The sequence below is a fragment of the Thunnus thynnus genome, chromosome 12 (assembly GCF_963924715.1).
Source record: "Thunnus thynnus chromosome 12, fThuThy2.1, whole genome shotgun sequence".
NCBI classification, from domain to species: Eukaryota; Metazoa; Chordata; class Actinopteri; order Scombriformes; family Scombridae; genus Thunnus; species Thunnus thynnus.
In genome coordinates, this window is record NC_089528.1 from 20737107 (window position 1) to 20881285 (window position 144179).

Consider the following 144179-nt stretch of genomic DNA (forward strand, 5'->3'; position numbering starts at 1 on the left):
CTTGCTCTTAAGATTTTATATACAGTATTTGATACTAAAAAAGTCCAAACTCATTTTTTTAACCAGGAAAAATTCAGCAAAATAGTTTGGTTTTGGATATAAATATTTTGACTGAACCAGTAAATATTGAGCTGTGATATTATTGAACATACTAGATGTTTGTATGGTAAGTCCTCCATGTATTTTAAGTTTGTCATTTATCTTTCTTCTTAGGCTCAACTAGAACATGAATGCTGAGGTTACTTAAACTTCAAAGAAGTCTCAGTATGATGTATACTGAAATAGTGTTGGTGCTTGAATGTTTAATTAGCCATGTACCCGAGGGTTCCCCCAGCGCTAACATTCCAGTGACTGGTTGTCTCATCTGAAGTAGCCACTGGCCTTTAATTTGAACTTTTTCATAGGAGTAGGATTTCAGTTTTTCAGTTGTTTCAGGCAAACATTTTCAGTTTAATAAATTAAATTGCTCACAACTTCAAACTAAGGCTGTAACAAACGATTATTTTCTTGATTAATCAATTAATTGCTTTCAGTCTATAAAATGTCAAAAAGTAGGAAAAAACACCCATTATAGTGTCATTTGAAGAAGCCCAAGATATCTGCAGCAATCACACAATAAAGAGTGAGAAGAACAAGGTGTGAATGCTGCAAATTTCCTCTTTTTGTCACTATACTCCCACTGCATCTCAACAGGGAAACACTGTCCGAGGGAATTTGATACTAAAAAGATTATAAATGTGGCAGATATCCACTTGATATGACTAACTCAGACTGCTGAGGCCTCATATAAGCTTCAGATAAACTTTTAAATGCATTTTTGCACAAAATGACTCTGTGGACGCACTGTGGATTTTGGCCCCCATCACTTACATTGAAAAAACATTTGAAGGGGATCTTTTAATAGCCAGTATGAACAGGGGGAATGATTACAGCCAGGAAAACCCCTCTTTCAGTGTTCATATGGGCACCTGACTGTTGTTTTAAGACAAACTTGAAAAATTGTGAACCTCCCCTTTAAGTAAAGGATCTGGATAATTCTCCTACCACTGACATATGGAGGGGTATACTCCACGCACTTGCTATAATCAATTAGATAAGTCAAAAATATAATTAAAAGCCTAATTCAATGCCATCATATCTGCAGTGGGTGTGCAACAAAGACTGATGGATGCAGTGTCAACGGGGACAATAGGTTACCAGTGAAGCTGCAGTACCGATGTACGTCACAAGGGGGCAGGCGCGACTTCAAACTCTCATTGGCCATCACTGTTTACGCCAACCAATGCGAGCCATCTGCATCCGCCCCGTTGCTTCCGGGTGTCTTCAATGAAGAGATCCTTTTACATTTGATGCTTTTTGTGTTTTGTAAGGAAACCTACAAGCAACTAGCCCCATAAAACGTTGAGAATGAACAGAATATTCGGACGCGGGAAGCCCAAAGCGCCTCCTCCGAACCTGTCGGACTGCATAGGCAATGTGAGTTGTTGTTTATGTCTTTAGATGTGACCTAACGGTACCGTCAAGTCAGCTAGCATGGTCACAAAGGAGGAGACAAGCCAGTAAACCGTGCCTAGCGAGTAAACAAGCCATATTTAACCAGCACCTTTTACTGCTGTACAACACAAAACGACTCTCCTTGTACTTTAATCCTGGTTGGACAACGAAAGACTGATATATTTGATAATTAGAGATAGGCTTCTCACACACATATATACACACACAAGCAGTTTAGGGCACCTCAGCAGTGTGTTTAATCTGCCAGGATGCTGGAAATCTTTCTGACACCTCTCACTGATGTCCTCCTCACTCAGGTGGATGCGAGGGCAGAGTCCATAGACAAGAAGATTGGCAGACTAGACGCTGAACTTCTGAAGTACAAGGATCAGATGAAAAAGATGAGAGATGGGCCCTCCAAGGTAGGACTCAGCATGTCAACGATAAGTCTCATACATGGTTACAAGATCATTTTGCAAACATTGCAAATATGACTTGTATTTATTCCTTTTTTAAATGCAGAACATGGTGAAACAGAAGGCGATGAGAGTCCTGAAGCAGAAGAGGATGTGAGTCCATCACTTGTGGTTTGATTTTTAACACAGATATGACAACTAGAGCGTGGCTGATATCAGCGCTTCAAAAATCTTAAAAAGCACTAACACACTTTCCTACATATTCACCAAGAAAACTAACAAGAGCACACAGATTTAAACCAGCGTAAAACATGGACATGCAAAATAAACTGTAATCATAAGCATATAAAACAAGGTGTTATGCATAAAGTTGAAGCATGACACAGTATAAAAACACTAAAATATCTTGGCTGCAAATATTAGCCAATATATATATTGTTATTTGACACTGAAATATTGACCATTATTGGCCCCAAATCTACAGTATCAGTTGAGCTCTAATTTGAATTGAGCTTTGAAAACCATTGTGTGCATAATACAGATGTTTCAAAACCAACTGTATTATTTTTCACACAGGTATGAAGGTCAAAGGGAGCAGCTGGCTCAGCAGTCTTTTAACATGGAGCAGGCAAACTACACAATCCAGACACTAAAGGACACCAAAACAACAGTAAGGACATGATGTGATTGTCCACTCTGAGCAAAGATGAAGATTAGAAGAGGTTGAGACAAAGTCAGTCAGTTAAACATGTGTCAGCCCAGATGGACACCTGACTTAATCACTGCAGATGAAGCCCTCTGACTTTTAACTTGTAACTAAACATACTTTCTATAATTTACTTTCTTTTCAGGTGGAGGCCATGAAGATTGGTGCAAAGGAAATGAAAAGGGCTTACAAGGACGTCAAACTTGACCAGATTGATGTATGTTTGTTATATATACACAACTATACTGTTTCTGTTATCACTCAGCAATTATTCATTGATTGTTAAGGCTACAACGGGGATCAGTACTAAACAGGGTCATGTATTCTCTCTGTGTCTATTTTCTCCGTCCTTGCAAAATGACTAACTAGGATTTGTCAGGTTCTTCAGTGTCGCTTCAGTCAAATGTAATTTAAAGCCTCTTTCAGACATGCACCACTTTACGTTAATCTCATGGCAATTTAACACGTTGGTCTCACGTCTGAATAAACACCCTGCTCACTTTTATGTAAAAGTCACAACGGCAGTCTGACTAGTAACATTTCCATATCATGTTCAACACAGCACAAGTCTGAAGTGAATGTTGTCAGATTAACGTAAAGGCTGCAGCAGCCCAAGTCAAACAAGCAGAAATACACGTCTTGTTTCGCCTTCTAACATCACCGTTATAAAGTTAATATCTTAATCGTCATCTCTTATGTACAAAATTGGTTTAATGAACAAGGAAACACTGTGAAAGAGCCATTCTTAGGTTGATCTTAGCAACCTACAGTAAAAGTTCTGATGAGAAAATCGTCCTCCACTGTTGGCTAAATGAATATTTGTACAGAGTGGTTAAAAACTTCTAACATGGATAGATAGAAACAGGTGAATTTGCATCTTACATGACAGTTTAATGTCAGTAGTGAGTAAATACCAGGCACTGAGAGTGATCACATATATTTGAACCTTCAGGATTTACAGGACCAACTGGAGGACATGATGGAAGACGCCAACGAGGTACAAGAGGCCCTGAGCCGCAGCTACGGCACACCAGAGATAGACGAGGAAGATCTTGAAGCAGGTAAACCTGACATATTTCTTTTTGCATTTAGTTTCTGGGCAGACACCTTCATCTGTAGAGCAACCTAAAATAAAGAGGACTCAGCACTTGGAAAAACGACAAAGAGCACCATAATGACTCACAGAACATCATGTATATCATGGTTTTATGTTGATGGAGTTTATCATCAAGCATTAAACCTCAAATAGTGAATGAACTGGCAAATAGTGTATCAGATCAATGACAAATCCATCCACATAACATCTGTTTATCTGTAACTTGTGATGCGGTGGTGGCTTTTTATTGGTGTGGTGATAAAGTTTCTTTACCAGTAATTGTTGACCGACTGAACCAAATACCTGGTAATTACAACACAGACTCTCATGATGAATTATATGATGGATACACAAGTTGAGTCTCCCAAATTTGGGCAAAAGTAGGCTGCAATCCTGCCTTTTGAAATGGAGTAAACGTTTGTCATTTAGTACACATTTGGAGGATCCTGCCCCTAAATTTGGGACACAACTTGTGTGACCATAGTTACTTGAAGTTAAGATGGATAAACCAGCAAAGACAACTTTTCTCTACCATTAAAAACATAAATTAAAGTATAAGAAAGATAAATAATAGTCTTTAATAATCAGACAAATAGCACAATCAAAATATCGCAATGCAGAACAATTATTTGTTAGAGAGCCTGTTAGTCTCTCTGTTGTAATAACTTAAATGTTGACAGTACCGCAGTAAGTTACAGATAAACAGACGTTGTATGGATGACAGTACTGACAGTATGACTGTGGTTTCAGAGCTGGACGCTCTGGGTGATGAGCTGCTGCTGGATGATGACAGCTCCTATCTGGATGAAGCCTCAGCTGCCCCGTCGATTCCTGAGGGAATCCCCAGTGACAGCAAGACAAACAAGGTAACAGTCTACAGAGCACAGTGGAGATCTCTTTAGATTTAGCCTCTCAGTTGTGATGATTTAATGCTTTTCTTTGTCATACATGATTGTAAACTGAATATATTTGAGTTTTGGACTTTTGTTTAGACATTTAAAGACATAACTGGAAAATTAAAACAGGCGTTTTCACTATTATCTGATGATTAATAGAGAAACAATTAAGAAAATAAATAAAATATTATATGAAAGTCAACATAAAGACACTGGAAAACTCACCCAAGGTTCATGCATACATGCTGTGGTGAGAAGCTCCAACATCTGAGAATTAACGCCCGCTATCCCTTTCACAACGTCCATGGATGTTTCTTATTGAGTTTGACTTCTTCTCAACTTCAGAATATGGGAGTGTGTGTTATCTTGGCTTATTCAACTTTATATGTTAGTCTTAGCTGCGTTTCCATGTAAGAATACTCTGATAAACCAGTAACAAGCTGTTGACTGATGGATCACCAATCTCAAACAAGTTTCAGGATTTGAACTATTTTCATACCCGTATTATTGCCATTACCGCTGACAGCGATGAAAAGTGTGTTTTCATTATTAGTAACATTAGTAAATATAGTTATTTTTTTTCTTGACAACCTTCTTTCGCTTTCAGGACGGTGTTTTGGTGGATGAGTTCGGCCTGCCGCAGATTCCTGCCACATAAACAAGGAATGGATGAACTGACTGCGCTTCAACTAAAAACACTTTTATATGTAGAGTAACATTTATACATGCAAAACCATTTGACCTGAGAACACTACAATTTTGAAGTTGTCCTGGTGTTGGGTTGTGTATTGTTACTACTACCGTGCTAGCATGTGGCCTTGTAACATACTGAACCTTTTCTAAAACATCATTCCCCTTCTTTTCACCCCATCGTCCTCCTGTCTTACTCTTGTCAGTCTCGTTCATCACCAGTATTACCGAATGTTAATTTATTTTAATTTATTACTAGTTTTATGTGTTAGTGTGCAGTCATTACTATCTTTGTTTGAATTCTCAAACTCAGCCTGATCAATATGTCTGCAGGTTATTTGACAAATGCAAATAAAATGGTGCGTTTGAATTAAATCTTGAATTACTGATTTATTGACTACTGTAACACACTTCTTTTTTCTTTGTGGGTTTTTATTTCTTCCTTTTAGTTGCTGGTTTTGATTCTTTGCCCTTAAGTGGTTTATTCGTGGTAACTTAGAGCTGTTGTGGCTCAGACTTCACTCACAGACCTTGATGTTTATGCTGCTGGCAAAGACAATGAAGAATCATGCTTATTTTTTAGGAGATTACGTGAGGTGTGTTGCTATTAACCTTTTATGGTTAATGTTTTCTCTTAGAGATGCTAGTAGTATGGCAATCAGTCGGTCTGTCCACAATTGTGGTCTATACTAAAATTTCTCTACTATCATACTATACTCTGCTTGTGTTGTATCAGCTCTCAGATGTACGTCGCTTTGGATAAAAGACTGCTAAACGAAATTGTAAGATTGTACTATTGCCATGGATTTTTTTTTTTATGGGCATTCATGATCCCTAGAGGATGAATCCTAATGACTTTGGTGATTCTCAGACTTACCGAGCGCCTCCTAGAAGGTTTGAGTGAAACATCTCCGCAATTATTGGATCGATTGGCATGAAATGTTGTACAGACATTCATGTTCCCCTCAATAAGAATTGTAATCACTTTGCAATGACCCAACTTTTCATCTAGCACCGTCATCAGTTCAAAACTGCAATTTGTCCAATAATTTGTTTTATGAACAAGTTTTTGCAGAGCTAATAATATTCCCCTCAGCCTCAAGTGTACTTTGTGCTCATTAGCAAACGTTAGCACACTAGCACGCTAACTACCATGGTGAACATGGTAGGCATTAGCTGCTAAACATCAGCATGCAAACTGTGTCTTGTCGACTTTTTAACCTGACTGTAAAATTATAAAAATACATGACGAGTACAACTTCAGTATTTTTAAGAACATATTAACTACAATTCATGTCATACAATAACTAGTACGACTTCTTCAATGCTTTCACTTCAACTATTTTATTCTGGACAGGAGTCACAAAACTGAGTTCAGGATGTTGTTTCTGGCTTTGGTGTCACACTGCCGGCACGAGTGGCTCCCACATTTTGCTCCTCTGATTCAAGAATGTGCGACTCATCTGTTATCTCGCTGCAGGCCTGAAACATCTCAATCAAGCAGCCCAGCGACAGCCTCTCCTGCACAGATTTTGGTGATGGTTGTTTTTCTAACAACAAGAGAAGATAAAACTTTATTCATCAAATAATAATTTACAAGTTAAACTATATACAAGGTCAATGTAGAGTAGGATAAAGAAGCATGATACAAGTTGGATAACAACCTTCAGGCTCGGGGCTTGGTTTTACAGTGAATAGGGAGAAGACGGAGTTGACTGAGTGAGACTTTTCTTTGACGGGCTTGCTGTCTGTATTTTCTTCTCCAACCCAATTATTGTGCAGAGTTTTCATTGGTTCCTGCTCTTTAGCCTTCAGGTCAGAGGTCAGGCGTTTGGGGCTAGCTGCGTCTTCCACTCTTGGCTGATTTTCCACAGTGGTCAAATTGTGCATGGGACTTGTAAGCCACAGCTGCTCCTCTACCCGCATCACCCTTTTCCACTCAAGCCTCTCTTTCCTCAGTCGCTCTTGTTCCTGCCTTATCTTCTCCTCAAGTTTTTCTTTCTGTATCCTCTGACTCTCTATCGCTTTTTCCCTCTCCTCTTTTTCCCTCTTGCGCCTCTCTGCGATCTCCTGAGCAATTCTTTCTCTGCGCCCCTTCTCCACAGCTCTCAGCTCGATGTACGTACGTCTTCTGACCTCTTTATGTCTCTCCTCTGGGGTCAGTTTCATCAGGGTTTTCACAATCTCCATTTCAGTCAGGAGGGAACTGAGCTGTTTTGCAGCCATCTTTTCTTTTGTCTTGTTACGCGCTTTCTCTACGCGTACAAATACGTTTACTTGGGCAGCTTTAACTTATGAATCCAGACAGGAGAGTTTTGTATGACTTGTGATATGATGAAATTCTTATGACCCAACAATGAACATTATAACACGTGTTCTAAGAGAGTGTCAGCAGAGTTCCATTTAAGGCAATAAATACTGTTTATACTTCAGCCACATGTAAAAACACATTGTACAGTTAAATGCTTTGCTAGTGGCTTGAACTTGGATTTCTGACTTTGGATCATCTTTTAACGTCATCCATCATGATCTCTTCTCTGATTAATTGTTCACTACTCTTAGCAGCAGGTGGTCCGCAGGTGTCTTGTAAAGGGTTATAAAGCATCCAGTTAATCTAAATTAACAGGAATTATTGAAAGACTTTTTTTAAATGAATGAATAAATCCATAAATAAATAGATGACATTATGAGGTATATATTGAATTCATTGATATAAATTGGTTTTTTTTATTTATTTTGTCGTTTTTAAATATAATTTTATTTTAATCCATTTTTATCATTATTATAGTTTTAAAATCTATTTTATTTTCATATTTTTTATTTCTCATGCGTATAAAATTCAAATTGTTGTACTGTTTATTGTCTACATTTGTTCTGTCTTATTATCAGCTTGTCAGTCTTCTGTGAAGCACTAACCTGTATGAAACGTGCTGTGTAAAGTTTGATTGATAGTTTGATTGAAAAGATGAATTAAATTAAAATCATTTACAAGTGAATATATTAATCTGTCAATTAATGATAAACAAATTAAAAAGGGGTTTATGAAAAAAACAACATGAAAACTTAAACATAAAAATAGATCAATCAATACTCATAAATAATGGAAATTTAATATCAATTTTAAAATGCAGTTTTAATAGAGAATTAAATAAATGAATTAAAATGAATTAACAATACAGGTTTTAATCAGGAAACTGGAGGGGCAATTCTTTTTTCCTTTTGCTTTTCCTGTAGCTTTTCTTTTACCATTTACTTATTGTTTATCGTTTAATACTGCCTGATGGCTGTAAGTGTATACAGTAAACACATATGTCCATACCTTTCAACAGGCTGGACTCCCTTAAGTTTTCTATTCTCGTCGCCATTTAAACTAGGCTTTGTGTGAAACCTTTTCACCACCAAGCACTATTCTCATGGAGGTTTTTGTACACAACTTTCTCTCTGAAAGTTTTATTAAGGATTTTTTAAATTTGCCAATTGTGATTTGAATTCAAATGAGGTATTTGTGAGATACAAAAATAGCCAACTGAGACTTGCCTATGGATTTGTTGATTTCCACTATTTACAGTCGCAAGAAGGTCCTGTGTAACATACGTACAAGATGTCTGGAGTGATGCAGATTTTAGGGGAAGGATCACTTGAAGAAATCAGGTTTTCGTTTTAAAAGTCCGACTCTGGTGGGACTCGAACCCACAACCTTTGAATCGCATCTCAAGTGCTTGACTAGAAGTCCAATGCGCTATCCATTGCGCCACAGAGCCAGATGTACTCGAAGGAAGTCACACACCAACAGTTGTTCAATTTACAGACATGATGTGTCGTCCAGTCTAACTTTGGAAACTTTTGCTGAGAAACATGTGAACACGCCACAGTTCGCTGTTTTAACAGGAAGGCTGAATAAACGCTTTTTATTGATGTAATTTATTTAAAAAAGTGTATGTATGTTTATTTTTTATAATGCTCTCTATATATTTTTGCATCACTGGTGTGATCAATTTGTTTGGTTATTTAGTTTGTACATGTGCTATTAACCTTTTTTTTTTCCTAGGATGGCAAAGTCATGACCCGCCCTACTCTGCCTCTGGTTAACTAGTCCTTGTTGCTTTCGTTGGTTGGATTGGTTAGGTTTAGGCATGAGGACTGAGATTGGTTAGGATTATGATAAGAATATCAGGGTAAACCAATCAGAGGCAGAGTAGGGCGGGACATACCTTCGCCCTCCTAGGAAAAGAAATCTCGTGCCGTTAATAAAAAGTTAAAGAAATAATAAAGTTTAAAAAAAAAGGCAGAACTGTTTCCGCTGTGGTCCGGAAGTAGTTAGCATCCAGCAACAGTTAGCTGTGTGATTCATGTTGTGATTAAAGGACGCTAAAATACAGAATGTCAGAGCAGGCGATAACAGTGACAGTTGCATACGGTAATAATATTTTACATGATATTACAACAATTACCAGATTGTAGATAAATTACTAATCATCGACCATCGCTCGAATAGCTAACCAAACATTTGCTAATAACTCACTTCAGTAGCTAAGCTAGCTGCAATTTAGATTCGTTGAATATGTCTAACTTAGATACACTTTAAAATCCTGAATGTAATATTGTCTTCCAAGAAATACATTAGACTCGCGTTTAATGTCTTACTCTTACATCCAAACATTCATGTGACAGTTTCATATTTGTCACGAAAATGTGTTGCGTTTGGTATTTACAAATGGTTTGGTTGTAAAGTCATAAAATGGCAGGATTAACGTTTAAATATATGTATTTTAAGTAAATGAATATTTTGTCAAAAGGAATTATTGGTGGATTAATTCATACACAAGTTTAAATTTAATAAATCGAAGCTCATGATGAATTTCTTTCCAAGTTATAATTTGTTCATTCAGCAGTGGTTTAGGGAAAAACTCCAAAACGTTTTACTAACTTAATACAGTCTGAACTAAGTTTTATTTGTATGTATATCATTTTGTCTTTATCTTGATTTTTATGGCTAAAAATGAGATATTTCTATACAAAAGACGTATTTCTGTAATATCAGAAAGTATGCTCCAATGCTTTATCATTTTAACATCATAAGGCCTGCCAGGTATCATTTACCTGAGCTGTAATGTTATACAGTAAATGACCTTCATCTTCATCCCCTTCAGTTCACTCTGTCATTTACTAACTTTGTTCAAATACATTCAGATCATAATCATCATTCTGGGCTGCAACTAATGATTATTTTCATTATCGATTAATCTGACGGTTATTTCCTCTATTATTCAATTAATAATTGTGTCAATTAAATGTAAGAAAGTAGTGAAAAACAACTGCTCGTCTTCTCGTTTTCTGCTTAATAAACGGCTGAAATCCAAAGATATTGAGTTTATCATCATATATGATACAGAAAAGTTTCAAAACTTCACTTTTGAGAAACAACAACCAGTGAATATTTTATATTTTTACTTGAATGATATTCAGTTATCTAAATAGTTGCCGATTAATTTAGTGTCAATCGACTAATCCCTTAATTGACTAATTTTTGCAGCTCTACTGAAGCTAGAGGGTGATAATGATTGATCTCAGTATTTAGATAGTAACAGCCACATATAGATGTGCTTGTGCCAATGTTTTTAATATTTACATTTGTATTTTTTCTCCCACTCCAGGATCTACTAAGCACAGCATCACAGTAACGGGCCAGGAAGATGGAAAGAGTCCAACTGTTAAAGACCTGTCAGATGCTCTCACTCAAGTTACTGGCGTTCCATCAGCCTCACAGAAACTCATCTTCAAAGGTAGACTATAGGTCTCTTTTGTCTATTACAGCCAAATAAGCGCCTGTTTCAGATTATATAGCCAGTTCTAACCTTGTTTTATTCTTCCTGGCACTCCAGGGAAATCACTGAAGGACATGGAGGAGAGTCTACCCAGCTATGGAATAAAAGATGGTTGCAAACTCATGATGATTGGAAAGCGGGTAAGGCTTTTTACATGTGTGATATCTCTGATGTGTGACTGTATATGCAATCAGATACTGACAATAATCTACAAACAGAACAGTCCTGAGGAGGAAGCTGAACTAAAGAAGCTGAAAGACATTGAGAAATCTGTGGAACAGATGGCCAAAAAGCTGGAAAAGGTAGACGGAGAGTTGACTGGACTCAAGAACGTAAGCATTCACTTTTCCTGTATTGGTTTGTTCTGTTCTTAAATGTGTTTGTGTGAAAGATTTTGATCGTCACCCGTTTGCTCCCATTTTTTCAGGGCTTCCTGGCCAAAGATCTCCAGGCAGAAGCGCTGGGTAAACTAGACCACAGAGTTAAAATAGCAGCAGAGCAGTTCATGAAGATCCTGGAGCAGATAGATGCTCTGGTAATCTATTTTAGCTCAAGTGTTAATTTTTGTGGGCATGTTATGTTTTTTTATGTGTCACACACATCAAACACTGAACTGTCTCTCCTTCCTTCAACAGAGCATCCCAGAAAATTTTAATGACTGCAGAATGAAGAAAAAGGGACTTGTAAAGACAGTGCAGGTTAGCCTATTTGTTGTTTTTTTGGTGGTACCTTCATGCTTTGATTGAAAATGAGAGAGAATATTGAAGTGTGTTCATTTTCTGTTTGCAGGATTTCCTGGCCCAGTGTGACAAGATCGAGGCGTGTATATCAGACCACTTATCAAAGATCCAGTCTAAAAACCTAGCCCTGGCAGAGTAAAGAAGTCTCCTACATATCATGTGCTACACATTGCTCTGTGAGCAACTGCAAAGTGTACAGAAAGCTTCAGGTGTGGAGCAGATCCTTGTCTATTTATTGTTGGCGTGATGTGTCCGAGAGAGCCCTCATCACAAAGAATCCTGTTAATCCTAGTTAACACTGACACTCGGTAAAACTGATGTGTGCTCTTATAGAGCATTAAGACTGATATGTGATGAGATGTTTTCTGAGATATCGACACTCTGTGAAAGGATCAGAGGTGCTTTGAATTGTGGCAAAACATCCCAGACTAGTGCTAAATAGAACTCCCACTGCCAAACGTTCATCAAATTACTTGTGATGACGAAAGTAAACTATTACTAAAATGACCCCCAAAATCTCAAGAACTGTGTACACAAACATAGGGAAAACATTTTTCATTGTGATGTTGCATCTGCGGAGTGTGCCATATGGCATTTAATACACACATGTGGCCTAACGTATGTGGACCCCTGAATTTTATACTTCTAAAACACACAGGAGGTCTGTCAAGATCTTCTTCAAACTGGGAAAACCATTTCTTGATGGTCACTTTTTGCATGGGAGCATGTTAAAAAAAAAGGTGCAGCGGGTTCTTCTATCACCAGTAGTTAAAATAAACAAGCTGTACATTGAAAATAAGGTCATTTACATAGTGTTTAAGCACATTAGTGTCAAATATCACTGTATACTAACAGGAACTACAGGGCCTACCTCAAATTAGAGCTGAAGCTATGAGGCCGTTAAAAGAAAAGTGATCTGCAAGTATTTTGATAATGAATTAATCCTTTAAATTAATTTGAACTTTTTAAGTAAAAAATATAAAATGCCATCCTATTCCAGTTTCGCACTTGTGAGGATTTGCTGCTCTTGTCTAGTGTGACAGAAAACTGAACATTCTTGGATTTTTAACTCACATAATCAAATTGATTGCATCACCTTGAGCATTTTTTCAACATTGACATTTTATTGACCAAAGGATTAATTGAGCAGATAATTTAGTTACAGCCCTACACCAGGACAAGACTGTCCACATACTTTTGGCCATATATTGTATGTTTTTATTATTCAGTCTACATTGAGAGTCTACACCTTTGTTTAATCCAGTGACTGATCCTGTGTATTCATGTATCTTTGAAACTTGTGTAAACTGTGGAACTGTAATTTACTTTGAGTCATCATCACCATGAAAAACACATTGTGTCTTTTTTCCTTTTGTTTTAAAATAAATACTTTTGCTAAATGAACAGAGCGTTGATTATTCAATTTAACCTTAAAACTTTAATTTCCTACAAAATACAAATGATTCAGCAACACCAAACCAGTCACAGTAACACAAACCTTGTTCCAGTTTATTTCCAGCTTTATCCATGAGGGTCTTTTCATACATCTTTACTAGCTTATACAGACCCTTAGTGGTGTTATCACAGATGTGCAAATGAGCTTTGATAGTAGGGTTGGAGAAGGGATCCAGAGATATGGTCCAATAAGCAGCATAAACAAATAACCTTTTGTTGGCTATACCACAGTGAAGCTTTCTCATCATGAGCCAAATGACAGAGTGTAGCGATTTTAACTTTAGTGGAAACCCATTAAAGATACACATAAACTCGTAACCCTCGTCCAGTGATGCTTCTGTAACTAATCGTCCTTGTCCTTTGCGCCGTGCTTTAGGATGCGTGTGAATGCTACATAGTTAAAGTTGCCTTTCTTGTCAATGGGGGCCTCACGGAAGAGCTCGTCCACTTCTTCATCTGTAAACCTGTCACCCATCGTTGTGAGCAGCTCCCGCAGGTACTCCTCCTGGATCATACCTGTGGGGTGAAGATGTTTTTAATTCCAATCCAAGAGAGGTAACAGAAAGCATCACGTGGCTCATAAAGTGAGTCAGGTACCCATATGAACACTGAAAGAGGTTTTCCTCGCTGTAATCATCTCTGTTTCTACAGGCTATATCAAATGCACTTTTAATGTAAGTGATGCAGGCAAAAATCCACAGCGTGTCCACACAGTCATTTTGTGCAAAAAATGCATTTATCTGAAGCTAAAATGAGGTTTCAACATTCTGAGTCAATCATATCCAGTTGATATCTGCCACATTTACAGGCATCAAATTCCCTCTTCCTCTTTCCTCAGACAGTGTTTCCCTGTTGAGCTGTTGTGAAGTATAGTAACAAAGAGAGGGACTTCGGCGCTAAGAAGACTAACGTTGAAAGATATCTACTTTATTCGACTCATTTGGACTTCTGAGGCTTCATACTATCTTCCAATAAACTTTTACACATTTTTTTTACACGGAAGGAGGCTTTTAGATTTTGTCCCCCATCACTTACATTGTGAGTGCATTAAGAAGGGATTTTCATAATGCACCTATTTCAATGTTCATTTGGGCACCTGACTGTTGTTTTTAAGGCAGACTTGAAAAATTGTGAACCTATCCTTTAACTCACCTGTTCCCTCCTCGTCAAAGCAGGCAAAAGCGTTACGGATCACATCTTCGGGATCTGTGCCGTTCAGCTTTTCTCCAAACATGGTCAGGAACATAGTAAAGTTGATCGGGCCTGGGGCTTCGTTCATCATTGCCTCCAGGTACTCATCTGTGGGGTTCTTACCTGGGAAAAGAAAATGTCAGAGGATTTACTACTTTCAGCTTGATGCACATCCTCAGAGCTTCTGTCAAGGTTTCATTTCTTATCTCTAATCTTTGTGACAGTTTTGCATGTCACACATTTACTTTTAAAGAAGTGTTTTTTTGTGTTATGGCTACCCTTCTCTTACATAATATATATTATTAAGTCTACCTAATGAGGCCAGCATGTCATGAAGGTCTTCTTTGTCAATAAAACCATCCCTGTTTTGGTCGATCATGTTGAAGGCCTCCTTGAACTCCTGGATTTGAGACTGATCAAACATGGCAAACACATTGGAGGTGGCGCGCTGAGGACGCTTCTTGGTGTTCTTCCCCTTGGCCCTTTTGCTTGACATCTTGGCAGCTGATAGGTCCCCTCCTCCTGTAAGACAGATGATATGAAGCAAGCGTTGGACAATATGATCTAAAATCTATATCACAAGATAAGTGTTATGGTAAGTAATTATTTCATGACGTCTCCACAATCTTTAAGTGATCATGCTATAATTAATACATAAGTAGTATTAATTATAACGTGATCAGTTTAAGATTGTGGGCCACTGGACTGGATGAGGATGACTGGTTGGTTGAATATCTGGTTAGATGTCATTGTTCGCTGTTCTCAGTTAAAACCCTTTCATACAGTTTATATTCTCACCCTTCAGTTTCCCCTCATAAATCAGTCTCTATGCCAAATTTCTGAACCACAATTCATTTGTGAATATCTCATCAGTCAAAGATAAAAAATGGTGATTAATCTTTAATGAAGAGAGCAGAGAGAATGTATTCTTAAGTTTCTGCACTTTTAGTTCATGGAGAGCACACTATATAATGGTCCTTTCTTACATAAAACAGGAGAACATACCAATTTAAATCAATTATTTTGCATGTGAAGAATGAAACAATATTTTTGAATGGTGGTTTTAGAATAAATATGGTTCAAATGCTACAAAAATATGTATCAGCTGCACAAACATGTTTTTAAAAAGTTGAAATATTTCCATTTTTGTATATTCTGGGTAACATCAGGGGAAGTTTTCTACAATTTCTTGTTTTCTTACATCTCTAAACAAAGTGTTTAGAGTGTTTTTACTGCTCTCAAATGTAGAAATGAGTCAAATTAGTCCTGAACAATATATAAGGGTTAATTGCTTATTCAGGCTATTTATTTATTAAAAACTGGGAGGAGAGAACATTTAGCTCGGCAACAGATTCACATTATTGGTCATTTGTTTTATTATAAATAATGAGCTATTTCCTAGTTTGGTTGATGAAATATTTAACTAATTAACTAATCAACTAATTAATTGGATAAGAGCAGAGCAGCTTTACAAATCGTGCAGTACTTTAGATGAAACATAAATATTGAGCTTTAAGCTAAAGTTAAGAAGAAATAGGAACCATCCATTGTCATCCATGATATCCTGAATCAATACAACACCTTTAACTAACGCTATATCTTTACATTTCTATCATCTCTTTGCGTTTGCTTGCACAGTGCTGACCTACATAACTAGCTGACCATGCTAACTGCGAGCTAGCCGAGATTAGTTCACAAGCAGAACCATGATTAAATGACACAAAACAACAACGACAACACTCAGAGCCACACAGAGAGAAGAAATCCACCAAGTTAAATCACCCACCTTGAAAAGAACAAGTGTTATTGCCAAAAAAAAGCTGTGCACACAGCTACCTCAGCATCCACTGGATGATGAGGAGGAACCATCAATGTTTTATTTCCTCTGACCAAAACTGACCAATCAGAGCCGAGCTGGACGGAACCAACAGCCTGGAATATTCCATGTTTTTTTTTTTATTTTAATAATAATAATTAATAGTTAAATTTAGATATTTCAGGGCACTGGTGAGAAATGCATTTTTTAGACTTACACAGCTACATTAATGCAGCTCTCAATTTCATCATTTGTTTACATTTGTTCAAACGACAAATGCTGTAGTTATTGTTTTTCACCACCAAGTGGCAGCAATTACTCAAAGAAAGAGCATTTAAATGGCGTTACATGGGTGGTACTCCAGGGTTTATTGCGATTTCCGATAAAGATGTGTCTCATTGTAAATATTTGACTCTGGTGTAGACCAAATAATGAATTGTCTTGTCTTGTATTGGGCACATATGATATTTATATGACAACTCAGGCGGCATGTGACCGACCTTCAATGTTGAAATGTGGTTGAAATAATGTCAATTGTTGTAATGGTTGTAAAGAGATAAACAAAATACTAATAAATCAACGTTGAAATTTTAACAAGATCCGTATGTTCAATCGACATAATGCCTTCAATAACATGCACAATAAATTTGAATAATATAAATAATCATAATAATTGTTATATTTTATGATATTAATGTACATATATAATAATTAATATATAGACCTATTATAATTATTAAATATTATAATTGACTATAATTATATAAAAAATTCTCATATTTTTTAGACATATATATCTCACATGAAAATATATAACATTATCAAGCCCATTTCCATTTTTCTATTCCATTTGTATACAGTCCCATAGGCGATATATAAATAAGTGATGAGGTAATCTCACATGTGTATCACCATGTGTAGCACCATCACACCATTTTATGGATCCTTGGTAAAAAGATGGAGAGAACAACAGTGATGATACCAGCTTAGCAATGTTGTTGCTAGATTTAGCTAGCAACTTTTCAGACTACCTGGCAACTTTTTTTTCAAAAAGCACCGAGCAACAAATTTCATTAAAATCAAAATATATCATTTTAAAATAAAATGAAAAAATTTATTTGGAACTTTTTTAGCAACCTTTGAAAAATGATTCAAATGCTAAAATGCATGTATTTTTCCTCTAGATGACACAAAAACAATTGTATTTTCATTTGTATAACTGTTCATTTACCAGGCCGCCCTTCTTTCGCTGGCTGCCATAAACTGTAAAAAAAAAAATTGTATCAACAGAAGACACAGTATGACAGTAGATGAGATCAAGACCCTGTTGTTGATAATGCATGACGTAGTCAACAGTATAGTTGTGAAACAATCAGTAAAGAGCTCAGTGGCACTTCTGTTTCATCATTTACATTCTTATCATGGCCTATTTGAATGTTCTCAGTGAGATGGATATACATGGCTGGGACTTGATGAGGAAACCAAGCAACAGCTGCAGGAGAAAGCAAACAAAATGAAGTCTGCACTTGAGCCCCCAGACTTCATAAACTGACTGGTTATTGCCCCAGCCCAGGCTTGCACAAACATCAGTCTCCCGTCCCTTTACTTTCCTCTCATCTCGTCCCAAGGTTGACGAAACATCAGGAGCTGCAGTATGTGAAGCAGCTTTTCCTACTTCAACTTTCCATCATCCCCTCTACAAATATCATCTGCAACTCGTCAGAGCAGAGTATTTCTCAGAAAATGGAACTGGAAATTCCCTCTTAGACGGGGTAGGGGGTCTGATGGATACTCAAATGGATCTATTTGTTGCACTTATGACACTGAAGAGTTTCACATTTTAGTGCTCTATTGTGAGCTGAGTATTTGGTTCTGTGCAGTAGTAGATAAGTAGATATTTATGGTGCATAGTACTTTAACGATGGAGCTCTTTGGAATTTTGAACAATAGCAACGCCAATATTTTCACAGCATTTCAAAGGCCCACACAGTCTCCATCCTCAAGAAGACAATCCTTACAATACACTGATTCAGTTGAACTGCAGACTCAAGTCTTTGGTACATGAGAAAAAATCTTACACTGCATCAGAGACTGGTGTCCTGGCCATTTTGTGGGCCGTGTGGGACCTTGCAGGTGGGGCCAGCGGGAGAAACAGTACTGCGCATATTCAGTGGGCCGCATACCCTTGTAAGTGAACCCAGAAGCTAGAAACTTTTTTGGCGTATGCGCCAGGCAAGCAGTTCTTAGTGGACTGAATAGGCACCATTTTTGGTCTGGTATCCAGCTCTTATAATATATCCATGAAACAGACAAAAAAACAACTTTATTTCTTAGAATCAAAGGAAAAATAATTAAAACATTAACCTATACATATTATAACATTAACCTATAGTATTGTTGAGTTATCAAGGACAAACCTTAAGAAGTCATTGACAGTGAGGAAAATACTTCTGGGCAGCGGGTCATCCGGTCCACCCAGCAGACTGATGCTCACAGCATCATATAGCACTGCAAAAGGGTTAATATTTAGGTGAATGAACGTCCCTGCACACTGAAAATGATGCTAAGGGGTACCCAGTAGGCTACATTAAGAAGTAATGTCAAGGGGTCCTGACCAAGTGTCCTTTTGTGACGAGTTGAGAGTGAGAATGTGTTGAAGGGTTTAGTTAGACCTGAATTGTTAATTATGTATTATTATGTAAATCAAGCTGTTTGAATTAGTTTTCCAGTACCTTAGTCCTAGATATATCAAGATAACATGGAAAGTCAGCATTTTTATTCTGACAAACAAATTCTAAGTCTCTTTCTCCCCCACGGAGTCTCCCACTGGTTCTGCTAGAAACATTTCCGGTTAAGGCATCTTCTTTTACAGGATAAAAGGTTAGAAAATCATGCAGAATTAAAAAATACTTAAAGGGGCGCTAGACGAAATATTAGACCAATAAACTGTGTCAAAAAATAATATAAATATTATAATGTGGCATTTGTCTTAACTACAGAGGCTCACAGTTTATGTGCCATTTCAGACTATAATAGATTATCTACTGTCCCGTTAATTGGATTGCTAAGGCAGGGAGTTCTGGCAAACCTGGACCATAACTTCACTCTATTTGTCATCTAAACCTTAATAGTTAAAGGGCAAAAAATTCAATCCCTTAGCAATTTTGCTGAACTTTTAGACCTCACACATACTTAGACTTTGATGGCCTGTACTAGTTTGTTCAGAGATTGGGCTACAATGTTCACTGCAGAGGGATGACATATCATTCAACCATCTGATAAAACACTTATTTACACCCATATAAAAATAAATATTTCGCCCTCTAAAAAAGCTGATGTTTTCCCTTTTATAGATGACCTCAGATCTTTTACATGACTCTTCATAAATCTTAAGTAGATAACATTGTTAAAATAAGGCTCATGTAAATCCCATCAGATTTGACCTTGTAACATCTTATAAAGTTACAAGATGAATAACAAAGGTACATAACATAATTTGGTCGATCTGAGCACAGATTTCTGTCAATAACAGCACTTTGCTTCAACCATAAATTAAGCAGCCCACTGTTTATTGTGGATAAGTTATCAATTACATTACTGTGAAGGAATTTTCATATATTTGTCATATATGAAACATTCCTATTTTCATATATGTGCTCCTTAGACAAGCAGACAGTGAGGGACAAACAGCTGTCTTCTTCTCGGTCGAGCCGACCTGGCTTTATGATTGTTGCCATAGAAACAGCGCTAAAGTAAACAATCTTATAGCAATATTGTGACTAGGGACAAGGTCGCCTGGACGCTGCCTGAATAACTGAGAGTGGTTCAACTCTTTTCCTTTAGATTTGCCGTGGCATTTCGCTGGGTCTAGGAGGGAAGAGATATCTATAACAATCACTAGTCTTGTAGTGTAACACAGACGACATGTTCATGTTTATGAGTCAATTTTTGCCAAATGAGCATGAACATACTGCTGTCCCTTACTTGAGCCCTCACGTACTGATGGGAATTATTAAATCTGCCCTCATACAACCCTAATACTTTAGAATCAATTTATTTTTGAATGAATTGAAATAAACAGAACATATTAAAAACTATATATTAGGCTTTGTTTTTACCACGTCTATATGTAGGCCCCCCAGTTGTGCAGTACTGAAAAAACACTGGCCCATGGTTGAACCTAATTGCTGATCTCTGCTGTAAATAATGTGTGGTTGCATATTGCTGACTGTGCGGCTTTTTCTGTGGAGCAGAAGTGATGATTTGACAGTAATAATCATCAGTCTTCAGTGGGTAGAGGAGGTTAAACGAATTAAAGCAGTGATATGTTCAGATTCTGCTGCTGCAATATAAAGTCTAATCATGACAAACAGTTCGAGAGGATCTTTTCATAGGGGTTTATGTGATCTTATTAAATCTACAGCAACTAGAAACAGATGTTCATGTCTATTGGATACTGGCACATGTTGGAATAGAGGGAAATGAGTTTGCAAATAAATTTGCTAAAAGTGCATTAATCAAAAATGATAATGATATTTTAGGAACTTGTTTTGGGAGATCAAAAGCAAAATCACTAATTCAGTACAGAATAAGGACATTGTGGCAGGAAATCTGAAATAACAACACTAAGGATGGAGATTATTACAAAATTCAAAAGTCTGTCAGAGTGAGAAATAATAGAGGTAAATGTAGGAAAGAAGATTTTATTTTTTCTAGGTTAAGATTGGGACATACAGGACTCAATGCTACTTTATACACCATGAAAAAGACAGGGTAGGATAAATGTGAGACTTGTGACTGCAGGGAAACTGTTGAATGTGTGCTGATAGGTTGTATGAAGTTCAGTATAGAGAGAGAGAGAGAGAGAGAGAGAGAGAGAGAGAGAGAGAGAGAATGAAGGGCGGGGTGGTAGATATGGGAGGGGGGGAGCCACAAAGGTCGGTTAGAGACAGGGGGCAAACAATTGCAGGTTCAAAGGGCTTTATTTAAATATTAAATGAAACAGGTTTCGTATCCAGAATATAACTTCTATATAAAGTCACTCTGGTGTAGCTTCAGAAAACAGTTCATGTTAACTCACTCAACAGGCAGCAGCTACAAGTACTTCAGCTCTTCTCTACTAATTATCAAATTGCTCAACAGAAAAGCCCACATTTCCCACCTAAATTCATATTCATTCAAATACATAGCTGAGGGCCAGGCCGAGGAGAGGCTCCTCAGCTCATCTGGCCCTTCTCATGGTCTCATGGTCTAAATTTAAAGCTGCCCCAGCCTTAAAAGGTCCTGACGGTGTCTTGTGCATTCTGCCGAGTGGCAGCATTATTTTTGTTCTGTGGACTGCCTTCCTGTCCACTGCCCCTTACCCTGCTGCTTTGCCTGGATCTGGACTTGCTTTAGCTACTTTTGGAATAACACACCCTTTCTCTTATTTCTGAACTATTGGTGGATTCTGAGTTGTGGTGAGTGTTGTATATCTTTTCTTTATTAACAAGTCTGTCATTCACAGGTAGTTATTAGGCTACTCTGGTTCATGTCATGAATCAGTAAGGTCTGAAGCTCACCTTTAACCACCTAATTTATTTATTTGTATGTTTAACTAAGTTGTTTATGTTCACCTGTTCTTCTACTGTCTACTAACAAGGCTTTGTTCATTTGTAGCTGTGTGTCCTTGTAAATGAGACTGCATGTGTCATTGTAGTGAAATGTCATTTTAAATGAAGAGCTCATCTATTCAATTAACATTTGATTTACGTCAAAACAAAGTTTTGATGTAAATCAAAGTTTTTATGTCTCAGGTCTTTTTTTATGCACTCAGTGCTCTTACAGCTTACAGTCCAGTTTACAGTTTATAGCTCCAGAGAAATAAAGAGACATGTACACTGCCTGCAGTGGGTGTTACTCAAGGACACAACCATCACGGAAAAACTTTAACCTTGACAATTAAAACAGTGGCTGCAGATAGATCTTATAACCATCACATTGTTCTGTGGTTATATGGTGATGTGCCTGTGTCTAATGGGAGGGGAGCTGCTCATGTTTTTGAGCTAATTTGAGCCATACCTACAAGAGCTGAAACAATTAGTCAATTAGTTGATTTGTGGATCCAAATTAACTATTTTGACGATTGTTTGTAGTTTTTGAAGCAAAAGTGCCAAAAAGATTCACAAATTCAAACTTCTTAAATGTGAATTTTCTATGATGGTGAACTGAAAAACTTTGGGATTTGGACTGTTCGGAGAAAACAAGCAGTTTGTCAATTTGGGATTTAGGAAATTGAGATGGACATTTTTCACTATTTTCTATATAAACCAAATGATTAATCAATTTATAAAGACAATAATCAACAGATTGAGAAATTATTATTTGTCACAGCCTTAGCACTTATAGAGTGTAAAATCTATTATTGACCAAAGCCTGGAAATTAATTAAGATATTCCCAAACACAAGATTTACACTTTTTCAAGTCATTTTCTTCCATCACAACGCATTTTGCCTTCCATTTCATCACAAAGCCGTTATGAGGTGACTGTCATCTGCTGTCTTTGGAGCCGCAAAATCAAGATGTATAGCGTTGATGTGTTGACAAATCAATGCTGCCACAGCTTATTATTAACCTGCTGCTTCCTCATTTAACGCCGTAGAAGTAGAGCTTAACAAGAGCTAACGCTTTAACTGCTCACGCAGAGCAAAAATCATCATCGTAATCAATCGCCACCATTCTTAATACCTAATCACCATCCCCCGCTTAAACTAACCCCCAAATTCAGAAATCAATTTATAATAGTAACAATGAGATTGATTCACAGAGCTGGTAAAGTGAAAGACAGTCTGGCATTATAAGTTGGCGGAGTGGCCCTCACGATGTCAGGATCTTTACAAGTGTCGATGAAGCACCATCGGCATCAACATCAGCATCATCATCTGCATCAGGAGCATCATCAGGAGCATCATCAGGCGCATCATCAGGCGCATCATCAACATCATGAGGAGCATCATCATCGTCAACATCAACATCAGGAGCATCATCATCATCAGCATCAGGAGCATCATCTGAAGCAGCACCATGAGAGCAGCCATCACCTGAGCGCCAAGTCGTCTGTTAGCCAGCAGTCGTTCTCGACTTTTAAGACTACCAGCCATCGGTAAGAGGATGGGAGTGAAGCAGACGCAGAGGCCAAAATACTTATGAGCTCGTTGCTATTTAAGACAGTAAAATAATGCGATACTCTTAACGTAATCTGCCACTTCCATAACCTAGGAAGGAATGCACGCTTTCAAGCAGACCTCTTTCAAATCCAAGGAGGGTTGAGTCAAGGGCGACTGGACTTCTTGGTTGTAGATACTTGAAGATGTTTCGCCTCTCATCCAAGGGGCTTCTTCAGATCTATAGAAGAAGTCAAGTTGCTCTTGATTCAACCCTCCTTGGATAACCACACCCTGGATGTCTGAGAATCTACACAGACACCGCTTTCAAATATTCAACACTGGAATACGTACGGTTCGTTGCCCTGGTCTGGATTGGAGAAAAAGACCATGCAGCTCAAAGTCTTCATCTACCCATAGCTGTTCATCTTTAATGATTTCAGGGTTTTGTGTCATTACAAGAACACATCTAAATTTCCTTGAGGGTCTTGCAAAACTCCAAGTCAAGTCCCCAGTCTTCATATGCAAATTGCAAGTCAAGATACAAGTCCTTCAGGTCTCTGAATGCTGACCAGCATTTCAGTACCAGCATTTGAACGTTTACTTCAAAAGTTTTAGAAAGCTGAAAGTGAAAACAGGTCCTTTCAAAGCATAGGCCTAATTATTAAATATTCTAGCTTTGAGGCTTTGCAAAGCCTGCCTGACAATGACACTTTTTTATCGCCATTACCAGGTCTAAATTCGAGATCTTAAGTAAGTCACACCTCAAAGCGGTCGAGTCCAAGTCATGCCCAAAGTTCTCATCAAGTCTACAGCTGTGGGCTATTGTATTGTTTCTAACTATTAGCTCTACTTAGCTGTAGTATTGTACTCATGTATTTGACAGAAACAGTATGTTATGTTTATGTGATTTAATTTGCACCATATTAGAGTCTGAGGCTAATTAGCATTTAGCCATAAGCAAATTAAAATACAGTAATACAATGTCCAACGAATACAATAATACAAAGATATTAACAATATAAGGTAGAGCTGAAACAATTAGACAATTAATTGATTAGTTGATCAACAGACCCGTGATATTAAATAGAATTTCTTTCTTTCATTTTCCTGCTGATTTTTCTTTACTTTCACTTGTATGTGAAATTCTGTGTTAGAATCAAACAAAGCTTGATCAAAGTATGTTCAAAGTTTAACATAAGTGCTGTGTGAAAGGGATACTGTCTATCAGAACTAGTCTTAATTGGAAAGTTTCAATTGCTGTCAAGTGCAGCAGCTTAGATTTGTAGATGTATATGTCCCATTGTGTCACTAGCACAACATGTAATATGGTCAGTTCTTTTGTCCTTCAAACTGCAGGGCTCAGTGTGCATGTTGGAACCATGATCGCTTCCTAAACGGGGTCAAGGAAGGAATTTCAGCTGTAGTGAATGGCTGCCAGATGTATTCTTGGACCACAGAGCTATTTCTCTAGGCAGGAACTGAGACGTTACCATTAGGCCAACTGTAAAGACACTGTATGGACGTCATGACATTGTAAACAGTTGTGTACTGGCCCTCACAGAAGTTTAATAGTTAATGATCTAGGTTCAGTCATGCTGATTTGTCAGTTTCAACTCTTACTTCTTGTGGTGGATACACTGCATAAAAAGTTTACTATAGGTACTTTTATTGTTATAGACACATAGCTTCACGAACTGGAATTGATGTCTTTTATCAGCACTAAAACTTTTTATAACCATGACTTCCTAATGCCTTGAACCAAAGACTTCCTTTCAACACACCTGGTGCGTCAGCAGTGGAAATAACTTCTTGACACTGCAGAAATCCTTTGTGAGACTCCATCTGTCTGTCTCAGCTGTGCATTCAGCCCCTTTGACTTGATCCTGCCTCACCAGTTTGGAATAGAGTTTATCAAAGCCATGCTTTGCCACTACTCCTCTAGGCCAAATGGATAGACTAGAGCTGGCTTGGCAGAGATTATAAGTGAAAGCAGGGCTTTAAACTGAAACTTTCCACCCTGCTGCATATCCACCAATTCCAGTTCCATTTATAAACCAAGCTGACAATAGGGAAGCCTGAGTGGCTGATGTTCGAGTGTAATATGGGTCAGGGTCGTAGATGGTGGACAGAAATACATCTTCCATCTCTGAGTAACTAGACTACAGTGTATTCTGGATATGTCTTTATGTAACCAGCACATTTATTTAAAGTTTTATAAATGCAGAGAGGCACTGTAGTGCATGTTGAGTATTTTTGTCATTATTATTGGATTGCACCATTGTTACATATTCTTTATCCCATTTTGTCATTACAAATAAATACGGTACATACTATGAAAAGTACATGTATTTGCTTGACTAGGTCAGTTCAGTTTTAAACTACATGCCAGTAGTCTGATTATTTAGAATTTAATAAATTATATAGTTTTAATCAGTTAGTACCATAATTCAGAATTGTGTAGAACTTGTTTTATCTGTTCAGAGTGCCAGACTTTATTCTATTAATATGACTGAAAAGTGTTAGTTACAACAAGGTATGTGCAATTAAAGGATACGCATGAAGTTATTCTATACTTTCCTTAAAGTCAACAAATCCCATGAAATTACCAAAACCAATAATGTGTTAGTTTGTCTCTAAATGCTTTGCAACGTCCCCTTCCGCTTGTTCCTATTGAAAATGTAAAGGCTGAGTGATTTTCTAAAACAACTGAGCAGTGTAGTTTCTCACAAAGGTCACTCAAACTGGAGTAAATTGCACATTTGTTGGGGTCTAATTTCAGCCGTGGATGAATATGCATTTTCTGCACTAGTGAGTATTTACAGCAGTAAGGTGATGTATGTGGGATTGACTCTAAATAAACTACAGTGCACATTTTCATTGTAATGAAGGAACATGTCACCCAGTACAATAATGTGGCTCACTGATATGTTTTTATTAGTTTTTGGACAATAATAGAAGTCTATGGCACAGTTTTGGTTTTGGTCTTTTCATGGGATTTGATGACACTAAGAAAATACAGAACATCAACAGCCTTATCCTTAATTTGGACTGTGGATAATATCCTTATCCACAATGTGTTTTTTATGTACAAGCATGTACACAAAAAACTGTACATTGTAATACCATTTGATGTCTAGGTTTGTAGTTCAAGTGATGTGACTGTTGTGTGTTACCTCTAAGCGTGAAGACCTCTGTGAAGACAGAGAAGGGGCAGGAGGTGGTTAAGCTGAGCCCGCTACCCAAGAGAGCCAAACGCACCTACCTGGCGATGGACACGGACAAAGAAGTTATCGGCTATGTTGTTCCCGTGTTTAGAGCCAAGTGAGTGAGGAAGCTGCAAAACACCATTAACTGATAATCATTGATGTAAAAAATCAATACTATTAATGCTGAACACTGATGATCTATGTTTGTTACATTTACTGACACTGAACAAGAATGGTTTTTTGTGTTGTAGTCATGATGTGGTTCGGGGCCTGATGGAGGCCCAGGAGGAGGAGAGGACAGAGGAGGGTATTAACTATGTGGCCATGAGGAACCTGTTTGTCAGGGAGGCCAAGGAGTCCCTTGATGTTAAAGTGGAGAAGAAAACCAGGACGATGCATGTCCGGGAATCTGCCGAACGTTTGGAACTGGGCAAGACGGTAAATCGTTTTCATTCCTTTGTGCATTTGCAATGACAAGGTCAAAGAAATCTAATTTCTGACATAAAGCCTTCATCTTCTCCTGTGCTCAATATCATAATCTGGCTTCACTCTCTTGATATAGATGGGTGAGTGGGTAGAGTTCCGTAGGAAAATGAACCCAGACAGCCTGACACACCCTCCAGAGTTTGTCGTCAAGCCCCGTGGACAGACTGTCTGGGAAGGCAAGACTGTCAAGCTGCACTGCACCGTAGCAGGGTGGCCCAAACCCAGGATTGCCTGGTAAGCTATGTTCCAGTTTCACTGGTCCCCACCTTCTCTGAGTCATACAAAAAAACGCTGATGAGTGTGTGGGTCACAGACAAGTTCACGTCCAAAGCTCTCGTCATCAGCCTGGTGTATTTTCTACAGATTGGACATGAACACACAAACACTCTTCTGCAGTTACAGACTCTGGAGACAAAAAATAAACCAGCTGTCTTTCTGATGTCTTCAAGGTATAAAAACAACGTGTTGATTGATGCCAAGGCCCACTCTGAGAAGTACCATGTCGAGAGCAATTACAACATGCACTCCTTGGAGATCAAGAAGTAGGTAATCATTAAGCTCACACTGCATGGCCTTATTAGAATGAATGAGATGCACTTAAAATACACATTACCCCAACTTGTATGTTTTGTGATGAAAATACTCTACAGAGTGCTGAATGCTAACGCAAATGAGATGCCGCTAATTCATTATGTGGTCTTGTTTTACTTTTTAGCTGTGATTTCTTGGACACTGCTCAGTATCACGTCTCTGCCCTCAATGTGAAAGGAGAAATGTCTTCTGTGGCTACTATTGTTGTGAAAAGTAGGTAACTATTTTCCGTGCTGATGACAGTTCCCTCTTTCTCCTGCAGCAGCTTGTATCTCTTTTGTTTAGCAACAGTAGAGCTTTAAAATATCACCATTGTAAACTCAACATGGTCCTACAGTTGTGTCTAGTAGTCTATTTTTCAGGAGTTACTTGGCTTTAGGCTGCAGGAAAGTCCTAAAGCTCATACTCAAGCGTAAAAGTTGTTTTTGTGCCTAGTATATCATATTTTACTCTTGTCAAATGTGTATCCGAAAACCCTACAACAAGGTTACTTACTGATATTTTTCTCTGTTTCAGGGTTCGGGGAGGGTGAGGAAGCAGGCCCACTTGATGTTAAACCACGTGAGTCACTTCAAAGAATTATATTTAATTGGAAGTTATCTAGATAAGACATAAAATAACAGAACTTTAAGTTGCACTAATTACACTAGTTGCACTCATTTTTTATAATACCAAGGAAAAAAAATAATGTGAAAGGGGTTTTCCATTGTGACGAAACAAACGGTGTTTATTACCCAACTCTGCAGTTCCTCTTAGCTCTACAGAGTGTTTTAGTGTCTTTCAGCTCATTGTTTTGGTTTTACATTCAGCAACTTCACTGTTTTTGTTCATTCTCACTGCTCTCATGTACATTTCTGGCAGCAGCAGGAAGTTATTTTCAGGTATGATTTAAGGTATGCAACCTGCCCAGCACCATATAGCAGACAGACAAAATTGGCAACTAACTGTCATGATTGAGTGTAGCAGGTGGACCCTAATGCAGGACACAGCAGGCACGGGAAGAAATTATCTTTATTCAGGATTCAACACAGGAACAGGGGGGCTATACTATGAAGCAAGTTCAACATACCCAGGTTGTCATTAGCTGGCTTCACTGAGCCTAAAATTGACAGACCTGGATAACCAGTGTCAAGAAGCTGGCTATCAACTAGCTCAGTCAACTCCAGGTTTTCCTATCCAGCTATGGGTTCATGTGAAAAAGGCAGAGTTGTTAATTACAAGCGATATCATCAGAACTATGAATGAAGTACTTAATATGATACAGATGCAGGCAAACAGAACAGAACAAAAAAAATGACCCAATAAAGACTAAACTGAACAACAGAACTTCAATACAAACTAAACTGATGAGGGAAAAGGGGACAGTTGATGAAACAGGGGAACAGGCAGGAAGCTGATTGGCTGGGGGAAACACTGGGAGCAAGGCAGGGTTAACAAAGCTGATGCAGGGCAGGTGTGGAGGGAAAAGCAGTCTGGGAAGGAGTACAGGAGGCTAGAGACTACAAGAAAAAATACAATAAAGACAGGATAGTGACACTAACTGGTGAACATAGTGCAGCATTTAGCGGCTAAAGACTCCCTCAGGAGCTGGTGGAGACCAAAATAGAGTTAAAAGGAGAGTGAGGATTGGACTTACTTACTAATGTCTAATTAAGACTTACTAATGTCTGCCAGATGTATAAAAAGCATGTTCATTCACCATAACAACTTTATAAGGTGGTAATATTGCGCTATTCTGGAGTGTAAAAAGTCAATTAATGCAGAATGCTTTAATAGTAGTGTGTTTAATTTTCTATTTTTCCTACATCTCCACAGATGGTTTCTGCGCTGAGCATGGTGTTACCTTCAAGACCACCATCATTGACAAATTTGAAGTGGCCTTTGGTCATGAGGGCGAGACATTGAGTCTGGGCTGCACAGTCATTGTTTATCCCACTGTGAAAAAGTACCAGCCTGAAGTCGTGTGGTACAGAGACTGTAAGCAGGAAAATAGTGCATTATCTTTCTTTATAACTGTTTATTTCCCTCACATGTATTAATCTACTATAAATAGCCAATCACACCTCTTTTGTTTTTGACATCACCCATCAGCTGTGCCCTTGAAGGACTCTAAATGGGTACACACCCACTGGTCTGGGGAACGTGCCACACTCACCCTCGTCCACCTCAACAAGGAAGATGAGGGCAGGTACACTCTACGCGTCAACACCAAGTCTGGCTTTGACACCTACTCTGCCTATGTGTTTGTCAAAGGTAAAGTGCCTGATAAGTATTTTAACTGTGGATGTTTATTTTATTGCAGAATGGGGGACTTTTCAGTTTTGTATGACATTAAAAGTATCAGTTGGGAAATGTGAAGCAACTAGGCCTCACGTCTGTGCTGAATTTTACAGTTATGATTACCACTGTTATGTGCAGAGCAAAGCAACATATTAGCAATCATGACACACAGATGAAGTAGAGAACCACTCAAAACTGCCGTGTCTTTAAGTGACAACACTCTCTCTGCTCTGGGGTGTTAGGTTTCCTCTGTGGCATGTTGCTTCTATATCTGTCTCCCCGTCAGAAAGGAAACCACAGAGTGTTTTCTGTTTGCACTAAAAATCTGCAGGTTTACGCACACAAGGGGACCTTAATGAGAATTTCCTTCAATGTTAAGATGATATAAACTAATCCATCATACTGTAGCTATAGTGCTGCCAAATATACACTACTGTAAAGGGCATAAGTAGGTCAGAAAATGGAAACTGAGTATGTAATGGAGACCAGACTGATTTAGAAACAGCACTACTCACAAGTGTGTGTATGTGTGTTCCTGAATATGTGTGTGTGTCTTGCTATGCCAGATGCTGATGTGGAGGTGGAGGGGGTTCCCGTGGCCCCCCTTGATGTGCGCTGTCATGATGCCAACAAGGACTATGTGGTGGTTACCTGGAAGCAGCCAGCGGTGGAGGGCAGCAGCTCCATCCTGGGATACTATATTGATAGGTCGGTCAGCTCATTGAGTTGTTTTTTTTTCAAGATTTTGTCCACATATTACATAAATTTGATGCCAATGACATTATGATTAACTTTCATCCTCTTATGTAGCATATGGTAAGATTCTATACACAGGTTATACAGTTACACTAGTTGTATTTCAGCTCTCTCTGTGTAGGATAAGTTATACCAGAGGCACATGGCACTAACCCAAATTCCCCTTAGATTTCCACCAAACTGTGATCTTGACAGATAAATGTCACCTCCCAGATAAATAAAACACCCACATTCCTAACTGCCTGCATACCTATTATAGCTCAGATCAGTGAGTCTGTTACTACTGTATGTGGGCGGATAGTATGAATGATTAACAGTGAATTTCAACAGCAACTACACATCTGATAACTAAGTTACAATGCTGCTTGTGGTGTTCACAAATCAGATTTGTATGTATTTTGTTGGCAGGTGTGAGGTGGGCACCCACCACTGGGCCCAGTGCAATGACACCCCAGTCAAGTACACCCGCTTCCCCGTCACAGGGCTGGTGGAGGGCCGTTCTTACATCTTCAGGGTGACGGCCTTGAACAAGTCAGGAGTCAGCCGTCCATCTCGTGTCTCTGACCCAGTGATGGCCATGGATCCTTCCGACAGAGCCCGCCTCCATGGTGAGAGATGCATCAGAGTTCTGCTGACAAGCTGCAACAAAGCTAACAACCGCACTTTTCAATCGATTTCTTTTTTTTCCCCCAACAGCTGGCCCCTCAGCCCCTTGGACTGGGATGATCAAGTTCACAGAGGAGGAACCCACTGGTATGACAACTTTAAACTAATTTTAACTCTCTTTTAATGTAAACCCAATCTAAAAGTCTTTATCTGGCTATAACTTCAAACAAATAATGTGAACTTCCTCTTGCCTCCTTAGTGGGCGTGGTCCCTGGAGAACCCAGTGATGTTGTGGTTACCGAGGCAACTAAGAGCTATGTGGTGCTAGCCTGGAAGCCTCCAATCCAGAGGGGTCATGAGGGAGTCATGTATTACATTGAAAAGGTGAGGAGAAGTGGATAACTGTCTCTTGTAACTTGTTTTGAAGTGACAGCGGTTTGCAATCTGAAAATACATTATGCATCTGAACCCACTGTTAAATTACTAATGAACCACACATGCAACTGTATAACAGCTAATTTATTTATTAATATGATATTTTCAGAGAGAACAAGATTTTATGCGTTTTCTATTATCTACAGTGACTATTGTTCACAATGAAAAATTTCTAAAGCACTGGTGTTATTTCTTTTGTAATACAATAAAACATTGGTATCTTACTATCCTCCAGAACAACTCAGTATTAAACTACTCATTTGCTCAGTTTTACATCGCTACTAATATCCTCATTACTAAATTTACTAAGTCACTTGAGTGTCAGGAACCCACAGACAAATCTGACGGGGTCTCAAAATGATTATCAGGATAGGAAAGCAGAAAAAACATATTTCAGCTGTTCCAAATTATGTTAATATTTCAGACTTACCTCCAATTTTTGCTTTTTGCCTTGTGAATTACTGGATGACTTCACCTCTAAAAAATGATTCACATGAAACAAGGACAAAAACTGGTGGACTTGTCACAACAAGTGGACATATGCAGTCGGTTAAAGTAGACATTGCTTATGGAGGTTTGAGCACCCTCATATCTAACCATTATATACAGTGTGTTGTCTTAAATTCCAGTTGTCAGATTTCACCGATTACTGTCATGTTATCTTCTTCCTCACTGAGATTTCTCTGGCTTCCTGTCCACCCCAGTGTATTTCAGGGACAGATAGCTGGCAGAGGGTGAACACCAGTATGCCGGTCAAGTCTCCTCGCTTTGCCCTGTTTGATCTGGCAGAGGGTAAATCCTACAGCTTCCGCGTGCGCTGCTGCAACTCCGCAGGTGTGGGTGATCCTTCTATATCCACAGGAGAGATCACTGTTGGAGATAAACTCGGTGAGCAGGAAAGACTTGCATGTCTATCAGTGCTAGTGTTACATCTTTTCAGGACCCTCCTGTATATATAACCTATAATCTATATCATAATATCATTAGTTTATTTTCCAGACTGTTGGTTCTTTCTAAATTATATTCTCTGATCCCAATCTCATTCAAACCTCTTTCTTTGCAGACCTGCCCTCAGTTCCGGGCGATGCAGTTGCCATCAGGAACACTGACACCTCTGTGGTGGTCACCTGGGGGGCGTCTAAGGATGTGAAACACCTGGTGGGCTACTATGTTGAATGTAGTGTGGTGGGCACGGAGGTCTGGATGCCTTGCAACAACAAACCTGTCAAGCAGACCAGGTAGTTAATTTAACAGCTGCAGTTAAGTCATTTCTGGGTTTATGAATTCATATGTCATAATTGATTGCTTAAAGGACCAGTGTGTAGGATTTAGTATCATCTAAATGATGTTGCAGATTGCAACCAAGTGATAACCCCTCGCCCTCCCCCCTCCTGTTCTACCATGTAGGAGAACCTACAGTGGCCATGAAAACGCTAAAGGCCCTCTATCTAGAGCCAGTGTTTGGTTTGTCCATTGGGGGCTAGAAACTTGGCAGGCTCTGTGGAAGAGGATCTGCTCCCTATAGATATAAAGGGCTCATTCTAAGCTGATGAAAACAGCTTAGAATAACATATATTATGTATGAATTAAAACATACTTATTTAAAACTTAATTAAAACATACTTATGAATATTATATTCCGTCTCTGCCAATAGATCCCCATAAATCTTACACACTAGTCTTTAAAAAGGCACACACCCAAAATGTAGGTAAAATAATTATCATAATTAATTTTGGTGTTCAAGTTAGATGACCTAATTGAAAACTGGAGCTGCAAAAATAGAATATTGGTCAAAAAAATAAATGTGACTGATTTGTTTTTTCTTTGATTCATTATCATCATCAATCACCTTGTATGTTTAGATATAGATAGCTATAGATAGCAAAACAACTAAATAGCTAAAACATAGCATAACAGTAACACAAGACAAGTCACAAAATCAGTGAACTGACTTAATAATGTCAGTTACGCAGCAATAAAGTTAGTCAAGCTACTGGTCATACCAGACCATGTAGCCAAGGTTGTCACAGTAAAACCCCTGTGTGTATTAAGTTGAGCAAGGGGGATTTTATTGCCTATTAATCGACCTTTTCATTTGTAAGAGGAAGAGGGTGTTATTTCATATTTTTTATCATAATAAAATAAAAATTATAATGTTGCTCTTAATGTGCAAAATCAATCAGTCAGCTCATTAGCTAATGCTAGCCTATTTGGCTATTCATTTTCAGGGTAATTAGCAAGGGCACTACTACTTCATAAAATAAAGTACCTATTTTCTCTAGGCTTTAGTACAGGGCTACACATTTTAGTTTATGAATATTTTCTGCTTCCACAGCTGGAAAGCCTCCAAGTAACCTTTGTAAAACTAAATTCTGTTGGTTGCCATTTATTTTCACAGTTGCGTAAAAGTTTCTAGCTATTACTCCTGCTGCTGAAACTGAGTGCAATGATAATATAAGTCTCTTGACCTCTTTTTCTTGAATGTGTTCAGGTTTGTGTGTCATGGCCTGACCACCGGGGCAAACTACGTGTTTAGGGTGAAGGCGGTCAACGCCGCTGGATACAGCCATACCTCCGTCGAATCTGATGCTGTGATTGTACAGGCTGCCATCTGTGAGTGTCCTCATAATTCATCTCCATTATTCACTTTGCCTGTAGCATTCAAGCCATTCTCTCTCCCTCTGTTCCATCCTCCCAGCTATTTTTAAACATTATTTCTCCTCTCTAGAAAGACATGTATACTTTAAATTCATTCAACACATTCACACACATGACCTGCAGCCATCTGTTCTTTGCAACTGAGCAGTGAGCTTCTCTGAACTCATCGTTGGTCATGAACCTTGTTCATTTTCATCACGCCAATTTTTCCCCACTTTTCTAAACAAACATTTTTAAATCATTATTTTCATTTTTTCCATATCTTGTCTGTTCGATTTTGTTCAGACACTGTTTGCTTCATATATACCATCTCTTCTGTCTCACAGTTCTTGCATTTCTTTCATTTAATAAATGCAAGTGGCATATAACATGTTCATATAACATGTTTTAATTGATTTGCATGTGCCTGCCTGATCTACTCATCACTAACACTTGTCTTTGGATCTTGTTGTTTTGTCAATCCCGTTTCTTTCATTTTTTAGTGACAAGGTCAAATAACAAATTAGATGATCGTCTACATTGCTTGTACTTTGTGTATTGATTTCTATATAAATTATTTTTGCTTGAGTTCTGTTTTGCCGTTTGATAACTCTTCAGGGTTGCCTCTTGGTGCATGGCCAAGGTGAAGGCTAAAACACTGTGTTCTTAAAGAGCATGAATCTAATGAGAGTCTCATCTGGCTTCGGAGATTCTCTTAGCCTGAAACTTATCCTGCTTCTGGCCTCGAGTGTAAGTACTTTATCCATTACAATGACCCTAAAAAAAGTGTGTTACTTCTGTGCCCAAAGCATGCAGCGTGTTTAACTGTAGCACTTGTAATCGTGTGAGATCTTAACACTAATGACAACTAAGATCCTTGCAATCTTTGTTGTATGTGATGAGCCTGCTCGTTAATGCAGTCATCTGTATGAGATGACTTATGAGATTGAATTTGTATTCCTTCAATATTAAAATCTCAATGTCTGAGAATTATCCTGTTTAAAAAAACATCATTTATTCTTTTACAATAAACACTGACCAGCAAATCTACTCTCTTCTCAGCCGTCCCTGGGAAGCCCACTAATGTGACCCTGCTGGAAGCTGTCAAGGACCACATGGTGCTGGGCTGGTCTGCGCCTGCCAACGATGGAGGAGCTGATATCAGGGGATACTTTGTGGACTATAGGACCGTGAAGGGAGGCGTTCATGGGAAATGGCATGAAATGAACCACGAGGCAGTGACTACAACCTCCTATAAAGTAAGTTCTTTTATTTCAGTTACAATGCCCAGTGTCATTATTGACTGTATTTTGTTAAGCTGGCAGCCAGTTTGACCTTACTGCCATGTTGTGTATAAACGATGAAGCACAAATGAGATTATCTATGTGGTAATTATTATAATTAAACTGCTGCTCAGAGTTATATGATTTCATTTTTTGAATCATTTCTAATTATCTGCATTTTGTTTCACCTTAGGCTGAGAACCTGAAGGAGAACGTGTTCTACCAGTTCCAGGTGCGTGCTATGAACATGGCAGGTGTGAGCAAAGCCTCTCTGCACAGTGCAAACCTGGAGTGCAAGGAATGGACCATTACTGTGCCAGGTACAGTATGAGAGACAACTTTAGAGAGACAAAATACTCAACAAAGTAATGCCAAGTCAAGTCAAGATTCATTTTAAGTACATTATTACATAGAAAGTGTCTCAGAATATGGATCGAGGAGGCAATTAGCTGAAAAATTAAAACAAAAACTATTAGCTGTCTTAATAACGAGCTTCTAGTGCAGTTTCAGTGCTCCTCCTGGTTTCTGTCACTCCCGACACCATGCTTCCAAAAGATATTCGCTAATTTTAGTGTTTTTAGTTATGCAGAATGCTGCATGTTGTTCCCAAATCTCCCATAGGTGTTTAATTGAGTTGAAATCTAATGAGTGTTAAGTTCAAATCAAATGATTCATATCATTCTCAGACTCATCAAACCATTCAGTGATCCCTTTATGGAAGCATCTGCATTTATTATATTTGTTACCTCGCCTGTATACACAACTTTGGCTTTTTCAGCGCAGTGGACAATGCATCATCTGAAATTGTTCTTAAAGAGAATGGACTATCTAAGTGTCTCAATTCAATTTACAAAAGACGACGGAAACAACAAAAGTACTAACACACAGTACAACTGATGCAAAAGAAGATAAAAGCATGGACCAAAGCACAATAAATGCACAGAAAATAGTTTTGGTATCATTATCCAAGTTCATATTAACATGTGGTACAAGAATAACAGAGAAGAACACAGAAACACTCAGTTATCTCACTATTTACAGCATTTGCTACAATGCATATTAAATAGATTGCCAATGCATTGTATTTTCAGAAACTTGCCAATAAATCAACGCCTTAGAATATTTTACTGAATTTGTATTCCTGTGTTGATATGGTATATTTGAAATCTTTTTCAAATATATTTTCTTTCCATTTGGGCAGTTGATCCCCACATTATTCAAACTATCCTACAGTTCTTCAGAAGTAACGTGAAAACCCAGTAAAACACTTATTGAAGTTCCCTCCCTCGTTTGTCCTCCAAGGTGTTCCTGTTGGTCTTCATGTGCTGGAGGTTCGTGACTCCTCTGTTGTGGTTCTGTGGGAGCCACCTGCATTTGAGGGCCGCACTCCTGTCAACGGCTACTACGTGGACATCAAGGAGGCATCTGCTGGACATAAGGGCTGGAAGGCAGTCCATGAGAAGGCCACCAAGACGAAATACCTGAAAGTGAGGAAGATGAATAGAACATTTTATATATCTTTTTAAATGTAGCTGAGATCTGCTGATGGTAAAATTCCCTCCGACTCCTTATGTGCCAACTCAGGTGACTGGGCTGAAGGCTGGTACATCCTACGTCTTCCGTGTGCGTGCTCAAAATCTTGCTGGAGTTGGAAAGCCCTCAGCAACCTTAGGCCCAGTTGTGGCACATACTCGCTCTGGTGAGTGTGATTGTTATGTAACTCACACATTCAGTCACATTGTGAATTTGTAGATCTCATGTTATGTCCACAAACATGACCATTTACTGGTAAAAGTAATCATTTACTCTCCCTTCCTTAGGCAACAAGGAGATTTATGTGGATGTCGATGATGATGGTGTGATCTCTATGATATTTGAGTGCTCTGAGATGAGTGAGGGCTCTGAGTTTGTTTGGTCCAAGAATTATAAGACTATCACAGACAGTTCTCGCCTGACTATTGTCACCGAACATGGCAGGTAAGCATCCAATGCAATTTGTCATGCAGCTTCCAGGAAGCCAATTGATTAATCTCCACTGCGAATATTTTCCACATCTTTAAAACCCCTCTTGTCCAAGTTCTTCCTCTTTCCTTAAACCCTGTTGTTCTCATGTGTCCTTATCTCCAGGTCCAGAGCTATCTTTAACAGTCCCTCCCTCGAGGATCTGGGCATCTTCTCCTGTGTGGTCACCAACACTGATGGCATCTCCTCCAGCTACACACTCACTGAGGAGGGTGAGTCAGCCCCACAGTCTTAGGGGTCTGAAACTCGATTCTCTTGTTATTTTTTTGGGTGATGTCAGTGCTAAAGGTGTGAGGAGGGCCTGAAGGGCTGTGTATACTGCTGTCTGTTATCCTGTTTCAACAGCTGCACCAAATTGACCTCTGTTACACTCTGGGATACGTGCGTGTTTGTCTTGAAGCTTGTCTCAAACGACGTTGCCCTGTATGTTTGTCAGAGTTGTAACATTTGTATTTGACACATATCTTGACAGTCTTGACAGCATTAATGTTACTTCTTTAAAATACCGTCAAACAAGAGAAAAGTAAAACAAGCAGTAGGTGGGGTGATGAAGTGAAGGGTTTTGCAGAGGTCACAACATTCACACATTTTGTTGCCGTTGTTATTTGTTATTTGACAGGTCTTATGCGTCTTCTGGACATCAGCCATGAGCACAAGTTCCCTGGTAAATATTCCACCACATCACACTTATTGCTGATACCACATTTTTTCTTTTCATCATTATCACTTAACACAACAAACACTCTATAAGTGCAGGTTTGTCTTGGATATTGTGGCTACCAAGCCTGGTACTTTATTCACCATGTACATAGCTATATAAGAACAGTATATATTGATACTACAAAGGCTTTCATCAATGTGGTTCTCTCCAGTTATTCCCTTTAAGCAGGAAATGTCCATGGAGTTGCTTGAGAAGGGTCGTGTGCGATTCTGGACTCAGCTGGAGAAATTCACTGCGGACTGCCAAGTGGAGTATGTCTTTAATGACGTCATTGTTAGTGAGGGAAAGGTAAGGAACTTAAGGAACTTAAGGAAAGGAATTTTTCTCTCTTGATCATGTTGTCCCATATGTTCTATTTTGTATCATCTTCCACAAACTAATCATAGGCTTACAACTGACATGTTCTCTTTTTTGCCTCCAGAAATACCAAATGCACTTTGACAAGTCCACTGGCATTATTGAAATGTACTTGGAGTCTCTGGAGGTCACCGATGAGGGAACTTTCACCTTTAACCTGGTGGATGGCAAGGCCAAGGGCACAACCAGCTTGGTGCTCATTGGAGAAGGTATAGATGCAAGTTTTACTTCCATGTAGATGTTGTGAATACAGATTTTTCAATATCTTCTTATTAAATATGGATAAGGAAGAGAAACCATGCAGATTATTTGGAACACCTGAAAATTCTTGCTCTGCTGGGTATATTTTATTTGATGCATTTAAAGCATATGTCCATTGAGGGGCAGCAGAAGACAACCTTTCGTTACTGTCACACATTTATGTTTCATGGAGCTGACTTTCTGGTGCATTGCCTCTGAGAATTTTTAGTTATGTAAAAGAGAGGGCTTCTGTTGTGAGGACTGAAAATCTGGTGTTTAACAGTTCATGTTGTTGTTATCTAGAATTCAGGGAGCTTCAAAAGAAATCTGAATTTGAGAGAGCAGAATGGATCAGGAAACAAGGTAAGAGATCTTACTTTTCTGTTATATTTGTATAACACTAATTACTTAAGTGTGTTTCTGTAACAAGTTTTTGCTGGGTGTCCACAGGTCCTCACTTTGTTGAGTACCTCAACTTCACCGTTACTCCAGAATGTGATGTGCTGTTGAAATGCAAGGTAAGAAAAATAACACACACACACACAAACACAAAAATATTCATATTGCTGTTGATGTTTTTGTAAAAGGTGCGGCACAAACATATTGCTATCTCTTCTATTTCTCTCCACAGATAGGAAATATCAAACCAGAGACTGAGATCTTCTGGTCCAAGGACAACATTGAGATTAAAGAGGATGATGAGGAAGCTCAGAAAATTGAGCAAAAAGACGGCGTCCTGACCTTTAATATCGGAAAGGTCAGACCATTAGACAGAGGCCATGCTTTGTGAGGAGTCGTGAGCTCATGAGCAAGGAGCTAAAAGCGATGCTTCTAATACAGCTATGCTTCCATTGTAGAGCTAGACTAAATGCTACGCTGCCAACCATCCCTCTCTGACACACAGAATCATAAATGATGAAACACTTGGAAAAATATTCACGTTCCTGCGTCCTGCTGGAGTGCTGCTGGAGCCAGCGCGTCAGCATGTCGCACACAGGAATTGTGATGCTTCTAATTTTGATTTTTATTCTTTTAATACATATTTTGTATTTGAGCAACCAGACTTTTATGTCATACTCTTCAATATTTATGCCCATATGGTTTAAATACAGTATATGGTTTATCTGTGTGATTCATTCATTCACTTCATTTCATACTGTCTATACAATATAACTCCTCTGGCTACCGTAAACAAACATTTAAAAACTGGAAAGCTGTCGTTTTTCGATTATGTTAATCTGGTCTGTGAGTCACTGCTGGTGCCAGTAGAGTTATATTGATGTTTCAAGGAACTTTACATTGAAACTGTATAAACATTACTCACAAAGAGAGGGTTGGTGTCATTGCATGAGCTCAGGAGAGGCGGCCTGTTCAATGCCACTCCTGTCACCTGCATTTGCATTAACTGGCTTATCTGTCTAATTTACAGTGCGTTATTAAGCAAGAGAAACAGAAAGAAAAAGAAGGAAAAAAGCCATCTGCAGAGGACGTTCCCCCGATGCCACGACCCAAAGTCTGGACATAAACTATGCTGCCATAAGTTGTCGCCTATGATTTCTCCATGTGTCCTCCTTGTCTTACCTATTTCATGTTTCCCATTTAACGCCTGCAGCATCCCAGGCGGGAGAAAAGCTTACCTTTTCGGTCCAGTTGGTCTCTGTCTGGCTGTTCTACTGTCTATTATCTGTCCCAAGATTTATACTGTGTTCCCATGTTTCTGTTTACGGTAGAAGGGGATACATTGTTGTATCAAGGATACTTATGTTGCTTTTTTTTCAACCCCCTAGATCTGCAAGAAGGATGCTGGTATTTACCAGGTAACCCTGAAGGACGAGAGAGGCAAAGATAAGAGCACCTTCAATCTGACTGATGAGGGTAAAGTCTTTCATGAATGTCATATATTCACTGTTTGAAGTAGACATCTATGCTGTTAGTCTTGCAAAGAAAAATGTAAGCTTAGTGAATATGACATTAATTGCTGTTCTCATTTTTTTCTCCAGGCTACCAAGCTGTAATGAATGAGCTGTTCAGGGTTATTGGTGAGTCATTAAACTTCACACAAGCAGTAATGAAGAACTACTCATACTGCAGTCAATGCACAACCTTTTTGACAGCTAAAGATGGAAATGTTTTATGCAGTATTGTATACCATTGATCTATATGGTTCCCTTAGGATGTAAATAAATGACTTGCTTTTATTTATTGTTTTTTTCTTTTAGCCAACTCCTCCACTGATGTTAAAGTCATCAGCACTGAACACGGCATCATCCTCTACTCCATGGTCACATATTACACTGAGGAGCAGCATGTTGGTTGGCTTCATAAGTATGTAAAATCAACCTTATTCGCACTGGTATACACTAATATGAACACAACTCTTTTAAATTCTGTTGTTTAATGTAGTTGTTACCAAACACATATCCTGGATCTTTCTGGTGCCCATGAGATAAAATGTGCCAGCATATATGTTAAATAATAATTTCACCAATAGTGAACAACATGCAGAGTTAAAATATATATGAATTTGGCTATTTTAACCATAATTGGCCTGAAAAAAGCTTCCCACCTATCAGCCTAATTCTCTCAGTTGTGTACAGAGGTCAGACCTCTTCTTTTTGTAATAATACAGGGATAATTGTGCAGACTTTAAGGGTTGCTGTATAAACATTTTTGCACTACGTGATCTTTTTGTTTTACCTTTCTCTTCCTTAGAGATGCTAAGATTTCTGCCTCAGAGAGAGTTAAGTCTGGAGTCACAGGAGAGCAGCTTTGGCTTAAGATCAATGAGCCCACTGAGAAGGACAAGGGCAAATACACCATGGACATCTTTGATGGCAAGGACGGTGTAAAGAGGGTCTTTGATCTGTCTGGCCAGGGTGAGTGAAGATTTTAAAGTTCAAACAAGCAAGATACTTCAGAAAGACTCAGGTTCCGTTAACTCTTGACAGTTTTGCTCTTATGTAAGTGAATAATAATTGCTGATTTGTTCTTTTGCAGTATGGGAAGAGGCATTTGAAGAGTTCCAAAGGCTCAAGTAAGTAAACAAACTCATCTGACTTGATCTTTGTGTTGCGTAATTCTGTATTTCTGTCTGAAAAGGATGTCTACACAAATAAATAATAACTGCGTTCACACACTTAAAATAGACTCTATGTATTTTGTGAGCCCATTTAGAGGCACTCAAAATACACTTCCTGGCATTGTATAGCTTTGCAAAAACAACAAAAAAAAAATGCTGTGACCGTTCCGCCTATGATACCATTTTGAGATGCGTCTGACAATGTCCGTATCCTTCCTTCCGTAGGGCGGCAGCAATCGCAGAGAGAAGTAAGTGGTTATTTATTCTTTGATTTCTCCCAAGAGACATAGCTCTCTGAAACGATGTAACATTTTTCTGGACATGGCAGCTGCCAGAGTTTTAATATAAGATTTAATTTTCTACAAGTTTCTTTTTTTTTTTTTTTACAAGTTTCTACTAGTCATCACTCATGGAAAATGGTTTTTCTGGAGATGAAATGTCTCCACCTCTGAAATATGGAAAGGGAATTCCCGGCCAGAACATTTTAAAAATATCATTCATACATGCAGTAGAGATAAAATTATTGTAAAATTAGAAAGCATCATCTGTCACTCATTGAAGTCGTTAAACTAAAGTTATCAAATGTTTTAAAGAAGTCAGAGTTAGGTGAATGTCATGCTGAGTTGAGTATGTTTGTACACAGACAAAAAGTCCTCAGGTTAGTTGATTGATGGGTGACATTTGCTTCTTGGCTCACTCTTGTATTTCTCGTTTAGACCGCGCTCGTGTTGTTGGAGGCTTGCCAGATGTGGTTGCAATCCAAGAGGGCAAGGTAAATAAATGATATTTACTCTGTTAATATTACACCATGTTGAGCTCCTTGTCTCACCTTCCACTTTCCTTTTCTTTGTCTCTTTCTTGTGAGCATCTCTTTCCTTGGCACTCTGACAATCCATCAACTCTGTTCCACCCTATTTATTCCCTTTAGTCCCTGAACCTGACTGGCAACGTCTGGGGTGAGCCCGTACCTGAGGTATCTTGGATGAAGAATGAGAGGGAGCTGGTATCTGATGACCACTACAAACTCAAGTTCGAGCACGGAAAGTTTGCCAGCATCACAATCGCCGCCGTCACCACAGCTGACTCCGGCAAATACGCTCTCCTGGTCAAGAACAAGTACGGCACAGAGGCTGGTGAGTTCACCGTCAGCGTTTACAACCCAGATGAAGAGGAGAAGGAAGAGAAGAAAGACTAAAGGATGATGCAGTGCAATGAAATAAAGCAGAAAAGAGGAACGACTGGGCTATCTCCAAAGCGTTTTACCCCGGCACATGCCGGTGCACCACAGCAGTCTAAATAAATGATGAATACAGATGCTTCCTCCTGCGTCTTTCATGTGCTGGGTTAAAGAGCTTTGGGCGTTGCTTGTCAAAGGTGGTACAGAGAGGATAATTGTGTGCTTGTAGTTGCTCAACATGTCTTCTGTCATTTCTTCCCACTATCAACAGTTAATGTATAATCATGGGAGATGGTTAACCTGTCTTAATCTTTGTTATAAAAACAGGAATTAAATTATGCAGAACACCACACTGTTTTCTTATTAATATTACAGTATTACATTTGGGTAAAATTTGACCTCTTGAACCAAGTCATGCCTGAGGTTTATGTACTGTAAAGAAATAAAGGAAAAACTGGTGTCATGAATTTCCTACTCAGTATTTGCTTTGTGTTGTGAAACACTGCAGACACTGCTTCTTGGAAATGTCTCTGAGTAGAAGTCTTGGTGTCTATTTACAAACCACTATTGTGTTTAAATTGTACTGTATGTTGATGTACTGTGGAGGTAAAGCATGACAACGTGTAGAGTAGCGTGACAACACACACATCAGTCGAAACGGGTTCATTCAAGGTGTCTCACGCCTTACAATTAGCTGTGTGCAAGAGGGTGCAGGCATAATGATTCTTCTGGAGGTCTTTCAGTAACACTAGTTATATGAGTTTCAGACACTGTCAGAAAAATGTGTTGGAAGTGTGGAGGAATGTTGTTTTTCAGGTACAATAGAAGGAAACCGTACAGATAAACCGCCCTGCAGCATTTGGTTTGAGGCTGTATGTCTAATAAGATAAACAGAAGTCTGTTTTCTTTTCAAGACAATCCATCTTGTATTAAAGGTACACCTACTTTAGAGAGGTTTCCATTTGTTTTAATATCATCTCCCATAGACCGTTCATTCATTGAGAGGAATGCTTTTCTTGAAGTTAAATCATTTGATTTTCAAAAAGCTCAAGGGGGTTGGGGATTAATGGTGGCCTATTAGAAAACAGCTGTTCAAATGATGGCAACTGATTTCTGCCTGCTTTCATTTTCGGAGCCATTTAACACAAGTGCCCAAAGTGGGGTCCTGGGCCCAAAAAGGGATTCCAGGGTCCCATGCTTCTGAATGACTATTTTGATCAGACATGTCACCTGTAAATGAAGATACCTCTCAACATAAATACATAATCCTGACTTTTTTCACAGCAGACATTTGACTTATAACATGAACTGATAATGTGGTGACTCTGTTGCATTCAGGTGAACCATCATGTACGATACCAGGGTCATGAATTCAGAAAAACTAATGGTTAAATTGCAGTGGTGGAGGAAGTATTCAGATCCTTTACTTAAGTAAAAAAAATACCAATACAGCAATGTAAAAATACTCCATTACAAGTTAAAGTCCTGCATGAAAAATCCCACTTGAGTAAAAGTACATATGTATTAGCAGCAATATGTACTTAAAAGAATTTAAGTAAAAGTATTCATTTCATCCCTGACTGATATATTATTATATATGACATCATTAGATTATTAATATTGAAGCATCAGTGTTAGAGCAGCATGTTACTGTTGTAGCTGCTGGAGGTGGAGCTAGTTTGAACTACTTTATATACAGTTAGCTGGTTTATTCCAGTGGTTCCCAACCCAGGGGTCAGGCCCCTCCAAAGGGTCACCAGATAAATCTGAGGGGTCGTGAGATGATTCATGGGAGAGGAAAGAAGAAAAGACACACAAAGATACACAAATCTGTTTTCAGTTTTTTCTCTAATCTTTGATTTTTGGTGAAATATTGGATCAGTTGAACATTTATTGAAATGAAAGCATGTGAGAAGTTTAGAGGGAAAAATCACTATTTGGTGGAGCTGTTAACAACTCATAAACATCTGAAATGTGACCCGACTACACACTGCTTTTTTAGGACAAAACCCAAAAAGGTTAGAAACCACTGGTTTAATCTTTAACAATGTGTTGTTTTTTTAAAAGCTTGTTATATTATCAATTGTGTAAAATATTAATCTGAAAAGTAATTAGTAACTATAGATGTGAAATAAGTGGAATGGAATAAAAAGTACAATATTTCCCTTTGAAATATAGTGAAGTTAAAGTATAAAATAGAATAAAATAGAAATATACAAGTAAAGTACAAGTCTCTCAAAATTGTACTTGAGTACAGCACTTGAGTAAATGTATTTATTAGTTTCCACCACTGTTTAATTGCACCTGTGCATTTCCTACTTTGACATGTGTGCTGCTGTGAAAAAGGTTTACAGCTGTCAATAAATATCATCCAATAAAGTCGTGCTAAAAGGAATAAATGGAAGTTCGACCATAAACTGGAGTAATGTGACCCTGGGTATTATTACTGACATACTGGCAGCAGCTGTGTGAGTGTGCAGCCACTGTGCGGCTCCCTGTCCCATCAACTTCAGCTCGCTGTTTCCAGCCACACCAGCAGTCAGCCACGGTGGTCCAGGGACGGACACGTCAGGAGGCTTTAGAGGAGTTTCACGGGCAAAGATATGGGGACTCACTGAAGACATACAACATCCCTCATCGGCAGCATCCCGCTGAAGTAACCGAAAGGTAAATCGTAAGCTACTGGATGATTTTAACCCTTCTCACACATAGCTGTTCGCCGCTGCCTGTGATACAAAATGCATATCTCTTGAGTCTACCGTCAGCTAATGTTAGCTAGCCTGTAAGCTAGCTGACGTATTTTAGCCTACGAATGATTCATTTAACTCAGAGACATATAAGCAACCAGATTTGAAATTAATTTAACCGTCTACAAATTAACGTGACGGCTTTTCATTGAAACCGGCGACGTAGCGATAGAGGGGACTCTCGCCTGTTACCGTTTCACCGTTTGCTGTTAACGGTAATGTAAACGCCACGGCTAGCTGAGGGTTAACTAACTGGCTGTAACAGCTCAGCTAGCAGAGACCCATTCATTTATTTCTCGGTCTACTCTTCTCTGCTCCGTCGATTATGGTTTGGAAAAACAAGCATTACGGCCCATAATAATGACAAGTTATGTTTTCGTTTTAGCTTTCTGTTCGTTTCACTGTTATTTCCTCAATTTCAGTTCATGTAGCTTAACGTAAGAGCGGTGGTGGAAAGTAGCTAATTACGTTAGATTTACTCAAGTCTTGTACTTATGTACAATTTTGAGATACTTGTACTTTACTTGAGTAACGTTATTTCCATTTTATGCTAGCTTATACTTCCACTCTACATTTCAGAGGAAAGTATTGTACTTGCTACTCCACTAACTTAGTTACATTTATTTGACAGCATTATTTACTTCTCAGATGAAGATTTTACACAATGGATAATATAACAAGGTTTTAAAATACAACATATTGTTAACGATTAAACCAGTGGTTTCCAACCTTTTTGGCTTTCATCCTCTTACATAAAGCAGTGTGTAGTCGGGGTCACATTTCAGATGTTTATGAGTTGTTAACAGCTCCACCAAATAGTGATTTTTCCCTCTAAACTTCTCACATGGTTTCATTTCAATAAATGTTCAACTGATCCAATATTTCACCAAAAATCAAAGATTAGAGAAAAAACTGAAAACAGATTTGTGTATCTTTGTGTGTCTTTTCTTCTTTCCTCTCCCATGAATCATCTCACGACCCCTCAGATTTATCTGGTGACCCTTTGGATGGGCCTGGCCTCTAAGTTGGGAACCACTGGACTAAACTAGCTAACTGTATATAAAGTAGTTCAAACTAGCTCCACCTCCAGCAGCTACAACAGTAACATGCTGCTCTAACACTGATGCTTCAGTATTAATAATCTAGTGATGTCATATATAATAATATAACAGTCAGGGATGAAATGAATACTTTTACTTTAATACTTTTAAGTACGTATTGCTGCTAATACATATGTACTTTTACTCAAGCGGGTTTTTTCATGCAGGACTTTTACTTGTAATGGAGTATTTTTACATTGCTGTATTGGTACTTAAGTAAAGGATATAAATACTTCTTTCACCACTGCGTTCGAGCGCTTGTGTAATGGTGACATCCCATTAAGCAAGCACTATGGTATTGTTAGCTTTAACCTCTGGATTAGCATTTTTAGCCTCAACAGCTAAGGCTAACATTAAATGTGTGTGATATGCTTGGATTTGGCTAGCTTGCATTTTGTGTTAATTCACATTTTTGTAGTTCGCTACAGACGTCTGTGTTGGCAAACATTGCTGCCATCTTGCCAAACTAACAAATCACCTTCCTATGTGTGTGGTGTTTCACAATACCAGTAAACTAGTGTTAGAACTTCTTCACTTCAAGTGAGATAAAAACCTTTTTCAGTCCATTTTATGTAAATGTGTAAAGCGAGATAATCCCACACTGATACTGTGTCACTTAATCAGTGACACCTCACAGTCTATCACTAAACTGTTATCCAAGGTAACATTACAGTACTCAGATAAGTTGCCATGACATCACCCTCAACAGTACTGTACATTTTAACTCATCTGAACTCACTTTATTTCATGCAGTAACATAGTGAAATACCACACCCCTCTCATTTTCATCAATCTTCAGTTTTTGTAGAAACTGTGAGAGGTGTTGATTCAATATTGTTTGACCTGCAAGCTAATTGCTTTAGTTTTGGTTTTTACTCAAAACAAAGTGAGTTTGAGTCGGATTTGAACTCAGAAATCATGAGCCCATACTTGCTTTTTATAAATTTACTGCAGCAGATGAAGACTGGATAAATAATGGATTTGTTGTACATTTTTAACCTTTTAGAAAAAAAACACACTATAAATAGAACTTTTGACTTCCTCTTTCTCACAGGGTGTAGCCTCGATCTTACGTGGGCAAATTACTATTAGGTTTTGGCTATTACTGCGATGACTGTCCCCAAATTCAAAGCAAACAGCAATTTTGGCACTTGGCTGAAAATAGGACATGGAATTGAATTATTCATTCAAGAATTCCTATGAAAAAACAGTGTTTTTCTTACACTGCACAATGTGTTAAAACGCCTCTCTTTTCTGTCTGTGCTCATGGTTGTCACGGTTGGTTTAACACACGTGTTAAGTAGGCTCATGTTGGTGCAGTTTGGTGTAATCTAATATTTGAAAGTGTGTAACGTGAACCATTTGTGGTCTGGTTGGCCAGTGCAGTCAGTCAGTACTGATTCTTTTGTCGCCCAGTCAAAGCAAATTGTACATTGGATCTTTCCAGATGTAAACCGTAATTATGTAGTTAGAGTAGGTATGACCATGATACTCACATGCTTTGTCTTGTCATTTTTAATTGGTACATGCATGGAGTTTTTAAGGTCAAGGACTTTCTTTGTTGATAATTGCTTTGTGTGTTTAGTTACTGCTACTGTTAACTCAGCATATAAGTGGTACTTTTCTTTTTAAAACTCCTAAAATCATCTCTGAAAGTAAACTATTTATATATTTTCCATGGCTCTTGTCAAATCTGTGAACACAGAGCAGATCGTGGGCTGGCTCAGGGGGAGGATGAACCCAACAGCCTTCAGCTCAGTGGGCCTGCATGTTTTCTTTGATAATGTTTACAAAGGGTTTAGCAGATGGGGCACCAGGGATGGAAGAGCCTCATACATTATGTGTATCTTAGGCTTTCACTCAGGAGCTAAACCAGGCATGAGGATGCTGGAAGCCATACCACACAGAACCTCCTGATGACAAAAACGTGGTTGAATTTGGACTACAGTCTCATGAGTGTACCCGCTCTATCTGTATTAAGTGCACAAATGGCACTGATGCCTAAAATTTGCACCTGGGCTAATTTTAGTGAGCTGGAGTGATATTTAATGTGAACGAATCCTTGCAGAGGTTATACCCTCTACAGAACTTTCACCTGTTTAGTTTTGCTTTCACGTGTCCAGGACGTCAAAAAGTTTCAGGGTAATGACCAACAAAAAAATCAATAAGTCCATTGTGCTGAATATCCCATTGGTTGACTCCTGCAGCCAACGAATGTCACAATCTCCCTCCTGTTTTGATTAGTCATGCATAATAACAAGCACACGCAGCAACGATTGTATCGTACATGTGACTGTGTGTGCCAGAACATCACGCCGCAGAGTTTTTTTTCCCTGAGCTTGCCCTCCTTATCAGGGAAAAAACATTGCCTAGCCCTTCACAGAAATTAGCCATCCCTTATCAGTCATACACCGCCACCTTGAAGGGGCCATCCCATTGGTTGAACCTGTAGTGTTCTGTCAGCTGACTGGATGAGCAGAAATGCACATCCTGCAAAGAATAACCAAGAAGAACACTGACAAAGTTTATGACGGTGTTGCATAATTACCACTGGCGTCATATCACGGTGTACTGCTGTTTACCTCTGGGGAGGTTATTCCAAGGTGATAAGGTGGGGAGTATTTTAGATTGGATCCAGGATGGCAGCCAGACATTATCATCATAATCTGTGGGAGAAAAACATTGGTCCCAGTGGAGTATCCTGAGTTAGGAAAAGTGAGAGCTCGTGCTCCACTAACAGTGATGAAAAGACAAAGATCCTGGGGGGACAGGGAGCATCTGGAAAGCAACACAGAAGACACCACAGACAACAGTGAGCAGGATGACTCTCCGTCTCTGAAGTCCTCCTGGTCCTTGGTGAGTCAGTGTTGACAGGTTTCTTAATTGGTCACAGCTTTGGCCTGAAGCTGGAGGGTCAACTACAGCATTAGTCATCCCGTATTGTTTGGTTTGGTGGGTTTGCCTGGCTCATTGGCCTATTGTTTGACCACAGTGACTCAGGTGGATGATGTGAGTTTAAGAGCTTCACACAATACTGTTTTTTTAGGGATTAAAGTTAGACAGTGAAAGAAATTAAATGCTTATTGAGTATCTCAATTTTATAAACAGTTAGGCCAAGATGCCTGCATTTCCCTGTCAGATGTTGTAATTATTTCATATCCAAAATACCAAGCCTGTCCTCTTTTTAATTTGTAGTTTTTGGTCTGGCAATATAGCTACTTGTGTGTCCTACTTCTGAATTGACACTGACAGGAGGAAAAGACAATGGGTAGCAGCAGGTAGCAGGTCGGTTGGTTGGTCCTTCACTTTTGGAATCACTTGTTGATCCTTTTGTCTAGCACCATCATCAGGATAAATTTAATTTTGTCCAATACTTACATTTGTTTAGTTTTTTTTGTTTTTTTTTTTGCTTTGTACTGTTTGTTGTTGTGCTGTTGTATGTTTTGATTATGGGGGACTATGAATGCAAATTAGCTTTGAGCCAACTCTGGTGCAGTGCATCTTTAATGTTTAAAGCTGCACACTGTCCCAATCAATAAATCAAATCAATTTATGACCTTATACCTGAAAAACTCATTACATTCCCATCAGATGCAGTTGTACTTGTTGTTGATGTTCAGTGCTAGTTAGCAAATGCTAAAACAGTACACTAAGATGTGAACAGAGTTCATCATGCTAGCATCATCACTGTGAGCATGTTAGCGTGCTGAGGTGAACTTTTCGGTCAAGAACAACCTCCCAGAGCTGCTAGCATGGCTGTAGATTCTTAGTCTTGTTTATGTTTCAGACCATGTTTGATTTTATTGGTCCCTCAGAGATTATTCCATCTATGTTTTGCAGTTTTATCTCCATGGTTGATATTTGAGTGATTTTATGTGTATCAGTCAACAGTACACTGTAAATAAACCCCCCATATTTAAGTTTAAAGTAGGTAGGTTTCAGGTATCATCTATGCATTGAACTAAAACATTTGATTGGAAAAACAAGACAACACAAAATGTGGATCTATTTTCACATTTGCTGTCTATAGGCCCACTAATTTTATTGTGGACTAAAAATGCTAAATACAAATCCCTACCTAACCTTTTAAATGCTTAAACGTTCTTAGTCAGATTAATAAACTGGTTGTTTTGCTGTAGATTATGGTGTGTGATTGTGATTTTTTTTTTTCCATCCAGCTTCAGTTCAAGTGTGGGGTGAAGTTCTTAAAAAGAATTGAGAGCTTCTTGTTGTTGACAGAAGGCCTTCTATGAAATCATCTAAACCATTTTACAGCCTTTTTAGCAGTCATCTCACAATGGTGGCTGTTTGATTTCCATGATATTTGCCTCTCCGTGTGTCGATAAATGGTGCAAAATAGTCTCAGTAGCCTGCATATATGAATATTTTTACTACTATCTAATCAATAGCATACTCTTTCGGGGGAAAAAAATATCATGGCAGAGTTTCCCCGCGTACCAAGATGCCACCATTGCACAGATGCCTCTATTCTCTCCCCCTACCCCCCACTGCTCTCATAGCTAGACTCTGAACAAAAGGTCAGTGTGAGATAGGAGCATTTCAGGTTACATAAACCCAATGAAGTCAGTAGGGGTAATGTGTTTACAAACCCCACTAAACTAGACCCTGACCTGAGCAAACCAAAATCATGTTTGCTAAAGCAGCAGCAGTTTTGTGAACTCTGTGTCACAGTGCACAAGTGACAGCAAATAATCTAGCTCAGTAAATTCAGTGAAGAGGCCACAGAAAGGCTGGGGAGGTTTGTGTGATTATGTATGATTAGCCTAGGCCTGGCTGTGATTTTCTCTCTGATTCAGCAGCTTTGATAGATTGCTTGTAAAAGAGTTTGTATGTCCCAAGTGACAAAGAAGTGCTTTGAGAAAATGCATAAAATTACAGCCACAGAACTATGGCTTTTTAGTATTGTATTTGATATACTTAGCAGAGGCTTATGAATGTAAACAGGAAGTCAGCTGCCTCCATGGCAGTGGGAACTCTGTGTGAGGTTGTCTCTACTCATTGTTTCAGCCCAGCCGTCAGCTCCCTTCTCAGATGTTGCTCTTGTGGGACAGCGGCCAGTGACATGGGACTAACAGTGGCACTCTGGCAGTCTGTATGCAGGTCAGGAGATAACAGATACCACAGGGCAGCCAGTCAGGCAGTGAGGGGAGAAGAGAGATGAAAGCAAAGGACAAATGAGACAACCCGAGTGACAGGAAAAGGATAGTTAAAAGAAGAGACAACGGTGGATTGGAGTGTAAGGGGGAAAACTTAGGCAATAGAAGTGAAATCAAGTGGAAAAACTTTGAGATTCCACAACTTGTAGGGGCCAAATCTGTCTCCTCTAGTGGACTCTTGCTGAACCCTCATCCTGTCTTTCCTTTAACACAGCTAATCCTTTTGTTTTTGTCCCCCCTCCAGGCGGACACCATGAACTACGTGGGCCAGCTGGCAGGTCAGGTGCTGGTAACGGTCAAAGAACTGTATAAGGGTATTAATCAAGCCACGTTGTCCGGTTGCATCGATGTTGTGGTTGTCCGCCAGAGAGATGGCACCTACCAGTGCTCACCATTCCACGTGCGCTTTGGCAAGCTGGGTGTGCTGCGCTCCAAGGAGAAAGTGGTGGGTTAAAATAATTTATCTTTCTTCTTCTCTCTCCTTTACCTATGTTAACGTCATGTAAATATTTAAACTCTTATGGGCTCAATAAAAACGTCCATGATCTACATTAGGAAATTTTCTTACTGCATATTTGAGAGAAGACTACCTTGTGTTTGCCAACTACGAAACTTGTTTTTCTTTAAAGAGGCAGGCCTTTTTCTCACAATGTGTAATTTTAATTAATATTTTGAATTCTCATACAGTCTGATCACTCCTCAAGAGAACTTAAACATTAGTTACTTAAAATAATTGACCAGACAACTATGTTTTACGTTACTGAAGTCTTAACTTCAAGGACATACACGTCAATGGTCTGCCTACAGGTGTTTTCACATATTTGTTTGATTGTACCACTTTTCAGGACTGTGCAGGCATGTAGAAAATGCACTTTATTGACATCATTGAGATTGGCAGCCCGATTGATTCCCTGCATTGCTTTGCTCAATGTCAACCAGAGCAGGCGTCCAATCAGTCAGGTCAACTGTAAACACCTGTGTGGGAATGCAAGTTCATCTAGAAAAAAATCTTGTGTTTCTGTTTCTCTGTCAAGCAGCTGCACTTTATTTCAGTTCTGATTTCATTAATAAGTTATAAATAGACAGCTTGGGTCATATGTGTGCCTCACTGAACACAAGTTGCCCCATTTACCAGTCTGGTAGGAGTTTAATAGAAGCTTGCATTTGTATCAAGATAACCTTATTTTTATGTGAGTTGATCAGTTTATATAAATATAAAATGATATAACATGGTAGTCAGTCAGTAGCCTAATTGGTAATACATGATACATATTATTTTACCACCACATTGCTCTATTCTTAGAACAGTAATGGTGAGCTATGACTTGAAGAAAGCTTATTTACTTGCTTGTGGACCAGAGGGGGTGATGATTCGTGGGGGATTGACACTGTCTCACCACCTACCCAGAATGCTGATGGGCTTCAGAGGGAGGAATGAATGAGTGGTTCCTATGGCAACAGCTCTACAACTTGAATGTGTGGGAGGGGGAGGAAACGTGAAGAAGAAGAAGGCCTCAGCAAGGGCTGTTGTGTAACAGTTGCATGTGTCCCTGAGATCACTTATCAGATCCCCAAGGGATGCTGCTAAATATATTTATTAGAAATTACTGGAGCAAAAAAAAAAAAAATCATTTGATTTTTTTGGATTTTTAAAAATACATGTCAGGAACAGAGTGGGAAACTGTAGTTGCCAGCCAAATACTAATTAAATTTTGGCTGTGGCTGGTGTGTCTGTCCCCCTGCACTAGTCACTTTGGATGACAACCAGGAATGTTTTTAAAGTACTTTTTGATTCTAAAAACATTTGGGATAATAACTCAACTGAGCTATGCATAGACAGTTCTTTTCTGCTTTCTTTTACTCCACTTTTTTGTTATTCTAGTCAGAACTGAACATGAGCTTTGAAGCTACTATTCCTTTATTTTGAGCATTGTCCTGCATCTATTGCCACCAGTTTCCAGTAATCCTGTAGACTGTGTAGATTCAGCCACTCCAGTGAATGTAACCTGTCACTAACTGTGAAAGGTTGAAGAGGACCCTCATTTATTCTGGCTCATTATTAATTGGGCATTGAAATTCCCAGCCATCACACACCACACATAAATTCCCCTTAGCAACCCTGAGGGGGTGAAATTAAATCTCGAGGCTGGCTGAGAAACCACATTGGCAGTAAAGGACATCAGCAAAAGGAAAGATACAACATAGCAGATCACGAGAGGGGGGAAAAAAACAGATTATGTTGGTTGCCGTATTGATAATTTGGTTTCAGGTTGTCAGACTGGGCAGTGCACTTGTAAGTCAAAGTCTGCCTCCTCCTTACTCATCTGTAGTCACTGCCAGACGTGACCTGGTTTTGCTTTTGAGGTGTCAAGTTTCTGAATAGCCTCAGGTCCACTGGAGGTTCGCCTGGCGGTCATGAATGGCCCTGTTCTATTGGCAGGCTCCACAGAATGCAAGCCCAGAGGACCCATACTCTTATTAGGTTTTGTAAAGCCTTGGGAGAAAGATGGGCTTTATGTAGCTATCGTACAGGCCCTCTATAAAGCTTGTTGGAAGTATAAAAGAAAACCTAATTTGTTTCTAAATTACTTTAAAAAAAGCCAAGTGAGATTCGCACAAATCAATGTATATATGTGCTGATTTGACAGCATATAGGCTATGCAAGCTAGTAAACACCATTTTCAGTGTCCTCCTAATAGCCAGTACTTCACAATTGTTCACATTGGTCCAGAGGTGTCAGCTTGTAATTCTTTTTTCTTTTTTTCTTTTTTTCAGATCGACATCGAAGTGAATGGAGAGCCTGTAGAGCTGCACATGAAACTTGGAGACAATGGCGAGGCCTTTTTTGTCCAGGAGGCTGAGCAGCAGAATGTAAGCATCTAACTGACTACATAGATAGATAAAGACTCTTTTTGGAAAACCATTTAGAAAAATACAATAATTATTCTTATGTTTTTAGATTGATAACCAAAAAATGAAAGCATTTCTCCTTTCTCACTGAAGTTAAGTGAATCAGTATATACAGTATTTTGTGAAATCTATCATAGTTTTTTGAAACATCTTTGTAGGTTTCTAATTTGTTGTAGTATTTGTCAAGCAGAGACTTGCAATCTTAATGATTTATTTGAGGAACATGCTGTACACATATTTGGGAAAATATATTATACCAGATTCATCATTGTTTGTGTACACAGGATACCAGAAAGACTCTCAGGATCTCAAGATGTTTTTCCCCCTAAAGCAATATTACAGTCATTATAATCCACAGCAATCATGAGGAACAAGTGTAGGGCATGTTTGTGTGTGGGAATAATTACTCTACTGTTAGGCCGTATTCAGACCTAATCAGGTGGTGTGGTGAAAACGTCAGTCCTCCCTTTCATTTGAAAGAGTCAACTTCTGGAGAAACACAACCTGATGTCACGCTGCGGTGGCCAATCACAGCCATTGATCAGACTTAGCAGAGCTGTAAAATCCTTCCATGAGGGAGGTAAAAAATGTTACTTGGAGGAGGGGAGGACATTTGTCTTCATTTGATAACGTTAAAAGTAAAGTTAGACTTTGCTGTCGGCTTCCCAACTAATTTTAAAAAGGCTGAGAGAAAAAGAGGGAGAGAGAGAGAGGGAGAGCTGAGAGCACCAGGGAGTGAGAGAGAGCAATGGTGGTCCGAGTGAGCTAGAGAGTGAATGAAGAAAAGGAGTGGTGGTAACAAGAAAGCCGGTGAATCAGATCAATAAAACGTTATCTTCTCATTGTTTCACAGCGGTTACGTTCTAGAGCACAAATAAACATGCTCACACCCCCACACACCTCTGCTCAACCCTGCAGTGGTGCATCACATCGCCTGATTTAGTCTGAATGGCCTTATGCACTTGCTACATTTGACAGATGACCTATTGCTCAAGCTTGCTAGAGTCACATTGTGACAGCTCAGCAACAACCCTGTTCTGCTGGACTAGTCATAGATCTAGTCATAGCCTTACTCTGCTGAATCTAGTGATATGTATTTGCTGCTTTGTTTTACACTTAAAATGTATCCTGAGCTGTATGTTTTTGCATTCTTGCCTGGTCTTTTAGCAGATTGTCCCTGCCCACTTGGCCACCTCACCAATCCCCACTGAAAGTCACCTGTTCTGGATCTCAGAGGTGGAGCACAGGGCACCAAAAGATTTGGAAGATGACCCCGCTGACCGAGAGGATCCACCTGAGCCTCCTGCTCCCAGTACCGTGGCTACAAAAAAGAAGAAGAGACGGAAGAAGAAGCACAAAGGAGACCCCCGAAGAGAGGAGCTGACCCCACCCATGTCAGTCACTACTGGTAATGCTATTGCTGCTAACGCACCTGCTGCTACGACTGCTGCTATGTCCAGCACTGGGCAAAATGAGGAGATCTTTGAGATGGACCTGAGCTCTGATGAGGATATTGCAGCACATGTCTCGAGGTAGGTTCAGGGTCAGTGCTTGTTTGCTTAACCAAGGTCAATTTAAAGGAAGATTAATTAATGAATGTGTATTTCTTGATTCAGGTCACCTTCAGTGACCACAATGCGAGACATTGACCCCAAATTACCTGCAGCCAGGCCCAACCTTGATGGTTATCCGCTGTCAGATGGAGATTGGCGTGCAGATGACAGGTATTATTGATTAGAACATGGGTCCATTTGCAAAGGTGTGACATAGACACCTAAATAGACTCCTATTGATTGTTTGCATTTCTTTATCTGTCCCTTTAGTCATGGCTTGTCTCAGGCTTTTTCCCCAAAGAGTGACTCTGAACTGGTGGTGAGGCCCTCAGAGAGTTTGCTCAGAGCTGAGTCCCACATGCAGTGGACCTGGGGAGAATTTCCAGAAACAACCAGGGTAAGCACTTCTCTTTACAAACACTCATGAGGACATAGTTGTCAGTATACTCTTATCTTACTCTCTTTTTTTCCCCCCTGATACCCAATATCCAGATCACCAAAAAAGAGAAACCAGAACTACTAAAAACAGTGACCATCACCCCTTCAGAGAGCACTCACTTCCGCGTAATCCTCAGTTCTGAGGCCATGGAGACTGAGAGTGAGATCGAAAAGGAAGACGGCGCCTCCTCAGTGTGTACCATTGTCAAGCCACAGCCACGCACCCCTATCACCACTGTAACACCTGTAAATCCTCTCACATCTGTCAGCACTGCTACTGCTCTGAGTCCTGTAAGCCCCATAGAGCCTCTGGATGTCCTGCCCTCCAATATGGTGACCTCCACCCCCTCCAACAGCCAACAGAGCGATTCACCCTCTAAAAAGAAAGGTACGTTTGGTGATTGTCAATTGGCTCATTCTGAGGCAAGTCTTGGTTAGCACTAGTGATAATTGTACATTAACTGATAATTCTGTTGTCGAATGCAGGTGTCCCAAAGAGGAGCCAGCATCAGGGTCCTGAGGATATCTACCTTGATGACCTGAATGTACTTGAACCTGATGTTGCTGCACGATATTTTCCTAAGAGGTTAGATTATGAAAGAGGCACCTAATTGCTTGACCTCTTTTAATTAAAAACAGAAAGTCTATTTTAAAACTGAATATAAGTAGGGGAAAAAAAACTCCTCTAAAATAACCTTGAAAGACATAGACCAGTATAATGATGTGTTGTACTCTGTATTCCTTTGTGACATGGTCTGTTTTTGTTGCTCCAGTGAGTCTGAAGCAGCCACTAAGCACTGGATGGAATCGGAGATGCGCTCTGGTTCACAGTCTCCACAGTCGGTGGGAAGTGCAGCAGCTGACAGCGGGACAGAGTGTCTTTCTGATTCAGCTAGCGACCTCCCTGATGTCACTCTTTCTCTGTGTGGAGGCCTCACAGAGAACGCTGAAATATCCAAAGGTACATCAGAATGGCACTCATAAAAAATGTAGCCTAAAGTGCATTTTTGTGCAAGATAGAAAGTTAACCCCAATCAGTAGAGACATACTGCTAAAATTCTTTTTTTTGTATAACTGAAAACGCTCCCTACTGAATAAGCTGCATAAGAAGACGTCTAGCCACTGTTGATAGAGGCTCTTTTCTATTTAAAAAAAACAGTCAGCTCCGTCTGTTTGATGGCAAATGCTTGTTACCACATTTCCCTTTTTTAAGGCCACATGTGCCTCGTTTTTACTAGCGTTGAATCCCAACAGAACTGTTCTCTCTTGTGTCTCAACCACTCTGTCTTCCTCTTTTCATATGTGTTGATAAATGATTAAAAAAAAACACTATTTTTTAAGTGTTACTTGGAAAACCTCAGCTGCTGCGGGAGCTGTAACAAAAACTTTCCTGACCTTTCCATGTGTCTTATAGTGAGATGTTATGGCTTACTATGACTGGCCTTTTCATCTGCTGTCTTTAATTAATGTTCTTCTCTCCTTGCAGAAAAGTTCATGGAGCATATCATCACCTATCATGAATTTGCTGAAAATCCAGCAATTATAGATAACCCCAACCTGGTAGTAAAGATAGGAAATAGGTAAGTAAACGTTTTAATTTCACAAGTGAAATGTACAAAAAAGACGTTTTAAAGGGGATATATTGTAGAAAGGGAGATGTCCATTTCTTTTTTGATTATAAAGCAGGTCTAGGTGCTATATAAATACTGTGAAAATGTCAAAATTCTCAGTGCTCTGAGAAATGCACACAACCCTTATCAGAAATTGTGTCTTTAAACGAGCCATTTGGACTTCCGTAAGGTTGTGATGTCGCAACAATACGCTCAGCATTTCTCCTACCATTGCCTACGTTATTTACCTAATTTATGTGCACTTATTTCATTTCAGCTCAGTGTGAGGGTCTCCATTGCGTTTTGTTGTCATTTATGGTCATGCTAGTTTCTCTCCTCTGCACTCCGTGTGCTACACAGTCATTTCCTGTTGGTTGGCCTGGGCATGCGTCACTCAGAAACAGTCAGCCAATCAGAAGAGAGGGGCATAGAGCAGACACATAACAGCCCATTTCAGGCTGAGTGAGACAGAGGGGCTATATCCATGGCTTGTACAGCTGCTTTTTGACCATAAAAACATGCAAATGTTTGTAAATAGACCACAACAATTAAAATATTAAATTTGGAAAGGGGCAGAATATGATCTCTTCAAGTACATGGTCAATATTGGTTCTCAACTGTCTATGTTTTCAGATATTATAACTGGGCACTAGCTGCACCCTTGATTCTCAGTCTACAAGCGTTTCAGAAGAATTTACCAAAGGTAATTGGAATTTTGTTTTCGCATTGTCTTCTATATGTTGCCATTAGATGTGGATAAATTGGCATCTAGCTCACTGTTCACTATCTTTGTCTTCTTGTTTATCATAGGCTACAGAGGAGGCCTGGGTGAAGGAGAAAATGCCAAAGAAGTCAGGCCGCTGGTGGTTCTGGCGGAAAAGGGCGGATAGTACAATCAAGCAGGTGTGCACATGTCATGATATGTACAAACATGAGGACACAGCTTGTGCTACAAAATAAACCACCATAATTTTTGTAAAAGTCACAACTATATGTACAGTGTTGCTTTTATATCTGCTTGCCTGATTGTGTTGCTTGTCTTGGGATTTCTTAATTTTTCCAGTCAGAGACTAAGCTTGAAACAAAGGAGGAGTCTAATTTGGAGGAGGAAGGACCCTCCATATCTCAGGAGAAGCTGGTCTTACCGTAAGTGTTACCAAGTGTTTATTGATCCTGTGTCATGTGGAGTGAATTCAGTGACATACTGAACCCCTGGCATTGCATTGAAAGGAAATCCACAGCTTCATAAATCCACGGTTTCATGATAGCTCTGCACAATCACATTATATTGCCAGACAAAGAATGGAGTCAGCCAACAGTCAGGTGCTTTCCCAGGGTTATAAGGCAGGAGCTCTGAGTATATAAAACACTCACCAAATTTTTAGCACAGTAGTTGTTGACTAATGCTTATCTGATATAGCTTGTTTGTTTTGACGTAATTAAGCTGTTAAGATAAGTTTCAAACAGTGATTCACATGGAGAAAATTATGTTGTCTACTGAGCATAACACAGTTCATAGACAAGGATAATAAAAATACATTTTCTTTGACATGTCCAATTAAATGTAGTTGGCAGTTTTATTACTAAGCAGCTCTTGGTATACATCATATTAAGTCCCAAAGCCTTACATTTTGATTAAGAAACGAAGGTGGTTTGATAACTGTTGTTGTTTCTCTGTAGGCCTAAAGCACGAGACTCATCTAGCGATGAAGAGGGCAAGGAGGTTAGCGCTGCATCCTGTCAAGAGAGACTGCAGCCAATTGATGGTCAGCATCACCCCAGCCCACACACTTACAGGAAGTCACTACGCCTCTCTTCTGATCAGATAGTAAGTACATTCTTACATGTTGTCCTTCCTCAAAATCATCTACCCTACTTCTTAGAAAGGAAGCATTAACTCTGTAATAACTTTGTAATATTCCATATTTTATTAACTTGTACTTTTATTAGACGGTTTAATTTTCAAATGATGATCTGGCTTGGTTTTCATAATGGAAGATTGAACAGTTTCATATTGCAGTGAAGAATATACATTGGGACTTTTACTTGTCAAAGGGTTTATTTATAGCTAGCCAGCTCCCCCTGCTGGCTAGCTATGGATTGCATAGTGTTTGCCCTAATAGTAGTCTGTAGGGGGCTCTGAAGACCTTTACATTTTCATTGTGCTGTGGAAAAACAAATCATACAGTCACTGTTTGAACACATTAGTGAATAAAATTGTGAGACTGTGCCTCCAGATGGCTTCACTGTTTTCTTTGTGTTACCAGGCCAGTCTGAAACTGAAGGAGGGGCCTAATGATGTGACATTTAGCATCACCACACAATACCAGGGCACATGCCGCTGTGAAGGCACCATCTACCTGTGGAACTGGGATGACAGAGTCATTATCTCTGACATTGACGGCACCATCACCAAGTACGTCCCTCTAAGTCACTCACAACCCTTCATAACTCATACAGTGAGGTATTACTGAGCATTCGTGCCTCTCTACAGAGCACATACATGTACACGTAAATACTGAACAACAATTTCTGGGAGCAAACTGACTTTGTGAGGTGAGGGTAAAACAGTTCTGGCGTCTGATACTGTACCGTAAAATAAATCACCCTTATATTGTTCAGGGCTCATTGATTATCCACCAATGCATGGGAACTTTGCTCTTTCAACTGCGTATGATAACAGCTGCTTGTATTATACTGTATTAATAGATAACAAAGACTGATTAGACATGTATATGAGGAGTAATCTTTTCCTTATACACATCTCTTGTAGAAGCATTCTTCATCTATTATTATTTATTGTTTAATGGATATCTAATTTTAGATCAATAGTCAAATGACGCAAAAGTACCTGAACCACACCAGTCTCAGATCATGATCTGCAAGCCTCCGTATTGCAAGAAAGGGAATAATTCATGTATTAGTGACACAGCTTCTGTAGCAGTGCAATGTTACAGTCCTGTGTGCCTATAAATAGCGCACATGCTGTGAAATAAGCTTCCTTATATGATGATGAGTATGATCACAGGTGCAGGCCAGCAGGTGAATGAAGTTGTATTAACTTTAACATTGTATAGGTTTGATCATCTACATCTATCAAAGGAAGGAATCTCTGTCTGTGTGTCTGTATGTGTGCGTGTCCTTCGCGTATCTCTTTAACCGTTCATCCGATCAACTCCACACTTGGCAGGTGCATTGCTGTGGAACAAACGGAGTGCAGTGTAGAACTTGGTGCAATTTGGACACGCAGCACGATTAATATTAATAAATTTAAACTCTGAATAAACAAGCAATCAACCGCTCCTCTCTGCCGTGATGGGGCGGGGCTTCTGGGCTTCATGATCAGAGCTATACATCCCTGCCATGAGAGAGCGGGGGGGACGACGTCTTCATTTGATAAAGTTAAAAGTTAGGCTTTGTTGTGGGTTTCCCGACTCATTTTAAAAAGTGCACGAGCGAGTGACAGAGAGACAGACTGGAAAGCTTTCTATAAGAAAGAGAAAGCCTGTGAATGAGAAATTCAGTGTTGAAGTCTCTGTCTGGATTAAAACCATTTATTAAATTATTAAATGTATTAAATCCTTATCGTTTTAATTGATACGTTTGTCAATTTATACATATACATGTGGTTCTCGAGAAATAATAAGCAATTGCCCTGTTCCAAACAGGCACATTTTGAACGGGCATTACACTAGTGTAGAGTTAAATGACAGAAAACAAGGAGGATGATAAATGAGTTTTAGAGATCATTTCATTTCCCTTTACATGGATATTTTCTGAGCAGCTTCATTGCCATGTTCAAATCTTTCTCAAATAGCAGATGATAATGAAGTCCATAATCTTGTTCTATTTATGTTAAGCTTTTTAATTAGCTTAAAGCTAGCTCCATCTCTTCTGACACAAAATTAATGTCTGCTGCTTTCCTTACGCCCACTCTGTGAGGCTCAAAGGTGGTCAACATCAAACAGGTCCAGATTGACTTGAGCTTATTATCTCTGTGACCCTTTAGTCCAACCTATGACATGTGGCTTTCTTTGAGTAACAGGGCGAAGAGCATGGGGGGCTATAATGAGCCCATTTACATTTCAGTCTGTAAGCACACACAGCCATAAGCTCAGGTTGAGACAGTGCCTCCCCCATGGGCCTGTAATCCTCATTAGCGGAGAACAGTCCATAATATTCTCTATTTATGATGAAATGATAAAGTAGTTATGGTGCTTTATGTGACCTCCTTTGAACAGCCTGTACTACCGATCTTCCATGTTTTCTTTCACGCACTTTCTTTCTCACGCTCTCACATTGTACATCTGTTACATTTTTGGAGCCTGGTTCTTAGTAATGTAACTGACAGATGGGGGAATTCCTCTCTTTATGTCAGTAATATTTACATGTATTTGTTTAATATTTTAGGTCAGATGTGTTTGGACAGATCTTGCCACAGCTGGGGAAGGACTGGACCCACCAGGGCATTGCCAAACTCTACCACTCAGTAGCTGAGTAAGTGCAGGACGACACTGATTAATTACAGAGGAAAGATGAATGGTCAGTCAGTGGTTTGCACTGTCTGGGTTTGATTTTCCAATTTCCCACTGCAGAGTTGATATTTTTGCCCAGTGTTTGTGTGGGTTGCTTTGAGGTGGATGACTCAGTAAGTTTAACTATAATCAAGTAAAAAATTATGAAACTCCTATGTCATTATTTCACCACTATCGTCATTGTATTTTCTTCCAGGGGTTTAAAAACTTTGTGTTAAATCTGCAGTGAAAATCTGAACTTGTCTTCACTTCTTTAGTCACGCAGAGAATAGAAAATTTAATACACACAGTAGGAAATAGGCTCTAGTGAGCATGGGTAATAATGGTTCCTAATGATCTCTCCTCAGTAAAAGATTCATTGAATCGGTATGATTTCTGCACATTATGAAAGTAACCAATATAGCTGATATAATTAAAGTGCTATTCTTAGTAGCTGCTAATGATGGTCATGATATTAAACTCTATTGGAACAAGTGTTAATGAGCACTGCTCTCCTCGTTCGGCAGGAATGGCTACAAGTTCTTGTACTGCTCAGCGCGGGCTATTGGCATGGCGGACATGACAAGGGGTTACCTGCAGTGGGTCAACGATGGAGGCACCATCCTGCCCCGGGGACCTCTCATGCTGTCTCCCAGCAGCCTCTTCTCTGCCTTCCACAGGTACAAGGAGTATACACACTTTCAGTGTCTTAAAACCAAATACCAGAGTCATCGCATAAATTCAATACTCAGTATCCCAAAATCCTGTTTTTGTCTTCCTTCAAACTTAAATCCTTTTTATCTTAATTTCACATGAAATATGTCCAGGTGTGTCAAAATCCTCCTCACTCTTCAAAACCTCATTCATTATTATGATCATTTTATATGATGAGGTTGTTACAGCTACAGAAAACTCATGTAAATAACTGTAAATAATAAAGATGTTGGTTGCCCTGCCATCAGCTCCTAGAAACATACTCATATTTTTTATCATTAATTCCAACGTGTCACCTCTTGATGTGTGATTGACAGGTAATTAGCTACAGTAGGTGGACTTGTGAGAATGGCAACTTGTCAGTTTCTGTGTAGTGTTATTATAGGAGAGAGCTGTCTTTTTTTTTTTTTAGCTTATTCTAAGTGAGTTTACACTGAGCATTTTAAAAATCAATGAAAAAATATTGATCTCAGTAAACAAGATTTTAGATGTTTCCATTGTTTGCATTTCCGGAGCTCAGCAAATGTTTTCCAAATAAACTGTGAAATGGCAGTGATATCAACATCAAGTTAATTAAACAGCTGTAACACTACACACATTGTTTCAGCCGTAGCTTGGGGTGGACATTAATGTCAATGGCTTGTTGGTATCACTAAAGTATTGAACCATCTCCCTTCCTCTAAATAGGCAGACACACACACACAGAAAACAGGCTTTGTAATGCCACATATTCATGAAACATAGTTAAAGCCTCAGTTTTATTCATGCTCTGTCTACTTTTGGCACAAATAAATAAACTTTCCATCCAGTTACCTGCTCTGCTGTTTAATTATACAGGGTGGCAGTGGGCTTTTTCTGTTACTGTCACTGCTGAACATCACAGTTAACATGTAACCATAGCAACCTGCACAGTTTTTTTTTTGTGTGTGATCTCTTTAGAGAACTGAAACCTCCATCCAGAATATTCAAATTTCCTGTAACTTAATCCAAGATTAAGAACAAGTATTTAAGTTAACTCTCCATAGTTTGACCCGCGGTAAGGACACACATGTGTTGCTCTAATCAAACTGTCTTTGCTTCAGGGAAGTCATCGAGAAGAAACCGGAGATCTTCAAGATTGAATGCCTTACTGACATCAAGAATCTGTTCCAGCATAACAAGCAGCCATTCTACGCCGCTTTTGGGAATAGAACTAATGTGAGTTAATGGATTTTTGAAGATGTCAGACTTCCAGACATTAAAGAGGCCGCTTTTACATGTCAGAGAGCTGCTTTTTCCAGAAGCCGATGTAGTCATGATGTATCGTAAGATCAACGTGACACTTTGGCTATCAATTAGCAGACAAAAACATATGAAATCAGTATTGGGCTGAACCTGAGCTGAGGTCACTGGCGGAATATGATCCCATGTGACTTCATCCGTGGAAGGGGAGCTCAAGCTGGGCACAGTGTCCCGTCTTCAGCTGCATAAACACCAACACCCAGATGAAGTATTGGGACAGCCATCTAACAACCTTTTGTCTGTCTGTGACGCTAGCCAGAGAAAACAAAAAAAATAAAATAACACACACAAACACACACAAACAGTCTTGCACTTGATCACCAAAACATTCACTCTCGAAATATTACCATTACGTGCATTAGGTGGAACACAAACAGGAAATTTGTGGTTAATGTTATTAACGTGCTTATGCCGGATTGTATCAGTGTGTATTATGCATGAGAACTACTTTCTGAAAATTACATAATCAAGTGAGTTCTCTTCTCAGATGTGTTTAAAAGGTCCAGTCAGTTTTTAATATATAAATTACGGGTATATTAACATACTGTATGTTAGAAGAAAAATCAGCATTTGGTGTGTTTAAACAAATTATATTTAAAAATATAAGCTTGTTTTGTGCTTATTAACATATTATAGAAAAATATTGACTGTTAATGTCTCTCTGTACAGGATGTGTTTGCCTATAAGGAGGTGGGAGTTCCAGTGTGCAGGATCTTCACAGTCAACCCCAAGGGAGAGCTGATCCAGGAGCAGACAAAGGGCAACAAGTCCTCGTGAGTACATTCACTTACTGGTCCTGTCTGTTTCACTGTAAAGAACAAGACATTGATACCATCAGAATTACTGACAAACCCACAGAGAATTATCCCCTGACGCAGCAGTTCCCCTTCGCTCTATGAGGCGATTAAGCATCTTTCGGGTCATTGTTTTGGTTTTACCGAACTGTTTTGATTCACTCTCACCGCTCTCATCCACCCTGTTTCAAGCCAGAGGCAGCAACAAAGCTAAAAGCTGATAAACCCACTATACACTTCCTGCTCAACATCAAAGGGCGGACAGTTTGCAACTAGCTGTTGAACATAGTAGAGCGTTTAGCCGCTAATGAGCCAGATATTTCCCTCAGGAGATGACGGAGACCAAACCAGCTACGAGGAGAGTGAATATTGGACTGAAACAAGACTTCTAACAAAAGCCAACGTTGCTGCATGTCTGATGGATGTATAAATAGGCAACTCTTTGCTAACACATTCACCATAATAACTTTGTGAGGTCACAATACTGTGTGTCAGTATTGTGTTTGCACAGCTTGTTGTGCTGCCCCCAAGAGGCTAAAAAAATCAGTAAATGCGGCTTTAAGTTTTACTTTCTTGCAACCTTTTTAAGAATTTGATTTTGTCCATGCTTGATCACTTACTAGCTACAAATAACTGCCATGTTTTGGTGTTTTAACTGTTAGTGCTTGCTGTTCTCTGACTCTCTGTCTTCACTTTCTTTATCTCTCATTCTGTCTTTCTGTCCCTGTCTTTTCCTCCATAGTTACGGCAGGCTTAGTGAGCTGGTGGAGCATGTGTTCCCTCTTTTGAGCAAAGAGCAGAATGAGGCCTTTGTCATGCCAGAGTACAGCTCTTTCTGTTATTGGAGACAGCCCATACCAGACATCAACCCTGATGAACTGCTGTAATCCAGCACACATGGACACTCAGGTATACATATGCATGTATACACACATGGAGCGGGCACTTGAATGCATCTGCAAAGAAACACATGGACTGGAACCCCATCTTCCCCCTGTAATACTCCCAACCGATGCAAACACAGAAACTCACACGGCTCTACAAAAGTAACAGGAATGTGAGCATAAACACAGAAAAAGCTAGTAAACTGTAATTTTAGATGAGTGGATGTTTTCTCCAGAACAGTAAATCCTGGTGAATAATCCCTGGGAGACAAAAGACTAATCACCACCTAAACTATTGGCCCAGCAGACACTCTTTAGTCCCCACCACTGTACAGGGATAAAGATCTTTTTCTCTCTCTAACTTCTAGCAAAGAGGATGGTCTGCATTTACCATCAAGAGAGCGACTGAAGCCCCACGCGAGGCATTAGCCTTTAGCACTATACTCTGAGCTCTTAGCCAGAATGCACTAAAGCCGGGCAGAAGGAAAAGACATCGTTTTCAGGAGTAAGGACGTTTTCTGAACATCCTTAACAAATGAAGTGTTCAAAGCTGAAAAGACACACTGTTCATTAAAACAAGACAGGCACTAGTCATGTGCCGAATATATTTTGCTGTGGATGCTAAGTTTGCCTAAATTTGGTAGCCAGCCTTTAATTGGAGGCTTTATTCTGTTCTAACAAAATAAGTAAAAATCGTGATAGTGGCTGCCAAATAGTGACTATAAACTTTCTAGGATCCTGCTGTAGGAAAGGGTGTTTTCAGTTTTTTATGTGTACTCACTGTGGTGACGAGTTCACTGCTGGTGGAGGCGCGAACATATTTCCGATGGTCACTTTCTCCCTGTAGTTAATATCATACTGAATGAGTCATGTTTGGTATTTAATATTCAAGGTCATGCCTGGGATTTACTTTCGCCAACAAGTATGTGATGATGCACAGTTAGGTTTGACTTTAAAAAAAACAAAAAAAACCAAGAAAATGAAGCAGCTTCATGCTATATTGTCTCGCTGTTATTTTAATATGTTTATTCTGTTATTCAAGCTTTGGCGAATCAAGTGTGTTTTGTTAACAATGCAGTCATTATTTATGATAATTGATATGTTAAATTATTGATTTCTATCGTGATGCCTTTGCTTGTCTGAAAATGTAATTTATCACCAATGAAATGTGGAAATACTTCAAATCGGTATTTTGTATGCTTGGTCACAGGTTAACATGCACTTAACAGTAACTGCTAAGCCTTGTACGATTTTTTTTTTTTTTTTTTTTTTTTTTTTTCACACCGATCTATATTCCTTGCTTTACACATTCCTGAACCTCAGACTCCACAGCTTTAGTATTAAAATATGTGTAAATGTCAAAGATAATGCTTGAGTTGGAACAGTGGAGATAAGCAGATCTGAGAAGAGCTTAAAATGAAGAATTTTGGTTTGCGAAGTCCTCTGTACGGCTACGTGTGTGTGCGCGTGTGCGTGCGTGTGTGTGTGTGTGTGCATACATAATCACTGAGTGCTGCTGCTGTTGTGGTGAAAGGATCTTGCACCCTTTGCTCATGTTCCCTCAGTGGCTTTACCAAGACTTATCCAACGCACTTTGTCTAAGCTGCACTCGGAAGACGCGGGCTTTACACCTCAGCACACCTCTCGCCCACATGCACTTCATTTCAAGGTCTTTGTCGACGGAAGACCGGAGTATGCAATTGAATGCAGGATGAAAAGTTCTAGTTTTACCTCTTTGTTGTGTGAGTGACACCGCAGACGATTCAACGTAGGTGTTTGTTGGTTGCAAGGCAAAATGTGGGGATTAAAAACAAAATCATGTTTATTTAGGGATATGAAGTTAGCATCAGAGCTAGCCCTTAGCCTCTGTGTGTTTGTGCACGCATGTGGTGTGTGTGTGTGCGTGTGTGTGTGTGTGTGTGTATATGAGGGACAGAAAAAAGACTGAAACCATGCCTCATGACCTGAGGAAGAGCCATTGGGTCTTGTTTTGAGATAAACAGGAAATACTTGACTGTTTGCAGGAAGCTTTTTGAAGTGCTTCACCGGCATTACAGCATGTGTGTTGTGAGCAGATGTGCCACTCCACTGACACGGATCAGACCTCCAGCACAAGTGTAACAGTAACATGGTAGTATGTGCTAGGGAGGACTTAAAAAACCAGGTGAGACTTGACGGACAAAAAGCACAATTTACGATGACAGCTGTATCCAGATTGTCACTTATAGTCGTCATTATTTCGCCGAAGTGTTTCCGCGTTCACTCTGTAGCTCAGATTTTTTTGTAATGACTAAAATGCGTGTTTTGCTTTGATTCGTTTGCTTGTTCTCTAAGACGTTTGGTGAAGTCAAATAGATATATCTTCTAATTAACTAAATGAATTCCATTCTTTCTATGAAAGTAAAGCATCTTGTGTGGAAAGATCACACTTCATCCTCTATGATCGTGGGATATGTGGTATATAATATTGTTTGTTCTCATTCAACTGCTGTGGAAAATGATCCAGTTTATGTGCTGATCATCACATTCTTCTGTCTTTGATGCCTTTTTGTTTTATTATTTCTCTTATAAAGTGTATGACCTTTTGTGGGATTGTGTTTGTTTTGTTCTGTTTGGAGGTTAATGCTTGCTATGTGATTGTGTCTGACCAACAGAAATACTTTAAGTGTATGCTGTGTTGATTTGTATAGAAATGTGGTTTAAAGTATGTTTAAAGAACAAAATCCAATGTAAGAAGAAAAAAAAAATACAGGCCTAATGAAGCTAACAAAGTGTGGCTTGTGGTCATATTTGTATGAAATAAAGTTTCTAACTGAATACATACTGTGTGTGCTACACTTTTCTGAGTAGGAGTCAAAAAGTTCAACAGTAACCACAGGCTAGTTCAGTAACTTTTAGCCTATTGCTTATTTTTAAGTACATGAAAGAGATTACTGCAGTTAAAATCCCTCAGGTTCCAAATTTCAGTTTATTTTATTGAATAACACAAACATTAAAGATTTATAAAACAGTAACACAGAGGACCAGTATTTGGTTAACTGTAGTCTGTATTTTTGTCATTTGCCTCCTTTTATTAAGGTTAACAGAGGTTCACTCCCTGGTTCTCAGTCTGCCATTGGAATATTTTCTAATTCTCAGGGGTGAGAAGAGGGGAAATTTATTTTTCATCCACACCCGTTTTACGTAATCACCCAAATAGGGGTTTTGCCTTCTAACTTTGTCTTTTCTCAGTGCAGTTTCTAAAGCTGACCAGCCCTGAGACATTACTAAAAGCTTGTTGTGTTGGTAAAACCTCTTTATGTATGTTTAGTGATCATCAGTCACTCCTCTTTAGAGTAGATTACACATTGTGGAGCTCATGCTCACAGGTGATTTAACACTTTTTATTGAAACAACATTATATTCTACACATACTGTATGTTTATCATACTATATATTGAGTCTCGGAGATGGTTTTGTTAAAATAATAGAGATTTTATGAGTTTCATGTTAATTTATAAACACTTTTACACAAGACATTCACAATACGTACACAAAAGCAAATTGATAATCAAATATATTAGAAACAAATCCTGCTTCATGTATTCAGGTATCTTTGGCAACTGGCTTACAAATTGCAATCTGATGCATTCTTAACCCTTACACACTGTTCAGGTCAAATTTATGCCAAAAGACCCTCAACACCGTTCTTTAAGCCTGAAATTTTATGACTTTTTAAAAAAATTTCTGTGCAGCTTATACACATTTTTGAGGTTGTTCTGGGTTAAATTTGACCAAAAATCACAATTCATTGAAATCAGGATGGATCTTATGTCTTCCTGTTGTAGGTAACATAATATAATGTGATGATGATGACAGTATGTAAGGGTTTTAGAACTGAAAATCTTCACACTGCTCGGTAAAATAGCTGCATCACAGCGAATCAGTGAAAACTATGGTTTCTTCCACATTTCCTCCAGTCCAGTTGGCTGCGAACAAATTAGTCTTTGCTGTTACTGGCCGGCTGAGCTCCAGCTATCTGTTGGCCTGTGGTGCGTACAGGAAGATGGCGCTGTAGGTGGAGAGGATCTCCCTGGCCTCGGTGGTGGCCAGCTGGCCTCCGGTCCTCACCAGGCCCACGCGATCTCCTTTCCTTAGGGGCAGGATCACACTGAAGGACACCGAACCACCACAGCCGCAGTTACCACTGGCTGAACTACCATAATGACCAGCCACAGGCCCTGCTGAGCTCTGCAGCTTCTGGACGCTGCGGTTAGACACGGACAGGACGGCCTCTACACGGTCACCCTGCTTTGCTGTCAGCAGTCCTGAAATCAGGTATCGGCCGTCCATTGGAACAGTAAAGATCCCTGTAGAAATGAGAAAGGGAACGATTTAGAGTTTATATTATCAATAATGTATACAGCCTGGTGATTGTTGAGCCACACGTTTGTTTGTTTGAGGGCCCTGCTCTTCATAGCCTATATGAATAACTGAATTATCTTACAGTAACTGTTGATTTGACACTTTGATGTTTTAGTTCTCCAAAACTGGCTTATCATTTATCTGAAGCTGTAAATCAGAGCAACATGTCCTTAATCCCAAATCTACAGGAATACACGCTTATTCACAGTTATAATGATGTGCATGTCATCTCCATTCATTCATTTTCACATATGAATGACACAAGTTTCTTAGAGGCCCCAATTTAGATATGATTTAAGATGAGAGCATGTAAGTTATTGAGAAATTGTTAAAATCTGTTGGTGTAATTATCATAATTTCATTTTAACATTACAGAATTAAATTCCATTTCCATTCAATCAAATGAAACCATGACTCAAAATAACAACAAATTAACAGGATCATGTTAGCTGATTAGCATTATGTTAACTTGGTTTAGTTATCCCACATTTGAAAAACAAGGTCCTGACGATAAACTATAGACACTAAAAATGTTCAAGAAAACAAAGCAATAAAATTAATGCTATATGCAATTTAGATGTTTGTTGTTTGTTTGTGTCACTGGGGTGCAGTGGCAGAAGAAGTGCTCAGAACTTATATTTAAGTACAAGTAAAAATAGCAGCATAAAAATGCTCCATTACAGGTAAAAGTCCTGCTTTCAAAAATGTACTTAAAGGTGCAGTGTGCAGAATTTAGTGGCATCTAGCGGAACAGACTTGGCAGAAATGGAATATAATGTTCATAGGTTTCATTTGTTTTAATTAGTGTATAATCACTTGGAAATAAGAATTGTTGTGTTTTCGTAACCTTAGAATGAGCCCTTTATATCTACAGGTGGGTCCTCTTCCACATGGAGGCCGCCATGTTGCACTGCCATGTTTCTACAGTAGCTCAGAACAGACAAATCAAACCCTGGCTCTAGAGAGAGCCTTTTGCATTTTTCTGTCAATGTCACACTCCCACACACTTGGAAGGGAAGGGTGAGGGGAGGGATTTTCATTTGGTTGCAATTTGCCACTTCACCACTAGATGCCCCTAAATCTTTCACACTGGTCCTTTAAGTAAAAATATGTAAGTATTAGCAGCAAAATGTAGGAAGTATAAGACTAAAAGTATTCACTACAAGCCCCCAGGAACAGCGCCGGGCTTTAAAGTCAATTTTCACATAGTGGCCACATCGTGTAATTACAACTTGACAGGTCTGACAGGCCTCAAAGGCATTTTTCCCGTGCACAATCATGGGAAAAGGAATGGCTGTAAAATGATGGATACATACACAACCCCCGCAAAATGACTCATTTCACTATCAGAATTTGATCCGTTCAGTCCGATCACATTTCAAAAGTATAGAAGAGACGCACTATTTAATTTTAGAATAACATGAAAAATATCCCCATTCAAATACTTGAATAGGGATATTTTTCATGTTATTCTGATAATATATCTCAGAATAACATGTAAAATATCTTGTTATAACATGAAAAGTATCTCGTTAAAACGATAGTTTCCTGTTTTTTTTGTCATTTTGTACATTACTATATACTTTGTACTTGAATATTATTACTAATGCGTTAACATATAAGCAGCATTTTACTGTAGCTGGATCAGGTGGAGCTAATTTTACCCATTCTGAATACTGTTGGATTTAATTTTTTACTTCACTAACAAAGTAACAAGTAGAATATTTTCCTCTGAAATTTAGTGGGGTAGAAGTACAAGGTAGCATAAAATGTAAATACTAAAGTAAAGTACCCCATAATTGTACTTAGCTACAATACTGGAGTAAACGCACTAGTTACTTTCCATCACTGCTGTGGTATGAATTACACCAAGTGCATCATACCCTGCAAGTACCTGTATCAGTCATCAGGATTACCTGTTTGGGGACTGTAGTGTCCACCATCGTTGATTAGAACTCTGTTGAAGCGGATGATGCCAAAGTCGCCAGAGAAGGGCTGCTGTGTGAGGCCGGCGGAGAAGGAGAAGGGATCTGCAAAGGCGCTGTTGTCTACTGAAACTGGACCCAGAAAATGTGCATGTAAGTGGATCAGTGGCTCATTTTAAACACAAATTATTGTGCAATTCTCACCTCGTTTAACTGTGCACACTTTTATCCACACAGAGTAAGAGAGATGATTTCCAAATTGACTTTACCTGGTGATGCAACTGGAGCTTGATGCATTGGGTTCCAAGCCACCTTGGCCGCCAACGGAGCTATAAAGAAAGTGATAAATCATAATGCATTCCTATAATCAACGCTGTGAGCCGGAGGGAGCACAGCTTTATTTTTAAAGATGTTTCATTCTGAGAGTCATTAGTGGTGTGTTGAACACAAACATAGGCACCTGAGCAATGGAGCAAGTGGAGGAAATGTGTCCCCACTATTCAATTAGGCGAGCAAATGGTTTTGCTACCCCACTATTTGTCTTTTTAAAAATAAACTTATCATCATACAGTCCCCACAATCAGGTGATTATATTTAAGCAGCCAATGATCATTTTACTATTTTCAGCAACTGACAAAAACAAGTAAGAAAAAAAATCATTCTGTTTCTTGACTTAATCCAAGAGGTTAGGTGGTGTAGAAATGCAGGAAATTTGTCTTTTGATAACCAGACAACATGAACATGAACATACAGAATTTATTTATTAAATTAAATATGTGTGCATTTCTGGATTGGTAAAAGAGACGGGTATGCCATTTTTTTCATTATCACTACATGTAACATTTGCCACGCAGCCCAGGGTAAAACTTTCTGCTAAGCGCCTGCACACAAGCTAAATTCCCTCCACAGTCTGCCCACACCTCTTTATCTAAACACGTCCAGTTCCCACTCCCTCACACTCCCAGGCTACAAATTATTCACAGCGTTTCCACTTTTTACACCGATGTAGCAGAAGGGCAAAGCCTGTAGATGCATGAAATTAAACTTCATAATAAACTGCTACAATACCTCTACGGCCAGTTGATTGAGAATTGAAAGATGTACGCTGCAAAGGAGGATAGCCTGCGAAAGAAACAGATGACAAACACATCATGTTTTATCATTGTCTGAAGAGAAGGTCTAGTGAACACACTTGCCAGAGGTAATTGTCTGGTTTTCCATCTGAACGTTAAGGCAAAACACTGTGTCATAGTTTCCCAGAGAAGGTATAAATCAAAGCAAAACAAATTATAATATGGAGTACATCACTGTGATTTTACAAGTGGCTTTTTTGAATCGTTCTGACTTTCTGATTTTTTCTGTTTCAGGACAATGGAATCTATGAGCAGATTTATGTGTTGAAAGTTTCCTCAGAACCTTGAGATGAATTTTAACCTGCAGGTATTTGTGCTGATTGAAATCCAAATAAAACCACAAAACTGAAATAAAACCAACCAATTGCAGGCATTCACAGCCACATAATAACAAAAAGATTTTGTACAAACTTGTGCTTGAACGAAGAACAATTGGAAACTTGAAACAAATGTTATATTTAATATCAGAAGATTGTTTTGTTTTGTTTCTTGGGTTAGACAAATAGGAACTGAACAGTAACAGCAAGACTAATGTAGGCTGTTCTGTGTTTCTCTTCTGCCAAAATATGCCCATGTGAAATCTAAAACAAAGCCTTTGTTTTGTTGTTTGTCATTTTCTCTAATCTTCCTACATGCAGTCCAGTTACACTAATTCAATCCAGAACTGGCAAAATCTATGTCTCTTCTGTCCAATTTGAGTCGGCCCCCATTAAAATCCTTTTTCGGTATAGGAATCCAAAGTGCAATGACAAAAAAAAGAAGTAATGTGCATAGATAATTAAACCTTTCTTATGGGTTCCATGTTGTGAGAAAGGCAAAAAAAAACAAGATTTGCAAAACAGACTGAGGCTCAATTCCAAATTTTCTCATTGCTGATTAATTTAGATGACTGTTTTGTATGATGTATGATATTTGTTGGAAAGAAGAACACATAAATAATTATGGCACACCTGGTAATGCTGGCTCAGTCTAGCTGCTGGATTTATCACAGAGTGTCAAAGTTTCCTTCTTGTCATGGCAGTGATGACAGTTTCCAATTTCAGCACTAAAATGCAAGTTACAAGTAGACTCTATGCATCAGGTTCTGATTTTGTGCCACAAATAGTTTGGGACAGAATGGGACAGATTTTTTGTTGTTTATACATATTAGAAAACTTGAGGTTCATATCGCTTATAAAGGAAAACCCTCTGAGTTTGAGTGTTTTCAGCTGCAGAGTGACTGTAGCATTTGTAACCCAAATGCCATCATCACCATTAGCACTCCTTACCTGGTGCTCCAGCAAACCCTTTGACATGCTTGCTAGACGAGTCCTCAGACCCTCTCCGCACAGTCACCCTGCGGATGTACCCTGGCGGTCCTGCCTCACCGGTCTCCAACACCGGCCGTCTGGGAACGAGGGGCGGAGCGGGGTGGCCTGGTTGCTGGGGGCTGGATGGCTGGGTGATCATGATCGTGTGTGTGTTGGGTTGCATTGGTTGGCTGGGATTGTAAGGCTGCCTGGGGCTGGATGGCGGTTTAGGGATGATAAGGGGGATGTGGATTTGTGGGATTCTGGTTCTGGTTGGAGTTGAATCTGGCACAGAGATCGGCTTCTCGGGTCTTAGGGTCATTCCTTGGAAAGCAACAGAAAAAGAAAGACAGTGGTAAGTTTATATCAATGTATTATTCATTCATATTACTTCTTTCTTTATAAATCCCTTTTCCTCGCTCACATTCACACCACATGCCTCGCTTCTCCTGCAAATTCTCACTTAACAACTTATATTCTGATGACAGGCCAAATGAGACTTGGCTTGCACTGCACCTCAGTGCTTTTTTCCCCAACCGATACCATTATTGCCCTTCATAAAAGCAAAGCAGGCAGTCAGTGTGAGTTTTATGAAACGAAAACCATCTGAACGGAAACCAGTTGGCAGGCTGTCAGACCCCCTGAAGGCACAGACATCGCCTGGGCCTTAGAGGTGAGTATAGACGCTGTACGAGTGTCCAGGGGACAAATAACAAAAATAATTACACTACCTGCTTTGTGCCAGCCCCTTTGTGTCAGACAGATTTGTGTCACACTGTATTTAGATTCAGTGAAGGGGTTTGTACATTAAGTGGCTTGTTTGGTACTTCACATACAGTATCTGTTGTGTCTTTTGAACTTTGAGGTTGGGCTGTAGGAAAATTACAGTAAAGCTATTCAGCCAGAGACTGACACATCAAGGAAATGATCACTTACATAGTTAGAGTTTGCAGGAAAGGCTCTGCTCCTTGAGGAAGCTCTCAAAGAATACAAACAGAAACAAAGATGGTGCTAGGAGGACCAATCGTGTCACAAAATACACATATGAACTATAGTATACGGAATCTAGAAATAAGTGTAAATTAATTTAATTTATTATTTATAAGGACAACACACATTAATTAACGTTTCTGTAAATGTGCCAGTGTTAGCCTGCTAGCTAATTTTCACCCGCAGCCCTTTGGCGATGTTACTGGTTAGCTGGTAGATGATCATCTGGCATAACAATCAGCCATAGATGCTGAAGCATTAATGAAACAGCTTTTAGCTGATTAGCTGATGCAAATGCCTCTTCAGTATTTTGCCTGAACAAAAAAATCCTCCTTTTACAACAAGAAAAAGAATGTACAGCCATGCTAGCAGCTTGTGAGGCTGTATTTATAGACACTGTCGTGCTTTGAGCTAAATGCTAACATCAGCATGCTAACATGCCTGCAATGAAATTCCCAACTATTACCCAACTATTTCTAAGTTTAAGAATGAAAATACATTTAAATTTATTTTTAGCATCTTGAAATGACAATCAGATATTTTAAGATATTACACTGAATTAAAATTCAACTTGTTCTGTGGCTAAGCACCTGAAAGCAATCCTATTGCATTAAAATCTGCCTGTTGCACTGAATTATGAAAGTAGTCAGCCACGCTGTCCTTATCGAATAAAAGATCATCAACAAAATTCTTCCTTCTTACAGCAAATGATACCACAAGCTACTCAGAAACCACATGTTTAATGAAAAACAAATTAAACCCAGCAATCATGTTGTACTGAGATAATCAGAAATCTCTTCCTCATTTCCTCCCTATGCCTCCATCAGGATGCTGGTTGCCTGAGTGCATATTTCCCATGAGCTCTCAGCCTGTGTCTCACTGAGGGGGCAACCACAAAGTCAAAAAAACACACAGAAAGGCATACACATACACACAAGTCCTGGTGCAACCAAGAGCATCACCAAACCCAGATGTTATCGCTTACACCATATTGAGACACTGCGGAGGGGGGGTGGTTGCGCTTTAGTTACTGTTGCTTCCACAGATTCGGGTGACAGTGCCTGAGTGTTGGAAAGTGTCTTAAAGCGTCAAGGAATATTGCAACAGACAAGCTGATCACGCAATGGAAAATGGTGTCAAGGGGCATGGTGCAGGGTGTGGCTGTTACACACACACAATAATGCATCACTCATACATTTTTCTTTTTCCCTTCCTTGCTACGCACATGGACACAATTTCATCCTCCACCCAATTCTCCTCCAGTGATATTAATGATGGGAGGTTCAAATTGTGCACTGCATGGCAAACCTCAGGGACTCCCATTGTGTATCTGGGTCCATTCTCCTCTGAAGACTTCCAGATGGGCTCCTGGGTCAGACATGGAAACACCTCACCTCACCAGCTTCACAAACCTCTCCAGGGAGATTGTTGCAGTCAAAGCACCCCCTTGGATTTCTGGTGCTGACTAAACATATACAGTGTGTGCAGCAGAGCTGAATACAATATTCCATTCTTTCCCAACAGACACCCCCTTGACTTCAAAAAGCCTTTGATGTCTTGTTTTTCTTGTATTCCCTCATCACGGTAGACAGTTCTTACAGCCTGTCTCTCCGATATAAAGTCAGAATGATCAATTGCAAAGCATTGATCCATGAAATCAAAGCATTCATTATATCCCAGCTTTAATACAACTGCCTTTTTTTTTTGTGAAGGCCTCGCCTGTCGATAGAAACTTACAGGACAGGGTGGAGGGACGGGAAAAAGAAAAGTCCTCTGGCATTCTTGGAAGGACAAATTGTAAGGAAAAAACTGGACAGAAGGGGAGAGCGATGAGGGAGTAGAGAGAGAAATTCAGAGATAAGAGAGAGAGAGAAGGAAATGACGAGGAAGTGTTTTGAGCTAGACTGGGATCACCTCCAAAAAGTGTGTGTGTGTGTGTGTGGTAGAAAAAAACAGCTTGAGAATCGAATGAAAAAATCTGTAAAAAAAAAAAGGTTGATTAGTCACCGTCTGAATGAGGAACAGCACGCTCAAGCTTGTTGAAAACAGAAGCATTTTCCAATTAGAAATATTTCTATATTTCCTAACAACCTCTATTAAAGCAGTTTGCAACCCTTAAAACAGCCTCTCATCCAATTTCAAAATGACTTTGATACATCAGTCTTTCACTTTTAAATGATGTAACAGAGAGATACAAACACACTAGCTGTAGTGGCAAACCTCTGCTGCAGCAGCTGCTGTGGGTGAAGCAGTGCCAATATTTTGCAACCAAGTCACACAATTCCATTTAGCAGTCACATTGAGTAAGGGCAAAGCTATTCCAGTTAATCTTTCAGTTATGTTATTACAACACTTCATCTGTTCGCAGCCTCCTCGGGGTCTTCATATGACTGTGTGGAGAATATGAGCTCAAACACAGAGAGGAAACATTTCAGTAGGCTCTCAACCACCACCACACCCATAGAACTTGGATTTTTATGGAAATGTTTTTATCTCTATTAATACTATTTCTCTCTTTCCACCATTAAAATTCTCATTCTACATCAGCCAAACAGTCCAACTCCCTTTCTTGTGTTATTAGGATATAGAAAACTATAGAAACATACCCATCTCTTACAAATAATAGCTAGAAAATGTTTGGGGGTTCTTAATAAGAGATAGAAAGTGAAAACCCTGACAAATATTTTTCACAATCCTGCTGCAGTACGCACAGTTCAGTCTGATTCATTGCTGGGCAGAAGCGCAGTATAATGTTCCATGTAAGGTAATGAAATCAAATATCGCAGTTTGGAAATAACAGGCCATATTTGGCAAAGAGTGAAATGGAATACAAAATGCCTTCACGCTTTCCGTCTCTCTATCCCACAACCATTAATCCATCCACCCTCATTTTCTCCTCAGGTCCCTATCATACTATTGTTTTGGACGATGGTTTAAGAAAGGGAGGCACCAGTGATTGGGGCCCCAGTGATGACATCACAGCTGAGGGGTAGAAGACGCATCTGGTCCTGGGTGTGGAGCCCTGCTTCTCCCCTCTCCATCAAGACTGGCTCCAGCAGTGAGTCAGGGTCCTTAATGAGGACCAGACTCCACACATCAGGCTGAGGTCACCTTACGGGAATCTCTAGAGGTTGGTATGTGTAAAGAGAAAACGAGGGAGAGAGGTGTATTGTGTATGCGAATGTGTGTGCATGTGTGTACCAAGTGACTGGGAGCTGAGGTTGAGGTCTGCAGTTATGCGGTATAAGTGAAAAAGCTATGTCACGGTGCAAGAAAGACGACCTCAACTCAACATGTTCGTAAAGGAAGTGGGAAAGACGAAACAGTCTACTCGGGTGTTCTGACATTTACATAAGGGAGCAATAAGGCAGGAAACAGTGCAAGTAAGTCATTACAGTTGTTAGGAGGGGCTGACATTGAGGTATAAACTGAGCTCGGCATGTAAAAATGTAAGATTCAATCTATCTGCCCTATCCTTTCTATAAAACCAGGGAATTCTTAGGACAACATGGATCTAAGTCACAGGAAGTTTCCAATGTGGGCCTCTGCCTCTTGGTGCCGGGACATATTGAATGACATACTCAAGGCGAGCAGGAGAGGCCCTGTGAACTCATGTCCTCCCACTCCGGGAAATACCCTGTAGCCATTCATGGGATCTGATCCCTCCCTTCAAGCCCCCATGTAAACCAAGCAAGCAGAATGCATTATATGGAGGATTATCTTCAGGAAAAGTTTGTGTTTACACAGATGTTAATCACACTTGATAAACGCATACGCTGGAAGTCGGGGAGGAAGCTGAAAAAAAAGGAGTGTGTGTATTTGGTAGCTATTTATCCAACTGCTAATGGCTTATTTCAGTCCCTAACTGCGCTAATGTGGGAATCCATGGACAAATGTATAAAAAATTGACTTTTTTAGTGATAAAATTGTGCCATATTCTATATCTAATTACTGTCCTGACAGTTCGATGTTTTGGGAAATACACCTCTTTGCTGTCTTGCTGAGAGTTAGATGAGAACTTTGATACCTTTCTCATATCTATGCATGTAATATGAAGCTGCAACGACCAGCCAATCAGCTTAGCATAATTTAAAGATTGGAAACGGGGGAAACAGCCAGCCTGGCTCTGTGCAGAGGTAATATAATATCAACACTGTATATATATTCTAAAGTCACACAATAATATATTCCATATGAATTGTCAGACAGAAATGACAAAGCTTTTGAATATTGGCTCCAAACTGAAACAAAAGTGTTTTGCTGGTTAAATAAATATTAATACATATAACCTCATATATGACCTTTAAGATACCCTTGATAATTCCTGCAATTTTCTTTTACCACAGGTAGCTAATGTTGTCATGAAACTATCACCAAATCACCAACTCACCTGGCTGTTTGGCCATTGCAGACAGCTGTGTCTGGAATCTCTGCAGGGAATTCTGCAGCGCCACAATGTCTGCACCATGATTTCCACAGGTGACGTTCATCCTGTTGACACAGTCCCGCAGACCACCAACATGTCTCTCCAGCCCGTCTTTCAGCTCTTTGATATTAGCAGAAACCCCGTCTAGCCTTCCACACACCTTTTCAAGTCTGGTTATGCGGCCATCCACAGCAGAAATGCCATCAGAAACACCCTGGGTGTTCTGTTTGCATTGACTCAGTTCAGATGACACCTGTTTACTGAGTGTATCAAGTCTGTTCTTTAGCTCCTCCACCTGACGGCTGGTGGCGTCTGCCTGACCACTGGGTACTGCGGGTACCCATGCTGGTCTCCCAGTGCCACTCTGCTCTGCCTGGCAGCATGTTGTGTTAATTCTCTCTACATCTTGGTTGTATTTGCTCAAGGAATCACTTAGCCCAGTAACAGCACCAGCCAGCCCAAGAACATTATCTTGGAGATTAATCAACCCCTTCTGGAAGTCCTCCATCGTCTTGGAACGTCTTTCGATCCCAGCTGACTGCCTTTCAACAAGGTGCTCCAGTTGCCTGAGCTTGTCTGTGTTTGCATTAACGTCTGTGTGTAGAATGTCCAAGTCATCCCTATACCGGCTCAGGTCCCTCAAAATGTTTTCTAGACCCTTAGATGTGGGTGATGAAGCTCCTTCACCTACAGTTATTCCTGATGCTGAACATCCTGCAGAGCATAACTCTCCAACAGTATTTACCTTCTCATCCAAAGCCTGGAGGAGGAACTTGTTGTTGTTGACTTGTGTCTGGATGGCATCCATGGAGTCCCCAAACATCCCAGGGAAGGAGTTGTTGCTCATTTCCACCAGCATGTTCGTAAACTGGTCCTCCATGCTGTTCAGACGCTCACCCATATGCTGCTGAAGTGCTGCCACTTCTTCCGCAATTGTACGGGTCAGCTTCTCTTCTATATAGAAACAGTGAGTCTCTGCATTTTGTTCCGTGATATTTATGCGTGCCTCCAGCTCCTCAATCTGCGAGCTAAAATCATTGTCTTCCTGAGGTGCAGACAGGTGCTCCAGCTCGTTGTCAATGCGGACATTCAGGATGCGGTGAGCCTCTGCAATACGCTCAATCTCACGCCACAAGTCTTGGTGGTCACTGTGATCCTTTTCCTCTTTAGATGGATCTGTCTGCCTCTGAATGCGTACAGGTCCATCTGCAGCAGCCATGTCCAGACGTAGTGCCCGGATCTCCTTTCTCAGGTCAGCCTCCTTGGTGTCCACCAGCTTGGTCAGGCTGACCAAACCTTGGTCACAGCTGTTTTCACAGGTATTCTGCAAGGTCTGAATCTTGTCATTGTATGAGCTTTGTAGCTTGGCCATTTGTTCCTCCATATTCTGGTCTAACTCCTTCTTCAGCTTCTCAAACTTTCCATCAATATAGGTCTGTATAACTTCAAACTCCGCCATGGCTGGAGTCTGAGATTGTGAGGCATCCATCAGGACACGAATCTGCCCCTCATGACTTGACATGGCTCCTCTAATGTCTTCCAAAGCTTCATCCTTGCTTTTCAGTGCAGTGTTGATATCATCCAAGCGGGCCACTATTTTTTCTATGGCCTTCTCTCCAGCAATCCCACCTCTGGTAGCCTGATGACCATCCAGCACTGCTGGGCTCTTCTCCGTATCTGTAGCTGTAGCTGTGTCTGGTGGACGGATGTTGTGGAGGAGTGTCTCCAGCATCTTCTTTGAATCTTCCTGCAGGTCTGTGCGGAGGTTGGTGGTTAACCCTGTCAAAGCTGACTGAAGATCCAGCACTGTCTGAGACAAACGCTGAACTTCACCTTCCAGAAGACGCACTTTATCTGTTCCATCATGCCTCGTCTCATGGTGCGCAGTCTCTCTCCGTTCTGGTCCTATAAGCAAAGAATTGAGTTTTTACTAATAAACACAAAGAAATAACTCTCTTGTATTAGCTTACCGTGGTCATTTAGTGGTAATAAGGAAAATTTGGTAATACATAGAAATTCAGTATGAATTGACAAAAGTAGAGCAGAAAATGGTGTCTTACTTTGTGTGTGCCTGGTTGTATGTACAGGATTTGATGGGAGGTAAGGCTGTGTTCCCTGCACTAACTGTCGGTCTGGAGGTGGTTTTAAATCTTTACAGTCCGGACCTTGGTAAGCAGGACAGCATCTCCACTCTAACTCTGTGACTGTCTTGAAGGCAATCTTGTATGTGGGTCGAAACCGAGATTGGTATCTGTAAAGCAGGGCAGAGAAATCATTACGTTTCAGACAAACAAATACCAACAATATATATTTTTATCTGGAACCGATGGCTCCTGTTTTTTGAATTTCCACTTTCTAGCCAAGGCAAACACAGTTCCCAAAGAAACAATAGATGACATCACTTCCCTGAAGGCAGGGGTCATGTCATGCAGAACATCTGGAAAGTTGATGACTGAAACAATCATCTTTGCACATTTCCCAAATCTCACACTGATTAATACTGTTCTAGCTTGACTGATAGTAAAAAGCAAACTGAAAACTTGTGGCTGTAATCAACAAGTGTACTAAAGTCTCAGTCTGATATGACATATTATTAGGCCGATGCTGTAAATCATAACTTAGAAATGGAAAAACCCAAGGTGTCTGTTATCACTGCCAGCTATTCTTCCTTTACACAGAAACTTGGAAATGTGCTCCTGTTACCTAAGATTAATCAGTTTCCAGTAATATTTTCCACAGCACAGTGTGTGTATGTCATTTCAGAACTAACAATAATTCACACAGCAAAATGAATGAAATTGCAACACAGCATTTGCTATTACAGAATTAATGACAACTGTTACTCACCAATTACTAGTCTAGATACTCCCATTTAGACCATCCAAGTACTCCATGGGAGGAACAGAATGCTTTGTTTATCTTAAAAGACTTTGACTCCAGATATGGGCTTAAATCATATGTATTACTTGGACTTCATTTATTATCATATCAAAGGGAAGAAAATAGTAGAGGAAAGAAACACCCATACTGACAGAAATGCATGACATACTACAGTAAGTTCAGAATATGTTTAATTGTCAGATCTTAAAATGTGCACCAGATAAACACATAGTTCCAAAAGTTTGGACACACCCTCCCATTGTCTTGAATGAAAAAACATCTCCAAACCTTTGACTGGTACTGTATGTCTAGTGTATTTATACATACTTAGATTACACACTGAGAATAACTCTTATGCACTGCTCACAACTGTTTATCTGCAGACTCAGAGCCCCTGAATTCACCTTGATTGAAATTCCTTGTCCCTTGATGAGCGTTCAGGTCTATTAGTTTTGCATTATGATGATGACAGCTATAACAGAACATTGAGTTGTATTTAGGGACAGAAACCTGCTAATGATAAATTAACAGCTGCTCAGCCATGTGCAAGAATTTGATAACACACATTTAAACACTTGATGAACTACCACAAATAATTTTAAAAAGGATTTGTCAGAAACAGACTTGTTCTGGATGTGTAAATAATTTGATTAAGTAAAACATTGATGCATGGAGCCAGAGAAACTCACAAAGTGGTAAATAAAAGAGGCTAAACTCTAGGAACTCTGGCCTAGATTCTATTCTATTGACTAATTGGCAATGACTCATTTTTTTATTTATTCCTGACCATGTAAACATTCATGATTTTGGAATGTCTGCAGTCTCTAGTAGAGTAGCTAACTTAAATAGATAAACCAATCATAGGCATAAGTATGGTTTGTTATCATATACTGTATTTTTTGCTAAAAGTTTTGCAGGTATGTTGCTGTTGGCTAGCAACCTTTGTTTAAACTTGAAGGATCATTTAGGATAACTAACCTTGACTATGGTGTACCCTTTTTCAGCTATTCCTCATTAGCTTGAGGCCACATTTCCTGTTTTAATCAGCCTGATTCAGTAGGCTCATTAACTTGCTGAAAACTCAGTGCCTTTTAGGTTCAGCCAGTGAAGTTTCTTTAGCCACTGTGAATATTTCTGCCTCCAGTCACATTTTGTATCAGAACTCCAGCCTGTCTCATGTAGCCCACATCAAAAGATGCATCCTCAACCCTTCCCCCTTTTGCTCCTTGGATGCTCACGTCACTTGTTGCTGGCAGTCGGGCTGGTAGGCTGGGCAGGGGGCCATCACGGGCTCCTGGAAGCTCTCCACACCCCCCTTCACGGCGCAGCTCACGTTCTTGTGCACCACATAGGCGCACCAGTTCCTGAAGAGAGAGAGAGAGAGAGCAGAGATGAGCATACCTATAATAAATATTGTAGAGGAATACTGTACTGTGAAGATATTAAAGAAAATAGTAATGGAATTTTTAGTGACTTGGAAATCATCACAAATAAGTCCTGATGCTTCACTGAGCTTTCTCTTAAGGGTGCGTCATTTCAGTGATGGCTTTCTCTCTCTCTCTCTTTTTCTTTTTCTTGCTCGCCTATTTTAAGTTATCAGTGGCCAGCTGGAAATGCACTAATGCTTTCTTGCAGATTCGAGATTGGAGTAATCAGCGACATACCAGTGTTTATCTGGATCTTATCACCTTTGGCAACACTCTCAATCTCGAGCCAAATTTAGTCACAGGCTGATAAAAGCACAGTGTATGTTAACAGGCTATATATGACTGTAAGAGGTTAAAAGCTGGCTCGATCTGAGGTCATTCCGATCGATGAGAAGTTTGAAAGCCATCGCCTTTTATTGGCAACTGCGTAAGTTTTGCCAAACAAAAGCGCACAAGGAAAGGTGGGTTTAAAGGAACGCCCGAAGATTGACCGAGGAATTTAAGACAAACAGAAAAGCTAAAATGATTCGCCCAAAAAAACAAACCAAAAAAAAAGGTATAAAACCCATTACTTACCTATTTCTGTGTCTGTGTACCACTCCAGTGTATGCTGACCCGTGGAACAAGTCGTAAGAGGAGGGAGACCCGTAAGTAAATTGAAAGTTCAAAAGTAGTGTGAAAACTGTCCACCACCAGTCCATCTCTCCATGCCTGTTATTCATATTTGACAACAGTCTTAAAATAAATATTCCTAGCATAAGAAAGAAGGCTACTCTGTTATTATCATGCGCGACGTTCCCAAACACCAAAGTCACATTGTCCCAGTGACTGATCCAACTCCAATAACTCAAGTTTGGGGAAGTCCACATTCACTGCAACTCCCTTGGAATGACGTTCAGGGCCCACACCCTCCTCCTAAAAAAATTCAGGAGAGGAAAAAAAACTTCCCCCCAATGCCCTTTAAAAAAAAACAACAAAAAAAACTTATAGCCTAAGAGGTGTTTTTGTTTGTGGTAAAGTTTAGTTTAATTGTGTTCTGCTTTGAAGTGTTGGGTCATTAATTACTGTAACAGGCTCAGGAGATGTTTGCACCAAAAATGATTTGGGACAAGTTGATTACTTCTTTGTCAGCCAACAGCCAATAATTCACACCTCACTGATGAATAACAGGGTAATGTCTTTTGAATGCAACCTCCAGGGTTGAAAGCTGTGTCCATATAATGGTAGCGTTGATGATATTCATGGCCAGGGATAACAGTAGTAATTTGCATTCTTTCTGCCCTGTTGCTGAATGGGGATGAAGGGAATACTTATTGTGCAGTCTACTCTTTCCTACACACCAACTTGAATCCCTCACCTCTCTGAGCAAACTCTACTACTTTTTAAGCCAAACTGAGCAATTTTGTTGAGTGATATCTTAACGTGGATGGAGACAGAAAGTAGCACATTAGTTTCATACGAGCTACGATTCACAGCACTCGAGGCAGGAATTCTTTGTCAGTGCTTTAACACAGTGTGAAAGTGCGAGGATAAGGATGAGGAGAGTTTCCATGCACACGGGTGGTGCTGTGAAAATTATTTTTGTGAGATGGCCTTAAGCAGTTTCCTCACCAGTTTCCCAGGGTGCTGTCGTGGGGCATATAGAAAGGCATTCTCCTGATCAGATACATACTGCCAGTTAACACAAAAATGATTACGGGAGGAAAGAAAAACAGAGAAGGAGACAGAAAGAGATGGATATTAAGAGTTAAACAGAGGCAGAGGGAGAATGCAAAGTGCTGGATGTGGTGTACAGTAATGATTCAGAGGGATGCTGTGAAGCATTATGGGAGAACGTGATGTATAAACACACATGTGGACACACACAAGTAACAGCTCCTCCCTCATCCAAAAGAACCTTTCATCATTTAGCAAGCTTCTTTTTTTTTTTTTTACGAACTCTCTCAGACCATAGATACCCCTTCCCAAAATACGACTGCACTGTTTCATCAGGCAGGGAGCGCCTGATCGGCCAAGTGTGAGATGATGGAATAGGTTATGTAAGTGGATGATGTTTGCAGGGATTTGATGGTCAAGTTTTAGTGTTTAATCAACAACAGAAACTTGAGATATCATCATTACCCTCCACACCCTTCATCTGCATGATTCTTGCTGCAATTACTGACATTTTCATTGGTTTCCTTTTGTTAATTTCCCCCCTCACTTTCTTATATTAATTTAACTTTAACCAACAATATACTATTAACTAGCTTTACCATCCAGTCTATTAAGACAGTAAAAAAAAGAATATTGGTTTTAGGATTCATGTGAGTCATATTTCTGAGTTTATGGGCTGTTTGTTTGGTCTCCAGAAGAGGGCAGCACAGCAGCAGTAAAGAAAGCAAAAAGCTCATCTTGTAGTCATGGCAATTCCTTGTCCAAAAGTGTTGGAGTGAGAAAAGGACATTTCATTACTGAGGCATCATGAGAGCCCAAATGTCCCCAATTCCATCACCTCGCCATGCTATTCTCACGTCAATTATCTGTGTTATGCACCCTGAATTCAACATCCTTTTATTTATAGCAGTACATTCTGGCAGAATTTTGTTTCCTATTTTACTAAATCATTATCAACCATAGTCTATGTCTGTGTTGTTATTTGTCACTGATATTATAAACATGACCATTTATAGCTTACTGTCACCAGATGTCATTACAATGATGACATTATCAAGCCGCACACCTCACACCTATGTGTCCTGCTCAAGTTAAAAATAGTCATTAACTTCCTATATGCACTGACATTCATGCATAATGGGAAGCAAGATGAGTCATGACTGAAGGAAAATACCAGCCCATATCTTTCAATTTGAAAACACAACCACGATTTCAGCCGTATAAATCCAGGGGACGTTTCCTCATTTCACCTTTCTCAGATCGATTTCTTTCTTTTTTTTTTTTCGACTTTGGAGAAGTTGGGAGACTGATTGGAACTGGAATAGCCTGCATTGAAGAACTGGTGAGGATCCTTTGCAGCACACAATGAATTTGTCATTGAGACATGCACTTTGCAAGGCCACCCCTTACTCACTCGAATCCTTTAAATTCCGTGTGCTCCCACTCAAGCAGCGACCTTGATCTTTATGTTAAGGTGAAATATTAAATGTGCTGGTGCACCTGAGGGGGGGTGGGAAGGGGAGGGGGAGGGGGGGCTGCTGCCAAGCCACACAAAGCAGCTTTTTCTTTAAAAGGACTACATGGCTATATTGCAGAGCATTTCCACCACAAAAGCCCTGGTATACACTGCCTCATATCAAATTAAATTCAGCTAACTGTGCATGTCGCCACAATGTGGATTTTAAAGGCTTCCTAACTGTAAACGTGCCCTTGCAAACTCATAAAACCAACACAGGCTTTTTGTGTCACCCGGGGAGAGCAAGTAATGCTGCAGAGATTGCTTTCATTTGGCAAGCAACAGCTATGCACCACGCATATTATACTGTACCATGATATTGCTGCACTGTGACTCTGAGCGGTGGAGCCTAGGCCTGCACACACTGCCCACACAGGTACTGTTCAAAGTGGGGTCAAGGGGCTGCCTAAGGGTGCTGCGGTGGGATCGTTACTTCAATTTCACTTCTCTCTCCTTTAGCTCTGCACAGTGAGGCAGATACTATGAGACGTGTTTTGATCACATACAGTTTTTCAAGTTATCCATTAACTGCAACATATCTCTGAGGTGTTGTGAATTTTAAAATCTTCTTCATCTGAGGCCCCAGGTCTAGATCATCGTCTGGAGATTTAGGAGCTCAGTGCATCCCGCTCCTGATGTGACGATGCTTGATTAATTTGTCCCTTCTAGATACATACCCTACAATACCAACACACACACACACATACACACATTTTATGGGATGATGAAGCAGCTCAAAACTCCTGGTCTCACTGCACACTGTCACACCTACAGTACTCTCAGAGGTTTTTGAATCTGCTTTAGGTGCGAGGAGGGAAGTAGAAATGATGATACCTTAGAGAATCGACTCTACCAGATTGTCTTCCACCATCAGCTTCAGCTTTATCCCTCTTGTCTCCCCTTCTCTCCTCTCCCTTTTTGTTCATTTGGATTCTCACAATGAAAAAAAAAAACTTGACAGAGCTGTCGCTTTGTAAGTCGACTGATTGAAAATAGCACCCTAATTAGTCGACCTTTCCATTATGTTTGACACTTGCATTTGTGGGAATTTAGCTGGATGTAACTTTTTAGGCTGTTAATTGGCATAATACTGTAAATAACCTCATTGAGATCAGGTTGCTGGGTATTTCTTGTTTTGCTGAAGAAAAGGCATTATGGGTATAATTCACTACAGTGTCATGACCAGAACATAAGATTAAGAGAAAGTTCAGACAAATGTCATGGTCAGAGACAGATGAGACAGACTTGAAGACAAAGGGAGAGATGAAGTTGCCTGTTGTGGTTGTACACAAATAACGCACCCGCCCACCCACCCACACACACACGCACTGTCTCCCCCCCGTGTCTATCACACATGCACACACACATGGACATGTGCAGGCAGACACACACAGCAGATTAGGAAAGCTGATTTATTGGTTGTAAAATGTTAATATAGCTATAAGCCGTGCTCATGAATTGTTAATTAAGGCTGTGACAGACTCGTCACCTAAAATGTTAATGAGGTGAGATTGCGTCGGGGCCGAGAGGTCTCTGTGAGCTTCTGAGCAAATACAACAGATGAGCTGAATCCACAAGACCCCCACATGCTATAATAAGAAACGCTAAGGGCACCTGAGATGGGTCATGCCCATTTGGCTATAGAATAATTAAATTAATGAATGGTGGTGTGTGAATTAACCGTTGTGATAGTGAAAGGGAATGATAAATATGATCCATTTTTACCCTCATTCGTTCTATATCTGTACTGACTTGACTCATCAGAGGGGGAAGAAGTAATCAGATCCTTTACTTGAGTAAAAGATGAGTATCTAAGATAACATAAGATAGGTTAAGATAAGAAAGAACTTTATTAATCAGCTGATTATTTTCTTGATTAATTGTTTTGTCTATAAAATGTCAGAAAATAGGGAAATATAGCTGTTTTAATTTCCAGGATCAAAGGTGAGAGATATCTTGTTTTGTCCAACCAACAGTCTAGAGCTGCAACCATTTGTCGATTAATTGATTAGTCGACTGAAAGAAAATTGATCGGAAGTAATTTTGATTAAAGCAAAAATGCCCAATGTTCTTTGCTCCTAGCTTCTCAAATGTGACAATTTGCTGTTTTTCCTTGTAATATTTGACAGTAAATTGAATACTTAAAGGTTTTGGACTGTTAGTCAGATAAAACAAGAAAGTTGAAGACATCATCGTGAGAAATTGTGAATGCCATTTTTCCATTATTTTTTTAACATTTCATTGACTAAACGATTAATAGAATCATTAGTCGCAACCCTACAACAGTCCAAAACCCAAATCATGTATGACAAAGAAAAGCAGAAACCAGGAAATTGTTCATCCTTTTTGCTTAAAGCTAATGTGTGAGATGGATACTGTTGGGTTGTTTATCCAAAGATTCTCCATATTTGATATGCTCATCACATATTTTATTTCGAAAAAGCTAACTATTAGCTCGTAAAAGGTCATGGACTGAAGTACAGTTCCCTCAAAATTGTAGTGATGTCTAAGTATAAAGCTGCAGTACTCGAGTAATTGTAAATGTACTTTATTTTCCACTGTTGCCTTCTATCTATTAGGAAAAAACTGAACAAAGCCTTGTTGCTTCCTAACAGACCACTTTTTGACTTGTCAAAATGTCTGCTGTGGAAAGGGTCAATGCCATATTACAAACTAATTGTACACAGTACAATATACTAATATTTTGGGTATTCTGTTTTTGTGTAGTTTGTATACAAGAAATCAACATACCTACTGTTTTATATCAACAATAATGTAATGTCACTGAGACTTTAGAAGGCTATTGCCAATCAAATTTTACAAATATAAGCAAAACAGTATTAAAATATTATATTGTATTTATAAATGTTAATGATAATATCAATAATTACAGCTGGGAGCACCACCTCCTGTAACTCTTAGAGGGGGTTTATCATGTAGTAAAGAGGGTTTATCACGTATGTCTGCAAAACTGCAAATAGACCCCTCTCAACCTAGGGGTCGGGTCCCTCCAAAGGGACACCAGATAAATCTGAGGGGTCATGAGATGATTAATGAGAGAGAAAAGAAGAAAAAACAAATTTCTGATACACAAATCTGTTTTCAGTTTTTGGGCTTTTTCTCTAATCTTTGATTTTTGGGTCATTTGAACATTTATTGAAATGAAATCATGTGAGAAGTTTAGAGGGAAAAAACACTATTTGGTGGAGCTATTAAAAACTCATAGACATCTGAAATGTGACCCAGACTACACACTGTTTTATGTAAGATGTCAAAAGCCCAGAAGGTTGGAAACCACTGGTTTCATCTTTTACAATGTGTTGTATTTTAAAAGCTTGTTATATTATCCATTGTGTCAAATCTTCATCTGAAAAGTAGCAAAAGCTGTCAAATAAATGTAGTGGAGTGGAAGTAGCCTATAAGGGGGCATAAAATGGAAATACTCAAGTAAAGTACCTCAAAGTTGTACTTAAGCACAGTACTTGAGTAAATAGTTACTTTCCACCGCTGACTGTATAAGAGTCTACAACAGTCAATAGCACACTCAAATGTCACTTACTCTTTTGAATATATTGTACTTTGTCACACTCTGCTCAGAACTAGTATGCAGAATGAAACTACGACAAACTGGCTGTAACATACATTATATCTAACGCACCTTTCTGCAGCAGTTCACTCTATTTAAACCCTCAATGCCCGCCCTCTCTGTTTGGCCAGGCTACTTAACTGCTGCACTGCTTATTAGCTAACTTTGCTATCTCTTCTACAAACATTTTGCTGCTACCGCTGTTGTCAATAATGTAGCATTTCGCTTCAGGACGGTTTTGTGGAGGAATAATATCAAAGCAGAGTTTTCCTGTCATGCTGCCTGCTGCTACAAACTACAGCAACTTTTCTCCAGGGGTCACTCACTGCTTCACTTCCCCCTGCTAAGGTAGGTGTGCTAGCTAAGCTGGTGCTAACATATACTGTATATTGTGAGTGATATATTGGCTTTGTTCGGTATAAATAGTCTTCTAAAAACTAATTTTTAAATATCGCAGTGTCATGCTGAGAGGCGTGAGCTGCTGTATTTTCATTTAGTAAATGTTTTGGTGTCTAACTTGGCTGCTAATTTTGTTCTTGTGAGCAGATGTGCAGCATTTGCATTGGTATTAGCTAAATGTAATTTACTTTATTGAACTTGCCCAGCTTTTTCTGCCTTTTGGTTGTTGTTTGGCATGCAGGATTTTATGCTTTCATGCTGTTTATTTAGATGGTAAATGCTCATGTTTCAGTTGGATGTGGTGCATCTTCCACCTGGTTGTTGCTGCTGGTTTTTTTTTTTTTAGGGTGGTTTTCATTTGGCCCACTAGTAGAAGGTAATTGTTTATTGGTTTAAGGCAGTGTTTCTTAAACTTTTTCACATCAAGGACCCCTAAACTGACACAAATTAGACCATGGACCTGCATTTGATAACATTTTGTCCCAGTCTCCCCCATCTGATAAGATTTTTGCTTTTAATACAGAAAGTGTACGAAACTCATGACCAAAATAGTTATACTTCTGTCACTGTGTTACTTACGAATGGAATTACTCTATAGTGAAAATAAATTATTCCCCTTTTTACCGTGGAACTCCTTTGAGAACCACTGGTTTAAGGGATATCAATCAAATCTTGTTCACATAACTTTTTTTTTCCTTGTAATTTTGCTTACTGTGAAACTCAGTATGGCTTTTGTCACACTCTTGATCACACACTTCACATTCAGCAAGGCAACACAGGAGTATTTCATCTCAAAGCAATGGGATTATGTGACTGCGTGCTGCTTTATATCACAATTACATGGTAACTGCTGAGCTCTTGTTCACTCAGCTTCACTCATTGGCAACATTAAGCTTGTAACATGTACTGCTGGTCATCTGCTGCTTATCAACGCCGCATAACTTTTCATAATAAAGCGATTGTCTCCTCAGAGCCATATACTGATGATTTTTTGGATGCGGAAGTGAATAATGTAATGCCTGCTGTGGCTGATGTGTCTTTGCCTGCTGCTGCTGTAGATTTCTGGGTTTTAATTGATCCAACTCAGTTCATCAGGTGTTTTACCCACAATGGCTGAAGGTGCTTTGTCTGGGAACGACTACATGTCAGCTGTTGAAGGGAAAAGTCAGACAAAAGATTTGCACACTGTATTAATAGCTCCCATTAATTTTAACAGAGAAACTTTTTGACTAACTAACTCAGATCTTCATCAGGCATAAACACACCAAATCTACTCTGACAGGAGCAATCAGAGCAGTGCTGGCTAGCACAAAGCATGAAAATATTTACAATAACAAAATAGAAAAGATATAGAACAAATATAGAAAAATTGTAGAATAAATATACAAGAATATGTTGAATCTACTACACCACTAAAATTCAGTAAAATATACGAGTCACACAAATTATCCAAGATAACTGATGAACATGAAAGTGCTAAATAGAGAAAATAGAAAGCAATATTACATTACTCCTCCAAAGAAGTACAAACTATCTTAGATTTAGAATTAATAGATTTAATATTAATTAATATTAAGGAAGATACATCAACAGGTTTTCACTCCTGGTAAGTAGAGCTGCGATGATTGGTCGATTAATCGATTAGAAGCTAACTGTTAAATTAATCGCTGACTGTTTTGATAATCAATTAATCATTTCATGGTTTTATGATAGTAAACTGAATATCTTTAGGTTGTGGAGTGTTGGTTGGGACGAAACAAGACATTTGAGGACGATATCTTGGGCTATGGGAAATATCATTTTTCATCATTTTCAGACGTTTTATAGACCAACAACTAATCGATTAATCGAAAAAATAATCAACAGATTAAACAATAATGACAGTTATCGTTAGTTGCAGCCCTACTGGTAAAACATATAAATTATCCAAAAAAGATAAAATGTCAGTCATAGTTTTCCAGGACATGTAAAAGTGTTTTGAACACACTAAAGGCCAAAACACGCCGCCGCTGAACGGTGTGCATCAAAACAGCTGCCTCTATTATTTCCTATGTACAACCCCCACACTGGCGGCGGTGTGGGGGTTGCTGTTTTGTACTTCAATACAATGTTGACCCAACTACAGATGTTATTTACTAGTTTGTAGCTTGCTTTTCACTGTAGTTTTAACCGTTTCGCTTGTGCTCATATTTACAAGGCAAAAATGAATTAATTGTTGGATCTGCTGCTTTCAAAACATAATCTCACTGCTGAGATTATTATTTTTTCAAGATATTAATCAAAAATAGTCGACTACAGTGGGCAACTCACCCAAAGTTATATCAAAGTAACTACTATGTTGACGTGCTGTGGCACGATGCTTCCTATTGGTGCTAGGGCCGGCACTTGCCGCATGTCATATGACGCACTGCAGCGCTGCAACAGCAGTGTGTTTTCAGCTTGACGTAGCGGCTGCTGCCCACACATAAAGGATACTCACTACAGATAGTTATCTTTACGGTCTGAAGTAGAATCTGATGCACATCTGTGTTTTGTGTTTATAATCACTCCCCAATCTGTCTTGTGTTGATCTCTGTGTTTGGTTTTGTAGAGTGACTCAACTCTGTATAAACTCTGTATTAACACAGGAAGTCAGTTCAACTAGTTGGCTGATAAAACTGTATTTGTAGATCTTTCTATCTCACACAGCATCTCATACAACACTGTAACTATGAGTATCACATGTAGCCGATATATTTTAACTCTCAGTGTGTATGTGGACATTCTGGCATCCAGGCCATAGGAGATCTTTAAAGTTTTTTTTTTTCTAAGTCTATCTTTGTACAGTACTCACATTCCTATAAGTAAATTGAAAGAGTTGTTGGTCACGCTACTCATTCCTCCTCTTGAGCAAGTCTGAGTTAGCTGAATAAAGTGGTTATTTTCCAAAGTTACAGACTTTTTAGTACAAATATGTCCACAGAGAGCACTGACAAGTATATTTTTCAACTGTAAAAATATAAGGCTGCAACTAACAACTATTTTCATTATCGATTAATTTGCCGATTATTATCTTGATTAATCAATCATTTTGTCTTTAAAATGTCAAAAAAATAGTGAAAAATGACCATAACAATTTGACAGAGCCCAAAGTGGCGTCTTCAGATTGCTTGTTTTATCCCACCACCACAAATCCCAAAGATATTTCATTGACCATTAAATATAACAAAGAAAAGCAGCAAATCTTCACATTTGAGAATCCAAAACCAGCAAATGTTTGGCATTTATACTTGAAAAATGATTAATTGATTATTAAAATAATTGTCCATTAATTTTCTTTCCATCAACAAATTGATAAGCCTAATCGACTAATCATTGCAGCTCAGCTCTCGGTCATAATCTTTTGATAAGCACATTTCATCTAAAATGTTTGCTTGTGTTTATGTTAGAAATGAAAATTGGCCAATATATCATTATTGGATTTTCTAAAGTTTCCATCTGCCAGGTATCCTTTGGGCCCTACAAAGTTCCCTTTTTGAAACATGAAGAGAAACACAAAGAACTTATTGGACAAAATATACATAAACACAACAACTATTACTCGAGTACTTAACTAACACTCGAGTGGAGTCATTATGATGTTTGCATTAGCTGAGTTCATGAAGTTCATCTTTTCACACATACTTTCACACGGGGAAGAGGTGACAGTCTCCTCCTCTAACACAAAATCTGTACTGCCTTTTAGACATTTTTTCAACTTCTCAAGGAGTTTTCGTCAATCAAGGAAGCACCGCATTAGTCAACTTCAACCTTCCTTTCATCTTCCTCTCACTCTTGTTGATTCTTTCCTTTCATTTGACTTCATTTTAAAATGTCTTCTTTTATCTTTAAAAAAAAATCTCTCTATTCACTTCTTTGTCAGTCGCATGCCTCCATTCTAACGTAATTTAGTCAAGGACTACTCTGAATCAGATGTAAGTGATGTAACCCTCTTTCAGATTTTGTCCTTTTGTTGTTCAGAGGGAACAAACACCTCTCCGTCTGTGCTTTTGTGTAAAAGTGTGAAGAAAGAAGTAACCCTGAGTTTTGGCTTGAATGCCACAGCATTAGTTGGAAAAGGGTACAGGTTTTTTCTCAAGTTTCATTTAATTTCACCTCCAACTCAGGCAGAGTGTGAATTCTTCTAGTTCATACATTACCATTTAGATATTGAACTTGATCAAAAAATATGTATGAATTCTGAATTTGACGATGATAAATAAGGGTTGATTGACAGATACAGGTTTGTCATTCTGTTTCATCAGTGGAGCATTGATCTTGAACTTTTCTCTGCAGTATGACTCAGAGTGATGCAAATGTTTTTTGTGTTGAGTGTATGGCAGGGGCTGGGGGCGATGATGTCAGCGTGACATCAGAAGTGATCTGTAATGCTAGGAGTTAATTGACCCACTTTGTATCCCCCATTCCCTTTTATTGTACATGTTCCCTCAGTGGTCCCTCCCTACTCTTTCTCCCACATGCAGCACACCCCTGTGTGCAGAGTTTCAGTCTGCACCAAAGTATCCAGCAGAGAGTCACACAAAAGTAGTCATCTCTTTCAAAAAACTTAAGATTTCAAGACACAAAGTGAGGAGGAAAAAAATGCAGATCACCAGTGGTCTCTGATCCGTATTGGTGTGAATGTAATTGATTTCCTGCTGTGTGGAATCTGTCTCTCAGAATTTCAGAACAAACGCTGACTGAATAGTTGAAAGGGCAAAGAAAATCTGGGCTTCATTTCACATCTCTGTCTACATCTGCTTTATCCCTGTCAAATACATTGGCAAAGAATAGCACACACAGCTGTCTCTGGTGAAACTTCATGAAAATAGTATTTATTTAAAGGATATGGCTGTTGATTTTCTATATTTTTCCTATTATCAACAAATCTGATGGTGAGTCAAAAATATGATTAACTAATCCCACTTAGAAGTATTGTACGTGTATCCAGTATCATATTCCTCTGTGCCATAGACCTGTCCAAAAACTATTAAAAACACATCAATGCGCCACACCCCAAAGACAATGGATACTGTAGTTTGTTTAGACATGGCTCCAAAGACTGATAAAAGCAATAAAATTTTCACCATCATGAGAGAAGTTCCTTGTATGGCAGACCCCACTGCCTGCGTATGCGCTACATATCACGACCTCTTGACTTTATAATTAAGTTATTTACAATGTACAATGTTAAGTAGTACAAAGTTAAGAGGTTGTAATATGTGACACAACAAGCTAGCAAAGCTCAGAAAATAGAGCCACGTTCCTGCACATGTGCAGCTATGTCTGCCGTGCACCTAACTTCTCTCCTGAGGGTGAAAATTTTATCGCTGTAATTAGTCTTTGGAGCCACAATAATTATCATGAACTCTGCAGTTGCTCTCATATGTAGTGTTTTGGGGTCATTGTCTTTCATGCCAAAAAAACCACTAGCAAGCTGGTGAACATAGTCGAACATTTAGCAGCTAAAGAGTCCCTCAGGAGGTGCCGGAGGTGGCAAAGGGCAAAACAGAGCTAAAAGGAGGGTGACTATGAGACTTACAATCATCAGTTGGACATGTACACTACTCCAAATGAATGCTAATGTTGATCTAAGTCTGCAGGATGTGCATAAAAAAGCAACTGTTTGTTAATATCAATTTAACACATGATGATATGTTAGTGTTGCATTTACAGATTGTTTCTGCTGCCCCCAAGTGGCCAAAAAATCTATTGCAGGAGTTAAGATGATCCCAGTCATCTATTTTGAGTTCTGGGGGTAAGAAGTTCCACATACTAATCCCGAGAACAGAGAAAGTCGTCTGTCCAAAGAATCTTTTACAAAAGGGAACCTTACAGTTTCCTATGACACACCCTGTGAGATTTCACAATGTCATTTTTATATGTTTGTTGAATTTTAGATGGGAATCAAATATGATATTTTTATGCATTAATCTTTTAAATTTAATTCAACATGTGATGAAAGGTATTGACACTTTTTTGTGCTATATGGTTAGCCAGCAAATTGCCCTGGAAATAGATCCATATGTAATAAACTAGAATAACTAATCCAGCAAATTCCATGTTTTCTATGTGTTGGACTCAGAGACAGGCATTTAAAATGAATATATAATTAGTATATTATGTAAAATGTAGGATTATTTAGAGAGCTCCTGTATTTTTCTCCTCCTCATGTTTCCCGAATCTCTACTATGGATATTGCGAGTGCAAAGTCATCATGACCCATTCATTAAAATGGCCACAATTATGAGAATATGACCCGGGTTTCAGTTTCCTTTTAATCCTTTTAATAAAAGTGTTGAACATGAGTTCAGGATACCTCACCTGTTGTTGAAACCGCAGTGTCTTTCAGAGTTGTGCCTCAGCTAGCCAGAACTTTGGCTGCCATAAACTCCTTGGAGTGCAGGCGCTGCTGGCAGTAAAGGCTCATCTGTAACACTGGAGACAGTGATTAGAGAGAGGGAATCAATAATACATGGTAAGGGACGGCTAATGTACCACAGGGACTGACAGACAGACAGTGACGTCTCTGGTACCCAGCCCACCGTCTCATATCCGCTGGTTTCGACACACAAAGCAAGCACATGAGGTATGAAAAGCAACAGGGGAAATAAAAGCTGTGGAAGAGAAAGGTTAGGTAAATACAGATAAGAGTCTGAAAGCACAGAAAAAAGAACATGCAGGTACCATAGGAGTAAAGCAAAAAGACAGTGAAGAGTAAAGAGACCCGCGTTTATTTAACAAATAATTATTTAGTTAATAATTTTCTTAATTCCCTAAATCACATGATCACAAAGGAATTTATTTTATTGACAACAGAAGAAGAAAAGAAAACAGTGGTGGACAAACACAACAAGCTTATTACAGAGGCTTGTGTTCAAACGAGAGCCCTTCATCCTCACACCAACATGATGTTTCAAAAATCAATACAGGGCTGTGAAACAGGCCAAAATGAAATAAGTGTGCAAGCTATCCGGGAAATAAGATTGGCAGGCAGACAGAAGCATGCCACCAGTCTCGGGGGACGGATGCTCGGCAAGCGGTCTCTCATCCTGAGAGATTGGGGTTAATGCCTCCTCTGCATTAGCACACTAACACCACGCCGGTCAGCTGACCTCAGCTCCAGAAATACTGTATGAACCCGCACAAACATACAAACACAAACAAAAAGATGAACAAGAGAAGTCTGAGAGAATGATGATCTAATTAATCAGTGATTAGAACAACTGCATGCTTCCTCTTTTGAATACCACCCACCCCCGCACACACATACACAGCCTCCTCCTGCCCCCACCTTTCTCCCTCTTCATTACACCCCCACCTCTCCATCTCATTTCCAGGACTGCTCATTATTAGGCTACAAATACAAACACACAAACATAGTTTACAGATTCAGACAGAAAGATATTTGTCCACACACAAGGGTGCTGATGTCCTGAGACAGCTTCTGTCTAAATAAAATCTCATTACTAAATTGACACTCCAGAGGCAGACTCACGCACCACCAAGCCACAGGTTGCTTGTTACTGCTTGACTTTCCCTTCGTAGCTTGAACCTCTACAGCGGCAGACCAGACTCTGTTGGCTCCCCCATTCAACATCGCTGTTGGTGACCTCCTGCTCATCATGACAGAAACCCAGCAAAGCTGTGATTGCTGAAGCAAACATATAGACATTGTATTTTTTGTCTGATAAAGTGCATGTCTGAACATGGCATTTGGCTGTGAAATGTCTCTATTGCATTGCAGAAGATACAGACATGGCACTGAGCAGGATGGGAGGCGGGATCCGCTTGCTTCAGTAGCTATGCATGTTGAGGTAATAGCAGAAGTGTTACCACAATGACACAAGTGAAATTACTGAAATGTTTTGACTCTTAACCTCGAATCAGATGCCGTTCGTGTGAAGCTCAAGCGACACAAAAATCTGATTTTTGTGTTCAGGGGGCAATTGACTAAAGTGAGTCAAGCTCACAGCTTTTTGCGTCCTTATTCAATGAGTTCAGCCCATTCGAAGCACTCGTTGCCACGGATTGTGGAGCGAGTCTATAAGAGCAAAGTGAGTCAGTGCACAGACACATGCAGAGGCACAACACCAGCACAGCAACAAAATCACACATTGTATTGGTTTAACCCTGCAGCTGCAAGCAACTTGATTTTTACTTAATCGTTTAGTCTGTAAATCAAAATAGTGAAAAATGCCCATCACACTTCCCCAGAGCCCAACTGACATCTTAAAATTGGTCGTTTTTTCTGACCAACAAGTCCAAAGTCAAAGATATGCAATTCACAAAGGATTAAACAGATAATAGAAGCAAATCTTCACATTTAACAATCTGGAACCAGCCAATGTTTGATTTAACCCATTAAAATCCAGTTTACCCTTTTTCCTCATTAAATAGTTAAAAAAAAAATCATCTTAATCCAAATCCTGTATTATCACATGTACTGCACACTATATTCTTTATTATCTCGTTCAAGCTCTTGTGAATGAGTGAATTATTTTCATAATGTTTGTTGTTGTTATTTAATTTCTTTAGCGATTAATCTAGTGATTATGTTTTCGACATAATCACTAGACTCTATTAAAACAGAAAATAGCAAAAATTGCCCATCATAATTTGTCACAGCCCAAGGTGACATCTTTAAATTTCTTCTTATGCTGGTGATTAATTTTCTGTCATCCAACTAAAGGAATTAATGGACTTATCATTTCAACAATACAAATATTCAAACCTAAGACTTTTTTCACGGCTTCACCATTCAATCAAATGAAAATATTCTAGATACCTTGTGCATAATTTTATACACATTTCTCCCAAAATTCAGACATATTTGGTGTCTTTGGAAACTATGTAGTGGGACTCCCACCTTGACTAGACCTTTTATAATGACTGAATCATCGTTGAGTTTGTGAGGTTTAAACTTGCCTGATATCAGACAGAATTGTCAACTCATTGTACTCCATTTTCATCCTCAGTCTGACGTTACCTCTGCTCTAACCGATTTCTGTGGGGGAGGGGGATTCGATGTTTCCAAACCAATCACTGGAGACCAACATATCTGCCTGAATCTAACATCATAAGTCGACACTGATGCGTAGCCATGTAAACATACTGGTTTTGCCGGGGTTTTAAGAGTGAAGTAAAAACAAACTACGATGTCAGACGATATTGAGAAGACATTCTGTCTATTTAAAATAAATTTCTTAATCAAGGGGGTCATATCAAATTCAAGAATATTATACAGCAGCCCAAAGGTGAAAGAGAGGCTATTTGCGAGATGTCGGGGTAATTCTCCCATATAAACCCGGTGTCTATTCTGGGAGGATTTGTGTCAAATGATTTCGACTTGTCAGGGTTGAATATTCGCAAATTATTCTAAAGAAATGGCGGTTAGAGCTTAACGTTACGGACACACTTGACAACACTTGACAACAGCTTGATGATGGTGTTTGTCCCGCCGGTGGTGTTGATTGACTAATCGTTAGTCCCCCTGTGACATTTATTGGATAATCACTGTTTCAACCAAGAAACCACTTTCATATCATGATGCCAGATCAGAATCAGCACTTGGTTGAGTGAGCGGATTCAAAGGTCTGGACCCAGGCAAGCTTTAAACAATTACTCTATTCATTTTCTGTCAGGTCAGTAAGGTTTTCTGTCAATACACTAATTGATTAATTGACTAATCATTTCACCACTATGTAAAACAGACATCCCTTGGAGCTACAGTTTGTCATTCCGTTTTTTATTGGAGGCAACCTGCACAGAAGCAAGGGTGACAATCCCGAGTGTAACTCACTGACTTAAAGTGATTACGGCTTGTGAATAACACCGTAGGAAATGTGTAAGGTTGTCACAAACGGGCTGACTGGCACCTTGTCAAACGCTCATTCACCCTCTCGTCACCATGCGCCCTCTCTGCTGGGTTCCATGATTCATCATCTTCCAGACGAAGTAGGTTGAACTGTAAAGGGATATTTGTCTGTGTTGGAGAGGATCTCCCTGAACAGCCTCTGCTGAGCCTGTGATGACATTTTCATTTGACCCATAGCCAACATTCCTGTAATGAGAAGCCATCAAAAAGCAATCTCCTAAAATAGAAAGGGATTTCAATTTCAGGACACCTATATTGATATGCAAAATATGTCCAAAAAAACCCTTTCAGTTAGATCAGTTGGATAAGCCTGAGGAAGCCATGTGATGATGCCTTGGATTGGTTTGATCTGCGTATGCCAGAATAAAATTATACTAATGGCTATGGACTGAGAAAGGAGATCTTAAAAAGGGAGGGAAAATATTAATCTGACATTCAGTTTTATTGAAGATATGTATGAAATAGATTTCCCCTTCAGGGTGTTTCAAACCTAAATCAATTATACACCTTCTGTAATTGGTCCAAAGGAAACCACAGAGCAGCTTCAACCTCATAAATCGTTTTTGCAGCAAAGAAGTGTTAGAAGTATTTTACACACTTGTTACTCAAACACTGTGGTTTGGCTGAAATGTTTTTTCCCCCAATCTTTAACTGCCAATTCTCAACAAATAGAAGAAGAAGAAGTTGTATTTACAAGCTTATCAGTCTCTGTGAATTGGAAATGGCGCTTAATTATTGTGACAGTGTAAAAATACCTATGAGAGATTATTTCTGAAAGTATAATTTGGGTTTTGCTAAACTCTTCTTTTGGTATGTTATGGTTCTGTATCCTTGTCTTCATTTCACCTGATGATGTCTTTTCTCCCTGTTGGCTTATCAGTAGTATAATGACCTTCCCTCCTCCAGCCAGGACTATGCAGCATTACTGTACTTACTCTACTACTCTAAACTTAGTCATAAATTCCCAACTGTTGGACACTCTGTATCACTCTACTTTGAGCAAATTATGATGAACCTCTGCATACAAAATAGGGGAACACACCGCTTTCAGGTTCATTGAGAAAATGCTTTTACAAATTAAATTAATTAAATTTTATTACAAATTAATCTACATGTAAGTAATCACAACCCACTTAGTTGATTGACAGAAAACTATTTTTCACAAGTGATTAAGTAGTGCATTACTGATATAAGATTTTTGAGGCTGATACTGTTGATATTTGAGTTTAAAACAGCAATAATTTTGGTGAGGATACCTTATATTTGGTTATAAACAAATGTGGTCAAGATGGGTACAGAGCGGGACATTTTACAGTTGGACAAAATAACCTTGTCAGTGCTAACTGGTGGACACACTATGGTATATAACAGACACTGTTTTTGACACTGACACTTTTTACATCAAAAATATCTTTGGCATTTCTGTACTGCAATTCCTTATCACTTATCAGCTGAAATATATATCAATACAGATAACAGCCCACCCAATTCATTGGTTGAGCTCTAATTTTAAGTAATCTCTCTCACATATTTTCTACACTAAATAATTAATTGATTCATCTAAAAAAAAAAAGATAATGAAAAACACCATTTGATTGCAGCACAAATCATACTGGATCATCAATAATTACTCAGTAGTCTTTTGAGTAATTTTTAGAGTGAAACTGTGTGAATCTTAAACCTTTTTTGCCCTATTTATTGTCTAAATGATAGCTCTGCAACCATATTTTTAATGTTAAGCTTTTTCAATTGCCTGTATAGTTTCAAAGAGGTCAAAGTAATCCAGAGAAAATCACAGATACTTGCATTAGCTACTCACTGAGGTTTGTTGTCAGAAGCTTATACTTGATTGCATGGACATAACAGGGATGAAGTATAAGACTATTTTCATGTACTTCACAAATGCAGCAGTTAAGATAGTTCAACAGGTAGTTATACAAGTATATTACAAAACAAGATCAAGACAGGACACTGCCATTTATTTTATCTGTTGTGAAGGAAACAATCACTTACAACAGAGTGAGTAAAAGAAGAAAAAAACATGCAACAGTAATTTACGTTTAATTTCCCTCCATGGGTGGAACCAGATGAAAACATTACATGCTCTACTGTCATCGGAAGGTTTCATTTTCTCCAGAGCCTCGCATGAAATCCACCTTATTGCTGCTTCCCTCCACCCCCACACCCAGCGTAATGAGAGAATATTTCCCCAGCGTGTGGAAGCAGATCCAAGCTGTACTTTTAGAAACTTTATTAAACCAACCTAACCAATTATTTTTGTGTTTGCCTTCTTTCTGACGGGTGACGATCCATTCAATAAGACTGGTAAATGTTAATGTAAAATGAATTTTCTGTTGAGTTAGTGATCAGTAATTTCTTCTCGGATTGCCAACAGTGCTGCCAACAATACTTTCATATCTTCCAGCAGGGTTGGTTTAGCTGTATGGACTGTAGAGACGGGGCAGGGGAGCTAGGTATTGGAGCAACAGTAGAAGCAATACCTCAGCCTCAGAAGGGATTGCATTTAAATACAAAAGTCTGGCAAGACTCCAGCTGGCAAGACTCCAGCTGGGGCAAAATATTTTATTGAATTGCCCAGTTAGCTGTGATCAAACACTTGGTGGGAGATTGAATTCCTCAGCTGACATTTATCTATTTATCTTTTCAGAAAAAAAGGAAAAAATAGAAAAAAAAACAATCAGGCTTTAGAAATGAGACAATATTGGCTGCAGGCTGATAGATGTCTTGTCACTCGCTGTTACCACAAACTTCAACATTGAGCCCGAAGAGACCAATATAGCCTCACAAGTCGATTAGCTGCTGTGCAACACTTAAAGGTGATAGGAAGATTGTGAAACATCTAATTACCCATCAGAAAATCACAAACTGCTACGGATTGTAGACAGAAACCAGAACAAAAAACTCTTGATGTCACAATTTCATATGTGAAGGAAAATTCTTGTTTGGCTCAATCACAAAATAAATTTAGTTTGTTGGTGTTGGTGGATCGATTCATTATGGGTTGGCATTATTCAAGTATTTAATCACTTCCTTGTTAATTCAGATAAATTGAAAATACAAGATTCATTATCGCTAAGATCATTACGACATGATATTTATTTCTTTACAGGTACCAAAGTGCATATTATAGACCTATCAGTCTGTTGCTTGTGTCACTCCTTCCTTTTGAATCACTGCTATGAACAAGTGAGTGGACATATGGTAATTTAATGTTTCTGGAGTTCAAAACAACATTATAGCCTAGAACCCTTTAATATAGTGCAGCAATATGTCAAAGCAGTCATTCCTCATGCAAAGGGTAGCTTTCATTTTTACTGTCCAATGGCAATGTCTCAAACTGTCACGATTCACACTTTCAAATGCTTGTAACAGTGAGTGTCCATATGGCAATGGCAGTGTCATCTAAAGTTCCTCCACTTTTGTGAAAGTTTGTTTTTACTTTCCCCTGACCTCTAAACCATGAAAGAGAAGCTGTGGAAGCAGCAAAGCTGCCTTTGAAAACTGTACAGAAAAAAAAAAGTCCGATATTAAAAAATGCTCATTGAAACCAGCAGTGCCCCTCTCAGACAGAAGCAACGATGTTTAATGTGTGAATGGGCTGACATGTCATGATGACCCAGCTCCTGTACTGGGTTTAATGCACCTCCTCTGCTCATGTTTAGTAGGAAAGGCTGAACAAGAGCTTCTATGATAACTACAGAATTACTATAACACTATAGTAGATAATGGCAGCGATGTTTAGACCTCTAATCAACCAAATCTGCCGCTGTCAACCTCAAAAATGCTTAAATTAGTCTAGAAATTTAGTTGTGTTCATAAGGTGCCTGAATTTAGGAGAACCAAAACAGTCTTGTGCTGTGGGAACTTGTTATGGGTATTTTTATGATATTTTGGAAAGTTAATCAAGCAGTTAATCAAGAAGACAATCTTAATCAATCGTGGAAATCATAGTTATAGTAGTTGCTGCCCTTGAAAACACTTTACCATTGCACCATTTTGCCATTACAGTCATCTTAAATAAGAATATGATTGACAGTTGGGCAAACATTACAGCAAACACTTAAACAATCTAAAACCTGACAAACCTGTAGAGGACATAGATTTATGCAAGATCTGTAATTCTGTGATGTTAGAATAGATGTTAATTGTACTGCAGTTACAGTACTGATTTTGCTCTCTGTGTGAATACTGACAATCAGATATTTATGAGCAACAGTCTAGTATTAATGGTCAAACTTTGGTTGAACTTGTGGTCATTATTCTACATTATACATTGAATTTATGTCAGTAAGTGTTAAGAGTGAGAGTTTTTTTTTTTTTTTTTTAGCAGATGGCTATTCCAGCTTGATAAATTGATTTGTCTATTAAGGCCGGCTGCTCTGCATTTGATTTGGAGTCTACTGTCTGCCTTTTCACCATCAAAAGTCCCTTAATGGCTGTAAAATATGAAGGCATACAAATACATCAACAGCAAAATGTAAAAAATATACAAATAATGTTTTTTGTAAGCTAATTATCTTTATTTATTGTTCTCAGCAGAATCTGGATAACCGAGGCCCACAGTGTTCTGTGCTTGAGCCACGACTTTACATCTTGTTCCACACACTGTGACACCACATGTAGACTGTAAAGCAAATCCCATTCAGTTGTAAAACAACATCCATCAAGCTGTCACTGTGGGGATGGTGGACCAGCTCCAGTGGATCCACAGAACAACATTAAACCACAACAACAAGATGTAGTAACACTCAAAAAACAGCATGGAGATTGCTGTCACCTGTAATTATAGATTAGACTTATACATGTTTTGGCATGTAAACTAAGATCAAGATTTAATGTAGTGTAATTTTGTTATTGTTTTCCTTTTTGTTAATTTTAAATAGGAGCGAGAAGACAACAAGTAGAAGCAACTTTAATTTGAGGAGGAGTGCATCATCACAGTGTCCACTTTCTGCAAGTCACTAGTGTCTCAGTGCCAGACCTCCATCTTTTCAAGCCCACAGAGGTCTAAAAATCAAGCCACAAATGTCAGTTAGATATGTGAACTGCCATCATGCAGTAACCAAGATTTAAATAAATATTAAACAATCAATACCTATATAAAGATGACTTTAAATTAAAAACGTTTCTGACTGGTCTTAACACTCTGGAGAAGTTTTTGTATGAGTGGGTCCCTACTTTGATTGGGTTTCATGCATGAGGAGTGGGTGACATGATATATAGTCCTGCCAATGGTTTCACACTATTCTACTATATATTCTGCTATTCCACTAGAGGTGGCTGTAAGGCCGTGTTAGGTCCGACATTAGCCCTGTGTTGGAAAAACACAGGTTCGTCTGGCAAAAAAGTTTATCCAGGCTCATCTTTTGCTACAATGCAACATGATGTCACTGGCCAATCACATACGGGTACGTGCACATTCCAGGTAGATTACCTGTATCTCAGCTGTTGATCTCATGATCGCCAACTGTCTCAGTGTATTATAAAATGCTTTGCAGTGTTTTGGCGTCTGCTAAGCCTTCAGATTCACGGATCTGTTACTCAAACTGGACTTCCTGGATTGTATTTCATGTCTTAGTGGTAGGGTTCGACGATATGGATCAAGAATCATATCTCAGTATTTTTAGGCTGAACGGGGATACATGATATATATCTAAGTATTTTCTTCGAAGTGGGCTAAGTGTTCAGTTGTAAGTTAAATCCAAATATGAGATGTCACAGGCACTTTTCAAAATACACAGCTGTGCAAAAAACAATAAAAATATAAACAGAACAAAAATAAAAGGCCTAGTTAGTCAACCTCGAGCCTACAAGCACTGGCTTTTCAAAATGTTGCTACAGGAGCAGGAGGCCCAATACTCGGACCTAATGTACTGCAGCACAATGTACGGTGGTTGAGTAGGGGAAGAGCTCTGCAGCAATTCAATGCAGTTGCGGAAAGAAGTAACGTAATGTCTTTCCAGTCAGAAATCAAACAAATTGGAGGAGCTGTCCAAGTCCATGCAAGATCATGAGTCCATGGCCAACGCGCATTTCTGACATCACCAATCACTTGAACAAACTCAGTCTGCAACTTCAAGGTGGGGATGTGAATGTGGGAGAGCTGTTTGAAAATGCTTTTTCGGGTAAACTTGGACCTATTCCTGGCTGACATAGGGGGGAAAAAAACTACACTTTCCCACACTGCGTGATACTCCTACAAATAAGACTGCGCTGTCACCAATGATAGTATTGCCGAAAAGTTTGGCAGAGCACTTAAGTACACAGTTCGACAACTTTGAAATCCACGGACAAGTGCTGCTGTTTGTACGCAACCCATTCACTGTCGCTGTCACTGGGAGCTGTCCAGCGGAGGCAAAGGCTGTGCTGCCTGCGATCGACGAGGGCACATTCCAGCTGGAAATAGTCCAGCAACGACGTCCTGAGAGCCAAGTCCAGGGAGGAGAGACTGTGTGCGTTTTGGGCACGCTCTGTCCGTCAATATCTGAACTGTAAAAGACACACCATATACATTTTGACAATGTTCGGATGGAACTACATATGCGAGTCAGGATTTGCAATAATGAATCAAATTAAAGACAAGAAGAGCAATACACTCACAGACTGGCATCTCAACCAGTGGGTGCATATTGCCTTGACCTCTCACGAGCCTCTCTTCAGCAAGCTATCAAAGGAAATAAAATGCAGTCACTCACACTAAGCAGGTAGTCAAGAAATGACACAGTATGATGCATATGAATGTGGACTATATACATTTGTTCTTGAAGGACCACGCCAGTGTTTTTGACTGGCACAATGTGGGCTATGTACATTTGTTCTTAAGGAGTGTGACTACTGGTACTGTAGATGGAAAATATGCTATTTGGAATTTTCTTGATGCATGTATGTTCTACAACTCCAGTTTTTATCAAATGTTTCAAATATAGCCAAAGCATTACAACTAAAATGCAGTTGCAGCTGTTAAATGCTGTAAAATATTAGATTTATCTGACATACAGGCCTACTGTCAGTCCTTGTACCAAGTGTTCAGTCGATTCATTTGAAAATAAAAGATGAGTTATGGGCCTTTAATGTTTGTTCATGTTATTTGATAAATATTATTAATGTTTGTTTATTAATTGGCCTCCGGCCTCCTGTCATTTTTCAAAGGACAAAGCAAGTTGAGTATACCTGTCTTACGGGTTTTGTGCAAGGAAAACTAGCCTATCACTAGCCTCAGGCATCAGGGATGCCCTGTGGCAGGTTACAATTTTACCACTACAAATGAAAACCCTGGGAGGGGAACTTGTGGCTGTGGCACAAAGATACTTCTTTGCCAGGTGGCTCAGTGCTGGAAAAACAATTGATGTTCCTTCCATCATTTGAGAGGATGTGTATCACTCTCTACACTGACTGCAAGTAGCTTGAAAGTTCATTTTCAGTTGCCTCCCTCTGTGTCAGTGCGGTGCTGGTGGCTGTGCTCTGCTTGAAGAAGTTTGCCAGTGACTTCTTCTTCTTAGCTGTTGGTGGCACTGCTGCTTCTTGGTCTGCAGGCCTGGGCACAGTGGGCACAACTGGGTCAAGCTGACTTTTGTCCTTGATCAGCCAGCAGAGACTCCACCTCCAAGACAGCTTTGTGTTTCAATTAAGGATGAATGATATTGGATTTTTTGCATATATCTGATATGCCGATATTTTCCAACTCCTTTCGGCTGATTGCCAATACCGAAACATGCACATATTTTTTTCCACCTGGCTGAGGAGACTATTAAGCATGCAATCATAGATTGTACTAAGTATGATCAAGAAAGACAGTATATGAAGGAAGAACGTAGGAAGACTGGAGTTCAGGAGCTCAGCATTAAAACTTCAATGAATCTGCCAGCAGAAGGCTGCGAAGGCTTCGCAGCCAGGATTGCAGCAGCAGCATGAATTTTAATACTCTCTATGTACTGCTGTTTATGGCGCTGTTTTAAATGGTGGAAGAGATTTGAAGTGCTTCCACTTTTGGATGCAACCTGTTAATGGCATACAGATGACATGGTTCTGCTGCTCATCTGATCTTTTAAATCCGAACAATCTCCAAATAATTGAACCATTGTTTATCTTTTTACAAACCAGGTCTTCTTTGGCAGTGCGGACCGGCGCCGTGTCTCCCTCCATGTTGCAGGAGAACTTGTGAGCGAGTGAAGCAGGGTTTGCACGCAGGGGGAGAGCGGGGGCGGGGTTGCGCAGAGAGTGGGAGAGGGTAGAGATGCAAACACTAGCACAGCTTTACAGAGGAAACGGGTTATGTATTTTAATACAACATCAAACTATATTGATATAAATGGTATTGTCTAATCCTATATCTCATTTGACGACATACCATAAAAAGTCAATATACCGCCCAACCGTACTTAATGGAGATAAAGCAACATGCACCTACCAACGCATTGTTTTAATGCAGAACTGCTTTTGGTCTTAATCCCCATGTGCCAAGAAAGGCAGCAATGCAACAGAAAAGGCATGGAAGAATAAGACTGCAAGCTAGTAAACATGGATGTAAACAATGCAGGATTTAAAATACTTTCTACGAAAATCAGTGTTTTAAATGTTTTATGAGGTAGTAAATCCATTCAACACTTTTGTTAGACATCAAGGACAGACACAGTGTGTTTTGGGGAGTAACACTCAATACAAACATAACTTTTGGTTGTTTACAAAATAACTCCACAGGGCACCTTTTTAAGAGATTAAGGTGTACATGATGAAACACAGTCTGAATTTTAATGATATTAAATGCCTTGGTATTAAAAGTCTTGGTTAACACTGCCACTGTTCCTTCTTCTGAAATGCAAATTGGACAGATAAAGGTTTTAAGATTCATGAAGATTTAACTTTAACCATGAGGGAAGGTGACAGATGGGAAGGAAGACTTCCTCAGTAAATCTATGAAAATACTACATAATGTATACTCAATGGAATTGAACCAATTTGAAAGAATGAACCATATGGAAAAGCTAAATCTATATATATAATAAGTGGATGGAATATGATGTAGTGGATGCCATGATGGCATGTCAAGGCTCCAGAGATCTGACAAGGAAACCCATCCACCCATACTTATTTTCTCATTAACAATTGTTGCATCAATAAACTCAATTTGCACCTTTTCTGAACTCCCTATAGCACAACCTGCTGTTACCAAGGTAACTGTGGGGAGTTATCAGAGTGTAATGCACCATCAAAGGACTCTGAAACAAACAGTGTGCTGCAAGTCCTTGAAGGCAATCGCACAACAGACTCAGAGTTTTAGACTTTTAGTGACAAAAACTGCAAATGTGAAAAGTTGAGAAGGAGTGAAATGTCCTTAAATGAGGTTGAATTTCACTTTAACAGGTTTGCCTGCTGCACAGATGATGTGATCATGGGAAATGAAGGCTGGGAACATCAGTGATGCATTCCCCATGGGAAATGAGGGACTGAAATGTATGGAGATAATTATTTCCTCCAATCTTCCGGCCTGCCCCCTGCCCAGGTCTCTGCCTCCCATCTGTGACTGACCTCTGATCCCCAGAGACTTGTGTACGTGCGTGTGTGTATGTGTGTGTGAGTACCTGTCTACATATTCCTGTTCAGTAATTAATCAAAACTGATTAACAGAATATGTAAAAAGCAAATAGGAAGCGGTTAATTAAATTCACATGTAAATGCTGTATTTAGCATAGCATATAGTAAACCAGACAAATTAATAGTGAAATAATATTAAAAATCATTTTTTAAAAGTATTTTTTCATTATTTTAAAGGAATTATTATAAAATTGAAGTCATTAATTGACAAATATAACGATCATTTTAATTTTGTGTGAATTTGAATCATCCTAAACAATCAGTCAGTCAATAATAATCAAATGTTCAGTTTTTCACACTATACCTTTAATTCTAACATGATGAATCATTGTCCATTGAATGGCAGTGGCTCACAAACCACAGCACACGTCAGAACCAGCTCACTAATTCAATCTTAACAAGTCTTGAAATCTTGAAGGGTGAACGGCACGAGGGTGAGGGATGATGATAGCCTTCTCATGACATGGCAGCGCTGTGAATATTTCCACCGGCGTGGGGTTGAAGGGTCATCCATCTTTCTGTGCAGACAGAAAGACAAATAGGCTGACACTCTCCTGTGAGTGGCTGTCATACATCTATCTCATCATTATTGAGCTGCTGGGGACTGGCACCCCATCAGCCCGTGTCACACTGCCAGCATTTCCACTCAACCGTGGTACGCTGGATCAGACACTACTACAATAGATGCGAGTCTCCTCACGATGTGTTTGGAATCCTAACAAGAGGTTAGAAATTTGTCTCCAGGTTTGGGCTTCAGTCTGCAGGACCAAATTGTTTTCTACTGGTGTTAGCTAATGCCATGGGAAAGTTATCACAGAGGAGGGGCCTTTATTTGTTTATTTAAATAATCTTCTACCATTTTCTCAACTTATTGGCTTTAAAGCATAACCCCACATGTTAAAAGTGTCATTTAATTAATCAACAGAAAAAATATCAACATAAAGTTTGATAATCAATTAATCATATGTCATTTATCAAATTAAAATCCCAACCATTCACTGGTTCCAACTTCTCAAATGTGAGAATTTGCTGTTTCTGTCTCATTTTAGAGCTGAAACAATTTGTCAATTATTTGATTACTGGATTGAGCTAAAATGAATCCACAACTGTATTTTGATAATCACTGAATGCCTTTTTAGAGCTAATGTAAAGCACTTTGAAGAGCCTTATTGTCCAAAAACGCTGTACAAATAAACATTAATTGGACAAAAAAAAGAGATTGAAGATGTCACCTTGACCTCTGGGAAACTGCATTGGTCGTTTTTCACCCTTTGTAAAGATTAAGACAACATTTTATTTGACTAATCTAGAAAATACTGGCAATTGGCAAAAACAATTGTTAGTTGCAGCACTACTCTTCATTTTGGGGGGTTTGTACTGTTTATTGTGCAAAACTACAATAATGCTGAAGGCGTCCAGTTGGACTTTTGTGCAGTGCACACATTTTTCACAACTGTTTGACCAAAAGATTAATGTAGTATTTAGAGAAATAATTAACAGATTATTCAGCAATGAAAATAGTCATTATGCCTTTTTGGTATTTGATGTTTTGAGCCTATTTATTTGAAAAAAAAACCACAGGAGTTCTGTGACACTCCCTAAAACCCTAACCCTGGAGGAAATGTCAGGCAGAACGTGGCTAAGAATAGAAAGGGGCTGTGAGGGTTGATCTAAGCCATGGGCCCATCAATGGGCATATCCTGCTGCCCTGATCTGTTTTGTTTCTGGTTGGCTGCTCGGTGTAATCACCGGGTGCAAAGAAATCTCATTATCCTGGGTCCTGATCTCGGCGTACTGGGCTGAATAGCAACTACGGTCGGCTAGTGTATTAAAACTTTGACCCCAGCATTAATTGGGCATGACTTGTTGGGTGCCTGCACTGGAAGGGGGTGAGGGATTTTCACTGCGAGGCTTCCTTTTCCCCTCAGCAGCTGGTGGGCAGACTACCAGGGGACTGAGGGGGTGAGGGTTCATGATTGCAGCACATGGGTCAAAGGAAATCGCATCTTCTCTTTCACACTCTGATTACCCAATCTGTGCAACCACAAATATGGACCTGCTGTATTTGAGCACCAATACTGATATAGGTATTATTTATTGCATTAAATGAAATGCCTATTTATTCTTCAATAAGACTGACTCGACTGTGAAAGGCCAATAAAATTCATTAAGACAAAGAAGGCAATAACTATGCTTAGCTGTTAAGCAGGAACCTTTGGAGGGAAAAGCCAAAGACGGAAATTACTGTACTGTTGTGCTCCACGCGTTTGTGTATGTGTGTGTGTTTCTGTGTGTATGTTTTTATGTATTTTGTGTGTGTGTGTGTGTGCGTCTACAGCAAAGCCTAAGGAGCAGACACGGTCGCCCCTTGAGATTAGAGTGCAATAAAGGAGGATGAACGTGTCCGGAAAGCTCCAGAATGCGCTCCAGACACCGCCTTACTGGAAATCAATCCGCTCGGTCAGGCCCCCAGCGTACTAGGTTTAAGTGGGAGTGATGGCAGGAGAGAAAGAGCCAAGTAAAGAAACTGAGAGAGGGAGGGAGGGAGGGGGTGGGGGGGTCAGGAGGGTAAGGAAGGGAGGAAAATGAGTAGAAAGGCTGAGTGAGAGGGCTGATTGAAAGTATTATGGTCAGCTGGATTAGCGTGCTACCTTTCAGCACTCAGGTCTGAGTAGAGGTCAGTGTGAGCCAAAGGGACAAAAGGGCACGAAGGCTGCAACTTGTTCTTGTTTGTTTTTTAACACTGTAACAATCGGCTGGTGCTGAGATTCATTGAACTTCCTCAAAATGCCAATATCCCTGCTAGTTTAATAGCGCACGCACACAGAGGTGAGTCCAATCTCTCGTCCGGAGCCGAACAAAACGCGAGAACGAAGAAATACGGATTTTATTTTTCAGTTTTATGTAATCTTCCTGTGAAACTTTCTTTCACCCTCTTATTTAAGTGCTTCTTGTGGCGGGGTCGAGTGTCAGGTCAACAATCGTATCTGTGGTGCTGAGGTGTAACCTGACAAGCATAAAGATTCGGAATTGAATACAACTTGTTCTAGCTTCGAAACCCGAACAACAATGATCATTGTTGCTGTGAATGTGTCAGAGGTGTCAAATGTGCCTATTTAGCGAATTGCACATTGGCCATGGCTCACTGTGAAGAGTAAAGTTCTCACACCAAACACAAAGTGATAGAACACTAAGAAGATGTGGGTGCTCATCCAAGAGGAGAAATCTGCTGTGGAGGTGTTGAACACACACATACTGTAATGTATAAACTCACTTTAGCTGTACAGCGTAGTCTTACTTCTTAGACTTTATTGATGTGCTTTAATCACCGAGAGGAAATAAGTGAGAGATTTGTCTTGGTGACATTGGTGTACAGACATATTGACGAATTGAAGAGTTTCACACCGCATACTGATAGCCTACACATTGTGCAAGGACAACAGCAAAGGACTCTGCTATCATATGGACACTCTGCATGCTAGGGCTGCAACAAATGTTTATTTTCAATATGAAATAATCCATCTTTTCTTTGCAACATTATTAGTTACATTATTAATAGCTTATAACTATAAGGCTGGTGATGTTCTATATTTTTCTTACTGTCAACAAATCACATGAAAACACCAAAACTAATAATGAGTTAGTTCGTCTATCATTTCTCTCCCACTTCCCTTCTCTGCCTGTGGCACAATCCCAAGCCAATTTGTTTCTACTGAAGATGTAAATCTTTAAGTCACAAAGTTTCATTTTTTAACAAAGGCTCAGTAATTTCCTAAAACAGCTGGACAGTGTTATTTATCAAATGTTACTCAAACAGGAGTAAATAAGGTATATGTTGGGACTATTGCTACAGTGATAAGTCGATCAACAGAGAATTAATTGCCAAAAATGCCAAAATTCTCTGATTCCAGCTTCTTAAATATGAGTATTTTCTGGTTTCTTTAGTCCTCTGTGATAGTAAACTGAATATCTTTGGGTTGTAGACTGTTGGTTGGGACAAAACAAGACATTTTAGGTCACATCTTGGGCTTTGGAAAAGATTTTTCACCATTTTATAGACCAAGCAACTAATCTGTTAATTGAGATAATAATCGACAGATTAATCGATAATGAAAATAATATCCCTAGACTGTTTTCAGCCACAGATTGATACTCATTTTTATGCAAGAATGTGTGTTTAGCAGCAAGATGGTGTATGTAGGATTGACTGAAAATAAACTACAGTGACCATGTACGTTTTAATAAATAAACATGTCAGCCAGCGCAACAGTAAGCTCATTTATGTGTTTTCAATGCTCATTCAAAAACAATGGATCTCTGTGATACATAAGAATAAGTTGTATCAGGCTTCGGCTACACAGGCAGTACTTGTTAGCTGGATCAACCTGGTGTCAAAAAAGTGAAAAATACCCATCACAAGTTCTCAGAGCCCAGACTTGCTAACACTACAAAATTCAAAGGTTTTCGATATACAGCGAAGTAAAACAGAGAGGCACCAAATCATCAAATTTGAGAAGCTGAAACCAGTACATGTTTGGTGTTTTTACTTGATAAATAACTTAATGATTAATTGAAAATGGTTAATTTTCTGCCCATCGCTTAGAAAATCAACTTGTCTTTTCAGGACAGCTGCATTAAAACATTTAGTTTCACTATTATTCCACCAACCAAAGATATGTTTGTGTTGTGTATATAAGTGATCTTCCATATGTGAGCCCTGACAGAATGATTTCCACAGTACATATCACCAGTAATGTTTCTTTTATTGGTTTTATAGGATTCTCTCCAACAAACCAACTCCCTTTGTGTTGACTCTGTGTTTCTTATGGATACTGTGAGCTTCAGTCAAACATAAAGGATTGTGGTATTTGTTGTTTTTTAATTAAATTCCATGAGGCTGCTCCCCTACAGTTTTATGGTCCCTAATGGATGATGAAATGTCAGTCTTGGCATTATGACAAATCACAGTAATCAGATCAATTGCCATACAAGAAAATTTCCACCTATGATTACACTTTCATGCCATTTTGAAGTCTATTGTCATTTCATGGCCCTCCGGAGTATACACCTATATTAACTAAATGACGAGTGTGGCAAGCTAATATTTTGAGTGTCAAGCGAGTCATTGTTTTATGGTCGGCAGTAAATATAGACACACGATGCAAATATTGATAATGACTACTAGGAGAAAATCGAGATTGTGTGGGTTAGAGATTAAAAAATACAGCAGGAGAAGCAAGTGAGTTTCTATGTGTGTGTGTTAGAAATAAAGCGATGGAAGATTCTCACATGCACCATACTGGGGTTTATTCATAAGCCAAGCTGTTGCTTGTCATTTGTCCAGGGCCACTTAGCGCTCCTAGGAAAGAAATGATCCATTCCTCTATCTGAATAGAGGACCACATGTTGTCAAGTCAATACTTTGCTATTGAAATTGTGGACAAAGACTTCCCTGTAAGGCAAGAAAGCTTGACCTTCAACAAATCACAACTCTTTCAGCTTGCTGCAAAGAGCTCCATCTGTCTGTCTGCTCCTACGTCTGTCTGCCTGAAAGCCAAGGAATATATATTTTAGGTAAGCCCTCGGCAGTAAATTCAACTGAAGTATCCAAAAGTTTCTCTGTGGTGATACATATGTCTTATTTTACCACACTTCTGCTTATCTATTGCTCATTCTACAACAGGAAGTATTTGGGGGGGAAAAAACAGCACCCAGTGTATTACATGAATTGGATGCTATATTACATTTAATTACCTAATATTGTTCATGCACAGGATTGCAATGAGCAGCAAGAGGGCAGCAGATGAGCACTCACTTTTTCCTCCAGGCAACAAAGATTAAAGTGCACACTCTATTGTGGAAAACAATGAAATAATCCCACCATTTACCACCATCATGCTGTAGTTTCCTTCAAACACTAAAGTGCCTGTGCCAGATCCCTACACAATAATCCCATAAGCATATCACGTCTTTGCCCACATCTGGTTTAATTACATATTCAATATGAGGACTATAATCTCTGTGGCTACTGTTTTTATATCGTACTGTATCTGCGGTTCTTACTGCGGGCTCCCCTTGGCCTGAGTTTAGCCAACTTGGGCGATGAGATGATTTGCTTGAGGCAAGAGCTTGGGGAAGAGCCCGGAGCAGAGCTGAGGCATCAAACACCACAGAAACACTGATGGAGAGAGAAGCACAAAAGCAAATGAGATCAGTCGTAACTCCACGAGGACACACTGCTGGAATCCGGGGTATCAAAGATTGTTGTCATGACTACAGATTATTATTGCATGAACAGTCCATGATCTGTGGCCAGCTGTAATGTTCTGCAGATTTTACTTATAAGCTTAGCCGTTTTTTTTTGTCATTCAACATTTTGGAATTTTTCTCACTCAAAGTGAAATCCGTCTCAGCAGCAGTCTCGCCCAACAAATGTATTAAAACAAGAACACGACCAGCATTTCAAAAACAACTTATATGATTTAAAACATTTAAAAGATGAATCTGAGAAGGACAAATAAGCGTGTGATTGTGGTTGTTTGCCTTGATAAATCTGAGGCTGGCTGAGGGAAACTGCTGCGTTCTTAACGTCCTGACCTCTTGACAGTCCACCCCCGTGCAGATAGGTAGCCACAAATGAGCTCATTTAAAACGAGACTGTTGCTGCGGCAAGGCTAAAAGTTAGACAGCCAACTCTGACAGGTGCCAGAGTGCTCAGTCGCGTCCTCGGCGAGGGCACTGTACTGCACTCCTTTCACCGAGTGCAAGTACAAGGTACATTTTCACAGAGGGGAATGTTATGAGCACAGAAAAATGTTCTTTCATTAGTGGAATACTGTCACTAGTGTTGAAATGTGGCATAGGGGATTATCTAATCCCCTAAATGAAGTCGTGGTAAAAAATAATAATCTTTGGATGTTTAAAATTCCACTTGGTGACACAGTAACATGTCTTGTTACCTGAAGATCTTTTTTGTAGAGATACTCCCAAAACAAACTACATACCATGGCCGACACTGCATGGGAGATGATAAAAGATGATGAGAGCTAAGCACAAGTGCAAAATATGATTCTGTGCTATCAGATTAAGCAGGATGCCTCTCCAGCTCTTGCATGATTCTCTTTCAGCTTGATGACGTGCTATGAAATACATATTCTGAGATGAAGCGATTATTCCACATCTCACAGAGGTATAGTTAGTTCCTCATAAATAAAATAATCTAAATTATGATATCACAGCTTAGAAGTAACTGCCTGACAGTACTATTAATGTCCCGACATCTCAGGTTTTAGCGTGTTTCATTTCCATATCACCACTTCCTGACAAGTGATGTCAATATAATTAAGCATTAATTTTTTGAATCCATTCGCTTTACACTGACGTCATGCATATACATTTGAAAAGTCCAAACACAGCATGTGCTGTCACTGAGTAGAAGTGTGTAGGGAAACTTTTACCTTCCCATCGCTTTCATGCCTGTCTGCTTTCTGGAAAAGCAACAACAACCACAAAGAATCAACTCATGAGTCTAATTAGAGCCACAAAGTGCTAACAGCTAACAATGGCTCCTCTGTGAGATACCAAGAGACATTTTGACAGCTATGGCATGATATTTATATTAAATTATTTACCTGTTTTTTTAATTTATCTATCTATTTTTCCTCTCTGAGGAGTTTTAGCACAGGGGAAAAAACAAACCTCAGATATAAAGAGATATCCCTTCCAATAAATTACCAGCCAGTGCAAGCAAAAGGTGACAAGGTGTGTCCAATTAAAAGTAAGGAAATGATCATGATATGGCTGAATGGAAAGTGAACACACACCACTTATCATAACAAATAGAGGCCTAAGCTTTGGGTTTGCTGGGTCAGTACGCCAAAAATAACGCTCAGTATCTTTTCCTCGTATCCCGAAGTCAGAGGTTTGAATTTTCACTTTGCTAAATGACACTTTCTGTCTCATTCAGTGCATCTAATGGGACATGTGTTGTATTAATTTGTTATTAGTTATTAAAACTGTAGATATTTAGAGTTGAAAATCAGTGGCTGGTATAAATATATCACAAAAATAGCAGGTCTGAGACTGTGAGGAGGAACATTTCTTGAGAAATGATGAGAACTTTTTTTCTCCTAACTGTGCGTGTGTTTATGTATTTGTCTTTAATGTGTACCAAGCTGGAGAAACACACTGGGGCTGTGTGTTTGTGTGTGTGTGTGTGTGTGTGTGTGTGTGTGTGTGTGTGTATGTGTGTGCTCTTTTGCTCCCCTGCTGACAGTGTGTGGGTGATGGATGGCAGTTGTGTATACCGCCTGTTATGTCACAGACGCACGCATGCACGCGCACACACGCACACACACACACACACACACACACATTTGGCTAGCCCTTTCAATAGCCAGCTTTATTACATGGACATAACAAGGATGACAATGCTCTCTAATCAAGCATGCTAACGCTGTGTCACACTCTCTTCTTCTGCATATTCCCACTAATCTGGACATATCAGCCTCCAAGCATGTTGATTTGTTGCTAATGAGACAAGCCAACCCTGCTTTGCTTTAAACACGGAAACATCTCAACAGTGTATATTAATGCAGTCCTTCCTCTCTTTGTAACAGATGTAACCTAGTTTGCAGTATAGTATTTTTTGAAATGAAACCAAACATGTAAAATACAAGAACGCATCAAGTTTGTCTCCCTCACTGTCTTTGAGATGTAGTGAACAACTACTTCGCCCTGTTACATCTACGCATGCAGGCTTTGACGGATGGAGTCCGAGCAGCAGGGGCACACGGACTGAAACTAAAAATCCAGGCATCATATTTTGTTTGCATGTCCTTTGGGCGTTTCTTGGGTTAGATTGTGACAAAGTACAATCAAGCTTCCTTTGCGACCTCCGAGTAAATATCAATGAGAAACCTGGAACTGGCTCACAGCATATATAGAGCAGTAAGTCAAAAACTATACCTATTAGTGTTGACAAACTTTTCATGCCAGTAGTACACATTTATCCGTGTACATCCATGAGGTATTTATGAACTCGTTATCAGTGTTGGGCAGTAAGGTGATTACTTTTTTCAGTAATGAGTACTGTAAGGGATTACAATTTGAAATTCAGTAATTATATTACAGTTATTAATCCCACTAATGCTCAATTACTTCTTTTTTTTACCAATATCTTTATTGAAAGTATGACATGCATACTTGATGGTAACATTGGACAATAAGGACTCTTCTCCTTCCCCTCCCTCATCTGAAAGTCTTCAAAGAATAATACAACTAATGGCAATATTCATTGTTTTGCAAGTAAGAGGGAAATGTATTTAAAATAATAATAATACTCCAACACCTATACATGTATTCATACACAGACATACATTTACATACATATGCAAGACAAGTGAAGCGAAGTCCTAAGCGAACCAACAAAAAACAAACCTGAACAAAGAAACAGAAGACAGAGAAACAAGACAAAACAAAAGAAACATCACAATGTCTCCCTCCTCACATAGTTGTCTCCTTTTCACATCTAGTGCCGGTGTATTACTTGTTGTTGCACCTGAGGGTATCATTACACTTTGTCATCCAGGTATTTTTTTAAAGTCACTCCAGTGTTTCTCAAAGAGAGATGGATTACTTTTAAGATTAAACATTATTTTTTCAGAGGCCATATATGAGGCCACTTCTTCAAACCACATGGAGATGATATTCTTCCATTTCATTGCAAAACATTTATCGCCCGCAATCAGGGCCATTTTCATGAATCATCCATTAAGCCTCTTGTCCTGGAGCAATATTAATTTGTCCCCCAACAGTATAAGTCTGGGCGAGCAAGGTACATCAACTCCTGTGATCTCCTTAATTGTGTCGCTAATGGAACACCAATAGGGGTCTAATTTCACTCAATCTCAGAGCATATGAATGAGAGTCTGTGTTTTATATCTAGGACACACTTGGGAAGTACTTCTGTTCATCCTAGTTTCTGGTGTGAAGTAAGTTCTGTGGATGATGTTAAACTGTAACACTTTATGATGGCTATTGTAAGAAAAAGACTGCGCCTCTCTACGTGACGATTCTCATTCACCATCTGTAAAACAGATCCAAATCTTTTTCCCACCTAGTCTTCACTGTTAGGCTTCCATTAGGTGCTAGGTCCAGCAGTCTATAGTGAAATTAGAGATAGAAAGCCTCTAGTATGTTGTATATTTTTCACAATATGTTCAATGTGGGATGGTTATAATGAGTTGGGGTGTCCTCCCTTTGATGTACAATTGTAGTGTCTGAACCTGAACTGTACCACATCTTTGTAATCCCATCAGGAAGCTCGGCAGGGAGAGAGGGATTATGATGAAACAGGGTTTGTTTATATAACCTTGCTGTATCCTGGAGGTATACCTGTATCTCTGTCCATATCCTGGAGGAGAAATTTGAGGGGATTATATGTTCCTGTTGTGTGTGAAATTTCTTCACTGCTCTATCTGCTTTCAAGCAGGAAGGTTGTCACATTTGTTTAGCCAAATCCAGATTGATATAGTTTAGACAGCCCAAAAATACAGCTGGAAGTTTGGGACAGCAAACAGCAAAAGTGTTAAGGCTGAGCTCCTGAACTCCTGTCCTCCTAAGTTCTTTCTTCATATATTGTCTTTCTTGATCATACTTAATACAATCTATGCATGCATGTGAATTGGAAATATTGGCATATCGGATATCGGCAAAAAATCCAATACCAGGATCTTTCCTGGTTTCAATAAGACTGTTATAAGAGGTTGCTCCACAGTCTGGGGTAAACACATAATATTAATTGGGTAGTTAAACATTTCTAAGAGGGTTTGTTAGTTTACGCAAAATATTTTAAAGAAATCAAAGGAGAAACCGTCTGATATCCTATGTTACTTTTACACAGCATGCTCACTGTCTTACTGGGATTAATGGTGGGATTAATCAGTATGATCTCTGCATTGAGCTGACAGACTGCTCCAGAAGAGGAGAAATGCAACTTGCGGTAATTCCAAAGTTGTCTTACTCACATGTTATGTTTTCTTAACTGGCTTGCTAATGTTAGCCATGGGTACACCTACAATCAGAAGTCACCTGGCGCTAGCTCAGTTCAGAATCGGAGGGTGTGTGAATTGTGCAGCTGAGGTCTGGAGTGGTGTATTCAGTGACTGAGGCTATGCTAACGCTAGCTGTTGGATGGTCAATGAATCCTTCCAAACTGTATCTTGCCTGCTTGTTAAACCACAAATGTCTTATTTTCTATTTCTACATGTTAAATCTAAAAGATGCCACGGATTTAGAGTTGTTTAAAGGCAATTTAAAGTTTGAGTTGATGGCTGAGTAACGAAAGTAAAGTAACGAGTAATGTAACACGTTGCTTTTGCTGCTGAGTAATGAGTAAAGTAATGTAATTACTTTCAAAATAAGTAATGTCTAATCAGTAATTTATTACAATTTCCAAGTAACTTGCTCAACACTACTCATTACAGGACTGTACTTTGTGAAATGTCTGCAGCATGCACTATGATGCTACATGAGAGCCGCTGATGTCACATGTGAGTTGTTAAGGTCACATGGAGGTCCTGAGAGTTGATCATATCATTTATCAAGTATCATGTCCTGTAATCTCTTCTACCTTACAACAATACCCCTGAGGATAGTTGAATTTTAACTTAATGCTTTTTCTTTATCAACATATTTTAATAAAAATATTCCTGCTTGATGAAATATCTTATTCGCTTGTGGTATTGAGATGGATGCTTTCAGTTAAGAAGGTACAAGGAGGAGGAAATGCTAAACTCAATACGTGATGGGAATATTCCCTCATTTGCTCTGCATCTTATTAAACCAAGAACATACAGTGTATGTGCACTAGCTGGTATTTATAGAAATATGATTGGATAGCTTCAGTGTTGTTTTGCCTCTGTAGTCATACAGGCATGACCATGCTGTATGTTCTGTGTGTGGGGTGAGGGGGTGTGGGGGGTTTGTGCATGTATGTGCCTGGGTATCTTTTGATAGAGTGACTGGAAATAGAAGCTGACCTTAAAAAATGTGATGGATGAGTGGGTTGAATGCAGAATACTAAAGCTGCTGGTGTCAGGGACCGGCCCCTGTTGGCTTATAGCTTAAGGTCACAATGCAGTGACAGAAATGGGAATGGGGGGGTGGAAGACAATTCATCTCACTGTGGCCTGAACCTCCGATCCCTCATCACAACTCTGTCACAGTCTTGTGTTTTTGTGCAGCCAGACACGTCACAACGAATTAGGCGAACTCACTTGCCAGTAATTGGTTTCTGGGGAAAGGTTTTTAGGCTGACATTAGGAAAAGGGTGGCTTCTTTCTCTTGTTAATTGAGCCAGTGGTTAGAGTCAAAGAACATGGCAGAGATGTTCCTTCACAGTGAACAATGGCATTAAGAGGATCTGCGCTTAAAAACTTTCTGCTTCATTTTGTCAGGTCATTGGAAACCTGTCCAGCCTGCCACCATGTTCTGTGAGGATTTGTGTATCATTACGAAGAAAGATTAAACGATAATGGGTTGAATGAAAGTTGCTGTACCCTCCTGATGCGATTGTAGCTGACTTGCTCAGGATAATGTTGAGCGGTTGTGTCATGATGGATGGGTCTGCAGGGTATGCAACAACTCGCAGCTGTTTAAACTTTTATCTTTCCAATGCATTTTTGATGCCATGACCTTCCAATGGGGAGCCAAGTTGTTTGCACATTTATGTCCAATATGAATTCATTATGGGAAGTCAAGTCAGTTTTATTTGTACAGCCCATCTTGGTGTGACAATTCTCCAAACACACAGTTTGGTTCATACCCCTTTTCTTTTTTTTCTTCTTTTTTGGAGGGTTGGTTTAGAAAAGACGGGGAAAGAAATTTCTGGGTTTTATTATATCAGCTACAATTTGGAATATCACGGTCTCAAGGGACAGAACTGTGGACTTTTGTTTCTCAATTTCAGTCTGGGTTTTAGAACTATTACACCCCTAATAGCCCAATATCACAAATCACAAATTTGCCTCAGGGGGATTTACAGTCTGTACAGCAATATAACATCCTCTGTCCTTAGACCCTCACTTCGATTAGGGAAAAACTCCTTAAAAAAAAAACTTTAATGGGGGAAAAAAATGGAAGAAACCACAGGAAGAGCAATAGAGGAGGGATCACTCTTCTAGGACAGACAGACATGCAATAGATGTGTGTGCAGAATAAAATACAAATTACAGAATACAGCATTGAGCATTCAGCATTGAGAAAATTATAATGGATTTATAATATATATGAAGAATGTGATGAAAAGGATGCCAAACAGCTTCCAGGTGCCACCAGAACAGAATAGGACCTGAGCGATGCAACCTCTATCACCGTGGACACCTGACAGGAGGACAGACTACACATGCACACAGGGGAGACTCACATCACACTATTCACATACATGGGAGAAGAGACACGAAGCAAGTTCACAGATATTGACTGACTAAATAGAATTGTAATTGTAAAATGATTCACTGAAAGCAGATCTCAAATGGCTTCTATGAGCACCCGTTTCTGTTACAGTAAATGTGGAGATGTGGGTGTGCTTTAAAATTAACAATTCACAATGTGCTGGTGTGCATGTGTGTTCATGTATAGAAACACATAAGAGAGAAAAACCATGCACCCACATCTCTGCAGAGAAAGTGCATGCACCTCTGAACAGATCAGCCTCTGTGTGATTGGAATCTTCTCAAAGACATGTAGGTTTGTGGTTGAGACCCCTTCAGTGTTACAGTATAATGAAGAGGATGCTGCGTATAGATATAGATCATAATCTACACCTCTTCATTGGTGTGTAGCTGTGTTTGTACACAGGCTTAAAAATAGAGGCACAGGTGAAGAACATTTTGTTCTGAAAATTACCTTTTTCACAAACATACCTTTTCACTCATTCTAAAAGCACGAAGCAGTTTGTAACAATTTAAGGTACAAATTTTTACCAATTAATCCTGAACTAAAAGTACAGTTACTTAAGTTGGTTAGGGTATTAGGGCACTGCGTAGTGCAGGGGAAACAACTTTCCCATCACATAGACCAGGGTTCAAACCCCAGTAGTGGTGCTCTCTGGTTGGCCCCATTGAACAGAACTGGCCAACAAAGGGAATATTTTGTCAGTGACTACCAAAAGTGATTTATATGGCCCTTGAGGTTAAGTTAATCTTAGGTAACAGTTTCAAACTTAGGAATGCACACACAGTGAGGTACAGACCAGTGTGAACTCCAGTGCAAGTCCTTCAAAATTATACAACTAACTCTTACCCAGTATACTCTTCTTTATTCCTTAAACTTTACATCAGGGTGGTAGAGATAGGTTTAGGTAAGAGGGTTGAGTTTAGGGAAAGAACATCTTCATGTTTGTCTGTTAAAGTCCAGATGAAACAGCATTTCGAGAGTATCTAACCTCCGTATCGTGATGTATTTCCAAGTGAAATCAGGATAGACAGGCAGGACATAATGTTTGGAGGAATTTGATTTGAACGTTGAAAAGTGGATGTGTCATAATGAATCTTAGCTCTGTGCTGCTGTAAATTCAAGATTGATTGATGGGTGGATGTCATGATATTATTGGTTGAAACTGGTTGGTTCAAGCCTACATAAGCACGTCCTATTTTGTTTTACAGGAAGAAAACATGATTGAATTTTGATATAAAAATACAAAGAAATTGACTTTTTGTAATTTTTTGTGCATATATTGTTAAATAGGTGCACAGTATGACCAGAGATGTGATCTAAATGGTTTAAAAGGCATTTTTCATTTCATCTTGACTTCAGAAGATAAGATATAACCTCACACTGCTTCCTGCTTCAGCACTGAATATGAGTATAGGTCGTTTTAGAGTGGTTTTAATGGAGTGGCCAGCATTGTCTTTTTCTTGAGGGGACAGCCTCCATTTGGTAGCTTTCCTGGGTGGGAAGCCAGTGAGGGATCATCTGTCTGCTTGATTCTTTATGTCTGCCATTGTTTACAGCCACATTTTAGTTACTTGTGGTACATAACTGTAAAGTCCAATTGATTATTGATTAATCGATTGAGAGAAACATGGTCAAAAACTATTTTGACAATCGATTCATCGTTTCATTCAATTTTTCAAATCAAACATTTGCTGGTTCCAGCTTTTCATGTGATGATTTACTGCATTTCTTTGTCACATATAATAATAAATTTATTACCTTTGGGTTTTGGACTATTGGTCAGACAAACCGAGACATTTTAAGATGTTACTCCAATGTCTGGGAAATTGTTTTGGATATTTTTTCACTATTCTTTGACATTTAGACTAAATGATTAATTGTTTGGGAACCTTTCAACAGACTAGTCAACAATAAAATAATCATTAGTTGCATCCTTACGTGATTGTACCTCTGAAGGTAATAATTTAATGGGAACAAAAATTTATTTACAAGAAAGGGTAAGATCATGCACTCAAATAGCGTACTACCCAGCAACAAGATTTTGTATTCTGAAAGGTACAACCCTTTTCAGAAATGCACAGGTGAGTGTGAGTGCATGTGGGTGTGCGTTTAGATGTTTAGGTGTGTCACGCTTCTTCACACATGAGCTCAGTATGAGTAAGTACCAGACTGTGACACAATAAAAAAGCAGAACCTTGACAGTGATGTTTATTGTCTGTAGTGCTATTTAATGTCCCCTCCTCTCTCCTTCACTGCCACTTTATTTGCTATGAGCTCAATTTTCAGACCTCGTCATACTCAACATCTGGGAAACACTGAAGCCACAGTCATCCTTGAGCTCATCAGTGTAAAATAGGCATCAACCACATTCGTCATGACACCATCTCATTTCCTGTCTGTTGAGTGGTGGAAAGTGGTCAGATCAAACGCCCTTCTGTGGAGTGAGAGCATTTGGTAAGCAAGCCCAGAGATGCAGCCGTTGATGCTGTTTGATAGCCAGACAGACAAGACAAGGAACTGACAGATGAATGAATGATGGGTGGATGAGTCCTCAGAATCAGAGGCTGGCTGGTAAGAGATGGTGCTTGTCAGGAATTAAAGGCTCTCATGTCGGTCTGGGTAGGCTGGTGTGCTGTGAATAGTAATTGCAAGTATGTGGGCTGTGGGTCTGGTGATATCAGCATTAGCCGGGTGAAACACAAAACTCTTAGGGCATCATGAAATAAATATGCATGATAGAAAATGAAATCACTCCCCATCAGAGGATCATTTTAAAAGTCTGATGCTGCTGCCCTGTTATAGGAAAAGTAGTCTGGATTATTGTGGATGTGCTCTAGTTTAAGGCATTGAACACCAACGGGATTTCTTCACAAAACATCCTTTCACTGAGTGACCATGATCTGTGTTAACATATTTTGGCTTGATATTATTTATGTGAAAGGTATTTTTACTGAATAGATTTACCTTTTACCTCCCAACAGGAAATAACTCAAGGCCGGTTAGAGACAGTGTGTGGGATATTTTGCTATTGTAAGTAGGATTGTGAGAGGTGGAATTGTTATTAAACCCTGGTGCATACAGGGTCAACCCATTTGCTGTGGTTATTTTGAGCTCACAGGCTGCGGCACGATTGGTCAAGCGTGGGTTACAGCCATAGCCGTAGCCATATCTTTGACAGCTCTATTTTGTTTGGGAAAGTGTAATGCTGTTATCACTCTCATCTTCTCTGATGATGATGATGTCAATGTGGAGGACAGCGGCGGTGACAGTCAAGCTAGAATATGTTTTGTTTTGATGAATCCTGGCAGAGGTTGGTCCCCGGTGAGTGTACAACCATTCACAAAGACAGGATGGTTTTAAATCGTAATGCTATCTGAGTTCAGTTCAGTAGATATGAAACTATTTGCTCACCGCTAAATCTGATAGAAATGTCACAATTTCAAGCTGTGTGAACAGCTTATTTTGTTCTGTCTGGTACTCTTTTAGTGTTAGAGGTTCACAACCTTTCCTGACTTATAACCCCAATTTTAGGTCTGAAAAGTTTTGCGACCTTAGCTTTTTAATTAAAGACATTTTTTTTGCTTTTGGATTCTTTTTAGCCATGGTAACAGCACGGCTGCAGGGATGGCAGTGTCGCTCTCTCAGTCGGTCCACCACTTTGGTCCAAACTTAAATATCTCACCAACTACTGGATGGATTGCAAAGAAATATAAGGAACATACTGACAGGTCATTCTTTCATTCATGCTCATTCCTCCAGCGCTACCATCGGGTTGCCATGGAAATGTCTTAAAAATTATTGGATTGATAGCCCTGAAATTTGGTACAGACATTCATGCCCCCCCAGAAAAATTGTAAAAACTCTTGTGATGTCTTAACTTTTCATCTAGTGCCATCCTCATGTCAACATTTTAGTTTGTCTTGTAGTTGGTTTTATGACCAAGTACCTGCAAAACTAATGACATTCACATTAGCCTCAGCTGTGCTAAACTATACTAACTGTAACTAACTATACTAAATATCAGCATATCATTGTCATTGTGATTCTCAGCATGTTAGCAGGCTGATGTTAGCCTTTAGCCTTTCAGCCCCTAGCGTGGTCGTACACTCTTAGTCTTAATGACAGACAACAATTTTAATGATTTATCAAAGAAAATTTTGTGTGTGGTAGAGCGAGCGAGCGTGACTGTAAGACCAGTGACCGGAGCACAGAGAGAGTTAAGTAAGTTAAGTTTAGTAGTATAGGGTATGTACAGTTTGAGCTGTTTTGTTGGCGAATAAATGCTGCAACTCCTCAAGATTGAAGCTGAGTTCCTGTTTCTTGCTTGCCACCTGTTGATAAAAGTGGAGGGAGTTAACCCCGAAGTTAGCTGTGACTTTGGCCCTGGAGCAGTACACAAAGTCTTCACTTTGCTCCCCGACAGTCTGGACGCTAAAGCAGTAAAGGTTAACATTTGGTCATAAATTGGTCATTAATTTTAACACATAGTTTTCTACTTTCTAATTTAAATTTTACTATAAAATGAACTGATTTTCAATTAATTTAATATTTTCTTATTTTTTAGCAACTTTCTTGCGATTCAATTTGCATATCAAGCAGCCACATGTAAGGTCCTCCGCCCGAGGTTGTGAGAGGATGACATATGTGTGCTCCATGAAAAAGTTTGACTTAAAACAGAAAATAAGAACATTTATCACACCGTTGTTAGTCAATGTCATTAGGCTGTTTCTCCATGCTTAGAAATATCAGATATTATGATCTCATGTGCTGTTATCAATGTCAGAATGAAATATGTCTCCTGATCTGCATTTACTTTTTGATATTAGGGCTACTTTTTATTATGCTTGGATTCTGGCCTGGACCTCGACTCTCAAGCTGCTATATATCATTGAAAACTGAGAGCCTTGTATCAGAATTATGAAAGCTTGCAAAGCTACCAAATGCTGGCTATAAAACTATGAGACATATGCTTACATGTGGCTTACAGCTGCAACTTACCATTATTTTCAAATCGGTTTATCTGCCCATTATTTTCTCCATTAATCGTTATCAGAAAATAGTGAATATTGCCCATTATATTTTCATAGAGTTCATGTTTACGTCTTCAAATGCCTTGTTTTGTCTAATCAACAGTCCAAAATCCAAAGATATTCAGTTTACTTTCAGAAAATCTTCGAATCATCACATTTGAGAAGCAACCAGCAAATATTTGGCTGACTAAATGACTAAAACAATTAATCAATTATCAAAATGGTTGCAGATTAATTTTCTTTTCAGTTGACTGACTAATCGTTGCAGCTCTAATATGGCTCATTGGGTATTCAGAAGCATGGAGATTAGATGGGAATCTACAGGCTGGGAATAACCGTGCACACCTGCCTGTGTGTTTTTTATCATCTCTTCATGTGTAATATCAGCACCCAGAAAAGAGGATTAGACTCCTCAATAGGTTTTTAATAAGCAAGGAAGTCACTGTGAGGCAATTATCCACCATCTCAGTACATTTGCGATTACTGCAGTATAACTGTCATTTCTCTTCCCTTTACTCTGCCGAGCGATCGCTGCATCTAAAAAGCCCCAGAGCCCGTGGTGTTGAGAAAACACCGGAGAACTCAAATGGTGATCTGACAGGCATTTCCCAGAACTGATATGTGCGTGTTTGTACGTGAATGTTTGGTGTGTGGGCGGTTGCAGTTGGAATAGCGTGCGCGCGCGTGCCTCTCCCCGAGCACGCATCAATGTGGTTGACTGTGTTAAACTAAGTGGGATCTGTTTCAGTGTTGACGGTAAAGCCGGGTTTCATGTAGCAACTCTAAATTGCTGCCAGTCCATCCATGAAACTGGTTGCAAACAGTAGACATGGTGTGATGATAAACATGAATAATAAACAGGGTTTTGCAGGCAGAGGCAGTGTTGAGAGAGAGACACAGGAGGAGCGGGAGAGCCGAGCATCTAAAGTGATTTGTATGTGGGGAAGGACCATCCTCTGAAGGTGAACAAGCGGTGGTGTGATAGAATAGCTTTGCTTAATCAAGGTGCGTACAGCATCGTATCGGCAGGAGATTTATTGCTGAATTGCTCCCAGAGTTACCTGAAGGGAAAGCTCCTGATTCTCACAGCTGAGGAGCAACAGAGGGAGCACAGCCAAGGTGTTCTGTGGTGATTTTCAAACTTTCATTCGACCATCATCAAATATTGCGTCTGAGTCCATCTTTAAATGAAGAGACGGCGCAGAATTCACATCATAAGTTATGTCACACTTAGTTATTGAATCCACAGTCTTCTCCAAGTTAAAGCAGTTAAAGAGCTTTCAGCTGCGACTGCAATATAAGTCAACAGTTTATTTCCCTATCTCTCCTCATTAGTGAAATCTCCTGGCTGCCACACTGCAGATTATTGTTTTGTTTTGGAAGATTGTGATCTCCTAAGCACTTTGCGAGAGCCATTAAAGCACCATTTCCTTTACCAGAATCCCTCTTTAAGTCATTTTGAATGAGTGTTTTGTGGTTGCTGGATGTTTTTATGGTTGCTGGATGTTTTTATGTTTATTGTCAGAGAACCAAGTGTTTGTTTTGGTGTTGAGGAAAGCAGTGAATTTTCCTTTATGTGAACTGGTAAGTTTTTTTCCCCATAATATATACAAGCAACCCTTAAAACAACTTTAAGCATTTGGCTAAGAGTTGGCCAAAATATTAGACATTTTGTCTACTTAAACTGCTAATCCTCTTAATTCCACTCAATCAGGGCAGTAATGATCACATGTATTCCCTCAAATTATAGACTAGTCTACTAGGAACATATGTGTGATTATGGTGTCTGTGCTCCTATTTCTTAACATGTAGCTTGACTAAAGTGCTAATATCCCCCAAGGTGTAGCCATAACTAATGATCAATGGTGGATGTAAAACAATTTTTAGCAAAATCAAGCAATTTTTAGTGTAGTCGTATAATGCAAGAGGACCATTTTACTCCCCATAGCTGTGGATATACAGCATGGCACTTCATTGTTGCCGTTTTGTGGTTCAGCATGTTGCCACTAGAGCTCACTCTTAAGCAGAACAATATACTTGGCGAGTCTAATCTTATTCTTTCCAGTCTCTAAAACACTACTACACCTTGTTTCCTTTGCATATCTGATTACACACGGAGAAGTGTTTATAATTTTGGCAACGTGATTCCTCCTTACTATATTTGGATCCGTTTAATAGCATTCCTGCTACTTAATGTAATTATTAGGTTTGATTTTTGTAACCCTTTACAGCCCGTGGTTGTACTGCTGTGTTGTTCCTCTTCAGTGGAACAACACAGCACCTTTTCTTTCACCTTTTCTGACAGGTTGAAACTCCCTAAACTTACTTTTGTTTTGTTTTGTCATCATTACAAAGCTAGTCCGATATGCCTGAGTCACGTCTCTCCAAATGACTCGCTAAGCCTCTTAAATTTAATTCTTTGCGTTGCACTCGAAGCATAGAAAATCTTTGCTTTCTCAATCCAGTCATGCTGATGATGCAGCGCGGAAACACAATGCCGATGCTCTCCAGGAGCACATCGTTGCTCTCCGTGTATACAGGTGCATGTTTGTGAATTCAGGTGTAGTCTTTGGAGTTGGACGGGAGACGCCATGGGAAACAGAACAAAGACAAGCAAGCCTAGACGCTCCTGAGCCAGAAAGAGCCACTCTGTCACAAAAGTAATATGACAAGTGTTCACTTTTGCTGTCACAAGACCCAGGGAAACGATCCCTTGTTACAAGGCAGTGACAAATTCAGGCAACAAAGGACAGGTAAATTGACAGGACAGTGGATAGAGAATGAGTTGAAAGCAGTTTACGGAGAGTTAGAGAACACTCAGGGGAGAGTGTGGGTAGCAGGAGAGAAAGAGGGTGAGAGATAGACTTAGAGAAGAGTATTATTGAAGAATGAGAGTGAGTGGGAGGGAGCTGTCAAACCAGAAAGAAAGTGATCAAGTAGGTGTGCGGTTCCAAGGGAGGTAGGGGAATGAAGGGACAAGGTTGGTGAGAAAAAAAAAAAAACAGAGGAATGACTGTTTTAATAACTTCAACTTACCACAGGTCAATTGAGACGAGCTTTCCCCAAACACACAGGTGCCTTAATAAAAGCCTTGCACATCACATTCAATAAGTCACAGGGACAAAAACAATGAAAGCTGCTAAGGCTGTGACAGACATATGAACCAACATGTGGCTCTAACCACCTCTCTGAGGGTTGGCGTTACAGTCATCAAGAGGCATCAAAAAAAAAGAAATCAATACCAAACAATGGTGAAGTAACTTTATTAGTTCTTATTAGACCAGGTTAATGAATCCCACTGCAGTTCCAAATTGCAGGGACACGAGGCTTTGCATGGATTTTTTCCCCTTCAACCTTTCCATCACTTCACCTGAGTGTTTTTCATCTCATCATTTTACGTCGACTACCGCAGCCGTCACAATCCTCTATCGCTCCCGGGTGAGTAAAGCCCAGTGTATGACTTAGGCTTTAAAGACAGAAATTTTTTTTTTCCCACTACGAGCTGCTTGCTTATGTGGTATCATGGTAACCACAGGCAGTAACGGTTGAGAAGTGGGTAATGGCGCTGTCAATCACGAGATAAAAATGTTTTCTCGCAGTGAGCGGTACGTTTATCTCGCCTCTATTTTAAAGGCAATCACTGAAACAGTAATACAGCAGAAACAAGCCAGTACAGGGATTTCAACAGAAGAGCTGACTATCCACCTGTTGCTCTTGTTGACAAAACCACATCGTATTCCTTGGTGATTCACACAGGCCAGCGTTTTAAATTAGCAGCCTCCAAGAGCAGCTCCCCTGTTGTTTGGTCCAGCGACTTCTGGGTAATGTAGTACTGCGGGAAGCCAGAAACGACTGCACCTGACACGTCACAGATACTACCTCCCTTCCTCCCAGCTCCCATATCATGACTATTTCATCAACTCACCTTTAATTAAAGATGAGAAGCCTTGACTTAACTTCCGCCTGCACACAGTATCACCTTGAAATCTGTTCAGTAGGCCAGATCGTGATGAGCCCCGCTGGCAGGATAAGTACCTGTGTTTAAAAACGTGGATTTGTTTTTCAGAATCTCTTTTGGGGGATGACACATAATGGCTGATATGTTTGGGGGGGGGGGGGGGGATTAAATAAATATTGTCCTCATTTTTAGTTGTCTTTCAAATGAGTTGTGGGTCTAACAGCATGAAAAGCATGAAAAGAATAACAAAACAACACATACTGTTTCTTCCTGCTCTGGATCATCTGTCTGTCACCGACAGTCATAATGAGGTTAGTCGAATGCTTACAGGTTGCAAGTGAAAGTTTCTATTTCACAGAGAAATAAATATTCTAAGAAATTACTGCTTATGATGATACACTAATAATGAAAGAGAGCCTGATATATCTGTGTATCTTGTGGACTGTTGCCAGTCATTTACTTAGAGGAAAACCAGTTCTTCATAACAACCACCGTTATTGGCTTCTGTTGAAACAACATGATGACTCTGGAGCTTTCTCTGATCAGTTTAGACATGATGTCATTTGGTGGATGCTCCAAAGCCACTGACTTTGACATTCATGGTATTGTACCAGATGTACAGGATACACCTACGATAGTCATTCAACTATTGACTAATTTAAAACTTGTTAATTTGAGCTGAAACAATTAGTCAGTAAATCATTTAGTTAGAAAACAATCATAAAACTGTTTTGTCCATTAATCATTTGCAATTGTGAGAATATATTGCTTTTCTTCATCTTATATTGTAGTAAATTGAATAACTTCGAGTTGTGGACTATTGATCTGACAAAATAAACTATTCGAAGATGATGCCACTTCTGGCTTAAGGAAATTTAAGGCATCTTCACAATGTTTTGCTTTTCAGACCAAACATTTGATCAATTTTAATTGTGAAAATAATCGTCAAATGTATCAATTATGAAAATAATTTTTAGTGCAAGGCCTTATAGTATTGATTGAACTTGCACTGTAACTTATAGGTGTTCAACACTTAAATAGATGTCTGTATGGAAACACGTGTGTGCTGTGTCACGTGTACATGTACATCGCTCAGTTGGTAGCAGTGTTAAAGACGTTACAACCTTTGCTTTTCAAGCTTATTACATTGCTTCTTACTTTTTGTTAGAGCCCGCACCAGTGAGGAAGTGACCTAATCTCCCATCTAACAATAACATATAATTATACTGTTCTGGGTATTGATTGTATTGCAGGTGCAAAACAATGAAAGAACCTGTAGTGATATCCATCTGTAACTCTGGTTGCAAGGTATAACTTCACATAATGTGATGTGGCTGTGTTCATGTTAGACTTCTGTAAGACTAGTAAGAGCACAGGTCACATGACATGCTTGAATTAACACATTCATAACAACCTATTTTATGTTGTGTCACTCTCCACTTACATAAGCCAAGCTGTTGCTTCTTGTTTACTCTGTTTAGAGTGCTTTACTTTTTACAACTGTAAGAACATCTTTGTCTTTTATACACACACACACACACCTGTTCTTCCATCATCATCACACGTGGCTCTTGTGGCAGCATTACCACATCATCACGCTAAACAACCGTTTGACCTCTCTTGATTGTGTGTACATTTTATTTACCGTCGTAATTCACACACATTACTTGTATGTGTCAATGGCGCCCTGCTCATAAGATGATAATAAATCTTAATTCCTGTAGCCTTTAACAGCACTGTTGCTGCTGTGTGACACGATCGGTCAAGCAAATGTGTTGTGAAATCAGTAAACATGAGCGATCCTCATTAGCAGTCTCCACTGATACATTCACCACTTTTAAAAACCCACTGCAGGAAAATAATGGAAATGGCAAGTTGGACAAACAAGGCATAACAACTGCCATGAGGATATATATTTATTTATTTATTTATATATATAAATATATATCCTCATTCTATATACGTCAAAATCACACATTTTCCTCGAAGAGCTTTACAATCTGCACAATGTATGACACTTTCTAACTTTTAATCCTTGATTTGGATTGATATAATACAGAAAACAGCAGATAATCCTCACTTTGAAGGAGCAACAACCTGATAATTGTTGGTATTTTGCTTGATAAATGGCTGAAATTGATTCACAAAATAAGTGCCAATAATTTTTCTTTTTCTTAATTAAGTGACTGTTTCAGCTCTACATAGGTAACGTAAGCAGTTGGTGCTCAGTGCTTTAGTTTTAAGGCGGCACCAGAAGAAAAAGAAAGACGAAGGATAATGTGATTCTGTATATAGTACGAGAGAAAAACTTTTTTGTAAAATGTATTAGATGTCGTAAATGTATTAGATTAGAATATATTTTGTTGTTGTTTGAGTTGTAGCAAAACAAAAAAAATATGTATTTCCAAAACATTGAGGTCATTGAAGTAAAATGAAAATGTCAAGAAGAACCATTGACAGTAGTTAAACAAAGGAAATAAGGAAAGTTGCTGGTTGCCCTTTTTCCACTTGGAAAAGTGCCACATACAGTATATGTTTGTTTGTGTAGTTCATTGTAAAAGCCCGCAAGCTAGTGAAATGAGACTCTGTCTTGTGTCTCTTGGTGTTTTTGTAAATGTTGCAAGTACACCCCAAGTGTCAGAAGAATGAGGTGGCATATGTGTGTGTGGGAGTCAGATTCATCTTGACACGTGTTTATGTTAGAGACAAGTGAATGGTGTAAAGAGAAAAAAAAAAGAAGTGAAAGGGACAAGTGAGACGTCAAGAGAAAGCATCTTTACTCATAACACTTTGCTGTGTTATTAGTCTTTGTAATAGCATGACCACCTATATATTGCTCTGTGTTTGTCCACCAGTGGCTGAGCTAATAAAAGAGAGGAGGGCTGGTTAATCCACTGAAGGGATGGCATGGCTGATCAAAGAAGTCGGCTGATTTAATCAAAGAGTAAACTAGCTGGCCAAGTTGAACCACATTTATTATTTTGTTTTTGTTTACCATTATTAATACAGTATGTTGTCTACAATATTTGGAAATAAAAATTGCTGTTTTGCAGAACAACACAGCAACACAGAGCAGCAACTATAGCAGGAGTAAACAAGCAGGAATAATTAGGTTTATCTATGGGCCTTGTATTCTTTTGTTTTATGTGTAATTTTTAATCAATTTAGGAAACAGAATATATTCAAGAAAGTATTTGAATTACATGTTGTACAGTATCTGCTGTTAAATATTGTGCCTTGTTCTGAACAGATGCGCAGAATGACCCTGCAGGGTCATCATGCTAGAGATGGGGTGATACTTCTGCCTTGTGAGGTGATTCTGTCTGGTTGGGGGGTAGGGTTGTTTTGCTAGAGGCGGGATGATACCTCTGCTCTGTAGGGAATTTTTGGCAGGTTTACAAGTTGTTTGGCTGAAGGCAGAGTGATAGCAGATGACTTCATTCATCTTCTTTGTTGCCATATGAGGTTTTGTATCTCTTGATATTATCTCGCAGCACTGTTCCAAACAGGTGGTGGAATTTCTGAATGTACGCTGATCAAAAGCAAGTTGGGACGTCACTACAGGACTTGTGTGTTTTGTTTGTGCTTTTTATATAATGTTGCGCCATCATTGCTCGTGCGATTTAGTAACCCCGTGTGAAATAAGTTTTTCATTCTAAATTCTACATTTCCTTTCCCAAGAGGTTCAGTCTACTGAGGCTCAAGCAACCCAAGAGCTTCAAGCTGTTCAGTCTGTCAGAAAGTTTTGACAAGATGGTGAGGAAGAGCTTTTATTAATTGCATACAAACACAGAATGACTGCAATAAATATGGTGCCAGTACCAAGCCCATTGGAAGTGTAAGACTCCATGTGCCCTTGTATTATTTTTTGATTATTCTGTTTGGTCTTATTTAAAAAAAGAAGATGACGCTCTCACTGCTTGCACCCTGCCAATGAGCCTGGCAGTGACCCCGTTATCAGTAGCCAATGCAGGCATTCGTTGTATGTATACAACCCAAAAAAGTTCTTTGAGACCATCTAATTAACTCCATGATGAAGCTTCCATACAGCCCTCAGCACTTCCTAAAATCTAACTTTGTATGGCATGCTTTGGAAAATTCATTGAAGTAGTGTAAAGTATGTGTGTTTTGAAGTTAATGGACTGAGAACACAATCATTTTGTGATCCTTTAATGCTGTTATTTTACAGAATGCCATCGTCTTTAATATTTATGACTTGTTTACAGACTGCTTCTTTCATTTTTGTACCCTTATTGACATGCAAATTTAAGCAAAGCTTTGTTGCTTCAACAAAAGAGATGTCCTTAAGGTCAGTAAGTAAAGCAAGATGTTTATGGTTACACTTGTGTTTGCGAGAGACAACTCACCACTCGGCATTAGTGTCAAAGAAGATAGAACAAGAGCCAGGAGAACAAATACCTACTAAATAAAACTAAGTAAAGAAACTCTAGATATTTGAATCTGACCATTTTACATATACCACAATAAAAAGCAGATTAGTGGCTTACCAGAGTGATGCCCTGATTCAGTGTGCACCTTTCTTCTCTCCCAGTGCGTACTGGGACTGTCCCCAGCCCCCTGCCATCCAGTATCAGTGGGTACAGCAAATAAATGGACTGATGAAGCTCTACGCCCTTTCAAAATGCTATTAGTTTGCAACCATGCCTTGCAAAAGTATGCATGTTTCATGTGAGGTCCAGACTTTGTGTGATAAATGAAAGACGGCATACAAGGCCTTGTGTTATAGACAAACACAGACAAAATTAGTTTAGTTTAAATGATGAAAAAGTGAATATGCTGGAGATTTCTATAAAATGTCACTTCTAGCTTTTAATTTGTATTAATAACCTTATATTTTGGCCTTGCCAAGAGCCAGTTCTTGTAAAGCTGAATGCCACAGTGCAAAAGAATGGCGTGTCCTTGGTGTTGCTTGACAACCAGAGACGTTTTGTACTAATTTAATTGCTATTCTTTTTCAATGGCTCTTATGGTTCACTCAGTCAAAGGCGCCCAGGCGTACAGGTCTGACTACAAAAATCCTGCGTTTTTTGTTTAGATATGGTGAATTATTCATCTCCTTCATAATGATAAAATTTCAAGCCAAAAATGTAGAATATTCAGTAAATACTTTTAAATTTGTAAGAACATAACCATTTCTGTTAGGGGAAAAAAAGTTTTATTCTGTGTCCTAAAATGTAAAATAAATCTTTCTTTTTAGTACTGGCCTCTCAAAACACCTTAACTTCCATCCATTCCCACTCAGGGCAGATGACTGTGTTTGGGAAGCACTTTCTGACCTTTTTAGATGCAACATGCAGGTGGAGCTCATCAGTACCAGTGTCACTTTGTCTGCAAACAAAGTCACTCGTCACTCATTAAATTGGTTCCTTGTGGTTGCAGTGTTGATCTGTTACTAATTTCTTTTTATAAATGAGGTTGCCAGGGTGATGTGAAAACTAACTTAATCTGCTGACAAAGTCATCAGGTTCACAACAGATGACTCACAACTTCACAAGACTCATCAAGTTTTATATTACAATGGTAAGAGCTTTAATAAATTGACGTCCAACACAAAGGAAAATACTTAAATAAGTACACTAAATTGCCACATTTATCTACGCTGTAAAATGGGACTAAGACTGATGTGTATCATGAGTTAAATTATTTGATTATTCTCAATACTGTAATTTGTAGTACTACTACTATAGCAGTATATTGTATATTTTCACTAATAAGAATAGGGTTGCAATCACCATTTCTTGTCATTGATTTTCTGCAGATTGTTTTCTTGATAAGTCAATAATCAATAAGTCAATTTTGTCAACCCTTTGTCCTAACCCTAACCCTAATACCTGCAGAACTAATGACATCAGCCTCAGCTGTCTGTGTTAAGTGCAAATCAGCAAATGTTAGCATGCTAACATGTTAGACTAAGATGGTGACAATGGTAAACACACCTTCTAAACATGCATGCTGACATTAGCACTTAGCTCATGGCAACTGTAGGTCTTAGTCTTGTTACTTGATAACAACCTAAATAATTAATTGATTACCAAAATATTTGCAAATTATTTCTCTCATCTAACTGATTAGTCAATTAATTGTCCCAGCTCTAAATGACAACAAGTATAATATAATACAGTATCTTTTAAATGTTATCTTGCAAAGGATATACACATGCATATTGGCTGAAGAATAAATAAATCAGATGTTTTTTTTGTGTGACATTTAGCCCCTCACTAATACTCCTTCCAGACAGTAGACGCACATATGACGCAAGTCCACTTGCATTAGACCCATTCATAGAAAACCTGAGTCACTGTCTTTGACATTGAAGTGCTGCACATCCCAAGTCAGACTTTTTATCAACTGAATATGTTTTAAGAGTTCTCTTTCAAACTAAACCACTTCACTCCCTGAGAAATCACCTTGATACAAGCTAATGTTGCTGGAATGCTAAGATATATGAGAGATAACTAGGTAGTGTATGTTATCATGAAAGGCTACATATACTGTAGAGTGCTGCTATTATCAGCAATCTGACCTCCCCCCATAAACGCCTTTCTATTTTCAGGTTTAGCCCACTCACAGTCTTGGCAACGTACTGAAGCAGAGGCTATGAGATATCACATATCTCATCACTTCAGTCTGCTGTGACACCAACACACTGCTGTATCATTCAGCGATGAACATTGGCTGGATGGCCCAGAATATTCTCAGAGTGAATTAACCAGCAGAATTGGATTAAATAGATATCAGTGTATTCAGCCATAAATATCAAGCTGGTGGATTTTTTTTTTCTTGCAAATTATAATCCTAAAAATAATCCCTCTCTCACATTTATTTATTTCATTGCTATGTTGTGTAATATTGCAGTGTCGTGTTATTTCATGTTGTACACAGGCACCATCTGAAAAATGCATCAGTACAATACATACAATACAAGACCTCCTGGTCTCCTTTTCTTCTGACCTCTTTCTGTCAGCAGGGATGTGAAATACTTGGCAAACACACAGCAAGCAGCAGCTGTGACACCTGAAAAGACTTGCATTGTCCATGCATTGATGCTGAAACGGTTTAAACAGAATTTACTCCTTGCTGACAGGTGTCTCCCAGTGTGGCGTGAATGCTTTTTGTACATCTGTGAGTGAACCAGAGAAAAGGGTGTGTGTAGTTGGTGTTGAAGGTATTGTATTCTTCTCCAGCTTACCACTCAGCAAGCAGCTCCCAGGAGGAATCTCACCTTGCCTGCTTGCAAACTTCTAGACCCGGCTGGAACCTGTGTGGCGTCACATGGATTTGTTTCCATGGCGTTCGATTGCCCCATGTGGATGTGTTTCCATGGTTTTTGATTTCCCTGTGTGACTCTGCCCCCACGGATCTCCACTAGTGTATTTTAACTTGTCTCTACTGTGTTCAGTAGTAGCACATTGATCCCTAAGAAGTCGAGCATGAATAGTGGTTGCAGTGGTGGATGATAGGTGGCAGTTTAGTTGGCAGTTGGACCAGTAAACTTATCTTTCCATAAAATATGGGTAATATAGATAAATTAGGATTCATTTATCATGTTTATTCCATTGTTATCAAATGTCTACTGATATCAAAGGAGACAACAATGTTGTCATATTATTCTATTATAAAATCATGATTCATCATTGGCAGAATAGTAATATGTAAGTGAGGATCTCTCCAACAAGAAACTGATGAAAATACAGTACCTCCTCCAATCAAATGTTTGCATATAAATACCTCTGTCTGCTTCATCAGGTTTTTCACACCAAAGGCTAAAATGAAAAGGTCATCAACACAGTGAAATAAAGTTAAATTTACTCTGATTACCAGACTAAACAGAAAAAGAGAAATATAGCTGGGCACAGAAAAGCATTTCATTTTAAAGTTTATAACTATGCCTGTGAAGTGTGCAGACTAAAAAACTCATGCTCAGTGAAAATTGGTGAACAACTAACTAAAGTTTAAAGCTACAAAAATAATTACTTCTATATTAACAGATGAAATAACTTATGTATAATGTGAGAAGGGGCACTTGTAGAGATGAACCCACAGAAAATTATCACCTGACTCTCCCTTTAGTTCAGTTCTCGGTAAAGCCAACGTCAGCACAGCCAGTAGAGAAAGTGTGAGGGCATTCTCCCAAAGCCAATGGGACAGACTGACCTGTAGAAGATCCCTCAGGCAAGATTGAGCTGTTTAATCAGTATGACACCCTTTGTAGTGTGGCCTGTGCGAAACGGCATAGGCCCACATCCTGTGTGGCTGCAAGAGCACCTTAGCCCAGGGTCGTTACAGGTGGCAGTATAAACAGGTGCTAAGGAAGCTGGAAGAACTCGCAGAGAGCATGAGAGTTTTGGCAAACAAGAAGCCCCAGTGTCACCAGAAGCAGCTTGTCCATTTTGTACATTAGGCTTGACCCCAGGAAATGACTGGTCAATGAGAGCAGACCTTGACAAGCAGCTAAGGTTCCCCACTGACATCACCACCACCACACTGACACCTGACATTGTCCTGTGGTTGGCAACCGAGAAGCGTGTCTTGATAGTCAAGTTAACAGTTTCATGGGAAGGGGGCATCCAGGAAGCATATGAAAGAAAAAAGTTGCTTTATGCTGAACTAGTGGCAGAATGCCAAGAGAGAGGCTGGGGAGCAACAACCTATCCAGTGGAAGTTGGCTGCTGCGGCTTTATAAGCCTCTCATCCAAACGCTTCCTGAGAGACATTGGCTTCACGTCAGCGAAAGTCAAAAAAGTCCTAAAAAATCTCTCCAAACAAGCAGAAAAGGGAAGTTTTTGGCTCTGGCTGTGAAGAAGAGACGAGAGCTGGGGGAACTGAGAAACCACGTAGTGGAACCACCTGACTATCTAAATCTAGCTGCAGGGAGCAGCAGGGAGATGTCCCTGACCACTGCCCCGCCGCCATCCTGAGATGTTCTGGGATTAAAGGAGTGAAACATCAGTGAAGGATGGCTCCCAGCTCAAGACCCTGCAGCTGGTACTCAGGCAACGGCAGAGGTGCTACAGACAGAAATGCCTCACAAGTTTCAACATCAACCTCTGACCAAACTAAGATCTATCAAACGTTTTGGCATCTTTTAGCTCATTGTTTTTGTTTTACAGCCAACGACTTTATAGTCCTTCCAGACAGATGCAGAGGGAGGCTGTTATCAGTAAAAAAAAAAAAAAAAAAAAAAAAAACAGCCCAAAAAACCCAATATCACTATTTTCTGACATCTTAAGGACTGAAGGATTAATTGATTAATCAAGATATAATTGACAAGGTTAAGTGTTAGTGAAAATGCAGTCCTGTGACACATTTGGCTCACCATATACATACTTCTGTGTTCACATATAGTACCTCTGCCTGTGCTGTGGTCGATTTTTGGTTTTTTTTGTTATTTGATTACACAAATCAAGCAGCACCTTCCACTTTTATAAAACTTAACCCTGACCCAATTACACCAAAAAGACTTAAAACTTCTGCCTTTGGTCCCAGATTAGTTCACTCATGTTT

The 144179-nt window shown here is 39.3% G+C and overlaps 7 protein-coding genes, 1 long non-coding RNA gene and 1 other non-coding gene across 13 annotated transcripts in view; 5 read left to right on the forward strand and 4 right to left on the reverse strand.

The window, feature by feature from the left end:
- The first annotated feature begins 1284 nt into the window (after window positions 1-1284).
- chmp5a (charged multivesicular body protein 5a) lies at window positions 1285-5673 on the forward strand. The gene is made up of 8 exons (XM_067606258.1): window positions 1285-1476; window positions 1812-1916; window positions 2017-2063; window positions 2487-2580; window positions 2762-2833; window positions 3569-3677; window positions 4463-4578; window positions 5216-5673. Exons 1-8 carry the CDS (start codon window positions 1408-1410, stop codon window positions 5264-5266), a joined length of 663 nt encoding a protein of 220 aa, XP_067462359.1. The 5' UTR covers window positions 1285-1407; the 3' UTR covers window positions 5267-5673.
- A 942-nt stretch (window positions 5674-6615) lies between these two features.
- LOC137193430 (uncharacterized) lies at window positions 6616-7984 on the reverse strand. The gene is made up of 2 exons (XM_067604660.1): window positions 6963-7984; window positions 6616-6848 (listed from the first exon to the last, which is right to left on the reverse strand). The coding sequence occupies exons 1-2, from the start codon at window positions 7522-7524 to the stop codon at window positions 6673-6675; spliced, it is 738 nt and encodes a 245-aa protein (XP_067460761.1). The 5' UTR covers window positions 7525-7984; the 3' UTR covers window positions 6616-6672.
- A 983-nt stretch (window positions 7985-8967) lies between these two features.
- trnar-ucu (transfer RNA arginine (anticodon UCU)) lies at window positions 8968-9059 on the reverse strand. The gene is given in 2 exon segments: window positions 8968-9003; window positions 9023-9059. It is a non-coding gene; the product is annotated as a tRNA-Arg (tRNA).
- A 508-nt stretch (window positions 9060-9567) lies between these two features.
- On the forward strand, window positions 9568-13267 carry bag1 (BCL2 associated athanogene 1). Its single transcript, XM_067606259.1, has 7 exons — window positions 9568-9715; window positions 10953-11081; window positions 11181-11263; window positions 11342-11455; window positions 11551-11658; window positions 11759-11821; window positions 11913-13267. The coding sequence occupies exons 1-7, from the start codon at window positions 9679-9681 to the stop codon at window positions 12000-12002; spliced, it is 624 nt and encodes a 207-aa protein (XP_067462360.1). The 5' UTR covers window positions 9568-9678; the 3' UTR covers window positions 12003-13267.
- A 78-nt stretch (window positions 13268-13345) lies between these two features.
- myl12.2 (myosin, light chain 12, genome duplicate 2) lies at window positions 13346-16413 on the reverse strand. Its single transcript, XM_067606260.1, has 4 exons — window positions 16296-16413; window positions 14822-15031; window positions 14471-14632; window positions 13346-13834 (listed from the first exon to the last, which is right to left on the reverse strand). The coding sequence occupies exons 2-4, from the start codon at window positions 15003-15005 to the stop codon at window positions 13662-13664; spliced, it is 519 nt and encodes a 172-aa protein (XP_067462361.1). The 5' UTR covers window positions 15006-15031; window positions 16296-16413; the 3' UTR covers window positions 13346-13661.
- Window positions 16414-21624: 5211 nt separating this feature from the next.
- myom1a (myomesin 1a (skelemin)) lies at window positions 21625-43815 on the forward strand. Of its 2 annotated transcripts, XM_067606261.1 has the most exons (38): window positions 21625-21784; window positions 23132-23467; window positions 26652-26792; window positions 26929-27115; window positions 27240-27397; window positions 27613-27705; window positions 27879-27967; window positions 28271-28315; window positions 29570-29731; window positions 29846-30007; window positions 30601-30742; window positions 31199-31398; window positions 31487-31543; window positions 31656-31780; window positions 32536-32719; window positions 32895-33069; window positions 34324-34445; window positions 35532-35728; window positions 35946-36072; window positions 37055-37239; window positions 37337-37451; window positions 37573-37729; window positions 37880-37986; window positions 38394-38438; window positions 38647-38783; window positions 38917-39061; window positions 39396-39455; window positions 39543-39610; window positions 39724-39849; window positions 40522-40605; window positions 40880-40967; window positions 41093-41131; window positions 41312-41417; window positions 41805-41968; window positions 42090-42126; window positions 42397-42419; window positions 42888-42943; window positions 43100-43815. In XM_067606261.1, the coding sequence occupies exons 2-38, from the start codon at window positions 23187-23189 to the stop codon at window positions 43364-43366; spliced, it is 4656 nt and encodes a 1551-aa protein (XP_067462362.1). In that variant the 5' UTR covers window positions 21625-21784; window positions 23132-23186; the 3' UTR covers window positions 43367-43815. The 2 variants fall into 2 exon arrangements, with proteins under 2 accessions (XP_067462362.1, XP_067462363.1); XM_067606262.1 differs by lacking the exon at window positions 40522-40605.
- A 2023-nt stretch (window positions 43816-45838) lies between these two features.
- On the forward strand, window positions 45839-69887 carry lpin2 (lipin 2). 4 transcript variants are annotated; one of them, XM_067606267.1, is made up of 20 exons: window positions 45839-46015; window positions 52617-52817; window positions 55148-55243; window positions 56450-56814; window positions 56899-57006; window positions 57106-57232; window positions 57328-57661; window positions 57760-57859; window positions 58047-58234; window positions 58760-58853; window positions 59517-59586; window positions 59694-59786; window positions 59947-60029; window positions 60564-60711; window positions 61151-61299; window positions 63294-63380; window positions 63925-64077; window positions 65194-65308; window positions 66062-66165; window positions 66929-69887. In XM_067606267.1, exons 2-20 carry the CDS (start codon window positions 52626-52628, stop codon window positions 67071-67073), a joined length of 2751 nt encoding a protein of 916 aa, XP_067462368.1. In that variant the 5' UTR covers window positions 45839-46015; window positions 52617-52625; the 3' UTR covers window positions 67074-69887. The 4 variants fall into 4 exon arrangements, with proteins under 4 accessions (XP_067462368.1, XP_067462366.1, XP_067462367.1 ...); XM_067606265.1 differs by lacking the exon at window positions 45839-46015 and adding an exon at window positions 49540-50051; XM_067606266.1 differs by lacking the exon at window positions 45839-46015 and adding an exon at window positions 49540-50051 and having other exon boundaries at window positions 56453-56814.
- Window positions 69888-70019: 132 nt separating this feature from the next.
- On the reverse strand, window positions 70020-86415 carry emilin2a (elastin microfibril interfacer 2a). The gene is made up of 9 exons (XM_067606264.1): window positions 86121-86415; window positions 85356-85481; window positions 83298-83488; window positions 81202-83142; window positions 75801-76145; window positions 74468-74521; window positions 73669-73728; window positions 73391-73531; window positions 70020-71419 (listed from the first exon to the last, which is right to left on the reverse strand). Exons 1-9 carry the CDS (start codon window positions 86411-86413, stop codon window positions 71085-71087), a joined length of 3486 nt encoding a protein of 1161 aa, XP_067462365.1. The 5' UTR covers window positions 86414-86415; the 3' UTR covers window positions 70020-71084.
- Window positions 86416-92265: 5850 nt separating this feature from the next.
- The window catches only part of LOC137194396 (uncharacterized), a 115361-nt gene continuing 63447 nt past the window's right edge, over window positions 92266-144179 (forward strand). The window contains exon 1 of the long non-coding RNA XR_010930959.1: window positions 92266-92650. This is a non-coding gene — a long non-coding RNA (uncharacterized lncRNA). The remainder of the gene's footprint in view (window positions 92651-144179) is intronic.

What these genes read in the sequence shown, in the direction of transcription:
- emilin2a (XM_067606264.1), bottom strand. Translation starts at nt 86,413, where the DNA reads ATGTGGACTTCCCCAAACTTGAGTTATTGGAGTTGGATCAGTCACTGG. An exon ending in TACAACCAGGCACACACAAA is followed by an intron (nt 83,143 to 83,297) that starts GTAAGACACCAT and finishes CTTTGCTTATAG; the next exon opens with GACCAGAACGGAGAGAGACT. An exon ending in AGGGTTTGCTGGAGCACCAG is followed by an intron (nt 74,522 to 75,800) that starts GTAAGGAGTGCT and finishes TTTCTTTCGCAG; the next exon opens with GCTATCCTCCTTTGCAGCGT.
- myl12.2 (XM_067606260.1), bottom strand. Translation starts at nt 15,005, where the DNA reads ATGTCAAGCAAAAGGGCCAAGGGGAAGAACACCAAGAAGCGTCCTCAG. An exon ending in TGACATGCTGGCCTCATTAG is followed by an intron (nt 14,633 to 14,821) that starts GTAGACTTAATA and finishes TTCTTTTCCCAG; the next exon opens with GTAAGAACCCCACAGATGAG. An exon ending in CTTTGACGAGGAGGGAACAG is followed by an intron (nt 13,835 to 14,470) that starts GTGAGTTAAAGG and finishes TTCACCCCACAG; the next exon opens with GTATGATCCAGGAGGAGTAC.
- myom1a (XM_067606261.1), top strand. Translation starts at nt 23,187, where the DNA reads ATGTCAGGATCTTTACAAGTGTCGATGAAGCACCATCGGCATCAACAT. An exon ending in CACTGTTGGAGATAAACTCG is followed by an intron (nt 32,720 to 32,894) that starts GTGAGCAGGAAA and finishes CTTTCTTTGCAG; the next exon opens with ACCTGCCCTCAGTTCCGGGC. An exon ending in GAAGAGTTCCAAAGGCTCAA is followed by an intron (nt 42,127 to 42,396) that starts GTAAGTAAACAA and finishes TTCCTTCCGTAG; the next exon opens with GGCGGCAGCAATCGCAGAGA.
- bag1 (XM_067606259.1), top strand. Translation starts at nt 9,679, where the DNA reads ATGTCAGAGCAGGCGATAACAGTGACAGTTGCATACG. An exon ending in TCATGATGATTGGAAAGCGG is followed by an intron (nt 11,264 to 11,341) that starts GTAAGGCTTTTT and finishes ATCTACAAACAG; the next exon opens with AACAGTCCTGAGGAGGAAGC. An exon ending in AGTTGACTGGACTCAAGAAC is followed by an intron (nt 11,456 to 11,550) that starts GTAAGCATTCAC and finishes CCATTTTTTCAG; the next exon opens with GGCTTCCTGGCCAAAGATCT.
- lpin2 (XM_067606265.1), top strand. Translation starts at nt 49,938, where the DNA reads ATGAAAAGACAAAGATCCTGGGGGGACAGGGAGCATCTGGAAAGCAAC. An exon ending in GATTGGCGTGCAGATGACAG is followed by an intron (nt 57,007 to 57,105) that starts GTATTATTGATT and finishes CTGTCCCTTTAG; the next exon opens with TCATGGCTTGTCTCAGGCTT. An exon ending in ACAAAGGGCAACAAGTCCTC is followed by an intron (nt 66,166 to 66,928) that starts GTGAGTACATTC and finishes TTTCCTCCATAG; the next exon opens with TTACGGCAGGCTTAGTGAGC.
- chmp5a (XM_067606258.1), top strand. Translation starts at nt 1,408, where the DNA reads ATGAACAGAATATTCGGACGCGGGAAGCCCAAAGCGCCTCCTCCGAAC. An exon ending in TGAGAGATGGGCCCTCCAAG is followed by an intron (nt 1,917 to 2,016) that starts GTAGGACTCAGC and finishes TTTTAAATGCAG; the next exon opens with AACATGGTGAAACAGAAGGC. An exon ending in GTCCTGAAGCAGAAGAGGAT is followed by an intron (nt 2,064 to 2,486) that starts GTGAGTCCATCA and finishes TTTTTCACACAG; the next exon opens with GTATGAAGGTCAAAGGGAGC.
- LOC137193430 (XM_067604660.1), bottom strand. Translation starts at nt 7,524, where the DNA reads ATGGCTGCAAAACAGCTCAGTTCCCTCCTGACTGAAATGGAGATTGTG. An exon ending in ACCAAGCCCCGAGCCTGAAG is followed by an intron (nt 6,849 to 6,962) that starts GTTGTTATCCAA and finishes TCTTGTTGTTAG; the next exon opens with AAAAACAACCATCACCAAAA.